Raw genomic sequence first — 144179 nt, forward strand, 5'->3', positions numbered from 1 at the left:
GCTCAGCAGGTATCTACATCCCTCATCATGTAGGGAGTTTTCTTCACTCATATCACAACTTTTTGGAGCTCTACACAGTGCACAGGAGTTGATTTATATTCATTAAAGTACTAACAAGGCATATCTTTCTTTCAGCTGGTAATAATTGAACTACATTTGTCACTTCTCTCAGTTAAATTCTTTTTTTCTCCCAATTTCTTCATTCAGAAGAGTCCTGGGTTTTTCACTGTGTTTCATGTTAATTCACATGATTTCATCACACACAACCTTACAGTGTCATGCAGAGGGAGGAATGAGACCTTGGGACAATGGAATGGAAAGAATTTCCTAAACTGGGTTTGCTGCTAGGGAAAATCTCACGTGGAAAGGCACTAGGAATAAGATCTGAAATAGGTATTCTGAGCCACAGCACAAGTGTGCTCTCCTCATCCTTTAAGAAGAAATAGAATTAAAGAAGCCCTTTTTCTCATGGACCTGTGCTGAGCCATTAAATCATTCCCCATGGAAGCAGTACATCATTTTTCATGTCTCTTGGACCTGCAGGCAGTAATTCCTTTTTGATTGGGGTCTCTTTTACATACTGAGAGACCACAGCACATGATTAAAGTGGAATCCCAAAATGAGCTCTACTGCCTTCAGGGGAAAACTACCTCTTCCAGAGCAGCCTCTCATGTCCTGCTGTGTCACTCTGGGTCTTTTCCCGTGGCTGACATTATTTCCATATACTACAGTTAATTTGCCTAATCAAACAGCTTCACCAGCTGAAAACACTGCTCTGAAAACAAAGCTGAATGAAACATACATGTGCAAATATGTCTACAGTTTTGACATTCCCAAGAAGGAAGAAAACCCCAATACCCTCAATTCCATTTATCAGCAGGGCTGGAGTTTGCTTTCATAGCAAATTCCTCTGTAGAAGAGTGATTAAAGAGAACAAAATCACTATGTGCTGAGTTTTTAGAAAAGTCTGTCCAAACCATGTGGCAATTGACTCACTGGGGTGTAGGTTTGGCTTGACTGTCATGGACTAAAAGTGGGTTTTCAAAAGTTCTTTGTGCTCATAAATGCTATCTATAACATCTTTCATAGTGCATTTTCTGCAAGGCAGGATACTCTGAGCTCACACACAGTGAATAATTAACAGCCAATGGGCTAAGGATAATGGATATGGAAGCAGTTTCCAAGAGGGATATTTTTTCTTTTTTTCTCTCTCTCTTGACTTTTCAAGCGAGTATTTGAATAGTCAGAGACAGGAGGGATTATATCCTAAAGGTAATTAATATCAATCAATCATGAAAACTAGTAGCTTTTGTGAGCTTTAATGACTGGGGAGTCCAGCAGCTTGGGGGACTACACCACACAGAGGGGGTTCTGGCCATCCCATTGCTCCATCCCCTGGAGTATGGTGGCGCTTTCACTTAGTAGAGAGGTGTCTGAGGGAAATCACAAGACAGCCCCTGGAAAGAAGCAGTGCTCAGGGAAAGGATGCCAACCCCTGTTTTGCAGCCTGGAGCCCAGGAAGGGCAAAGCTTTGTCCCTCCTTCTTCTGGAGAACTTTTATCAGTAGCTGACAACTGCTGTGATGAGGCTGGTGAAACCCTGCACCACGCCCGAGTTTCCTGGAGGGCACATTTTTCATATTTCTTTGGAGCAAACCCAACAGAATGAGACTGCTACAAACTGAGAAGGTACCCTAAGTCCTGATTTAAGTGCTGGTGTTGTTTAAACCTGAAAAAACAGGTATAATATCATGCTCAGCCTGAGGCACAAACTTTTAAGGTCAAAGGGAGCGACTGAGAGATTTGTCAAAGTCCCGCTGGACTCAGTGGGGGGTGTCACCACCACAGACACTCAAATTCTTCTTAAAAGCCATTTAAAGCACTCAGGCTCCTCCTTTGTACTTCCCTAAGATCTAAAACTTATACAAAGGCATTTTTTTACTCTGTTTCCAGCACTGTCCCTTTTTGCGTCCAACGCTTTAAATATTCTTTAATTGTCATCACACACGATGGAAGGATATTATCAAAGCAACCAAACTACAGACAAAGGTACTTAGAACAGTTACAGCTGTGTTCAGCTCTCCAGGTGAAGCTCATGACAGCTTGAAGACACAGTGTGCATCAGGCTCAGGTGCTGGCCACAGCAGGGCACTGCTCACTGGGGGCAGATGTGGGGGTAAAGAAAAAAGGAAAAATAAAAAAAAAAAGCTGGAATATCCAAAATGAACTTAGAGGAAGGAATAGGTGTGATATTCCATGAGGCTTTTCCAGCCCAAACAAAACTAACAGCATTCCTAGGTCAGTAACCTGCAGCTCCTCCTTTTTTTACCATCTCATTCCAAAGACTTGGCACTGCAGGAAAAAAGGCAGCCTTAAACCAATACAGACATATAATTGATCTGGGTTCCTAATCACTGCTCCACAGGGACCAGCAGCGCTTTAAAAACAAGATGTATTTAATCACAGTGTCCCACTGACATCAGTTCAAAGGCAGCTTCAGCTGCTCTCATCTTCAAGAGAGAACTTTCTTGCCCAGACTTCAATTAATCCCCACGCTGCCTAATTTTTCAACATTTTCAACCTTGTACAGATTCTTTGCACAAAATCCTGTCACTTCCACTTGTTCTTTCTTCTTTGCCTGAGCACACGGGTCTTCATACAAAAAGGAAATATGAAAACTCTTATCCAGAATTTTCCTTCCCTGCACTGCAAGTCAATAATGTAGATGCTTTTTTATTTGCTTGATTTGTCATCATCAAAACTAAAAATAACCCACAGGGTTCAGTCTTCTGAGTTTTATCCATTACAGAGATTGCCAATTTTCTGGCTTGTGCAAATCAATTTTTTGTTATTTTGCCTAAGAATTAATTATGATAAAACATTTCTTCAGCATATGCTTCAGATTTTCCTAAAACTGTACTATTTGCTTTTTTAAACAGGAAACTCTTCAGTTTCCTAATATAGTCTTGCGTTTTGCAAAAGCCACAAATTTCCTAATTCCCATTTACACTGTGCCATTTAACTAAAGTACTTCAGAACTACACCAAGCCTCTGAAAGGCATATTAAATATTGACTTGTGATTAAGTAGTTTTCAATATGGAATTTCCTGTATTATGTATAAAATGTCAATTAAAAAAATTAAAATACAGCATCATCAAAAGCAGACATAAAAAGGGACTTTCTTGCTCAACAAATCTGACCTCTATGCAAACTAATTTCTCTTCTCAAGGCATATTTTCTTTTTCTAAGACAAACACCCATTTCTTTAATTTATTTGTTTTTTTTTTTAACAGAACATTTGCAATGAAATGGATCACAAAGTGCACATGCATTATACCTCTAATAGGACCAGCTATGCAAGGTCAACTGTATCATGTCATGTCCTCAACTCTGACAAGTAACAAAACTCAGGAGTGATGATAAGGGTAAGACTATATCGGTAAGAATACATTAACATTTCTCTGTTTATTCTCTCAGCTTCCAATGACTTGTAGGTTCAGGAAATTCAAGAACTGTGAGTAATACTGCATTTGGCTGACCTTGATGAATGTTTCTTCCATGTATTTATCTAATTGCTATTTAGCATCCACAAAACTCCATAATAAGGAGCTCCATAGTTCAATTATGCACTGTGTAAAGAGCTCTTCTTTTTATTTGTTTCCAACCTTTCTCTTGCTAATTTCCTTTTGATACCATCTGTTCACTAAGAAAGAGGAAAAACCAATAATTTCTTATTCACTTTTTCTTTTTTTCCCATATGACTCAGGATTTTCATAAAGTATCTCAGGATAGAAGGGGCCTCTGGAGACTGCTCAGTCCAATCCTTCTGTTCAAGCAAGGTCATCTGGAGCGGGTGTTGTTCAGTTGGGTTTTGTGCATCTCCACTGATGGAGACTCCAACGCTCCTCTGGGCAACCTGTTCCCAAATTTGACCACCCTCACAGCCTCTTGTCCTGTCACAGGGCGCTACTGAGAGTAATCAGATACTCACTCCCCTTTATTCCTTCCCGCTGGCTATTTATGCACATGGATAAAACCCCCTGAGCTTTGTCTTCCCCAGGCTGAATGGTTCCAGCTCCCTCAGTCCCTCCTCACAGGAAAGATGGATGAGTCCCTGAATCGTCATTGTGTCCCTTTGATGGACTTGTTTCAATAAGTTTTTATCTTTCTTTTACTGGACACAATACTACAGATTTTAAACACTTCTGTCACATCCCTTCTCACCCATTTCTTTCCTAGTCTGAAGTTTCCTGGTCCAGCTACTCGTCCTGTGTTAGGAGGCATATTCTTCCCTTGCTTATACTTTCTACTCATCTTCTCATTCTCTAGACCCAACACACCCATTTTGGAATGGGACAACCATAGCTTTGCTTGCACCCGGTTGTGTGGACACACATGGGCAGCAGCATGAGGATGTTTTTTTGTACATTCTCTCTATTCCTACTCCAAAAAATCCTGCTCTTTGACTGCTACTGAGCATGAAAAGATGTTTTCCTAAAAATATTCTGTGTATTAGAACTCTCAGATCTCTTTTCTGAATATGCATTTTAACAGTTGGAGTTGTATAAATGCCAGCTTTTCCTTATGGTGGTGGTAGTATTATTATTACTGCTGTTATTTTACTAATACTACTACTATTTTCAGATGCTTCCCACTATTCTTCCTTCAGGTTTTGCTTCCTCAAAACATAAAAAGTAATTTATTTTGCATTAGCATTTTTGCCCCCTTTCAATTATTTTCCTAGGGCAAAACAGAAAAGTGAAAGAAGGGAAGGTAGGAATATAAAGAGAAGGATACAAATAGTAGCAATGTATTAGTAAAGATGGACTATTGAAGTAATATATTGATCCTACAAGTGATTTTTGAGAAGGCTACAGCACAGCTTATGGGAATGTCTTCTACACTCACAGTCTAGTCTGTGAAGTGACAGGAGAATTCAGACACCTCTATCAACACTGTGGGCACTATTTTAGTCACATATAGGGTAAACAGTTCAAGGGCTGAAGACTTCTGGCTTATGCAATAGAGAAGGAAACATGAAAGAACACCTATGCCTTCACTACCCACTCTACCTACCTCTGTGTAACTTGTTTTTCAAAGCCAGGGGTAGGACCTGGGGTATTTCGGAATTTCATTCCAAAAGGGTGAGAAGCGCTCAAAATTCCCTGGAGGTCCAAGGCACAACTGTTTCATAATCAGAGGGCTGGAGGGCCTCTCCTGTGAAGCTGGGAGAGTTAGTGGTGTTGAGCCTGGAGAAGAGAAGGATCTGCTGGGAATTATTGCAGACTTTCAAAACATTGAGTACTTGTAAGAAAAATGGGAACAGACTTTTTAATAGGCTTGCAGCAACAGGATAAGAGATAATGTTTTTAAAGTAAAAGAGGGTCAATTTAGACTAGGTATTAGGATGAAATTTTTTATAATAAGGCTAGTGAGGCCCTGGCACAGGTTGCCCAAAGAAGCTGTGGCTGTCCCATCCCTGGAAGTGTCCAAGGCCAGGTTGGATGGGGCTTGGAGCAACCTGAGACAGTGGATGGTATCCCTGCCCATGGCAGAGGGGTTGGACTAGGTGGTCTTTAAAGATCCATGTAAATCCAGAGTATTATATCATTCTATGATTTTGTTACAGATAAATCTTAGATAACTGTTTTTGCAATCCAACACACAGCCTCATGGTGGGGAGTCAGATATTCACAGGAATGCATTACTGCCACCTTGATAATAAAATCTTTTCTAACTCAAGTTTTGGAAAGATATTTCTTTCCACCTCTATCATGTGAAATGGTAAGGTCTCTGAATATACTACCTGTTTTGTTCTCCCCCAGAAGTCATTTTATGCAGTGTAGTAAGCTGACTAAAAGGATTTTACTGGCTGCTTATACAGTTTGGTTGAAAAAAAAAATAGTTGGCAGTTCTTCTCACTTTGATTTAGAAAACAAAACCATCATTTTCTTTTCTGATATTTTCAGGATGACCAAAGCAAAAATGTGTGAGTATACTTTTCCTTCAGAGGGCTTCTCCTGTCTTCTGTGCATCTATCCAATGTTCCTTCTCATTTTACAGTCAATTTAACTAGCAAGATCTAGCTTTGTTATTTACATATGCCTTGTTATTTGGGCTTGAATTGCTGGTTTCTTCCATAATTACTTATATTATAGGAACGCTCATTGATTCCAGACCTTTGGTAATAATCACTATGCAAATGTAATGATATGGTCCTAGCTCAGAAGAGCTTGCAAATTTAAAAGGTCAAGAGAAGACAACACAGATGGATGCAACAGATGAAATAAGAACCACTTGGATCCCTGATGCTGGTTACACAGGATTTAAAGGAGACTGCAAAAACTCTTCATACATGTGAAATGGCAAACAGCTGACATGGTATCTATGGAGCACTGGGATCAAGCCTGTCCTTTATTGTGTCAGTAGAAATTCCCTGTAATGATTTCCAATTCAAGTAAAGCTCCCTTCTTTAATTATGTAGCTTGATAATAAATAAGGATATTAAAAAATAAGAAAAAAAAAGAAAAATAGTCTCCTTCCCACCCTCTATCATGCTGGATTTTATGGAATTAAGCAATATAGGAAGGGAATAATCAATTAAATCATCAAGAGACATTCAAAACTGCAGTATGAGTAGAAAGTAATGTTTAACATCAGATAATTCATGCAAACTTTACTTTAGAAAAGTTAATAATTTATGCCTTGCCTTGCATCTTTCCACTACCAGGAACTAAACACACTTGTTATTTTAAGCTTCACAAAATACCTGAAAGCAGGTAAATAAGAGAGATTAGAGAAAGCACATCTGAAGCCTTGCTACCATGGCAATTGGACGGTACATGAAGATTTGGAGCCCAAAGCTGGGCATAACAGAACAGCCAGTTGATTTCCTGGGGCAATGTAATTATCTACTCCGTGATTCAAGCTTGGTTGTTGTGCCTAGTTGTGTGAAATACACTTGAATCTGCTCCAGCTTCTGAGAAGATGCCATTTCTAAAATGTGCTACTCTCTGCTGCCACATCACCCACTAATAAATTCGGGGAAGAGCAGTCTGTCTTCTTGGGACACCACATCTCCCATGGGTCTGTGGGAGGCCGCTCATTTTAGTTATCACAGAATGAATTGTGTTGCAAGGGACCTTAAAAACCACCTACTTCCAACTCCCTGCCATTGGCAGGGACACTTTCCACTAGACCAGGTTGCTCAGAGCCCCATCCCTGGGCGTTTCACAGAATCACAGAATATGCTGAGTTGGAAGGGACCCACAAGGATCAGAGTCCAACCCTTAGCCCTGCACAGGACCATTCCCAAGAGTCACACCCTGTGCCTAAAAGCATCATCCAAATGCTCCTGGAGCTCTGTCAGCCTTGGTGCTGTGACCACTGCCCTGGGGAGCCTGTTCAGTGCCCAACCACCCCCTGGGGGAAAAACCTCCTCCTCATATTCAACCTAAACCTCCTCTGACACAACTTCAGGCCATTTCCTCAGGTCCTGTCACTGGTCACACAGACCAGAGATCAGTGCCCTGATCAGTGCCTGTCCCTCCTGTTCCCCTCCCCAGGAAGTTGTAACTGCAATGAGGTCTCTCCTCAGTCTCCTCTTTTCCAGCTGAACACACCAAGTGCCCTCGGCCACTCCTCACATGTCTTCCCCTCAAGGGCCTTCCACATCTTTGTGTCCCTTTGCTAGACACTCTCTAATGGCTCGATATCTTCCTTATATTGTGGTGCCCAAAACTGCCCCAATAATCCAGGTGAGGCTGCACCAGTGTAGAGCAGGAAAAGTATCTTAGTGCTCAGTGGTGGGGCTGTACTCCTAACACTTTACTGTTTGTGAAGCTCTGAACTTCCGCTGAAGGTGAGCTCATGGAAACAAACATTTTTTCAATGGCTGGATGAAAATGTGGCAGGATTAACCCTTTCTCTAGGTTACACAGGGACATTCCTGTACCTGTGACTCCTCTCAGAATACAAGTGTGTGACTATACAGTCAAAAAAAATCAAAGCCTAAATGTGATTTGGATGCACACTTAATCCACATCTCACAGAGAAGTCCACTGCTCAGAGAGTAACGCATCTGCATGACATGGCTATGACCTCCTCTTTGAGATGGAGATGGCCTAGTGCCTTGAACTTCAGATTCCCTCAAAACCATCCAAACTTCCCATGACAGGGACATCCACTTAGGGATGTCCTCTGTTTGGTCCTCGCAAGCAACACGGCAGTACTGGAAAACAGAACTGCCTTGTGCATACTTCAGCTTCATATAAATACCTGACTCCAGTTTCCAGCATGGTCCATGGAAATCTATGCAGTACAGCCAGCTTGTTCTAAAGTAGGCACATAGGCCTTGATTCAATTTGGCTAAAACTAAACACACAGTGTCATTTGAAATGGCCTGGGGTACCCCCTCCATGGCAGGGTGGCAAATACAACACGGAAAACAAGAGTACCAACACTGTGGCTGAAAATAGCTCAGCCCACAACAACCCAACCCCAATGCAAAACAAACCCAACAACCTCTATGACTGAACAAAAGGCTCAGCACTAAAACTAATGAGTAGTTTTAGTACATGACCAGGGATAATAATATGGGCAACCAAACAATGAAATAGTTTGGAAAAACATATGCTAACTAAGCCTTTGGTGCACACAAATAATGGAGATGTAAAACTGAGCTGGGGGTGTTCTGATTTATGCTGATTTCCAAGTCTTAAATGAGTTGTTCTTCTTGCTTGTTATATATCTCAAACTGTAAACGAGAAAATAATGCTTGGGACTTGTAATTCTCAGTTTTTCTTTTACACAACCATTTACAATCCATGTGGTGTTAAACTAGAAAAAAAACGCATAGCTTCCAGCTATCCGTCTGGCTGGATCTCCTAATTGAATAAAATAATTTATCTGTTGCAGCACATTAAATCAGGATCAGGTGCCCATTAAGCTGGGCAATGCAGATGCAGAAAATGTGGACCCCGACAAAAAGGCCTGACAATGTGTCTCGCGGCTATTGCTTGCTTAAGCTGAAAAACTGCTGTATCTCAGTTAAGCTTTATTTGTGTACGTACAGAACTTTAGGATTAATTAATGAAAACACAGAAACATTTTCATTTTCCTGTTTTAACTACAGCTTTCCAAGACAGAAGAATGGAGAGAACTGCCAGAACACTGTTTGAAAGACACAGGGGTTCCAGCGAACACATTTCTTCAGGCACTTTTGAGCTCTAAGATATGGAACAAATACAAGCCAGTGAACCAAGCCTGAATGCAAAGTGCAATCAAAACACACTGCTATTTGGCAAGTGGCACTTCCCAGATCCAACCGAAATTAAAGCCCACAGCTATGGTACTTCTTGTGTGAGACAAGTTAAAAATGGGTCCTGCACCGCTGAGTTTACAGAGCTGGGAGGGAAATGGAAGTTCGGAAAGCAAAAAAAACTTCAAGGCCAATGGACAAGGAAAGCCACAGACATGATTGTAACACAGAGCCTCTCAGTTCTCATTTCAAAAGAAGCATCTGTCAAGTTAGAAGCAGAACAGTAGCTAAAACCTGCCATCTCCTCGTTTGCAGAGTAAGATGCCACAGCACCTTGTTACTTGGCATGTTGTTTCCAACTTGGAAGAGATAGGTGCAATATGGCCCAACATCCTTGAGAAGATACTACCTACAGGTTTTACTAAATTTTGTGGACTAACTATACAAAACAACTCTGAACTATACAACAACAATTTTTCCCCGTATTCAGGATTTCAGCAAGTACAGCTCCCAATGGTAGTCAGGTCTCTGCCATGTACTTCACTTTTAAGAAAAACTCATTCACCTCTCCCAAGGTTTGTTGCTGTGCTTTCCCTTGGAAAAGAAGCTGAATTAGCTTCCAGTGTAATGCAGCCTTGGCAGAACCTGATCAGAGACCTCAGCTGAACCACTCCTTTAAAGAGTGGGCTTCAAGACATGCAAGCTGCTGTCCTCACCCCTGAGGCTGGTGAATGACTCAGACAACCATCACAGCATCAACCATCTCCACCTCCACTGGGTCAGAAGACTCAGCCCCTGAGTCTGTCACTGCATCATCAGATGCAAAAAATTCCAAGTTTAAGCTGAAATGGAAGCTGCCTACTTCAGGGAATAGATAGTGCTGCTAGACCAGCTGTGCTTTTGTTAGAAATCTCTCATTCGTATGTCAGTTGATGAAAATACAGCATTAGAAAAGTGACAGGCAGCTGACTGCACTGAATGAGTACAACTGACATCCTCAGATATGGGGGGAAAAAAAACAATCCAACATTTAACGGAAAAGAAAAAAAGCTCTGTCCCTGCCCTGGGGACACAGCGCCCCATCACAAGGCACTACATCACCAGACAGGCAAGATGCACAACCACACAGATTTCTACACATGCATGCAGACATGGAACTTAAGTTACTCCACCTAAAGTTCAAAGGGATGTAATTTGTGAATGGTTTGTTAAAAGAAAAGATTTTACCCAATTATCTCCCATCTTCTCTGCTAGAAAACTATTACGTATTCCAATCAGCATCTAAGTACCCAGTCAGAGGAGGAAAGGGGCATTATCTGATTATCACTGTGAGGACCACAGGCTGGACCAAACTGAATGGCTCAACCATGGAAGAACAGATTCCAGAGCTCCCCAGAGGCCAGCCCTGGCTCAGTCACACCTTCACAGGGCTTTCCGTGCACTGCAGGTTGTGAACACTGATCCTGGGCTGAGGCTGTGAAGCTGCCACTCTCTGATCCATCACCACTGAAGAAAGGCAGTACGGAAAAAATCAGGACAAATGCTTTTCTGTCAAGGGAAGGAATTCAAAGCGGATCTGTTAAATTCTGCACAGCTTCTAATTGTGGAGAGGTTTTATTTGGAATTTAAGTACCTCCCTGGGGTTTAGCTTAATCCCCTTTGGAAAGGACAGTCCCACACACAGCTTAACTGATTAATGCCTGTGTGTAGATGAGCTATGAATTCCCCCCCAGTCAGTGTTCTTGCTGTTTCAGGTTGGAACCCATGCAGGTGAACCGTCTCAATACTTTGGAAGCACCTGGGGTTGGGCATTTTATCCTCCTAAGTGAAATTTCTTTCCCCCTGGCAGAGCCCAATCTAAATCAGGGAAGTCAGGACACCAATATCACACTTCAAGTAGCTTCACTATTTCACAGAATCATCACATCAGCTGAAGAGGTTACAAAAATCTATTTTAACACAATCCACCTGCAATCTGTTTTCAATGACTCCCTTAAGACTCCTTAAATGTAGGTGCTTCAGATACTTCATAATAAGCACAGTATTTTACCCTCTGCTGATGACACCTGGTCTTGTGAGTAAAACCTCTCCTGAGTTCAAAAGGCAGCCCATTTAGACTGCCTCTCTTTCTGCTATCCCCGCTCTTGAGAGGAGGTGTTAAGATTCCCATTCTCTGTTCCTCCTTCCCCTTCCCAAAGCCATTATCCCTCTAAAGCCTTTCAGAAGTGCTTTTTATTTTAGATTGCACACAAGAACAACAAAGCCAGGTAACTGTCTATAAGAACTGGAACATTTCTTGCCAAAAGGATACATGCCTTTTATATTAAAGCAAAGACCCCATCCATCTCTTTCTCACTCTCCTACCCCACCCTCCCCAAAAATTCTACTTTGACAATTATTGTTTCTTCATCCCCAAAAGAAAAGCTGACTATGACACTTTCTGCTCTGGATGCACTAGCAGTTGAAAACAACAGGTGACAGTCTATAGGTAGGGAAGAAAAAGAAAAGACTGATTTCTTTTGCTTCTCCCACTCTCAATCCCAAAGAAAGGCCACCAGAGGTACCAGAATAAAATCAGGATGAAGCCAAGAGGGATGCTGAAAGGCAAATAAAGCACCCACAAGCTAGATTTATTGTACTTTTTATCTCCAGTTATGTAAAATACAACCCGCTGGGCAAAACAAGCCCATGGCAAAATTTCTGACCGCTCTGTTTCTTTTTCTCTGCAATGCTTCCTGGGGACACTTAACAGGATGACTTTTGACAAGTTGTTCTGTGACACAACTGGTACAGTCTGGTTTCCTACCAAATACTGCATCATGCGCTGATACACATGATGGAGCTCACAGCCTCACTCTATCCAGAATTTTGTGCTTGCGTGTGCACCCCCCACATGCATACACACAAATAAATACGCAGGGTTAAACTCCTGTCTGACACTCCCCTGAAGATCTTTCCCTGACCAGGGATCTACCTTTGTGAAACATATAAGGATTTCAGCTTTAAGACTTGTACTTCTGAAGACAAAATCTGCAGTAGCTATTCAAGGGATTCAGAAATTAGAGACAACAGACACATAATATACTCATGGTATTACATAGAGATATTGAGCCATGATAGATAATCTATCACACGTATTTAATTTAGTAAGTCAAAGCTTTAGACTAACATACCTAAAAAGAAAACCTTTAATTTAAAACAGAATTATTCCCCCCAATGCCCCAGCTTGTTTGGGTTTTTTCCTTTTCTTTCCTGTGTGTTTTACTTTAAACAAATGATGCCATATGAAGGGCCAAGAGCCACCAAATTTTGCCAAAAAAAAAGTGAGAACTGTGTATATGAGTATTAAAAAAAAACACAAAAGACCTACTGATGTGTGGACTTGTAGGAACAATTTTCAACAATACCTGGTATTTAGAAGACGAGGCGTAAAGTATGCATTTATTTTCATGCAGTGTGTTGTATACCTGATAGTCTTCATTTATGAAGTTTTCAGTGATCTACAGTGAAGTAAGGGTCTTCCTAAGCCTTACCCACTGTGCACAGGTTCCATTCAGGCTCACATTGTAACATTCATAACTGACTTAGTGTACATTTTTAATAGGCTATTGCATAGCCCAGCATATGAACAGGTTAATTAATTTTAAAACACAACATACCGAACAACCATGTATTATTTTGTAGTGTGTTCATAAAAATTAATATTTATCACTTTATAAACCTCTCTGCAAAGTGAAATGGGCTGTATGATTGAGCTGATGATGTCTTTTGGGTTTTAATGAGGAGACAAACCTTGGCCTGTCTGGGCAACTGGTAATTAGTCTGCAGCAGGAAGAACAGAAAGTTTTCTTCAAGAAAAATAGAGGAAAAGTCCTATAACATATACAGTTGAAAGGGCTGGGGGTTAGAAGACAAGAATTCAAGTCAAATAAAGTGTAGCTGCTTCATACAGATCAAAAGTTGTGTGAGCATATAGGATGCACCTTCAAAACAGATTAAAAAAAAAAAAAGAAAAAGGCCTTTTGCAGAATTTTCTCTGAATGTCTGAAAATTCCAGACTCTCAGAATCATACTTGGAAGATACCACAAAGTACAGCATGTAGAATGAATTCATGCGAAACAGAGGCAGTAGAGAAGCAAGTAAATGCGCCAGATGAAGCAAGACCAGAAGAAAACCTGCAAGAAAATGGTAATTACTACCTCTCCAAAAAAGAGTCAGGTAAAGATAAAAGGTAGTAGTGTGGCTCCTCTGTGGCACTGGGTGTTCCCAGCTGACACAAACACTACTAACTAACTACAGTAATGCAGTTCTTAAGTGACACATACAGGGGAAAAGAAGGGCAAAAGCATAAAGCAAGATTCACTCACAAATATCAGTTAGATTCAGATTCAAATCAGTCCTCTTATCTTTATAACTGGGAAGGATTTTTCTCTGGCTTAAACTGTTATATAAGAAAAAGACAGGAGTATAAGAGCACCCTTTGAAGAGAGCCACACATTTATGGAGAGCTAATTACATTGTTGATCATACAAAACAGATTCATTACGAACTCAACATGTGGCACAAAAGTCATTTCAAGAGTGGCCTTATTTCAGCATTAAGCGAACCGAGAAGAGAAAATCCTCATAAAAAGCCAAGAGTTATAAACATAATCCTCCAGTACGCCATGTCTCAGCAGGTAAGATTAAAAAGACAAAACAGAACACTTCAAGACTGCAACAACAAAGATTTTATTAGAGTGAGGAATATATAATCACTGTACAGAAAACATTGAGAGTAAAAGTGTGAAATACTGAACCACTCACTGTGCATTCTGGTTGCTAAGCCTGTTAGTGATGATTTAATTGGATGCCTATGGCTGGGTAACTTATCAACACTTAAAAACATTTTTGTAAGCAGGCAAGAAATGATTGTCCTTTCTAAATGGTAACATTGCCCAAGGTGGGAAATAAAGGATCATATGACATTACATTTAAAATTTACTCGGGGAAGAAAGTTGGTGGGAAGGGATGAGAGGAGATTGCCATAGTTCTGTGGGGTTTTTGCTGCACCGAGGAACTGCGGCCTCTCTGCTGTAACTTTGTATGTACTTATATTTTAAATAAGAAAATATATTAACAGGTACAAGAATTCCTCATGAAATCCACCCTCTTCCAGTTATCTTTGGCTTGAGAGGAAGTTGCTTACTTCGACCTTTGAGGCCCCCAAGGATGGTATAAACAATCATTTTCCTTTAAAAGTTAGTTGGTTTTAAACCTGTGAAGAACAGAGACTCAAAAAGCTTCTCTACTTTCTGAGCTCTCAGTGCTCCATATTCCTAAATCTGCAGCTTTTTCCTTCCAAAGCTGCTTGGTGAAGTCCACAAGGGCTTGAGAAAGTCTCTTTCTTGAGCATTTGCTTGTTTCCAGCACGTGTAGGCAAAAAGGTTTATTTTCTCCAATACTAAAAGAAAGAAAAAACAACACAGAACAGAGTTTATTCAACCTGGTTTACTCTCAAAGAACAAAAGTTTTGAGCAAATGGAATTCTGTGCTTTAAAGCATGGTGAAATGCCTAGGGGTAGGTGATTTTCACAACCTTTAAGAGAAAAAACAGCACAGAAACCAACTCTATCTGCCCCATGACAAATGATTTCAGTTAATCCACACATTCCTGCTGGTAGATATTCCCTATTTTATTTTGGCATCCAATAGGAAGGAAAACAGAAGCCTTGTCCTGAGGTCCCTGCATTCTGGGATACAGCAGCACTGGGATTAAAGTTTGGAGATATTCTAAAGCCATGAACTTCCACAGCGTAGTAACTGGTAACTGAGTTTGCTCCTAAGCAGAAAGCAGTCAAGCACTGATACAACCTCAAAGCTGTACAGATACACTTTAGGTGGGACATCCCATAACCTACAAACTTTCACTTTTCTAAGCACTGCTTAACATCACCTCTAAATGCAACTGCCTTGATTTGTAAATTTACATGGGAAATAAAATGTGAAATTAGACACTTTATCTGGAGATTGTTTCCTGCCTCTGCAGAAATAAATAATGCTGCTAAAATGAAAATGACTCTCCAGGAAGAAATGCCTATCCAGTCTTCGTTAGTATCGATTAAAATTAGTATGCACTTCTTCCTCCTCTTGAGTACTATTGTACAACACCATTATCTTATACTAAATGTTAAATTTATTTACTTTTCAGACAACGTTTTTTAGATAACTGTTAAGGAACTGTTAAGGAGACAAATAGTGCATAAAAAGGTCTGTAAAATATCTGATAAAATAACAATTAGAGATACATTAGAAATTAAACCAAAGGCTTCGTAACACAGCTGTGAACTAAAATCAATTGACAATATTGTTACAAAAGAACAATACTGAACTGATTCCAAAACATCCTGAGTACTTTATCCAAGCATTTTACTTTCTACAGAGTGACATACAGAATACTGAAAAACCGTGGTTGCTATAATAACCAACCTTATTAAAAAGCTCTTAAGTGCTGCAGTAAACTGCACAGATTCCTTGCTGGCCTATTTTGGAGGCAGTAAAAGAACAAATATCTATTGATAAACAAAAAAAAAAGTGTCGAAGAGCATTTAAAATTAAATATTATGTGGCATTAAGCTAAATCTGCTGTTTACACTTGTGTCATAACACTTGTGTAGTGCTGGGGTTTTTTTCAGTCAACTTATAATACTATTAAGAGCAAGACCATTGGCAATTCAGTGCAGAATTATAAATGAACAAACTGAAGCTTCAGTTGGCCGTTGTGTGAGATGACCCCTTTACAGCAAATTCAATGACCCATTAATTGTTCATTTAATGATTTACAGACTCCATGAAGACCACAGCAGCAAATTCTTAAGACCGCCTCAGACAAAAAGGAACGATAATGATTTTGACCAATGAAGTACTAAGTATCACTAAAAAGCGTCCTATTTCATTTGTAATATAAAGGGAATAGATATTAATTACATTAATTTCAGCAAATTTTTTGTAAGTTTTTTTTTAAATACATGAATAGACCTCAGATTCTTAAGATTTGCCAACTGCTGATTAATTTGTGACTATTCTTTTTGCATCCTCCTCACACTTGCAAGCATCCAGTACCCTTGCAGGGGCAAGCCTGTAGGTGTAACTGTTTTTAGAGCATGAACAAAGGCAATAACTGGAACTCCAAAACTAGCAGAAGAATCCTACATCACATGGATGCAAGAGATGCCCTAAGCACTTACAAAGCAACACACTACTGTTTTCATTCTATGTATCAGATGCCAAAATCAGAAAGGAAAGCTAAAAGCACACAGCTTGCACACTCTGCAGCAGTGCACAAGGGGAGTTCAGGGCCTTAGTAAACACAACACCTAAGACTGTGCTGCAGTTCAGCACATGCCACTGGAGAGGTAAGATCCCCAAAATGAGATAACTGTGACAGTAGTGACTGGCACATCTGCTTATTTGGTATCCAAAGTGTAATAAACACTGTGAGCTTGCTTTTTATCTCCCAAAAATATGAATGCAAGATGCTGCTGTATGTATCAGCCTGTTGCTTAGAACACCATTCCTGGGAGCTGAAATCACAGAATGGTTGGAAGGACCTTAAAGATCAACTCGTTCCAAACCCCTGCCATGGGCAGGGACACTTCCACTAGACCAAGCTGCCCTAAGGCCCATCCCATAGAAGCCTGGGATAATATTCTTTGGTACTTTTCCATATTCTGAACAATCTGTCCTGAAATTTTAAAAGCAGTTGTAAGTGCTGAAGAAAGATCAAGCAAGAACAAGCCTGAATGGAAAAGCAAAGATTATCTAAATCAAACCTGTAAACTCTGACTTACTAATACAGCTTCACAAATGCAATAACAATTATCTGGGAGAGTCTGGCAGTCCCCTAAAGCCAATGAAGTAAAAAGACATGTCTTAAAAAGGTGACTGTACATGATTAAAAGGAAGACCTACACACATATTGGAGGCACTTAAAATTTTGATCTTGAATCTTTGTAATGGCCTTTTTTTTTTACTTGAACTCCAAGATAGATGCGAGGCATTTCGCACTTTGTGTTATGAAATTACAAAGACCAAAGTAATCCATAGTAAATGACAACAAATTTCAGATCATTTTCATATAATTACACTTCCTTTTTTTACATCACATAAAAGATCACCTTTATTCAATACATGTGTGGATGTAAATGACATTTTTCCCTCTTATTCTGCACTATATAGTGCAATTCTTCAAAATAAAAACTAAGTTTGAAGGCAACAACAGAAGATCTTTAGCAAAATGGATAGCCATAAAAATAGTTCTGCTCAGTTATGTCAGAATTTGATCAACATTTTGAAGAAAGAATCAATAAAAATAACTAGGATAATGACTGACTTTTCAGAGCAGTTTCATTTTTCCTCTTAATTCCATTTCTTGTCATGAGTCTAATACTTAAGGTAAACAGTGTAGTATCTTAAATCCTGGACAAGCACAAACCAAATGTCAGATGGTTTTAGAGGAAAAAAAAACCCACTGTAAATTTGAAGCAGAAATGCTTTTGTGAACACGGTTTTGTTCTACACGAGAATCAAATATTTTATTGTCTGACAGTGGCTTGCAGTAAGACAGCACAGAGTTGGAGGCAGCACTGCAGGTGGAGTCCCACCAGAGCACAGTAGGGGGGCAGAATCACTTCCCTTGCCAGGCTGCTGGGGATGATCTCAGGACACACTTGGCTTTCTGAGCTGTGAGTGCACAAGGCTGGGTCATATCCAGTCTCTCACTCACCAGCACTCCAAGTCCTTCTCAGCAGGGCTGCTGTAAATCTCCTCATCCCCCAGCCTGGATTGATACCAGGAACTGCCCTGACTGCAGGTGACAGAACCTGCATATTTGCTAAGGTGTTTCTCAACTTCTTCTAGGATCACTGTTAGTTTGTTCTCTAGTCCTGGCAGTTAAAACAGAGTTTTATTCTGTAGGAAAATGAACTAAAACATCACAGACAGTGAAGTTATGTCTTAAACTCAACCACTTGCAACCTCTCACCTTGTTCAGCTTTCACACAAACCAGTAACTGAGCAGAAGGTATCTCACCTGTGCAAACTTGTGTATCTGCTCCACCACAGCTGCAAAGAGGGCATGAACACTTTCATCAATTAGACTCTGCATATAATGGACAGCTTCCTCATCAGACAGGTCCAAACGAAACTTGTCCTGCACCTGGAATGGGGGCAGAAATGGCTAAAATTAGTTCAACACATGCACTATGCTATCTGTGTATGCCGCAGCAGACACAGTGATTTCAGCTAAGACAGTTTAGTAGAGAATCTCTCTTTTACTTCTAAGTTACAGCAGATTGCTGGAAATTTACAGTGCTATATAAAACACCTATTTTAAATCTTTTCATCAAAATTAGTGTTTAAATAAGCTAGAAACAGACCCCTACATCTCATTGCCCCAACTACTAATTTCAAAGCTCAAGGCCAGAAAGTCAAGGGAAGTACTTGGATATAGGAGTTTAAGCAGAACTGAAGTGGTGCGAGAAAAAAGAGAAAATACTCAACATTTACTAAAAATGAAATGCCACTTGAGAAAAAACACACAGCTTTGCATATTAAATACAAATTTGGAAGAGTCTGGATGAACCTAATAATTTTTGAAAAGATGTAACACTTCCTTACTCTACATCTATTTTCAGGTAACACCATCTTTTAGAAACTGTAAGGCAATAAGTAAAAAACACAGAATTAGAGGAAGGGCTGAGCAAATCAACTCTCTCAAAACTGACCTTTATGTGGTGGGTGTGAAGGTCATTAACTTTGATTGTATCCACCATCCACAAAAGGCTGGAGACACTGCTACCCCTCACATTGTTTTTCCTTTTGACAGCAACATAGTTTAATCATTGCTCCAGTAACACAATTCATGTATGAATTAAAAGCTTAATGCAGTATAATTAAGAATACAGCAACATCCATACTTCCCTATTTCCACCTCGGCAAAGCCAAGAACATTAATGAAGGAGCCTTTCTGTGACTCCCAACTAATTTCATGGCAGTTTTTCAGAACTGATCCAGATGGTAACACACTCTAACATATAGGGCTAACTAACCCTAACTCTACTGAGCTTGGATTTATCCCCTTCCCCTTTCAAAACTCTTTTGAGAAATCTAGATCTGAGCATTGCCTAATCAATACTATCCCCTTAAAGTACTAGTTACCTTGCAAAGAAGTGCTAATCACAATATGTAAACTGCCCAGCAAATCCGCATTAATTGCAGAAAATTTATTGCTGCCACCTAGTAACATGCTTTATTCCCATAAAGATAAATCTCAAATGACATGAGCTCTTCTGGAGACCATCACATCCAAGTACTTCAGTCTCCTGCATAATGAACTAGGTAAAATGGTATCAAACAATTTTTTTCACCAAGTACTTATCTTCTACTTTATCTACGAGAATCTCCTTTATGGTATCTTTATACAAAGACAGAATGTTTCACATTCTCAGTAAATTGTTTCAATGATTAATTGCCCTATTTAACAAGCGTGACTTATTTGCTATCTGAATTTGTCCAATTTCCATCTCAAACAGCTGAGCTCATTAAAACTTTTTCTATTAAAGAGCTGCCTATCAGAAATCCCCCTCATGTAGGCAAATATCAAATGATTTATATTTCTTCTTAACCTTCTCGTGGCTGTGACTAAGGAGACTAACAGTAAGACAGAATCAAGTCTTTCCTGAATGTTTTCCATGCATTCCCCCTTTTTTTTTAGGCATTGACAAAAATGTGAGCCAAATTATTTCAACAGTGCACTTAATAAGGTTGGATTTGTGAGATGATACTGCCTTTCCTTCCTATTTTGTATGCTTTCTGTGCACCAAGGAAACCACATACTCAACCATACTCTTTATGACAGCAGAAATGCTCCAAGATTGTGGTTTAGCATAACTCTGTGCTCCTTTCAAAAGCAACCTACTATAAAATAGTACCCTTCAGAGCTGTAATAAAAGCCTAAGTTAGCCTGCTAAGTATGGGAAAGATCATGGAATCATAGAACGGTTTAGGTTGGAAAAAAGCTCTATGATCATAAAGTTGCTTTGCTCAAAATACCATTATAACTGATACGTTGGAAGTAAGCATAAATTGATTTTTCCTCAACTTCCTCTCAAAAGGAAGTTTGATCAACATGAAAGAATGGATTAAACAGGAAAAGTTCAAACTTTCAACAAAGCATGTACCAGGGAGAGATTCAGCGGATATTTCAGGCTAATAGTATAGAACTTTTATCTTCGTAACAAACACGAGGAGAAGGAGGTTTATTATCTCCCACAGACATATCAGAAGTTTTTAGACAGCCAATGACGCACACAGTAGAATCCAACTGAAGTTAATGGACTATTCACATGCTTGCAATTATGCACAAGTTTAAATACCTCCCCAAATTACAGCACAGATTTCTTTCAGATCTATTTCCATGCTCACAGAAAAGGTGATGTTAATGAGAATTCAGGAAAATTGCTCACTCCAGGCTTCAAAAAAAGGAAAAATCACCGTAATGCTCTTTTACACAACTCTAGTAATCAAACACTTCAGCGAACTTCTAATTTGCTCATGGAAGACCTTCTCAGAATTCCTGCAGTTAGGGATATTAAGATGCAGCTTAATTCTATGGAATTAATGACTAATTAAACCCACTTCCCACAAAATGCACTGGCACACTGATACATGTGCAAAGAAATTTATCCATGGTTAGATCTTAAAATCAGTTTGCAATGAACAGCAGGATCAAATGCTGCTGAGTATCAGATCTTTGCATGAAAGTTTTTCAGCCCTGCATTAAAACTGCTGGAATCTAGATGAGAAGAAACACGGCAAAACTACAAATTATTTCTTGAGCTGCAACAGCAGCAACTGCCTTCTACTTCTTGTAGGAAAGCAACAGTAGTCCTCATTTGAAATCCCCAAGTTCCAACGTAAATGATGTATTCTAAAAGCCAGTAGTTTCTCACAGACCAGGCCAACTAGGAAGAGATTTTTGCACAGTGTTAAAAATACAGGTGAATTTGGGGGGTGAAATTCTGATGAGTTATACAGTTATCTCATTCTACACACTTATGAAGGATTGCCACCATGAAGGTATTGAAGATATTCCACCTGAAGATTTACTTAAAAGCTGTCACTTTGATATTTAAATCAACAGTATTGTTTTAGTTTAGTATTTGTTAAATAGAAAATAAATATATTTGATGAATCTAGTTAAACTTTTGCTTTGTTTTGAGAAAAGGAAGTTTTAAACTCCACACCATAAACAAACACTGTTTTTCAACATTAGGTCTCAACAGAAGAACTGGAACATTCAAGGATGAAAAGGTTGAATGAACAAGTAGAGTCCATGAAGATACTGACATTCAACTTGAAATATTAAACGTATCCACTTCCTATCCCCCTGCAGAGTGGATACTTTAGTAATAAACTACAAGAGGATTGCAGAATTATATGAAACTATATAATTCTGAAAGTAGAAATTTTACTATCCTTCAGTAGAATTTAAAGCGCCTTGTAAGAAAGCTACTGTCAGTTATCATGGTAGAGCTTTTATTTTTCAAAAGACAAAAATTAAAAGGGGAAGAGACCATGAGGGACAGTTCAAAAGAAAATATGGGGGAGTGAGGGTGAGGAGAGAAGCATTTAAATATAAATTACTTGTGGCTGCACTGATCATCATCATGGTTGGGCTTCGCGAACAAAGATTTGGGAAGGCTCTATCCACATTTGTTACAGGCACGCTGGTGGCTTATGAGGCCAATATGTGACAGACATATCCGATTGCAAAAGGCACAGCAGAAAGACTCCTTAGATGGTGTATTCTGCAATACACGGTTCTTTCTGCGTTGCGTTTTCTCCTCGAGAGTGATCCTGCGTGTGTTCTCAAAGGAGACAGCTGCATTATAGATGGTGTGTCTCCAGGCCTCCCGACTGGCGGCCAGAGTAGACCAGTTATGATGATCAATATGGCCAAGGCTGAGATGTTGTTTCAGGGAGTCCTTGTATCTCCTCTTTGGGGCTCCTCTCATGCAGCAGCTGGTGACAAGTTCACCATAGAGCAGGATCTTAGGGAGGCGGTGGTTGGTCCTTTATCCTGGAGACGTGCCCTGCCCAACACAGCTGTGTTCTCAGCAACATGGCCTCGATACTTGTGACTGCTGCTTGTTCTAGAACAGATGTGTTGGTCACATAATCTGACCAGTGGATGTTTAGGATTGTACGAAGACAGCGTTGATGGAAGCGTTCTAGGAGACACAGGTGGTGGCGGTAGATGACCCATGATTCTGATCCATACAGGAGAGTAGACAGCACTATGGTTCTGTAAACACTGATCTTGGTGCTTTTCTTCAAGTGTTTCTTACACCAAACTCTTTTGTGGAGTTTTCCAAAAGCACTGTATGCTTTTGCTAACCTGTTGTCTATCTCTCCATCAATCTCACCATCTGAGGAGATGAGGCTCAGTTTTTTAATTACCAAGGTAATTAAACTGCTGGACTGAGCTCTGATTGGCCAATGGTGATATGGGGATGATGGAGGACTTCCTGAGGTGCAAGTTGATGGAGAACTTCTGTCTTCTTTAAGCTGACTTCCAGCCCAAAGAGCTCAGCAGCCTCTGCAAAGCAGGATGTTAAACGCTGCAGAGCTGCTTCTGTGTGGGCAACAAGGGCGGCGTCATCAGCATAGAGCAGCTCCCGGACAAGATGGTTTAAGGTCTTGGTGTGGGCCTTCAGTCGCCTTAGGTTGAAAAGGCTTCCATCAGTACGGTATCAAATGTGGATACCATCCTGATCATCGAGGTCTGCCATGGCCCTTTGGAGTATCATGCTAAAGAAGACTGTGAATAGGGTAGGAGTGAGAATGGCTGCACTGATGATGAGCTAAAAAAATGCTGATCATCACCTGCAGCAGAGTTCCATATAGGATGGGAACTTAGTAAGAATAGCCAAAGCATGGGAAAAATATATTTTACAGTAACAAAAAGAAAGAAACACTACTTCAGACCATTATCCCAGCACAAAGTTAACTAAGAGGGGAAGAGCATAACATCTACCAGAATAATGGGCATTGTTAACTGCTAATAAATTTGGACTTTGTTTTTGCTTGAAGTGTCTTCAAGGAGAAGTAGAATGAGTATTGTTTGGAAAAGGGCACCAAATGTGTTTATAAAGCTGATTTCATAGAAAACTCTCAGTCCCATAGAGTTGTGTAAAGTACAAAAAACATGATGGCAAAAAGAAGACATGAAATACTCAAGAAAATATTAATCTCATTAAAAAATGTAGTTAAAGGTCTGAGATAATGGCAGGCCAATGTCTTCACTCTGTTGAATGAATCTCCCCAGGTTTACCCTTTTTTGGTATTTTGCATTTTCAGATGTGTGACAGACTTAGGATTGAGATATGATACATACACCCAGTAGGGAACAGAGCTTATGTGGGTAAGTGCACTTTCTTGTAAAGTTGCAAGATTTTCACTTAGGACTTTTGTTCCTTAACCACAAGACTGCCTTTTCTCTCTCACAAAAGAGCAGATTTGTATGGATTTTTATTTTTCTTTGTCCTCAAATTTGATCTACTGTACAATATGGGCCAGGGGAATCATATTAAACTCAATTTTTTTTTTTCCACTAGAAATCATATTCTCCCTGCTAAAAAAATTACCTAAAATTAATTGGGTACTTAGGGCTCAAGGTTATGATAAACTTTTTAGAAATTCTGTGGAAGTTTTTATCATCTTCAGGACAGCATCCTGAACACTCATGAAGCTCTGCTTTTCATCACTACTGAGGAAGGTAATAATACATTTTAAGGTGCCATAGAAGATGTACATATGAGAACCCTTTCTCAATCCTGTTTAGGTTTCAGACAAATTGCAAGTCAGCCATTCTGAAGAATGCACCACCAAGACTGGTCACTGCTCCAGTATTTATTCTTCCAGCAATATTAAGCAGCACTGCTTGTGTTTTATATAATTTTATCACACCAGTATGGGATTGCTCATTGCAAAATCAGCTGCTTACAGAGAAACTTCAGTGTCCTTTTCCATTAGGTCATAATACACACTGGATGTCATCACGACTAAAACCTCAGACAAAGATCAATTTATAGTCAAAAAAAGAAAACAACAGTATTTAGTGGTGTTTTCATGATTATTTTTACTGCTTTTCCTTATAATTATTACCAGCACTCAGTATCCAACATTCATGTGGCAGAAATTGGCATTAAATTCTTTGCTTAACCCTTATCACATTCCATCTTTTTCAGTAAAATACTTTCTTGTTTTCCCTGTTGCTTGCAGCCTAAATAACTCACAGAACAAACTATTCAGATGTTTTATTTGCATGAATATTTTCATTTGGAACACTATTCCAACAACAGCCTTTGTTTTCAAGGGTTGAATTTGAACAAACTGCAGTTTCTAAATAAGCCCATGTATGCTTCTCTCTATATTTTTTTTTTTTAAGTAGAAGGCACTAAAGATGTTAGAGAACATCTCTAAATTGAATATGTGGGAAAATCAGGGTTTCAGCTGCAACAGTACACAAAGATGATAATATTCCAGCTCAGAATTTCATCATGCTGGCCAAAAACTTACAGTCAATTAGAGAGTGCGATATAAAGCAACAGGAGAATAAGAGTGTTCTCACACTCTTGGTTCATGTTGTGATGTTTATTCCAACTTTTTTTTTTTGTATTTTGAAATGAATTAATATACATGAAAAATCAACAGCCTAGAAACAGAAAAGCTGGGTGTGCAGCTGCAGCATCATTACCCAAATGGACACAGACATGAATATCTGTCGAAGCAAAATAAGCTCCGTAGCAATGTGACACTTTTACAAAGAATAAACCTCCCCAGAGCAGCAAGAAAATATGACTAGTGAAGTAAAGAGACTCTAATCATGCAAAACTGAGTTTATTTCTCCTATAAATGTAAATTTCCTATTGGCATCAGGAAGGTTTCCTAGTGCCACCTTCTAACCAATGCTTGTATTTTCAGTCAGGTGAAAAGGGACAATCACTGCCTAAAAAGGCTTGTCAAGCTCCAACTTAGAGGTCCTTTCCATTTCACTAACTTGGGAACTCAACTCTCAATTATCCATTGACTGACTGGGGAGGAAAGAGGAGGGGAAAGAGCAGTAGGAGTTTCACTATAAACTGGATGAAAAAAAAAAAAAGGAAAAAATTATCTCAGGCTTAGGAACAAACTAGCTCAGAAACTCTTTCTGTACCTTCAGTCACATCTCTGCTTCAGCTTTTATACCTCTACAATAAAAATAATTTTACTTTGATATAGTCAATGTTTCAGGAACAAAACAATGTCTGCTCCCTCTTTTTGATAGTTTCCAAATAACCACACTGATCATTTTCTTATCAAGGGGGATGAGCCCTCCTCAGACTTGGAAACACAGAGGGTGCTCCCAGCGTTTCAGTCCACAGAAGGATTTTCCTCTCTTCTGAGTGGTTTGATTTTAGCCTTTTCTGTGAGTATCCAGAGGCACTGTCAAAACTGAATGGGCTGCTTTCACAGACAGTAGTTACCTCCTGCTTGCTGGGAGTCAGGTATTTGTGCTGCCTGTGCTCACAACCACCTCGTCTGTAATGCAGTGTCTTTGCAGAACCTTCTTTAATCAATGGGCATCTGAAACACAGCTCAGGCAATTAGGACACTGTCCTTTAATGCCTGCTGAGTCCTTTGTCTGCCAATGAATCACTGGTCCCTGATGTTTTCTCATTTAAAGGTCAAATTTGCTATGAAGGACAGATAGAAACCATCTGGCTTTCCTGTAGAAAAATCAAAAGCTTTTTTTGTTAGGAGGTGACAATGCTGAATCCATTAGCTACATCTGAAGAGTGATGGTCTACTTCTTCCTTACGCAAAACTGGCTACATAATTGACTCCAGATTTTAGTCATTACTATTTAGGATTTATAGCACTGGCTAATTTTAAAAAGCCCAACAATTAGCAATTAGCACTGCAGCTGTGCTGGAAACAGAAAAACAAGGAGCACTTGCAGAAAAAAAAAAAAAGTGAGAGTGGGGATAACTTCATTGTATTATCAGTTATGCACTGACAGGTCAATATAAAGACTTCAGCTCAGCCTTTTTCCTGAAAACTGAAAAACATATGTGAAGAGTAGAAAATTTAAAGGCAATTACCTCAGAGGCCACAGAAAGGGAGAGGCAAACTGGGGAGAATCTTCTGCTACTTTTCAATTTAATTTCATTTTGTGACATTTTTGAGCCACGGCAGGTTTTCAGAAAAGCCTAAATCAGAGAGTGGCAGTAGGAGATGGTGTCGTGAACCATGAGATGAAACACTATACTGACAGCTCTCCTTATAAATAGTATGGAGAGGACAAAAGGAGATGAAAGGATCAAAAAGACAACTAATTTTAAGCTCTGCAGCTACTTTTTCTTGGTTAAAAATTGATACGTTTTTTGCTATGAAACTAAATAGGATGAATTCGAAGAGGATTTCTAGAGGTCTGAGGATGGAAACAATTTGGTAATCCCTGTTTTCAGGTTCTTTTCTGTGGGAAAAAGTAGTGATCGAAAATGGAGTGAGGCAAGTTGAGTCAGTACAACAAGCTTTTCTTACAACTGAAAGGGACTAGCCTATCTATCTATAAATATTGGGTATATTCATTGCAAGCGGATAGCAGTGGATAAACAGTTGTGAAACTTCAAACAGCTTTGTTTGTTTTCAGGACAATGCTGACTCACTCATTGTCAGTCCAATTTTAGCTGTGGGAATGCTTTGTTAAGGTCAGCACTGATTTAATTTCTGAAAACAAACGTTACACAGTGCAAGTAGGAAGGGAATGTCAAATTTTGGTGTGCTCTAAATCCACATCTCCAGTTGAAGCCACAGGGAGTTTGTGTTTCTTTTCACGCCAGCAGGAAAAAATATATCCCTTGTCACTTTTCTCTGATAAGCAAAATCAGTTTCTGTAGAGTTTGTTCTCTTTTGAACAGGAAGAATGTGAAAGTACCTTCAAGGAGGACAGGAACACACCTGTGCCATAAACCATGTCAGAGGTGCAATCTATACTTATTTTGCACAAAGTTACACACGACAGAAGCTGCTGTTCCAATTTTGACTTCACTTGATGTGCATTTCTCCCAAGACTTTCCAAAACCCTTAGACAGAAACAACACCTGGGCAATATGCCTTCATTTAAGATGTTAAGCTTGATTATACAATTACATTCTGTCAGTGAGCTTCCTGGGATGCCAAGCTGTTATTAGATAGTACACATTATTTTGAAAAAAAAAAAATTGGAAAAAAAGATAAAGAACCTGCCTTCCTTTTTGTTCCCCATGTTAGCTGTGATATTCCTTCTGAACACTTTCTGCACTCAGATTTTTCTAAAAACTCTTGCTTAACACAGGAGTCTTAAATTCGTAAAGGAAAAAAAATGAAATCATAACTCAAATCATCCAATGCCTCACTGAAGAGGACACATTCTGTATAAGTTTCTTTACAGTCTTACATGGTTTCTTTATTTGTCTGAACATCAGAAAGTCCAAGGATTGCTGACTTTCAACCATCTTCTCTTAACTAGTCTAAGTAGCAAGCATCCCATAATAATACACCTATATACCACAGGAAATGACAAGAGAGAGTGCAAGAAATTGAGACATGGACAATGTCGATAGTATTCTTTATTCTATTTCCAATTTACTTCACTCTAGCCATCATTACCATACGGTAGACACATATTTATGCTTATTTAGATTATGTATGTGATTACTAAGATTAAACCTACATTCTGGCTCTAAGATCTCAGCAGAAAGTTTGGGAAAGAGGAACACAAAAAACATTTTATTTCCAAAGGCAGCTTTACTTGCCAGCACGTTTTTACATCTGACTGTATTTTCACTAGCAGGCAGATACTTTCTGCAACATAAAGCACCTCCCTGCCTACTGAAGTCAGGATGATACATGATGTCTCTTTATGAACATAAAGATTAGACTTGAACTTGAGCTACCATCTAACATGGCAAAGAAATATTCTTTAGAAATAACATTTGGAGTAATTCATGCCTACTTGATAACAGCAGTATAGCTACACCTACTAAAAACTTCCAGTATCAGAGATCTTTATGCCAAAAAACTGTTTGACAAAATAACTGCAGTATAATACTTCAACAGGCGCTATAATATATATAATATATACAATACTTCAGTAAGCATTCCTTCGTTTGAAAAGAATTTTTTTTTCTACCATCATTCTCCTTGCAGTTTAATTACAAAACTAGTATTCTGATTAATCTCAAAATTAAAGGTAACCTAACTAGTTACCCGTGTTACTTGACTTCAGATGCCTGTGGGACTAGAGCCTCACCGGCTCCAGTGAGCGTGGACCAAAAGGAGGGCTCTACAAAAAGGATTATGAGTGTACTGCAGCATCAATGAGGAAAATGCTGTCTATGAACTTCCACCTACACTGTTTACCAGGACACCTTCTTGGATACAGAAACATTTGTAAATCTCCACCTTGGTCTCCGGTGAAAGTGATACCACGGCTGAAATGGCTATTGACTTGCCTCACACATCAAAGGTAATTTAATTTTGCAGGTCAGTCCAAAATAGATCTTATACCTAATTTGAGTCTGTTGATATATATATGGATTTTTTGTTAAAGCTTTAAGGAAAAAAATAAAAATCAATTGAGATGCTGAAAGCATTTATTCAATTTTCCTACAACAAGGTACAGTATTACCTTGTTAAATGACTGAACGAGCTTGCCACTCAACCTAAGAGATGCAAGACACCTTGTTCCTTTCTTTTATTAGTACTAACAAAGTTTATAACTGATTTGAGATGGGCTAACAAAGATACCCAAAATAAGTTTTCTAACACATTATTTTAAAAAACCCCAATCAACAGTGACCTACTCACCATTATATAACAGGTTAAGATGATTCTGATTCCAGCCCATTTACAGCTGTTGTCTGGTTTTCTTGTGGTTCTTGGTTGGTTTTTTTTTTTTGGTTGTTTTTTTTTTGTTTGGTTGGTTAGTTTTTGTTTTGTTTTGTTTGTTTTTGTTTTTGTTTTTTTAGGTTTCTTTTCCCCAGTAAAACAGTAAACCCAAAAATTGAGAACTAAATAAAACAACTGCTGTTGTATGAGCTTTCAACATTGTCATATGCACCCAGTAGATTATAATATCAACAACTGCTTTATGGAAGGTTCCTCTGTTCACCTCATCTTCAGGGATCCCATATCACATATTATCTTCTGCACAAATTTAGGGAGTATATTCAAAGGCTGATTTTGAACCAAAAAGACTACATCTGAACTGCTAATAGTGCTCAAAACCAGCTGAGCAGTCAAGAAAAAAAAAAAGAGTTTATATAAAATAACAATACTTGGGAGATCTGAAAAACTTGGCTATCTTTCTGACAATATGTTATTGTGTGGGTCTTCTTTTGTTTTTTAAAGGAACAAGCACACTGTAAATTAACTCAGAGAACCCAGAAAAGTAGGATCTTTTCCTCTCAAAGCATTTGAAAGTGATTTGCATTCCTTGTCAGAAGCACTTGCCTTACTGCTTCAGTTCGAGTTTGAAACACATTTTAAAGCCTCTGTGAACAGACAGCCTTGAACTTACATGAGGGTAAAAGTCACAATTCACCAAGCTGCAGTCACTGCCAGAGCTAACAATCCCAGTAACTAATTGCTGCATTTGATCTAATAGTGATCTGTCATATAACAACTATGCTTTTCATGCAAAGAAGGCACTATTATTTATACTTTGTAATGGAATTTAGAAGTAACCACATGGATCTAATTCATGGCTCTCACAACTTCTTTTTAGATACTGCTTCCTTCCATGATCTCCAATTGCACACAATGCCATCATGCTTTACATAATCTTGATTTTTAACCACTGTACATCAGTGAACTGTAACATACTTAGCTGTAGAAAAGACTTGTTGGGTTTTAATTCTGTATGATGATCTGTTATTTCAAGAAAATTATACAGGAAATTTATACAGACTAAAAGAGTTTTAGAACTGTCTGAAATACTCAAATGTTGCTATATTAAAATAATCCTTTACAAGTATTTTACAGAACCTGATGCCCTACTATCATTATGAATTACAGAAACCATATACCCTTGGACAGCACTTCTAGAGAGTTTACTACCATAAAATGCAATGCCAAGATACTAACAAGAAACAAGGATATTTCATGTTAATTAGCAAGCACTGGGAAATTCTGTTTGATAAAAACATATCAGAGCTCATGAGAGAGTATTCAAGGCAGGAATGAACAATGCCACATGTCTAGTGGAAGGTGTCCCTGCCATGTCAGGGGGTGGGAACAAGATGAATTTTAAGGTCCCTTCCAACCCAAATTCTGGGATTCTATGATCAAACGACAGGGAACTCTGAACAGATACTGAGTAAGATTAAAATACACAGCAAGTCTCAAACCTACTGATAGAAACATGAAAGAACCAGCACTTCTGAAATTCAATGAAACCATTTGTTTGGTGTCTTGATGACTGTTTCAGTCAACAACAAACTTTCCCAAAAATTACTCTCTGCTCTGCCTGTAGTTGCATACTTCAAATTTCCTAGGATTTATGGTGCATCTATTTGTAAACTTTGCAATCTAAAAGATCTTCCCCTCCCTTACTGTATATCATGCCTTTTTCCAGTGGGTAGTAAGATTTAAACAAGTCTTCTTTATAAAAATGAAATTCATAGACAGGAGTTGCATACTGCTAGGAAGGTCTCTTCCTTCAAAAGAAGGTGTCTCTACAAAAATGTAGTTACTCCCAGAACTTGGTAGGTATTGAACCATTTTAGCTGGCTACTTTAGGCTTTTATCTCCCATGTTGTATGTGAGTTATCTACTTAGTCTTTGTAGGGCATTTAGGGACAGAAGTGAGGTTCAAATATTGATATAGACAAAGAATTAGCTGTCATTTTCTCAGGAAGACAGTCATGTGGAGGGAGGACTGTCACCTTTACCATAAAACACAGCATTTGTGGCTAGCTCAGCCTTCCTGGAAATGAAATTGAATAGCTACATGAACTCTTTGTATCAATTTGAAACCAAGGAACTCTGAACAGAAATGCTCAGATTTTTGAAGGCAAAAAAACCCCACTTTGTTTGAGTCACAATTTAGTCTTCTTTGGGGAAATTACATTAGAACATGAAATATTAATTTAAAGATTCTGAATCTCTGCTTTCATAGCTTATTGAAAACAATGAAGAACAACCTTTTTTTAGAGAAAATCCACAGCTGAAATAAAAATTACACTGAACTAATTTCCATTGGATACAGAGGCTCCACAAAGTCCTTTGTGGAATTAAAATACATAGCCCTTCACTATAAACCAGGTTATAAAAGAGCCAACATTTGTCTAAAATGTAAGTGCAATGAAATCTAGATGAACACGGATCCAGTATTTTTCATGTCAACTGGTGCTCAAACACCAAATGGAGAAGAATGGCTCAAGCTGGAGTAGAGGGACAAAGTCAGAATTATGGGACATCAGCCTGTTTTCACAATAAACAAAAATTTCTTGTGGATGAAGACATACCAGCCTACAGGTTTCAAACCTTCAGCAGACTGGTTTTATAAAACCATCCATGACTCACAGTAATCTACACTAGATGGAACAACCTTTCATGATATAGTCAGTGTTGACTGCTTTGGTTATAAAAGGTTTGATAAGGTGGGAACAGTGTTCTCACCTAAAATACCCCTTGGAACAGAGTGCTAGGGCAGACTGTGCACTACTGCATGGATGATAAAAAGCCATTCTGTATTTATGGGCACATGTGCTAAATGATCTCAAAGCACACGCTCCTATCTTTAACTTCAACGATTCTAGAAATTGATCAAAATTTCCTGAATGGGAGCAAGTGTTCTCAGGTCAGATACAAAAAAAGTCATCACAAGTGACTGAACATTTCTTAATGAGATGACCTAGGTTACAGAAAGACAAGGAAAGCTTTTCAGTTACCTTTTTTACAGTCTTGTCGGGTTCAAGAGCAATATCTGGAATGTTGGCATCCACCATGAGAGAAAATAAGTTCAAGATCAAGTTGGAATACCTAAGCAGAAGAGCAAATTATGTAAAACACTTTGTAAACTGCACAAAAGACATTTTTTGTAAACAACTTAAGAACTCATCATCTTAAGAGTGAATTGGTAATTCTTCAGAGGTCCATTTGCAACATTTAATTGAATATATTTATGCTAAGAACATAAGATACTGACATTAATCATCAAAGTTTAACCCTCAAACTCTCTCACACAGTCAAAACTCAATAAATTGCCCTGATTTTGTTATAATTTGCTAAAATTACCAGAACATTTACTCAGAGACACATTAAATATAAACTGTGATTTCATATATTTTAAGATTTAATGCCATTTTCTACCTCAAGCAGGACAAACATTTGCTAGAATACTGATTCAAAGGTTATTTTTTATTAAAAAGCGATACGGCAGTATGATATAAATTAGCATTCTGAGAGTTGAACTCTTCATAATTACAAGACATGATTTTTCAAGTCACTGTAAGGGCTTTTGACACAACAAGTTAAATATTTAACCAGATCCAAGTCTTCAGTTGCTCAGTTAAGCTCCAGTAACAGTGGTAGCATGCTACACTTACGAAGTACATATGTCATCTATAACCATTAAAACAGACAAGGCAGAGAACAGTTTTCAGCTTTGAAATGGTTTTGGAAGCACTCAGTACTATTTTTTTAAAGAAAACTATTCTGCCCTTGCAGGAAATTAGCTGTAAGCTGCTTTTTGAAAGGATAATTTTCAAGCTGTTCAACATAAGCTGAAACTCACCTTCCTCTGCAAAGAGGTCTAGTTCTCTTAAAGAGACAATGTATGTAACAGACCTCAAAATTTGAAATATTGCTTTGCTAAGAGCATCAGGAACTTCACAGATGATAGAAAATGAATTCTTAGCAGCAAAAATTGTTTATTAGGAAGCTGCTGAACATATATAAGCTGACAGTTGCAAGTACAAAGTATTTTAACCATACAAAATGATTGCTTCATGGGCATATTTTACAAAGTACATACTGCTCAAAAAACCATCTCTCTAGACAAGTGTAATTCCATCAAATACTCATGATACTTAATTATTATCTGGAACTAGCACTACCTAACACATTCCCATATAAGATTTAAGGTTTTATAACACAAGCATTTGAAATAAACTGTTTGTCCATAAATCTTCAGTGTCTCCTTTGTTTCAACTGTTCTGTTTGACTTTCAAAGGGGTGAGGGACTGGAGTGGGGAAAATTACTTTTACCACAAGTCAAAAGAGAAGTAGAAAAGTTACTCTACCATTTTGCTTCAGACCTGGATAAGAAATCTGGCAGTCAAGTTGCTTTGCTGCCAGGAACAGACATCACAGATAGTACTGATTTTTTTTTTTCCCTACCTGTCTGAAACAAACAAATCTACTTTAAACATGGTTAAATCTTACACGTATGTGCTCTCAAGTCTCTTCGTAGGTTACTGGTAGCTTCCATCAGCAGTTTTTCCTTTGAACCGACCCTGAGACCCTTTTGCTCTTGAAATGCATAGAGGACAAGAGCTTATGAGCACTGCAGGTGGTTACTGGAGTTATTTATGTGATGGAGGCTTGTAAAAAAGATTTTAAAGGTCTACTCATCATTGTTAGATGCCAGTTAAGAGCTGGTTCTGTTCCCCACAATCAAGTCTTTTGGTTCTTGAAGCATAAGGTCATCTAAAGAACCTCGTTAAAAAAAAAAAAAAAGTAGTTTTGGGGGAGGTATTGAGTAGAAAAAAACCCAGATTAAGAAAGAGTTGTTCACTATATTATCCACAGGTCTCTCCTCTGCCCCTCACCCCAGCATTTCTGTAACTCAGTAGTCCACTGCCATCCTTCTTACAGGCTACATATTTGGCAAATATGCCATGAGGTTCACAGCTGGAGAACTGACAGCCCAAATTCATCCTAAGAGGAGACATTCTGCTGACTCACCTGAGCTAGGAGGCTGACCTGTAAGAAACAAACACCTTTGTCAAGCAAGTGATATCACTCATCTTTGACATCTGCATTACAGAGTCCTCCAGAATGGCTGACTTCCATTCACAGCCAGAACAAACTTGGAGACAGGAATTCCTAGGTTTAAGAAGGTTCAATTAAGCACCTAAATACAAACCCAAATCCTTCTCACACAATTTGCTTTTCTCAAAGCTCAGTACAAGCTAACTTACGAAACAGATGAGCACTTGGTTACACTGAAGGTTGATTAACTTACAATTTTAACATGAAGTGCTGTTAAACTTAAAGAAATCCAAGAAAAAAACTCCTACATAGAAGAGGCCTTATGTATTAGGAAGAAATGCACAACAGACAGAAGCTCAAATTCTCACTGCTGTGTTTTCTGAGAACAGAAACTTTTGGTTTTAAGTGCTTAATATATCAAATAAATGCTTGATCCTAAGCATTCCTTTATTTATTTTTCCAACATTTACTTGGCTCCTTTGCATATAGATGCCCAAGAGTAATTAAATATTTAGGCTGTTGACACTGCAAATACTCTACCAAATTCGAAGCTACAAGACAAGGACAAGAGAGTTTACAGTTATTTGCAGTCCCAGACTAAGGCCCTGTTTACCTGGTCAAAAATTCCTAAGTTTAAAATGCAATTGCCTTTTTTCAGTGTAAATCAGGATCCCCCCATGGCTCACTTCTTCTCAAGACCACCTACACTCCCCAAACACTGTCATGTCCCAGTTGGCTTTCATAAATGATACCAGCCACAACTTGCCCTGCAACACACTCAGAATGCAGAGGCTGCTCCTTTATTACAGCACTGCCGACAAACCCACACAACCCATTACTGCTGTTCAAGGAAGTAGAAAGCATCTCCCCAACTTCCCGCAAAGCCCCCAAACAAACAAAAAACCACAAAATAATGATCATGATAATAATGCCAAAATGCTTACAATCTGGAACAATGAACAGAACTATTGTTTTACTTGTAACTTTTAAATTCCTTATATTTGTTTTCACTGTGCAACACCCATTCCAGTAGGAATCGTGGAACACCAACATACAGTACTTGACATATGTAAGGAACTGGTTACACCTCAGGGAAATAAAGAACAAAAATGAAACACAAACTGGGGAACATGACAGAGTTTGCATTTTGTCTTAGCAATCAGAAGTTATGGTTTCACACTACTTGGCCAGAAGGTGTATCTGTGAGTGGGTTTCTGCCAACATGCAGAGTTGTTAGAACTAAGCAGTTCCACATCCAGTTGTTCTTTTTTTCAATAAGCAAGCAAGCTCAATAATTTTTAGTTCTAGCTGCTTGAAGTAATAGCTACAGTAATTCTAATATTCTCCCACACTATCTCTGTTGAAAGCCTTAAGGATATTTATCCAGAACCATTTAAAAATATTTCCCTATTAAGCTGAACAAATACTGGAGAGACTACAATTACAACTACAATCACAGACATTATAAATGAACCTATCTTGATTTACAGTTTAGGTTGTATACCCAAATTACTGCTATACTCCACACCTACTGATGATCTTTGTAGCAAATCATTACATAAATTAATTCAATGAATAATCCTTCACTGACACAACAGACCTCTCCATTGAAACAGCTAGGTTTAAACAATCAAAACAACTTCAGTATATGACAAATAAGAAATAAAGCATTACAAAACACCTTTAAGCAATTCAGAACTTGGAATATGCATTAGCCTTTCTGATTGTTCTCTGACACCACAAGTATTGTTTGCTGATAACATGCCACTGTTTTTTCAAGTTGTTGAATTGCTTTTAAGCCAGTAATATTAGTTCTTAGACCAACTCTTTACTCTTTCTCCATTTAACAAGTGGAGAACTACATACAGCATTTTATTTCATATCATTGACTGACTGCTTTTCATATTACATTGTACTTTTCACATATGCTTTCCATATTACTGGTTTTTTCCACATATTTGGAGGTTTGTATTATGTAATCCTGATATTAAAGTGAGATTATTTCATCTCTATTGAAGATGTGGTAAATCAAATCCCTGGACAGACCAAGAGTGCTTACCTGTGTTCTGTTTAAACAGAACAAAGCTGAGCTCAGAAAGCTGATGGTAAGTAATACAGTCACTGCAAAAGAATGAAGCTGATTCCAAATTTAAAGAAGAGATCTGTTGGTCTGTAGACACACAGAGTCTAAAGAGGTTTTAGCTGCCACAGTTCTGGGTATCTAAAGAAATTTCTAACATATTTGATTGTCACTATAAGCAGCTAATTTTTGTCCCACAGGACCTGAAGTCAACTAAGCATATGTGTGTGTCAGCTTCAAGCCAAAGAATTTGATCGTCACTAATCTAAGCTGGAGGAGGATAAAGCAGCAAATGAGTAATGACTTAAGAGTTAAAATGACAATTACTTGATCATCAATAACCAGAGGAAAACATGCTTAAGGGCAAAAACATACCCAAAAAAGAAATATATAATTTGACACCCCATACAAGTTCCGAAATAAAGCTATTTAAGTTACTAAACAAGCAAAGCTGGGGGATTTAACTTGAAGAACAATTACATTCAAGCTCCACCACCGCTACTATGTTTTCAATCCTTTGTTTCATACAAATTCTTGAGTTTACGTCCACACTTAAGTAAGTTTTGGGTTTTCCACAGAAACATTTCAGTGATTCAGTTGCTCCTCCTCTCTCCTGCTTTATGGCGGCTCTAACAAATTCCAGCACAAAACGAGCCCTGTTACCTGCGGAGATGCAGGAAGGCCGTGTAGCACTGCTTGCGGAACTCCTGGTACTGCTCACTCTGTGTCCCTCCCATGCCTTCCACCATCTCCTTGTTCAGCTTCATCGGGGGAGGAAGGGGTTTGGGGTCCCGGCCCAAAATGTAACCGAAGTCAATGTGGAACAGTTTACCTGCAGAGGAAAGAAAGGCAAAAATGTCACACAGTTCTTGATGCAAAGCTTAGAAAAATAGAATTTTTAAGTCTAGTCTCTAGAGACAGTAGGGAGCTCTCAGAAAATAAAATTCATTCTTTTGTGTAAGGTTTATAACAGTATATTTATATATTCAGTTGTTAACTTGAAATTGTGGTTATCAAGAAGTAAAGCTGATTTCAAATTCACTAGGTGTACTGAAAAGCAAGATTGCTTTTTCTGCTTTTTTGATTTTTAAACATATGGAGTATATTCACAAAGACTGAACCAATATTTAAAACTGGTTAGTAGATATTTAATGTTCAATTTATATAATAGATACTATTAAGTCTTTTCACTTTCTTTAAAATGTATTAGCAAATTAAAATAATACTAAAAGCAGTGCAATGTGTGCATCCTGTTCAGTTGCTGTGGCATGAAATATGGTAAACTTGACACAGAACTAATACAACAAAGGGAAAATAAGACTCAGGATCCTAACAACAACCTTTTGAAGCCACTAAATACCAAAGAAGACTTCAATGTGGTTTCAAAAGTCTTTTGAATTGAGTAAGGTCAAAATTTATCAACAGCTTGGAAATATATTGAAGAAACATCACAACAACTCCAAATCTGAAATTGTACTGCAAAGGCACCAAAGTCTGTCATGCACTCTTTCAGTACTAAAATGAGCTACAACACTTGATCACTACCTTCTCCCTTTCAACTGACTACATTTAAAACATTTCTGCAGCATTAATGTAACAAAAAACTTCTATATACCTGCTGTCTTCAAATGCACAAGGCAACTTCCCTTCATATCAAGAACTTGCACATGGCCATGCTTCTCACCACGGTGCTCACACCTTTATTGGGGAGAATTCACTGTATTTCCCTTCAGTAGTACCGAGCCAAGTGTGAGACACAACACAAAATTGAACTTCAGTCGGTAAACTGCAGTTTACCAGCAACTTCAAAAAACCTAAAATATCTGGATATACTGAAGACTAAATATTATATAAATACACAATGTTGTTAATAGAAATCAAAGTAGAACAATTCATAATTCTTAGGAGGCCATTTCCTAGGAACACTCTTGATTCACTTACATAAAGCAAAAAAAAATGTTTTTCAAAGTGTTCTGCAAATGTTTTTTCAGTTTGAAATGTGTAATTTAAGCAATGACTTGGGCCATAGCAGAACTACATCACAAAAAGATGGTGAGATTGCAGATATTCACACAGATACAAGATAAAAGATCTTTTAAACAAGAATGTAGAAAATTTTAGCACGATTGTTATCTAGACAGAGAGACAGCACAGAACACAGAGTCTTGTTTCAGAATTATGGAACTGAACAGCACTACAAAGGGATGCATTTGCTAAGAGGTGCTTTAATCTACAGCACCTATATTCACTGAGATTTTCATAAGATTAGGTGCTCAGCGCTCCTGAAAAAAAAAAAGGCTCAGTATTTTTCAATTAGTCACCCCTCTGACTATTTCACTGAACGGCTAGGCTTCGCGAATGAAGATTTGGGAAGGGCTCTACCCACATTTGTCACAAGCACGCTGGTGGTTGAAAAGGCCAATATGAGATAGGTATGTCCGATTGCAAAAGGCACAGCAGAAAGATTCCTTAGGTGGTAAATTCTGCAAGGCACGATTCTTTCTGCGTTGTCTTTCTCCTCAAGGGTGATCCCGTGTGCTTTCTCAAAAGCATCAGCAGATGTTACAGATAGTGTGTCTCCAGGCCTCCCGATTGGAGGTCAGAGTAGACCAGTTATGGTGATCAATATGGCCAAGGCTGAGATGTTGTTTCAGGGAGTCCTTGTATCTTTTCTTCGGGGCTCCTCTCTTGCGGCAGCCAGGGGCAAGTTCACCATAGAGCAGGATCTTAGGGAGGCAGTGGTTGGTCCTTCATCCTGGAGACGTGCCCTGCCCAACACAACTGTGTTCTCAGTAACATGGCCTCAATACTCGTGACAGCTGCTTGTTCTAGAACAGATGTATTGGTCACAAAATCTGACCAGTGGATGTTTAGGATTGTACGGAGGCAGCGTTGATGGAAGCGTTCTAGGAGACGCAGGTGGTGGCGGTAGATGACCCATGATTCGGATCCATATAAGAGAGTAGACAGCACTATGGCTCTGTAAACACTGATCTTGGTACTTTTCTTCAAGTGTTTATTTCGCCAGTTTCTGACTATTTCACTGAATAATAATGTAATATCAATAGAGAAGGCTGTTTGATATCTGTCATAAACACTTTTTCAACCCAAGAATCAAATTCCACCACAGTCAATTTTCTATGGGAGATCACATGGAACCTTAAAAGGCAGGCAAAGTATTTGCTGATTCATAAGCGGCATAACCACTACATTTTGCATAACTCATTGTGCTATAAAAAAGCCTTCTTTCCTTCAATACGTTTTTTCTGTGGTGGTATAGGAGCTACTTTTAGATATCATTTTTGTACACCAACTTTTTGAAGTTTGAACATACACAACCCCTCCCACCACTAAGTTACAAAAAATGTTTAATTAAAAAGTTTTGGGGACCTGTTTTCTGTTCACTTATTCAAACCTGTCACCTTGAAGAGTCAAGAGATAAAATTTTGAATAAAATAGTGACTCCTGTGGTAGTAATTTTTTTTTTCTAGTTTGCTCTGGAGATAGGGAATAAAAGATGATAATTAATAATTTATATTGGTAACAAAGATGCACCTAAAACATTCAAAAACATTCCAGTAGTTGAGCAGTAGACACTTACAAAGTATGAGATGAGGTCATCTCTGCATTAACATTATAGTTTTACTAGCTGAACTTAAAAATCCAGCAGATTTTCTGGCTGACTCAAAATGTATGTACAAAGCTTCCATTTAAATGCATTAAATATATTTAATACTTTTCAAACCCGTGTACTAAACACAGACTTGACTAATTTTAATGCAGCTCCTCCAAGATAACTAAACCAGCCCACCATGTCACAGAACATGGACAGAGGGTTCTCCCTGGGGTCTGCCTGAAGCTCCTACACCAGCACAGGGGGAGCAGCCTGAGAGAGCACTTCAGTCCTAGAGATTTCCACAGAGAAACTTGACCCATATTCCCCTCAAGGACTTAATCATAACTGGAGAAGTGAAGAGCAAGCCTGCTTTGGACAAGTTAAATTGGCTGCACATTTAATACCGCCAATTAGGTGATGTTTATATTCTTACTTACGTTAATAAATAATGAATTTATCAAGATAATGAAATTGATGCTTTGAAATCTTCTAGTATTAAGATAAAAGGTTGCAAGTATCTCAAGTGATCATTTCAAGAGAAATTTGTATCAGAGTATAACAATGAATGTTTGTTCCACTTTCAAAACATTAATGAATGTGATATTATCACTCAGCATAAGCCCTATTACTAGAACAGGGTTGGAGAAATTTTCTGGTATCTGTTTGACAAGGTTTAGTATCAGCAAATACTAAATAGTAGCAGACAGAGCAGGATAAAAACAGCAATCTAGGCAGTCTGTATAAAGCAAACTTTTGTTTATTATATGAACTTCAAGACAAATAAGAAAAACAAACAAACAAAAAACCCAAATCAAAACAAAAACACAAAAACCCCCACTTTGCTCTAAAAATTACTGTACCAAGAGTTCATTTTTTAAGAAGACAGAAAATATATTTAATAAGATTTTTTATTCTGTAAGAATTCACTTTTCACTGTGAAAAGCTCATTGTGTTGTAACATAGCCATCAGTCCCGACATGTGTCTTAAGGATGGGGGCAAAACCTGCCAGGAACAACTTAGGAATTGTTTTTTTGGTCAACCCAAAGATATTTGGTTTTGTTTGTTTGTTTGTTTTTACATTACTCAAAACATTACTCATTTGAAATTTGTCAACCCCGGGTAAGACAATGCTTGTCTAGTAACCATAGCTGAAAAACAGTCTACAGCAGAATGAGTATCTTGTTTGGGCAGGTTTTGAGAGAGATTTTTAGTTCTGGAGAGTCACTAATTTGGGGCAGTCTGTATTTGACAGCTTCTTAGTTATGTAATATGGTTGGCAAGAAGCACATGCACACCTTCTCAACAGAATTTAGAAGATGATTCCATGCAACATTCATTTCACAGAATCACAGAGTGGGTGAGGGTGGAAGGGACCTCTAGAGGACACCTGGTCCAACCGCCTGGTTGAGCAGGGCCACCCAGAGCCAGCTGCCTTGACCAGGACCACGTCCAGGCAGTTTCTGAATGTCTCCAGGGACGTACTGTACAACCTGTACCAGCCACCTCACTGTAATCCTTCATACTCATATCATGGTATTTATATACAGTTATCACCTGACTGCTCACCAAATTAGACTGCACGTGACCTTTGTGTAACACCACCTCCTCTAAAGGCCTTGAACTTCCACGTTTTATAAAACAATTACATGTCCTTCCTTCAACAGACAGTGTGAGTGTCATAACACATACACTTCTATCTCTTAGACCATCATGTTTTACCATGATCCAACTTCTTCAGATTTATTACATCTTAATTTAAAGGGCTCTTAATTATTAGACATGTCTATAAATTACAGACAAAACTGGACCTTTAGCTTTGGTTCATTACTGTTCCCAAATGACTGCTAAATCATATGGGGGAGATTTTATTTTCATTTCGGTCATGATTTAAACTAAAAACAGGAGTTATTTAAGACAGTAGGTGAAACAGATTTCATCCTCTGAGCTCCTTAAATTCTTGTAGGGCTAGGTATAGAAGGCCTTGGATTTCTAATATATAGACTCTGAAATCTTCAGACACTTCTTTAAAAATATGAGTTCCTCATAAAAGTGGGGGATTTTAGGCATCTGAGAAAACAATTCAGGAAACACCTCAAGACCACAGACAGGCATGCATGAAATTCCTGCTCTGTCTCAAGGCTCAGAGGAAGACTGTAGGCACCCACAAGGAGTCCAAGATACAGAGCTCTGGAGAGACACTTCTGATGTTCAAAGTGGCTCACTCCTCAAAGTCTAAAAGACTTCTTTCAGGAAGCAGGAAAAATCTCTGCAGGAAAGACTTCCTGCAGAGTCTCTTACCTTAAAACCAGTGCCCTAGTAATGTATGTCCAAATCTTCCATTTAAATACGTTAAATATATTTTATATTTTTCAAACCCACTCTGAACTCCCCATTTAAAGTATTTTACTGTAGGAAAAGCAAGAGAAGGTAGTTACTGACTGGAAGAGGAAAAAAAGCTTGCAGAAAAAAGTAATAATGCGGCATGCACACAAAATTATTTCATTTAAAACCTAAAAGCTGATACTGGTGAGTATTTTTAAGCTTGCCTTTTAAAAAAATTATTTATTTATTTCTTGCGTTTGACTACATTTTTCTACTGAATACCTGGATTTCTAACATACTGGAATAAAGAGGACAGGCCCTTGGAGACCTCAAGGAAATGGCATGAAACATGGAAAGTTTGCCCAACTAGCAGTCAGGGCATCAGGGATTTCAAAGTCCATCTGAGTTCCTTTCAGCCTTGAGAGTTATCTTTGATTAAGTGAAGCATGGACCTTTAGAGACTAAAAATTGATACCTGGTGCTTGCAATAGCCAATAACAGCTGACTGCAGCTGGAGAGGCTGATTTGTCCATCACTTTTACTGCTAATACCTAGATTTAGTAGAGGAAAAAGTTCTCATATAGCAGTAATTTTTCCATTTCACTAGAGGACAGTTACAAAAAACTACTGAAACCAGTACAGGACTCTGAAAACCTTAAATGAAAGGCAGAAGACAAAGCAAATGAGATGCAATTACAGAAATAAAATAAGTTTGATGACAATTGTCTTTTAAGAGTAAAAAAGTCTTACAAATTATCTCAAACTGCTCTGTTCTCATTGCTGGAGGGAAAAAACAACCAACCAAAACACAACAAACCCCAAGCTCAGTACTTCAGTACTTTTCCTGTAACCCCTAAGCCCCACCATTATTTTAACATGGCTCATAACAAAAAAGTACAATTTAGTGACTATTTTAACTGAATTCCTATTTTTAAACTTGAAACGACAGCATAAAAACTCCTCTGATGAAAATGGTTGGATGGATGGGGTGGTTTTCTGGCTTTCCCAGCAAATTCTGACACTACTGTCAAAATCTTGCCTTTGTTAACAGAGCATTGCCATGCTGACAAAAATCAGAATTCCTAATTTATTGTCATCATTTTCATCAGCAGCATGTTACAACTTTTCCAAGACTATACAAAAGTGAAAGTAACATGAGTTTTTAATGACTTATTCAGGATACAGGTTTTAAAGTCATTATGCAGCAACAGCTGGGGGTAAAGCTTATCACCGTCATCCATATGATCAATAGGAGCTCAGCTTGTCCTTAGGATTGTAACTTCCAACTTCTCCCCTCAAGCTGTTGTCCTAGTTAGAACAACTGGGATGTCCATTCTCAAAATACGCTCGATAAATTAAGAAAAAATTCCATATCACAGAAAAAAATATGTTTGATGTATATTGGTAAATGAGAAATACTGTTCAAGATATCTGTAAGAGAAAAAGTTTTAGCAGATCAACAGCTAAGAGTTATGGTCTTTTTGCAATAAGCATCACAGAAAATGGAGTTGCAGGGAGAATCTAAAGGATAAAAGTATATGTTAGTTTGTTTTTTTTTTTAAATAAGGATTTTCCCCTATCAAGACCAGCAACATTTGAAAACACGTTTAAAAATTCTACTACATTTTACATACTATAGTAGTTTGCACCATTAATAAACAGATTTAACAATGTGCTTATCTAAACACTGATATAGAGGGAAGGTTTGAATCCCATAGTTCTTCCATTTTTGTAATCTTCAAACCTGCTTTAGGATAGATGGTTTTGACCATCTGGAAATACAAAACACATGGTGTCATCTCACATGTGGATCTGTTTAGGTCCCTGCTGGCAACCCTTTCTAACCAAGACTGAGGAATAAATCTGATGTCAGTCGGGGCACTTCACACTGGAGACGGACCACAGCTCTACCTCTAAGGATTAAATTAGAAGACAGTACAGCCCTTTCACCTATCAACACATGATAGCACATGTAACATGATGCTAAAACCAAATGACCAAATGTGGTTTTCAAGTTCTGACTGCTCAGTCTTTGACCTGCTCTGAAGATATTTATAACCTGATTTTATCCACATAGCAATTTGCCCTCCTGCTACAGAACAATTTCAGGTGTATGGCTCAGGTCAAAGTACACTTTGGGAACGCACACTGGGGACTTGAACCCACACAAAGGGATTATTGAAAGATGAAGCTGGCCAGTCACCAGGGTGGGTTAGCTCGTCAGACACACCACATGCCCGGCCACTCAAGAAAGCCATTTGAAAGTCTAGGATATCCTGAAATATCTACACACAGCCTGGACCTTCGGGAAATCTTTTTATGTCTATAAAGTAAGTTGAAATTACTAAGACAACTCTAATGGGAAGGGAGACTACACTTCTTTGTGAAAGCTGAAACACTACTGATGACTGTACTGATGTCTTACTCTTCTAAAAGGTTTAGGAAACATGAAGACATCCATATCTGGGTATTTTATCAGTACCTAGATCCCAACTCTACAATCAAAATCAGAGAGTGGAACAAATGCAGAACAAAGTGTTTTTGGGGGAAGGTATGAATTGCAACATACTGGCCTAGTGGATCTTCCATTAAAGTTAACTGAACATACACCTCATGTATCACAATCCCGCTTCACAACCAACCAGCTCGTCTTTCCAAGGCAACAAAGGGAACATTAGCTGTTGATTCAGGTGCTGGCTTTGATATATAAACCAGTCTGTAACCCTAAAAGGAGGCACTGACACTGCTTAAAACCGGGCATTCAGCTGCGAAAGTGTCTTACTGTTTACAAAGCACAGTAATATTTGCTGCTAAAGATCTGGAAACAAGAAATTATAATACAGAGCAATTAATAATATATTTAATCTCCAGAAGAAGTAGAAAATTCAAAGTTTTCAGAGAAAATAAATATTCTTGTTATGCAATACTGACTATATAATACGACCTTCAGGTCACTAGCTAAGACCCATTTATGAAACTGATGCAAGTACTCTTGCAATTTTTAACATTACTGACACATAAGGATGTTTTGCCTGAAAGTTTCCCATATCTCTTTCCACAAAAACTGCTACAGTTGTCCTTGAAGTAAAATGATACAGAGCACTTAAAAACCTGAAAATTTAGATGTCCTGCTCAACACTACTAACTATAGTTCTGTTTCCAGAACTATAGGCATAAGAGTCATGAAAGACCGCAGAAATTACTTCATCAAGATAACTGACACGGTCACATAAAAAATACATTCCTAAGACTGAGTAGGAAACAACTTGTTTTTTATGAATGTCAGTAACTACTGCTTAATATTTAAATTATACTGCATCTATTAGAACATAGACATTTGTATGTTAGAAGGTGGTGCACCAATTCTATCTGAAGGAGTCAAACAGAGATGTGGCTACATTCACGGAACTAAAAGGTAGAGCCAAAAAATGTTAATGGTATTTATTGCCATATAAATGCAAGAGATGTCTGTGAACCCACAGTTGGTACCCAGCATCCTTTACCGTACTGGAAGCCTTCAATTAATTAAATAAATATCATCAAGAAAGGATGCATATAGGGTCATACAATTTTGAAGAAGGTACTTAGAGCATGGATCCTTCAAGAGAAGAATGAAATTAGTTTTTTCCAACTTAAGGCTAAGGGATTCTCTGTAGCAAGACACACGCCTTTGCAGCAAGTCTTTGTTGTATTTGGAACACAAGGATTTCTCACAAAACCTCTCAGCATGTGGCAGAGCACATGCAGTCAGGCTCAGGGTGTATGGTGGATGTGCACTGCCCTCTGCTGCACTCCCTAAACTCTTCCACTAAGTCACTGTGCTGTTACTCTTTAACAGAGACAGGTAAGATGCATTTTATCCCAAAATCAAAACACTAAACTATTGCTACTTCAGGAAGAAGAGCGTGCTACGAAAAGATATATACTCATCACCATTGACAAATGACAGAGACCTCCCAAGACACATTTTTAAACTACTGTTTGTACATTTTCAAGCAGATAAGGAAAAATACACTTCCTTTAGTTGTTCCCCTGTGAGCTTAGAGAAAGACCTTTTACCCTAATCAAGGCCCAGTGTTAATTTTCTACTCTTTAAGAGTATGCCTGTTCAAAGCAATACAAGCTTCAGCCTTATCTGTAAAACTAACAAGCCTCCTCCTTCTTTTTCCAAATAACATTTTTTATTTATATGTTTCTCATTCAATAAGCATTTCACTTTATAACAAACATTCAACCACAACTCTTAACTCTCCATCACTATGTAATGAAGGTATTCAAGGCATCAGAACTCCTAGGGAAGTAGTAGTTCAAAAGTAAGCAAGCAAGTAAAAATAAGCCCAGCACAAAAATTGGGAAAAAAAAAAGTCTCCTATAAGAAATGTTATTTGCAAAAACTTCGTGACGTTTATGCAGATACATATGAACTCATTTTCAACAAAAACACTTGCATTTCCCTCCCTCCCAAAGCACTGATTCTAATAGTTGGAATAGTTTAGCTTTCAAATCCTTCATTTCCTCTAGTTAAGAAGTCTTCTTCTTAATCACTGGATCAAATGTTACCTTAAAAGAGACAATATAACTTACATTTTAAAATATATTCTAATCTACAACATTCAGTGGGTTATACTCACAAGGAAAATGGAACAAAAAAGTGCCAACACATTACAAATTAAACAACTGCTGCTACAAAATTATACTGCTAAAAAGAATTACCTGTTTTTGTTAGCAGTAGATTATCCAGATGTCTATCTCCAACTCCAAGGATATAAGTAATCACACAATAACCAGCTGTAACAAGTAAATTGTAAACATCAATGTAAGTACCCTTCCTGGAGAGCAACAAGTTCCACACAATTAAAGAAAGTATATGACATTATCTTAGGTCTTGTTCACTAGTAGTAAATATAGCACAGAGACTCAGGTAGCAGTGGTGCTGGTGAAGAATAAGCAAAATTATCAGCACCATGAAGAAAATTTGAATGAAACACTTGAAATTTATTCAGTACTGCCCAGATTTTAACTTCTTAATACACAATTACAACTTTAACACTAAAAAGACTAAATTGGTTCAATATTGGGATTAAGATATTTCAAAGGAAGTTGAAATATTTTGAGCAAAATGACTGTAGATATTTCAAACTGAAGATATTGTAAGGGCAGCATTAGACACTGATATGAATCTGAATGTTCACGTCAGAAGCATTCACAAGTCCAGCAGTAAGTCTGGCAGTGATAAAGAGCAAACTCTTTTAACCATTACTTTCACCCATTAACCAAAACAGTTTGAAGACCCTAATGTTTTCAAAACAAATTAAAATTTCAATACAAAAGAATTATTATATAAAATGCTTTAGATCTCCCCAACTCACAATGCAGAGGGGGCAAAGGTAAGATTATTGCTCAAAAGCAAAGAGTACTTAACTTATCTTCACCTATAAGAACAAAGAGAGGACTTGTGTATGACATGCCAGGCTCAAAATGATCCTTTTCCCAGGAATTCTGACAGCAAGTACATGCACAGTGTCCTGTTTGCAGCCATCTAAACTGAAATGTCTCAAACACCTCATCCCCTTCATCCTTTAGACTTCAGGTATGAAGTTATCAGCTGTAAGACTGTAACTTACCACAGCTCTTAACATATGTGTCCATCACCTCTGCACTTATCCCATGAGGGCCAGTGTCACTAGGTGCATGTTTTCTGAAGAAGTTCTGGAGAGAATGTCATGAAGATATTTAGTTATTCCACATGATATGAAATTGGATCTTCAGAAAAAAAATATCTGAACCAAGACCACAAATGGTCATTATTAAAATCTGTTAAACTAACGACCACTCCCAAAATACCTAGTAAGATCTTATTTAATAAGATCTTTACTTATTTTCTGTCTCAATCATCACATTCGTACACTCAACACACAAATTGAAAAGCACTTTTATTTATTAAATGTTTCATAAAATTACCAATGCATCTAAAAGTTACTAATCAATGAGTGACAACACTTTCCAAGCAAATTGTTTAGGTCAGGTCAACAAAAACTAAACCAGGATTAAGGGTCCTGCTTTGGGAAGCAGTCTCCTACAAGGTTTATCATCATTATATGTCTCCCTATTCCTCAAGAAAACCAGGTGCTGCTACTGAGTTTAAAAAGAAAATAAACCCAGGTTATTATAATATCTCAATTTATTATAATAAAAACTTGACATTTCCTGTGAAATGTGGACAGGGCCAAAACAGTCCTAACCACCAGCCAGAAGAAAACTGGTTTTTTCGTGACTAAGAGAAAAGATCATTAAATTAAATCCAAGTCTAAGAACAAGTTTGTTCCATTAAGAAAAATCTAAGCAAGCACTGAGGATGAGCACTTAAGAGGAGCATAGTGGTCACCTGGATGCGTACAGGTGACTAAAATCATAATGAAAAAATTAAGACAACTATTTCAATGAAATTCTAAAACATGAACTGTCATTCTAAGACTGCTGATAGAAGGTAAGTAACACTCAAATATCAAAACACCTTTTCTTTCCTGCAGATCTGCATTAACAGCCAGTATTGGATTACTTGCTTTGAATCTTTTCAGAAGTTAATGTTTATATACAATGCTGATCTTTATTAGAACAGCTGTGAAATCCAAAATGAACATTTACAGGAGGAGTAAAACAAACTTTTACAACACCTAATTCATTAGTTTTTATTTCCCTGACCTACAATGCTATTCTGTCATGCCTCAGCACAGGAAATCTGGGCTCTGTAATGTATTTTGCCATTGATCAGTGCAGCAAACTAAGATCTCATTCTTTTTGTGTTTTGTCTATTTGGATTAATAATTCTTTACAGGAACAATTGCTTCTTATGTCTCCACAGCAACAAAAACACCTATTTCCTATCGGAATTTGATGTAATAAGTAATTGCAAAATGACAGTTTCACAAGCATTTCTAAAGAACATGGCTGGGCTTTGCAAACAAAGATCTGAGATTTCTAAAGATATTATTTTATAAAAACACATAATGGACTAAATTATGAATAGTACACTTTTAAGATTACAAAGGATTCCCAAGAAAACACTTGATTGTATGATTATTGACTGTGCAGCTGTAGCTTATCATAACCTTTACAGAATGGAAAGCTACATAAACTTATGTAACTTGATAATAAACTTATGCTGCCCATTGATAAATGACAAGCATTTTTTATAAGTGATAAGCATTTGATATGCTTATCTGTTAAGCAAATGGTAAGAAAATTTTAATCTCCATATTTTTAATATATGTAGTTTTTAGGAGCCAGGAGCTAGTGTGCTTTGGCCCACTGTTACTGAGTTATAAACAAATGCAAACTTCATTATCAACTACAAAAAACTGAAAACAGGTACTGTGACAAGTTGAATCCACACAAATATGTTCTATTTTCATTAAAAAACTTAGTAGCTCTTTACCTCATACGGCAATTCAGTATGTTTTTATCTATCTATATTTATCTCAACCAGCTGATCTCTGCTACCTAGCTTGGCTTTGTGTGGTGTGCTTCGACCTAGCATGAGTTTTGTGTGCCACTATTGCTGTGTGTCCCTACTCAATTCCATGAGAATTACAGAAAGTTTGCTAACAAAGCCAAGTTATAGTATCTAAACATCCACTGTGTCAAGGAAACAGTCTTCAGTAATATGAACAAACTAGTTGTTACATCAAAAGAACTGTTATAGCATACTTTGACAAGGTGTCACGTCAAAGCTAATGAATGAATGACAAACGTTGTGAAACAAAAAAGTTCAGAAAAAAGTGTCAGGTATCTCCCATTCATCATTACAGCAAAGCTAGAATTTCAATTTCACAACTAAATTACACTTTAATTATTTAAATCATATTACTTTCAGAACACAAGATACTCAAGCAGTCATTTAAGTATATATTTTTAAAGCAAAACATCTGCTGTAAATACTCTTAATGTTTCAAGCCGTAATTTGTATTCTAACCACAGATAAAAAAATTAGGTGATAGACTGAAGGAATTTTGTACAGATCTACACCTGCAAGCTACACTGTTTGATCAGAAGACAACTTAAAATTCCCTCATCACATACCTGTATTGTTTCCTCAGTAGCAAGAACTTCTGCAACTGGTACTGACTGAATAAACTGCATGAAGCCTGTGACAGAAAACAACCAGAAGGTTTCCAACACACAGAACTGTCAAGCTACTCTATAATGCATGTTTATGAACAGACAACATTAATACACACTGCTTCTCATCAGAAAAAAAAACCACATTTTTGTCCCATGTTCCAATTTTCTGCCTTCAATAGTTTTAAAACAACTTGTTACTAACATCAAATTAGCTTGCAAAAGGTCTGTTGTTCCAAGTTTTTGTGAGAAGAGAAAGAATCTTAATGGCTTTCTAAATATTTATCAAGAATGTATCTAAAAGCAGAGCCAAGTTTGATTCTGTTTTGCTTTTCTCCTCAATTTCATGCAAACATCCCTAAATATGAGTGTTATTTGTTCGAGATCAGACAACAAGCTACCAGTAAAGACTGACACACTACTGATTGTCACCTACTCCAAAATCCAGACCAGGTTTCTTTTATTGAAGGTATCTGACTGACCTATGGAATAATGTGGTCACTTAGGTTGTTTATTTTCATGACTTGCATTGCAACAAGATTTTGTTACACACTGTCTATGAACATAGGGATAAGTTTCCTTTCCATACTGTATTTTTAGGAAATAACAGTATTCATACCATGTTTCGTACTAGTTGCCAGCACTTTATAGGGTGTCAGCTTCAAGTCCAGATTCTCCTTCCTTAAGAGCTGGGGAAAAAAACAAACAAACAACCAAAAAAACACAACACAAAGAAGCAAAGATGAATTAAACAGAAAGGCAGATTCCATTCTGAAAGCATATGTACTGGACATTGATCTCCACTGTTTCTCACTCAAACTGATAATGAGTGAAAGCCTGTATGGCAATTTAACAAAAAAACAAAAAAATATAATCTACACAGGATAATTGCATGACTATAACGAAAAGAAAAAAAGCCATCTAAGATCTGAGAACTCTGTAATGTATTAGCAATACAAGCTGCATTAACAGTGTTTAACAGTCTTGCTTTTGACAAGGAAAATCATGAAAACTGAAAGACAAGGATGGCGATTAATAATTCTCACCTTATCCATGAGTGAAATAATCTGAAGAATAAGTTGATCTTGACGTAAATCATCACCATGCTTAAAAATTACTGGATATTTGCCTCCATCTTCTGTCTTGAAGAATAACTGAGCAGGCATTAAGGCACTCTGGAAAAGGAAATATTCTACTAAGTTGGTTCACAGCAGTGCTTATATGAACACATGGCTACAACAGAGTTCTGAAATACAAGTCTTTGTATTGCACTTGTAGTGACTCAACAGACAGAGTGTACCATTTCCAACTACCAAAAGTCTGATTCTAACCATATTTTCAAAAAGAAAAACACATTAAAGCTTTCCTTCTTTTTTTTAAATCAAGGAATATGAAGGATACATTCCCCCTCTGAACTTCCCACGATGGTAGAACAGGAAAGAAGTATTCTATTTTTTTTCTGTATGCATGTAATTCCAATCAACAAAGAAGCAGTATACAAAAGGTCACAACAAAACAAATTTAAACTGTCCAGAATAAGAAGAGACACAATTATAGGATAAGCAACAAAGAATTGCTGGGGGCAAGACATCTTAAACAATTAATTGCTTCCTTAACCTAATCAGTAAAAGCAAAAATGCCTTTTACATTGTTGTTTGACAAAGCCCATTTAATTGCTTAATATTTTTCTGCATAAAATGGTTTGAAGAGGATCAATTACCGACATGAAGGATATAATCCACTGCAACTGACCAAGTCACTTCCCTCCAAACCAAAACAAACTAAAATAATTGAGGATACAGGGTTTAATATTGAGTAGTTAAGATTAGATTATCATATACAGTTAATGTTTCAAAACTATTAAGTTCCATAAATAAAGGCAAAATTATTCTTTACATAGTCCTACAAAAGCTAACACGTAATGTCCACGTGTAGTGGTTTGGACTTTGTTTTCCCCAGAGGCTAAATTAAGTGGTAGACCCCAAGGGGTGGAAACCCCTGGAAGTTTTGAAGTTCTGCCCAATGGGCGCTCCTGCAGAAATGTAAACATATCACAAGCTCACCGGAAGAGATGAGTTGTAGTTTGGTTGTTGAGGAGAGGTGACCATGTTGTGAGCCACGAGGAAGGGGCTCCGAGCCCCTTGGGCCCTCTGGGCCCTCCCAGCCCCTGGCTGGGGGGCTGCGGGGACCTGGAACAGCATAAAGCTGGGCTAGGTGCCTGTAGTTATGCTGGGAGATGTTTTTCTCCATGGGCACAGAGCAGCAGCCGGCGCTGACCAGAGAAACAGTGGTAGAGAGCCAGAGATAAGAACCTGAACCGGGGGAGCAACAGCAACATGCAGCACCAGAGAAAGGACTCCTGGAAGGAGAGCCGGGAGAAAGAGAGCCAGCAGCCTGAGAGACAGAGTTCTGGGGGTAAGACTGTACCAGCCCCCCAAACTCCTTTGAGATCCCTCTGAGAAAAGAGGGAGATGGACTCCTATTAAGGAGAAGAGTTTTAGACATGCAGCACCGGAGAGAGAGGAGCTGAGAAGCTCAGAGCGTCCCGGAGCTGGACCGGGACGGCCAGAGGAATGCGGGGGGAGTTGACCTTGGCTCCCCCCCCTTGCACTGCTGCCACGGTGGCAGCCTGAGAGACAGGGCACAGAGGCCCTGCAAGAGATACCAGACCGTCACGAAGACCCCCCTGTGTCTTCGTGATATGACGTGGTGATACGACCTTGTCTGGGGTTACGAAGCCCACGGAAGACCCCTCGGTTGGAGGCGATGGGGCCGAGAGAGGCTTGAATACCTCCCTCGTGAGTGCTGGCAGAAATCCAGCTATCAGCTGGATCAGAGGGATCTCAAAGGAGTTTGGGGGGCTGGTACAGTCTTACCCCCAGAACTCTGTCTCTCAGGCTGCTGGCTCTCTTTCTCCCGGCTCTCCTTCCAGGAGTCCTTTCTCTGGTGCTGCATGTTGCTGTTGCTCCCCCGGTTCAGGTTCTTATCTCTGGCTCTCTACCACCGTTTCTCTGGTCAGCGCCGGCTGCTGCTCTGTGCCCATGGAGAAAAACATCTCCCAGCATAACTACAGGCACCTAGCCCAGCTTTATGCTGTTCCAGGTCCCCGCAGCCCCCCAGCCAGGGGCTGGGAGGGCCCAGAGGGCCCAAGGGGCTCGGAGCCCCTTCCTCGTGGCTCTACAACATGGCCACCTCTTCTCAACAACAACCAAACTACAACTCATCTCTTCCGGTGAGCTTGTGATATGTTTACATTTCTGCAGGAGCGCCCATTGGGCAGAACTTCAAAACTTCCAGGGGTTTCCACCCCTTGGGGTCTACCACTTAATTTAGCCTCTGGGGAAAACAAAGTCCAAACCACTACACCACGGCACCAGAAATTAGTCATTCTTCCCTTTTTAGGTCTGTTTGGTTTTTTTATCCCACAGCACAGAGTGAGATATTAAATGGAAATCTGTAACCTTTTAGAATCAGGAGAAGAAAAAATATATGATTTTGAAACAAGCTCATGGTTTTGGTCCTAAAAGTCTTTGCATTGCTACACGAGACCAATATACAAAAGACTGATTCAAGTTTGCTCTGAACAACTTCAGCTGTTATTATTGATAGGAAACATTTAGATGCTGTTCCAGCAATCTTTTTGTCCACATTCTTTCCTCAAGCTTTAAATCACATTCACTAAAACCGCTGACTCAAATCTGCAAAACGTTGTTTTCCTGACAAAATCTTTCCAATGTTGCCTCCAATCAAAGGTGCAAGAGCATGCATACCCTTCAAAGAGACTAACAGGTAGCTAAAGAAGCAAGTTAGAGCTGGTAGAAAACTATGCAAAAATATTCCGATTTTAAGTAAACATAAATCATATCACAGCCAACAAGCAGCCTGCTAAAACTACTGATGATAATAAATTCAGAACCTAGTAGAGATGCTGGCTGTCACAGTAGCTTGTATGTTTTTTTAACTGGCAGAGAATGCCTCCTGGACATAGGCCCAGTTTGTAAAGCATATTTTGGTCATCTTAAAATTAGATTACAGTCACCTCTATGAATTGAAACCAAATTTGTAAAGAGGCCCTACATCACTGTGACCACAGGTAATAACTTACACTGCAGGTATTAACTTACATTTGAAGTAGTATAATAAACAAAACAACCCCAGCCTTTCAGCAGTACATTGGCTGTTAAGATTAAGGGATAGCCACATGATCACAAGCAGCTGCTACAGATTGGTTTAAGGAATTACCAACTGTAGGGATACAGGATCTACCTGTCAGCTTACTGCAACTGCATGACAAGACCACTTTATTGCTTATTGCTCCCTATGAACTTAAGTTTTATTTTGTAATGGAACAGACACGCATGTGTAGCTGAGAGGTGGCACATATGCCTTGATTTGCATCATTTTGATCCTAAGATCCTAAGTATTCCTGCTGAACATAGGAAGAAAGTTCTGGGAAATTCTGAACTTCATAATCTCTATCAGTCTTATAAAAGCTGCTTTTAAGTTTGGAACTTGAAAAAAAAAAGAACATAAAGAGTTGTTTAATCACTTTCAGAGCACACTACAGTTACATTTTGCCTCAACTATGTCTGTCCCTTTAAGTCTTTCAACTGATGTTTTTAAGCTTGCTGCTCACAAGACTTGTTTGTATTTCAGCTATTCAGAAGATCTCACTTACCTTGAAGAGTGTGGCTTTTTCAGGGATTATTCCTTTAATTTTCACCTGAGGTTCCAGAGGAAGTGGAATAAGTTCCATATCTGCTAAATTCATCTTTTCATTATCAGCTAACAATGCCTGAAGCCTCTCATTCTAAAAGAATGAAAAATTGTTTAAGAAAAAAACCTACAAAACATAAAACACATACTAGGTATGTAAAAGAAAGGATGCATTATTAACAAATATTCAATTTATTCAATTCTTTATATGTCCAAAGAATCAAGCTTTCGCTCATAAAATCCAGGGAAAGAAAAATTCTCTATTTGTAGTAATCTGAATAAGAAAGGAGATATTCTATCTAGTGTTTATATAGTCAAGCAATTTTATAAATTACAGATACAGCTGCTAACTAAATTTCACTATCTATCCCCGCATAATACATCACAATAACCTCTGCTACCTTCCCATGTCCCCCACAGCTTGTTCACTGTTGTATTATCAGCTATTAAATTATCCTCACATCCTTCTTCTGCCAAAATACCCAAGAGTGTTCTCAAGGGCCTCTTCTGTTCTTCATCTACAAACTTTTAGAACACTTTGGAACCTTGGCCCATTGAAACCTCTCCAAAGTTTGTTTACCATTAAGCAAAATTATTACAGGACAATGGACACCTGTTATAAATCTCAGTGCTAAGAATTTTTAATGGAAAGTTAACTTCTTATCGTCAGATTCAAGCCACAGGTAGGTTTTCCAAGCTTTCAGTTACCTTTTTCTTGCGGTTCCCACTTTCACGCTGCACTGCTTTCATTACATGAACCAGCCGGTCCACAAATGTCTGCTGGGCTGCCAACAGCGAGCGCATAACCCTGACAGACTTATCACCCTAAGAGAATGAGAAGAAACAGAATTAGTTCCTTGTTCTGTAATTATTTTATCTAGAAATTATTCCTTTGTTCTTAGACCTTTGCGCTTTTAAGAGCTAAGTGAATAACGATCAATTTCCTGTCAATTCAAAAGGTATTTTCTGTAAAACACAATCAGAATCACTGCAGGTGGCAATCAATTATCTGACCTAACAGTGCACTTCAATTTGCATACACAACTTCAGTGGTGAACAGTCATGCATGACAAACCTATTCACACAGCCAAAGTAAGATAGTAAGGATAAGCGTGGAATATTCTTATGAAGCGTAAGAGTCAGACTGAAGCAACGCCCCTAAAACTGGAAATAATATGAAGTATGAGATATATGAAAAACAGGACAGACTGCACATTTGCTATAAATTATAACTTCCAATTCACAGAAGGTTTTTCAGCTTTGTTTTAGCTATTCTTCCCCGCTGCTCCAGCACCCTCTGCTGCCTACACACAGAACAGCAAGCACTGTTGGTGAATTCAACAAATTGGTCACTCTATTTGTGTTTCAAGGACAAGTGCCTCCAATAAAGAAACCGTAAATAAACTAGCCTGATTACACAAGGCTTTTACAGGGTTTTAGACCCATAATAAGGCAGAGGATTTTAGAAACAGTATGTTACTACCAGGAACAAGCAACAAGAAAGAAGTGTTCTCAATATCTGTTCTTTTCCTTTTCAGTAGTTTCTTTGGTTTTGCTACAATTTCAAAATTCAAGCAAAAGCAAAAGCTTTTATAAAATTTCAATATATATGACACAAAAAAAAGTTTCATCCTCTTAGACACCTCTGCCTTTTTAAGGAAGGACTACCCGAAACCACCACATATTTCCTTACACAGAAGCATTACCTTCAGCAAAGCCTGACTGAATCTTCTCATCACATTTAAGTACATTTCGTGAGTCTTTGGGTCCCTCTGCTGAGTGTCTTGGTCTTCACACTCCACTATTACATACCTGCAGTGTAAAAACAACCCAAGTTATGCTGTACTCCTGTCCTACACAATTTGTGTGAAACACATTAGCTCTGTATTATAGACCTGGAACTAAAAATAAAGTTGATCTTGGAATGAGGTCTCTAGTTCAACTGACAGGTGAACCCTTCAAAATTGCACAGTCCCAAATTCCCACTTGGATCAGGAGAGCCGGTTAAAGTTGCTGAGATATTTCACTTACAGTAGTGTCATCACTCAAACAGGACACGTCTGAAATCCAAACAATATGAACACTCCAATCAAGCAGTACAACAAGAGGAGTAGGCTTTCCACTGTACTAACATCCTCTACATAATACAGCGGCTGCTAACTTCCTAGTCAAGGACACCTGCAAAACCAAGGAGAACCTCACAATACCTGCGCCCTGTTTTACCATTAGCAGTGGTGGAAGAGCCAGGTGTTGCCCCTAAAGCAGCTCCTGAAAAGTCTACATTCCAAAGTAAGTTTCCATTTATAAAATTACCAATCAGGTACAAGATTTAAACAGTACAATTTGGGACAGTTATACTGAATTTATGTTTTGACATTAAGAAGTCACTTGGTATGCTTTTGTGCTTACTTCTTTTTGCAGCACTGACAAGTAAAAAGTAGCTATGTATTGAAGGTCTTTCTGTTGGTCAATATATCTCCCAGTACTATCAATTAAAAACTTTTAATAAACATATAATAAAAGTAAAAACATATAATATAGTAAACATTAGTGAAAAAAAAGAAGAAATTAGCAAGTCAGTTGATTTACAAACACTGTATTTGGATTTAAAAGTGCCTCCCTTATTCAAGAAAGTGACACATTCAAAAACTGGACTCGGACTTTGCACTGGCAGCTGGAATTACCCTTTCCTTATATAATTGTGCAGAATCTCTTTGCCACTGAATGACTGTGGGAGAAGATTAGAAGTCTGTCATTTGCAGATGGTCAGATTTGACTAGTCTTATTTATAAATACTCAATATATTAAATACATTAAGGTGTATGTAATTTATTCCATGTGTATTATCTCATGGAATCTATAACCAAAGATTCCCTCTAGGACTTGGCTAATATATTATTATACACTGTTCCCGCATGAATACATGTGTGAAAACAAGTCCATATTTATAAAATCTGAACACCTAAACATCATGGAAAACTGGAAATAATGAATTGAAACATGTCATCTTTATCTTCATTTGTTAAAAGGCCCTAGACAGTCTTTCAAAGCTATCTTGAAATAAGGACTAAGAGTAATGCCTCATACTTGGATAGGTGTCTCATACGTCCACAGAGGAGACAGAAAAAGCAGTAGCACTGACTTCTGAGGCTGCTGTTAAAGCGTAGGATAGTTCTACAATGACAAGTGACTGAGCAGAAGGTTTGATTTTCAAGGGTTATTGTACTTTTTCCACTGATTATTTTAGGTGCATGCTGTGTCTGGATAGTTGAAACATACAACTGATCAAGAACCATGAGGATTTATGGCTATGTCAGCTCAAACAGTGGCTGCAACATTTGTATTTTGTCACTGAGAAATTGAGATGTCTGGAAAGAAAACTAAGAATAAATTGACTGGGGTTCTTGGTTTGGTAGGTTTTTTTTGTTTGTGTTGTTGAAATTTTTCTAAGTCAAAAACTTCAGAGTTATGGATGTTTGAACTTTCTGTAGCCTGAATATCTGAGATGTTGTGGAAATGTAAGTGTACAGTTTCAATCAACGTGATAGAAATATGGTAACATACCGATTACCAACATGTATCTTAATGAAGAATAGTTGATTTGGTCAAGCACTTGGTTTCTACTCACATCGATTCATCCTGAAATTATTTCAGTTATTTGAATTTAACAGCATTCTTTTTTTACTCAAGTCAAACACTATCTTTGGCCACAGCAACAGAACTAACGACTCTTCACAACTGTACATAAACCACAGACTTAAATATCTTCAAATTCAAACTAGTAAAAAAAATAATGAAATGAATAAAAATTACATTTATAAATGGAGTCTCTCTCAGGACAGGTCGTAGGATTCTTGTAAGAATTTTGTAAGAACAGTCTGCTATGTTTATGTTGCATTCCTAATTCACAACTTCTCTGTGGTTAACACTCTTAATACATTAACATAGGATCATGTATATTAGTATTTTTAATTACTAGGTGCAGCTACAGAGGATACAAATGAGAATCATGTGACTCGGGTTTAGCCATGTAAAAGGCACATAAGCTCTCAATTTTAAAATGCATGTGCATATAAAAGTAAATAGCCTTGTGTGCTGTGCATATGTACTTTGATATACACATACACACACACACAGAGCACAGCTCTACTCATCTCAGCTTCCTTCAAATGAGGTAACTCCTATCTCCAAATTACTCAGAAGGCTTTCAGAAGACTAGTTTAGGCATCTAATTTAATTCTTAAACCAGTGAGGTGACACGAGATCCTTAGATAAGTAATCCTAGGTCTCCACTGTCTAAATGAACTATTCACAGCTACAGTTCCCCCTTAAGAAAGCACACATCTGCAATGACATTTTGTTTGTGCTCATGGCATAACCACGAATGGAATCAAAAAACCCCAGCAACTTAGAACAAAAAAATTAGTGCTTTATGAATCATCATAAAATACACTCTTGATCAATACCAAAGTGCATAACTTCAGTGTTCTAGCCAACACTGTCAAAACCATAAACACAAACCAAACAGAGAAGCAGAGCAGAAGATGAACTTTATCTCCTACCCAGCACCATAAACAATTTGAATGACAACTTACAGCCTGTAATTGGGCTGTTTCTTGTAATGCTGTACTTAATTCCCAAGACATTACCTTTCTTTGCCTAACAGTAAAGGATATTTTTGCATTTAAAAAACCTCCTTTTAATAATTATAATGTCCAAATGCATATTATTATATGCATATTATTATATTAAGAGAAACTGATATTCTCTAGTTCTCTAGACAGGTCATCTTTTGCTGAGCATCCTTCTGGGCATTATACTTTGATTTCAATTACATATTGATACAGTATGAATAAATAACCATTTCTAACAACAATAAACCATTTCTAACAACAATAAACCATTTCTAACAACAATAAACCATTTCTAACATACCAGTACAAGTAGTTTGCCAACGTGGAATTTTTGCATGCTCGTGATATCAAGAAAGTGCAAAGGTCTTGCTGGAAGAGATTTAAGAAGAGTAAAATTAAGTTATAAAGAAGTCCCAAGCACTTGAGAGACAAACTTTAGAAAAAATCCCAAATAAATATAAGGGAGTTTTGAGAGATATATTCCCTTAAAAAAATCAGAATACAACCCAAATATCCAAATCAAATTAGTTTTAATATTACTTCAAACCATCAACACCATTAGAAGGAAAAAATGGTCTGCTACTCCAGTAATATATTTACCAACATTTCAAAAGTACATGGTGTTCTCCAAAAATAAACCTTTAATGTAAAGTTTCCATTTATGTTACTTTTCTCCTATGCAATTATCCCTTGCTGTAAAATTCAATGCCAAAAGAAATTTCCTACTCTGTTTTGTATCCAGAGAATCTAAAAATCTTGAAGATGTTCTACATTTTAAGAAAAAAAATGTAGAGGATACATAGCATTTAGTTGCTTTTTTAAGGTTTAATATTTCAACTAACAAGAAATCTGTGTATCTTTACCAATATGCTCAGTTTGAGGCTTATTTTCTGTGTAGTACTGAGACTCAAATAGGACGACTTGCAACAGGGAATAGGTCTTTAGTTCAAAAGCCAATTAATCTCCATATCATATTAAACCCAGATTCCCTCAAACTTTTATACCTTCTATCTTTCCCTCCGTCCAGTCCCATTTCTATTACTATTCTCATTTTGTGGTTTAAACTGGGAATAATCCTTTGCAGAAATAAATCAACATAGTTTCTCAGGTTCAAAAAAGATGACGTGCCAAAGAATATGGCTACAGGAAGAACAGACTGCAGAGACTAAAACATTTGGATAACCATTTTCCATTAAAAAAACTGCTTTACAACACCTTGAACACACTGTCAATTTTGGATAAGTATGTGGTAGCCTTTGCAGTAATTTTCTCCTTCAAAGAAGAGGACTTTCATTTTATGAAAAATTCAATGCCCAGTTCCCCAATTTCAGATACTGTGACCATGCACAGAAACAGATGGCCTTTATTGCTATTTTCTTAGCATCTAGTTTACATTTATATTCTTTGGGCACTTTAAATATTCAGCAAGATACTGGAGAAAGATCAATAACTATGAAAGTTAGAAACAGTACCAGGTCAACAAAAAGTATCAAAAATACAAGGTAAATCTGACTTACATCAAGGTTTTCATTTTCTGCAAGCTCTTTTGTCTTAGAAGTAAGAGGTGGAGAGGAGACAGGTGGAATAGGACTCATAATCTGGGAACTACACAAAGGAAAGCATGTAATTGGCATGATTCAAAGTTCTTGCTTGGGGGCCAGGGAGCATGCCTGGAAACAACAATGAATTTCACTTCCACAGCATATAAATTCAGAAAACTGAAAGAGAAGTATCTTTGAAGGTAGCATTCCAACCCTGTTTCAGAACAAACTGCTAAACAGCAACTTTGACAGCTGCAGTTCCTGAAAACAGTAAAAATCCGTGTCTGTGTCTGTATACAGTTTACGGCTGTGAAGGATATTCACTTACATCAAACTTTGCATTTTGTTTCATCTTCCATACAAAATAAGCAGACATAGATAAGAATTTAACAGATCTGCATTTTCAGGAGAAGCTGTTGTCAAAAGTGCTTAAGATGAAGCTGCTAATACACAACACCTGCAAGCACTTGTCTCTGCAATGCAGAGCACATAACAGAGCAGACAAATGAAATATTTGCAAGGCAAAATTTTCAGAGAGTAAATTTACCTGAAAGGAAGTAAGCAAATAGCTCTACTTATGTCTAAGTATCATGGCAGCGTCAAAACACCCCATATATTTCAAGACACTCACTCTAGAGCTTTGCAGCAAGATCAATGAAAAGTTGTAGAATTGTAACATCAAAAAATATACCCATTAATGATACAAATGATGAGAAGCTTAAGACTAAAAATCCTGGCAATTTGTAACAGATATTCACAGGAGACTACAGTTAACTAGGTTGGTTTACACTTTGTTTAATACTTTATTAATTAGATATCTCAGTCTTTCTTTTGCATTCCTGCAAGAATAAGAAGCACGATTCCCCAGGTCTCTCCCTACACCACCTTTTGCAGGAGTAGGAGGAAATTTCTTTCCATTTCAGACTGACTGAAATTTCGATACACATTCTGTGAATGAAAGTAGAACTTCACTGAAGACATCCTAACTTTTGCAGAAGGAAGTAACAACGTTTTTCCTGCTCTCCAGAAGTTGTCTTCCCTTTCTGCAGTAAAGGCCACAACTTCAAGATTAAGAATGTTTGCTCTGTAAACTATCTGCAATCAGGAAACAGATTAATTTTCCTTTTCTGTCACTGTTTCAGATTATAAAATATTGGGTTGAATATGCAAAGGTCTCAAAAAAAGAAGAAATAATTTCATTGCTTAGAATGTTACATGTTTCTGACTTTCTCCGGAAGTCTACGCTTCTTACCTGTCTATTTCTGCACTAGTTCCAGACGTTGACATAGTTTCTGACATGGAACCTTGACTGTCCCTTTTGCTAGGCTCTAGTCCATTCTTTATGTCATCAAAATTTTCATATTTCAATGCCTGGACTAACTGTAGCAGGTACATCAGCAAATCCTTATGGAGGAAAGAAAAAAAAAAAAAACAAACACAAAAGGAAGTAAATTAGAGGCGTCAGATAAAGCAAACTAGAACTCCATTATGTTTTCAAAATTCTAATTTATAGAAAAACATGGTCAGGATTTAGTGGCTTGTAAACACGGAAACTGAGGTCTCCCTAACAAGTAATATAGAACAGAAAAATTGGTGTTGGATGTAGTTTGACTCCCAAAAGATACTGAATTACCATACTATTTTTGGTTACTCAAAGACAGTAAATGCTAATTTAGTGAATATTTAAGTGCAATTAGTACTTTAAAATTCTCTTTAGCTAAGTTGCCCTACTTGTTGTCAGCATCCACAAAAAAAATCCTTTCAGTGTGTGTCTCCCAAGAAGAAAATTCAAACACTCTGGGCCATGGTATCCAGAACGGAGATTATCTCCGCTCTTATGGACTTTCATTTTAATCCTTTGTGTAGTTGGGGATTCAAAGAGAAAAAAAACACATATCTGATTTATTTTAAACTGAAGAACAGAATTTTAATCACATGCTGCTTAAAATGAATTTGCTGCCTCTACTATTCAACTTGTTTCATTTACCTACCTTCAAATACCTTGTAAAAGGTACATTTTTAAAGTCAAAGAAGTATGACCTTGGCTATTGAAGCAGGCTTGAGAAAATATATTTATGCTCCCTACTTTAAACTCTATTGATTGCCAAGGATTCAAGAGTTATTGTAATACATTCAAACCTGGTATTTTTTTTTAATGTCCGTAGAAAATAAAATATATAAATCATTGAAAATTAACAGATTCTATTATGTGGGCTCTACTCACAGATCAGAGCTTATCATATGCTAATCAGTATACAACTAGAAACACCCTATTTCCACGGATGCTCTTCTGCTCATTTTCTTTAGCAAAAGAGTATGACAATATACTGCTTCATTTTACCAGATGGATTTGCTGAAAATCCTTTAGTCGACTATTTAAGTTCAGAGCACTTCTATGCAGGTTAACAATCAAAATTTATCACTGGTTTCTGGGGAGAACAACGGTTGTTTTATCTTGTTTGACTAAACCAGCTATTACTGGCTCTTCATGCTAAGACAATTATCAGTGAGTGACATTTAATAATGTGAAGACTTTGCTCCTCAGAGAACTTACAGTAAATAGCAACAGAGTGAATTATTTTGTGTTTTCCTTCACTATTACTCCCTTGAATGCCTTGAGAAGTAGCAAACATTTCAAGTACTCAATGACACTAAAACTCCTGAGACCAGCTGACTTTTCCCTGCACCCACAGACCAATGAATACCTCATCATCAGCCTGCTGAAGCCTGGCAACAGCATAGCGCCGAACTGTTGGGTTGGTGAAGTGGGATGACAGAAGCTCTAGAGAGTCTTCCACATCCATGGGCTTCCACTTGCCCAGCAGCTCCAGGGCTTGCTTTGCCTCTTGTGGTAGATCCCAGTTGACACATTTTAAGAATTTTGTGAGGGCCTAAACAGAAAGAGATGGGACAATTCATCAGTAAAACAGCAGACTAAACAAATTATTTCAAAAATTAATGTTTTTCATTAAGGTAGAACTAGATTCAGATTATATTTAGAAAAGCACAGACCTTGTTGATATGACAATACAATATTGAGCTGTTTTAATATGTCGCAAAAAACAGCAGTTGAGTTATCCAAAGAAAATGTAAAGATAATTGTTACTGCTCTATCACAACTACCACTACATAAAAAAGTCCACTGATGAGGGATTATTTTGCTATTCAATTTACTCTACTCTAGGTTTTCGGTGTGCTGCTCCTTACTCTGGTAATGCTAACCCTTGTCTAAAAAGGATGAAGAAGCTCCTCTTCAATAATTTTTTCTGCTGAAAACTGGTGAAACTGGCATTTTAAGCTGACAGTCAGTGTTTGTAGAAAGACTACTGCAGTAATAGCCAGTCCACATGATTTAATGGGAAAATTTTCAGTCACTAACTTTTAAAACAGTAACATTACAGAAAAAATAGAATAATCTTGACTCGCTTCTATGACATTGAAGCTCTGTATGTCTGCAAGGACAGGATGTTGTAGAAAGACTGCCAAGATGATGCTCTTCTTGTACTAGTTTTATCAAACAATTCCAGATCATTACTAGATGATCTTTAAGGTCTCTCCCAACACAAAACATTCTGTGATTCAACTTACCTTCTCCTGATGAGTTAGGTAATATCTGAATTTCCAAACCAAATCCTGTTCCTCGTACGTTAGCTGCTTTGTCGGTGGATAACTCACTATGATCTATTAGATACATGGTCAGAAAGTGAGTTTAAAAACATCAACAGGCAAATGAGTAGCAAGTTAACGCAGTACACAGTGACAAAACCCAACACTGACAACACATAAAAATAGCTAGGGGTAAAAAAAGAGCTTTCCAACAACACAAAGTTCTCATGCTATCCCGGTGATGCTCCTCAGCTATGTTTGATTGAACTAGCAGTGAAGACAAACATACAGAGTTACTTTAGGACTACCGTTCACACCTACATGGTACGTACAAAAGACACATTCTCACCCACCCAAAACTGTTGTACAAAAAGATTAGCAAGTACCTTCTGTTCCTTTCTGAGCTGGACCCTTCTAACTAAGCCTTTGTAACAAATGCTTAACAGCATTTCATCATTAATGGTTTTCTATAAACTGAAATTAACTTGTCACCAATTAAATATATTATGACTAACAATATATTATCAAATATATTATCACTAACCTACCTAATAAAACTGAATTTAGCCATCATATGAGTGACTTACATTAAGCTGATCTCGTGTAGTTGCATTAGGCTTCAGGTCATGATCAGAAGGTCCACTTCTTAAACTTCGAGCAAGCTTGTGATGTTTGCTTTCTACTAAGTTCTCCTAAACGCAGAGGGTAAGTCAGTATTTATAAATACTCAGTCAAAGAAAATTACTACTGAAATGAAACCACCTAGTGAAGATCACCAGCCTCTTGGAAAACGCATGGCAGTTAAAATTCACATCTAAAACTACAGCGCCTTCTGGCCTTTTGTTTGTTTGTTTTACAAAAAACTGCTTTAATACTAGGTGAAGGGTTGTCGGGATTTTTGAGGGTTTGTTTTGGTTTATGACTTCACACAGTTAACAAACTCTACCTTGCCTTCTGGTGAATTGCTGCAAAATGTAAGCATTTCAGTCAACACATACGTGATTGACAGCACTCAAACGTGCTAGACACTTCAAAAACATCTTTTCAGGATGATGTTTGCAGCATAAAGCTTTGTATGCAAGAAAAACATCTCAAAAACTTGTCCCACTGTTAATACCATGTTAGAAACAGTAGGAGACACAAAAGGAGCCACAGTGCCAACGAGATTTCAGCAGCCAAGGCAGTTTCCAGCATTGTCAGACTTGCTCTTGCAGTGTTAGATTACAAGGTGCTCAAACAGTGTTGCCAGTACAAGCCCACTTACATTAAGGTTCCCAAAGCTGCCAATACCTGTCCCACTGAATTGGCATCCACAATAATGGAAATCTTTTCTAGAACTGTATTTAGGCACTGTCTACATGAAAGACAACATACAAGAAAGTGTAGGGAGAAAATATTTTAACAGATGAATTGACCAAGAGTTACTGCACCAGCCTCTAAATTCTACTTTTCTCTTCTTCAGCTCCCTCTTACCTTACATTCCCACCCTCTGACCTCTTTTGCCAACAGTCCCCCTTCTCTGCTTTCCTACATACACGTCAGAAGCAAGCACATTAAGTAAGGAAAGGAGCAGATGAACATAAGCATTAAATCAATTATTTATTTTAAACTAGCAGCAGCAGAAAAAGAAATTATAAAATTCAAAACCACTGATATTTCTCAACTGGTCAAATACATCTTTCCACTGGAATTTTAAAGTATTCAAGACAGCAAGCTTTCATCTCTATAAAAAGTTCAACAAAAATACAGATGGCATTACATGGAGCATGCTTACCATAGACATCTGGGGATCTGGAATCTTAACAATTTCAGGACTTGTTAGAATTGGAGATGACTCATCACCATCCTGAATGACAAAAAGTTAAAGACATATTAACCACATTAACCAATTTATCTTATTATTGCACAGTGAATTGTACTACAGTGAAAGAATGATGCAACTGCACCTTATTTGACAGTTATAAAGGGAAAAAAGAAAATAAAAGATGGAATGTTTTTCTTTTTATTTTTCCCAGATGATACACATTGTGGCAAGAGAGATGGGAAGTTCACCCGAGGAGATACAGCTTGGCAACTCACTACTCTGCTGGCATCACAGGTGAGTGGAAAAATTTGCCATTATCATTACACATGTCCTGTGGAAGCACAAATAGAAACTAAACCAGGTTCTGTATTTCCACCAAAACAAAATAATATCCTAGAAATAACTGCCATGTTGAAGAAAAAAACTTCCTAAAAGTTCAACACAGACAAATTTAGGAAGATATATAAGTACCTATGTAGAGGGGTTCCAGAGGCCTTCCTTAGATGGGTCTAACCTATGCTTCATAAATAAAGGAAGGAGAAGGTAAAAGATTCCTGCTTGAATCAGGGAGAAGAAAAAGAAATTAAGAGCTTGCCACCACATAACAAAGCCAGCAACTCTGTTGTTCTTCCTCAGTTTATCACAGCAGTGTGGTTTCAGGCTTTTTAAACTTAGAAGTGTAAAGAAGCATTAATTGCCATGAGTTACAAAAGAACATTTAATTTAAAAGACAGTATAAAATAGTAAAACACAAAACAAGACAACATCAGCATAATGCGTGCTATGATCTATTTATACTTAGTTTGTCCTCATTTTCTTTGCTGCAAATTTCAGCCCAAAATAAGGTTCTTTCGACATACTAACGTTTCCCTCAGTAATGTAACTTTGAGGTAACTTTGCGGTAATTTCTGCCCCCACACTCCTTTTTCTTTTCTTTTTCCAATCACATATGCCTCTTGGGATAGCTTTGCTTCTATAATTTTCAGAGGTAACTTTCAAAGGAGAGGCTTGTTTCAAGGGGAAGAAAAGAATCATTCATCACCAATGAGAAACAGGAGTTAAAATTGCCATTAACCTTCCAGGAGAAACATTTTTTCTCCAACTACACAAATTTTGTGTCACTGACTACAGTTAAATATCTCTTATTATTAAAATGCACGTTCAGAAAGACACTTGTATCACATTTCTTAGTGTCCTATGCCTTTGTGAAGTAACAGTAATTCTACAGTAAAAATAAAAGCAGTAAGAGCACATACATCATTCCTAGTTAAGAGAAATAAACATACAATCTGGATGTGGTTGGTGACGATCCCAAAACATGAGTAATGCTTTTCCAATTAGTCTTTAAAAAAAAAAAGCATGCATGCAAACATTGAAGAGGACCATGAGGACATTTGCTTACAGTTTCTCTGCTCTAAAACCATACTGCCTAAACGATGAACTTAGCTTTGACCTAATTGCATAGAATTAACAGTATTTCCAAAGTACTTCTATAATAACAAAGTACTGCTGCTTCACTGTAACAACAGACTGAACTGAGCTGGAGCCACAGTGACAGATCATCATTCACATTGTACTAAACCTTTGCCATCTCATCAGACAGAATGTTCAGATCATGCCGATCTAGTTTTACAAAGTCTAAGTATATAAAAAACAATGGAAGTGTTGGGGATGGGAAATCATTATCTTCATAAATGCATCTGGTGACAAGAGACAACAAGTAGATAGACAGATTTCTATCCACTAATTCTTTATCTTCCAATTCAAAACCATAACAAGACTGCAGTCTGATTTTTCCTTAATGTGACAACAAAGAATTCCAATGTCCCAGTGACAAGATTCCACTTCATTTAAAACCTTCACATAAAAATCCTGTATGAGAAATTGACACAGGAGTGGATTCAGTACTAACACAAGCATTCAAAATCCTACTAAGGCACTTTTAACATCCATGTCCCACGTGGATTCCCTAGGGATAAGCACCCTATACTACTACATCTTTCCCTCAGTGAAAAAAATTCAGTTTTGTAAACTGTAAAAGGAAAGCTTACAGGCTGGTGAAAGTGGAACACCTACCCCACAATCAGAAGCCTATGACAGCTACTAACAACTCAGAACTCATCAGGATGAGAATGACAAAAGCACTATTACCTAAAGTTTGCTTACCTACAAAACCAAAAAAAGGTGCAAAGCCTTCCAGTGCCTCATGTCCAAATGTTTATAACACCTTCTAAAATAAAGATTGGAGATTTTTTTCCAAGACTAGTGTTAGAAGAATGATTTCTACACTCTTTGCTGGCATCTCTTTCTTGAACCTTTCAAAAGAATAATTATAATGACTGCTCCTTAAACTCCTTGAATGCAGTTAGATTACACTTAACAGAAAAGCTGAAAGGTTCTAGGCACTGAGGTCAAGCACCAGGAAAATTGTTCCCAGCGTTTCATTGTGTTACAGAACAAAGCCTCAACCAAAGGCTATGAAACCAAGTTTTGCCAAGATTTGTGGGACAAGTAACTGTGTCAGGAGTCAACATTTTCCAGGAGATTGTTTCACGAAAACCTCAAGAAGGCACAATTACATGAATTTTCTTGTAAAGGATGTCAACTGTTGAACTACCCTTTTGACTGGATTAATATACAGCTCTAACTGTCATGCCTGGAGAGTATCATATGCAGCACCACAACCCTGACCACAGAAACTTACTAAACCACACCAGTGCCTAAATTACCACTTGAATTTGGTCAGGGGTGTGCTTTTGAAGTGTCTTTCCTGTTATTCCCATGTAGTGAGTTTTAGCTCACATCATGGAAGTTTTAGAAATCCCTGACATTCTCCACCTGCCAACAGTCATCCAGCCCTGTAGGACGTGATGAAAGCCAGTTCCCAAAAAAAAGAACATGGTGCAGACACTGGGCCTGCAGCAACCTCCTCACTCCATGAATCTGCTGCTCTTGGCTGCAACACTTCCCACAGCAACCAGAACCTGGGATGACCTGCTATTCTGCCACCAGAAAAGCAACATCAACACTAAACAGCACTAACTTGCCGTAAACTGCTGTGTTACAGAGCTGTAGAGGTATTTCACTACATTAAGGTCAGTGTGTGTGACTCTATATAAATATTAGAGTCCATTTAAGACAGTTGGCAAAATTTGCAAAATTTTCCAAACCAACGCATTCTTCTGTACTTGCCTGAAAATCAGTTTTGCAACACCGGTAAATAAGGAGGTTTTAATTATCTTATTATTTAACCAAAACATCATTTCAAGTAACACCAATGAGATCCAACTTCTCCCACACAAAAAGTAAAAGGACAAGCAGTGCTGCAGACACAATTTTTTCTTTCTTCAAATCCATGAAAAGGTCTCTGATAATCAAACTTCTCCTTTTCTTTTCAATAAACTGGATGCAGCAGTGCAATCATTTATTCAAACACAGGTTTCACTTGAAATCTGCCCAAAAATACATAAATGATAAATGCTGATGTAATTTGTTCTTGGTAATTCACACTGAATTTCTGCCTAAATGGAGAACCAGGAGAGATGCTCTCATTACTCGCTGACTCTATCCCTCATGTCTTGGGCGCTGTATTAAAATGAAGTCAACAGAGAACATGGAAAGAGACACTGTTACTTCATCGTAATTGAATGTCGAGTCAAAGAATCTCAAATTCTATCAGCCGCTGTTTAACAGGCTGCTTCTTCCTAAACACTTGAAAACAAATACATCAACAAAAGTGTGACAAGTAATCTCCACTTTGACTATCGGTCACAGGCAGGTGACAACAGAACCCACTTTCATTATGCTCAGTGCACTGGATTGGTGATGCCCCATACATATACTGCAGGCTGTAATTGGAAGCATGACAAAAACGAGAAAACAGGCACTAATTTATGTACCATTTCCTACTGCTGTCAGAAAAGGGTCAAGAAATTGTTGAAAAGCTACTTAATAACAACAAATCCCTCAAACTGCAGTTAGGTATAGCTCTAATATGTACTATTACACATTCAATTACTTTATTTCCACAAGAGCAGGCAATTTATAGTTATTCTGTTCCATGCACTCTTAACATGCTTCAGAAGCATCTGTCAAAAGAAAGATGCATGCTCGAAGTCTGAATCTTCTTTCCTGCACCTTGCACATCTGTAAAACTATAATGATGGGGGAAAAAAAATGTCATGTGTGTAAATCAGGAACAATTCATCTATAATGGCAGGTTGCTGGGGGTAAGGGAGAGAAGTCATTTTTAGGAATGTCATGTTCTTTCATGAAAAGAAAAGAGCCAAGAGGACACAAAACCACACAGCAGGCATCCTCCTCTGTTTGCACCTGAGAAATGTACAGAACATTCTCATGTAAAAAGCTAACTGTTAGTAAAACATTTAAATGTTTTTTATCATATTCTGTTATGCTCTCCAGACAAATATTTCCTTGACTTCCACAGAAGTAAAGAGCTTTACTTTGTTTCATGGAGGAATCTGATACATTGTAGGTTTCACTGTGATTTGTAACAGAAGGGAGTTTTTTCCCCTACAATTGCTGGTTCTAGGATAAGTGTACAGAAGGACTACGAAACGAGCAAAAAGATTTTTGAAACATGGAGAGAGGTCGCATGGTCAGCTACAGTCCACAAAAAGAAATGCTAAAGAGATAACCTAGACATCTGCCTAAGGCACAGTTGCACTACAATAACCAAAATTCACCAAGAAACTAAACTAAAAGAAAAACAAAACAATAAAAAGAAAATCAAATCAACTGCCCCTTTCCAAAAAAAAACCCAAACTAACACCAAAAAAACCAACCCCAAAAAACACACCCAAAGGTCAAACAAAAAACAAGTTTTAACTTGCAACAGATCCTACAGTTGAAGCAGATTCCAACCTGTATCTTCTCAGATTTTTATTTTATTTTTGGAATCCTGCTTTTTGCCATTTATTACTGTATTTTTCACTACCTTCTTCAAGAATTTTAAGCTGGATCACAGCTTTTCTGTCCACATCAACTGGTAATGTTGTCACAAACAAATACTTGTAATCCATTTCCTATTGTATTAACGTTTTTGTGTACTGAATTACAGTACGACTCTTTAAAATTCTCAGAATAGATGCTCCTTAAACTTAGTAATTCTGATCTCAGAAGGACTCTAGCCTCTTTTTCTACCCTCTTTCTCCTTCTCATGAAGCTGCATCACTCAGTAACTTTCTGACTTCTTACAAATCTAAACATGCTGAAAAATTTAAGAGGCATTTTTCTTTGAGAAGAGATTACAGATATACTGCTTTTTCTATCTGAGTGGGTCTTTCCACAACACACAGGTCCATAAAAGTAATGATAGTGTGTTCCAATGCCGCACCGCTGACTGTTAATCTCACTGTTAATCCTTCAACCCATTAAATTATAACTCAAAAAAAATACTGAAGGCATCGCTTTGGAGATCTGTTTCACAAACAGCAAGAAAAGATGCAAGACATTACAGTTCAGAAGTGTTTTACTCAACTACTTCCACAGTATTTTCAGCATGGAAGACTAAGCTTCTATATTTGTTCGTTTCACAGAAAATATTCACCAGCAGAGATCCTGTGCAAAGTTTTAATAACTCATGTTTTAGAAAGTCACCACTCAATATAGGTACGTTTCTTCCTGATCTAAGTCATAATTCCACATACAGCTACTCTGAAAGTACTGCTGGATGACTGAAGGAACTATAAATCAGAAACTTTTTAATCACTCACACTTGTTAAATTCTGTAATCTTGAACTCTATTACACAAATGACTGACTTCTGCAATCCTGTTGCATTTATACTGTTTGATTTGTATGTACATAAACAATTGCCACTGACAGCTGCCTGCTGCTATCCGGCAGCAGAATATTTCACCTCAGCAGAAAAACCCCCCGTTTTAGGTGCATATGTTGCTTTTTAAGGACGACCATAAAGCCTGCAAGGCACATACCTTTTCGTAGTAAACTATTCCATATTCTTTATCATCACACTTGACGCAGCGGAATTCAATCATCAGGTACATAAAATTGGAACTTCGCTTTTCCCTCTGAGAAAAGAACCACCACAGATGTGTATCATTTATTGCAGGGCATCAATCTTCAGCATTCTCAGTACAGCAATTACCCTACTTCCTTTGTGCTGCAACTGATTAATTAGGTTATCAGTTTTTGCAGCAATTATTCAGTTAATCATTTCACAGCACTACTCGAGACCATATCACCTCTTTCCTGACATTCTTACTACCTCACATTCCCACTTCATGATAAACATCCACATGTAACAGATAAAAACCTTTTTTCATCAGAGCCTTCCAACTGTGGGCTAAAGGTGTGAAAAAATGCAACAAAGAATAACCAGGTGACCACCAGGTTGTTGGTGCTTGCTACCCCCCTCCCCAAACCATTACATACAATTATGCACATCAAAGACAAAAAACAGAAAATATGAAAAAAATCACTTTTTAAGACAACACCATAAAAAAGGACAAGTGAGCCTGGACTACAAGATCAGATTTGCAGCTCATTCACTTTCAGAGGAAGATTTGCTCATGTATGCATTTTTTAGATGCTTTACCTAGAAAAAGTGCTTAGAATTTTAGAATCAAGATGGGAAACAAGAAAGAAGTTATTATACATAACCATCACCAGGAATGTACATTTAATAAAAAACCCACACATCCCTTTCAACAGTGAGCAATTTCAGTTCATTTAATGTATTAATAATGGATTGACTTTCTAGCATAGGCAAAGTGGTTCTCTATTTAAAGTAGTGCTCTAGGAACTAGTAGCTTTTATTTTTCTGTACTTTTGCAATAAGTAAAGAGGGGAAAACAAAAAAAAAAGGGGGATAAAAAAGATTATAGGCTTGTTTCTAAAAAAAACCCTAAAACATTCATAAGAGTTTATAAAAACACAAATTTCAGTTAAACAAAAAATCTGATTCCAAAAGGTCTAATTATAAATTAGACAACAAAAATCTCAGAGCACAAAGCAGAAAATAGAGTTCTGTGGTGCAAGAGGGATATAATGAGTTAAAGAGTTTGAAGGTGATTTTGCTCAGTCAGGGTTAATATCTCACTCAGATATTGAACTACAAGATTACTATTTTTTTAAATATTCATTCAAATCTTACAAATGTCTTTCCTCAGTACCCAAAATTAAAAAAATAGAGTTGGACAGGTCTAAAGTCAAGGACCAGACCATATGTCTAAAAAGCTTCCCATCACAACCTAAATCCTAGAGCTAAGTTAGTCATGCCCAACAGTGTTTGTTCCAAGCTGTTCCAATTTATTAATAAAGTCTGTCTTCTGTGATCTAGTTTACTTGAAGCTGAAAACACTTAAGACACTTGTCTGTTCTGGTGGACGAAAAGCCGGACATGACCCGGCACCGTGCGCTCGCTGCTCAGAAACCAACTGTGTGCTGGCTGCACCCAAAACACCGTGGGCAGAAGGTGAGGGGGGAATTCTGGCCCTCTGCTCTGGTGAGACCCCACCTGAAGTGCTGTGTCCAGCTCTGGGACCTCAGCACAAAAGAGATGTGGACCTGCTGGAGTGAGTCCAGAGGAGGCCATTAAGATGCTGTGAGAGCTGAAGCACCTCTGCTATGGAGACAGGCTGAGAGTTGGGGTTGTTCAGCCTGGAGAAGAAAAGGATCCGGGAAGACCTTAGATCCCTTTCCAAAGCCTAAAGGGGCTCCAAGAGAGTTAGAGAGGGACTTTGGACAAGGCATGAAGTGACAGGACAAGGGCAAATGGCTTCGCCCTGACAAAGGGCAGGGTTAGACTGGATATTAGGTGAAGTTCTTTACTGTGAGAGCGGTGAGACACTGGCACAGGTTGCCCAGGGAGATGGTAGAAACCTCATCCCCAGAAACACTCGAGGCCAGTCTGCGCAGGCCCAGAGTAACCTGATCTAGTGTAAGATGTCCCTGCTCACTGCAGGGGGGATGGACTAGATGGCCTTTAAATGTCCCTCCCAACGCAAACTATCCTATTATTCTTATTATTGCTGAAATAAAATCATCTTTGGAAGCTTACAGAATTATTTATCATAGACAGTGGTAGTTAAAGAAAAACAGGACAAGTACTTGAGAGTTGGTCTCCTAAGCAAGGGAAGGTTCCATATTAGCAAGTTAAAACCCCCCAAAATTATAAATCTGATGTTCAATGACCTACCTCATTGATCATTTCTATTTCTCTAAAGGTCAGTCTGTCCAGCCAGTCCACTTTCACCATGTGACCTTGCCGATGAGACTTGGTGAGCTGCACGAAAAAAACACAATGATAACATTTAAATTGCTTAGAGCAAGAAAAAGAATACCAAAGTTATAATGTAACAGAGACACTAACACGAAATCAAGGGAAAAAATAAGGGAACTGGAAAAAAAACCCACAAAACATTGTACAGTGTACACATAGCAAATCCTTGAAAACAGCTAAGCTATGCCATAAAATAATTCTACAGTCTAAAATACCAGTCACAGCAAACACCATTATCCATCATCTTTGCATTTTTAACACATCGAAACTATTTTTGAAGTAAAGTCACATAAAAAAGATATTTTGTGTTACTATGTTTCATACACTAAAACTTACCAAGCCAAAACAAATATAAGCTATTTCAAAAACTATCCATATTGAATAATTCTGCCCTTGTCAGCCTTACCTAAACAAGTTTCCAGACTGGGATCACAAAGGGTCAGTTGAAGACTTAGAGTAAGTCATAGACTGCTTCTTCTCTCTTTGTTTTAGTCACCTGATAAGTAGTTCAGGTTTTGCTCCTACATCTACAAATTGCTGTAGTACTAGTAAGGATGTTGATTTGTTTGAAGGACTACTTAAGAGTGGAAGAGAAGATAAGATGTAAACATACCAACTGCAGTTTCAGATGTGCTATCACGTAATTGCTTACAGGACATTGAGCAGTAGACCATATGAATACGAATAAGATCATCTTTTCAGCTCCTCAGAAATCACAAGTAATCTTAAAAAAATCAGTAATTCTTGTGGTATGCAAGAGGAGATGCAGAGGGACTAGAAGACTAAGTTTCTTCATGTCTCAAAGAAATCAGTATCTGTCTAGAAAATGGCTAGTGAAGAGACCTGTCAGAATTGTTCTTATTAAGGGAAAGATTACAACTACTATTTCATTAGCTTTGTTCTGTGGTCAACCTACCCACCCAGGAGCAAAACAAGACACAGCAGATTTGTCTTTTCACACACCTATCAACTGCCCCTTCATATCGAACAACAGACCATCTTGCTTGGTCACTTTCCCCAGTGACATCCCGACATTTAAAACAAGTCCTTTGGGTTCTTTTTCCTCTTATTCAACTCCTCACCAGGGTTTAATTTGGGTCTAGCAAACTTTGGATACTGGTTCCTACCTCTAAGTAGGAAATGAAACTCCCAAATAATTTTAGTTTTCTTAGAAAAAGTTTATGCTAGAAAGAGCCAGAAAACGCTACAGCCCACACCATGGCCTCTGCACCCTCTCAAGACTGGAATTAAATTTTAAGGCAGATTACTAATGAAAGCAAGCACGGTATTAGCTCTGAATGCCAACAATCATTCATTTCACAAACACGTCATCTAATTTAGCTTTTCTGATTCTTAGTTCCTACTAAGTCTACTAGAGACGAGGTTTAAAATTTTCCACTGAATATTAATCCTCAACTATAGTTCTTGGCTCTACTAAAGTAAAGGACTAATCAAAAGCAGCCACAATTTAAAAAGCAACTAAAAAGCTATTCAGCTGGGAGAAAAATTCTACCTTTTTTATTTTTTTAAACTGATTTCCAGATTTGCTCAGGATTGGCCATTTCAAGAGGCACTAAAATAGTAAACTAGCCATGAGCATCTGATGCCCTTTGTTCTGAACCTGTTCCATGAAACACAGAAACACAGTCCAGTAACAACTACGAGACTGTTAACTTGCAGCAGCTGATTCACCTAGCATTTCTTTACGTTCTAGACCACAGCACACCTTCATACAAGGAGTTACATTTTGATGCAAAGTTTGGAAGACCATTGCAACTTCGAAGAATTAACTCCATTGATTATATAGTAGGGGCTTTTCTCATTTAGTTTGTCTCCAGTAAACACTGGAACAGCTCGTCTTCAGACTCCACAAACTTCAGAAACTTAACAGCACAAAAAGAAAAGGGAGGACAAGACAGGGGGCATGGTAAAGTCTAATCCTTAATAAAACTTCAGGATGTTAGATGTAAACAAAGCACAAAAATTCAGTCTCTGGGTTCTTTCAGCTTAGCCGAATGTAATGTAAACACAAGCACAACACAGTAATAATTTTTTTGCCATCTTTTGCTATATTCTGCAGCCAGTTCATCAAATTTCATCTCAGTAATATTGCAGAGACAGAATGTGGCAGGATTGTACTAAAAGGATAATACAGGACTTGGCCTTTGCCTCACATGCAACTTCATAATACACTTCAAAAGCAGAGAACCAGCAGCAAGTACACCAGTTATAACCCAAAATGCTGTTTCAGACAGGCTGGACATCATCACTTAATGCATTCAAAAATGTCCTATACAGTGCACAGAACAGGTCTTCTCACTCTCAGCAATGAAGAAATTCTTTACCCTTCCATGTCCACCACTCTATCCACTTCTAAGTTACTCTCCACTGTTTTTTTTATCTAAGAAAAATATTTTTCTTACTTACTTATTCAAGGCAGCCCCTCTAAGCCCCATCTTAAACCAAAGCATCAAAGTTTTCAGAATACCACATTTTTGCATATAGTATTGACACAAAGATTGAGGATAGCATTTATTCAAATCCTGGGGAAAAAAATGTTATTTAGATAACTTGGTCACAAATTCTTAGTTCATTTTCTTGTTCACTGCACTAGAGAATAAAGAAAAAAAAGTAACTTTGTATGTTTTAGAAGAAAATCATTAGTATCTTAAACCTCTAAGCCTCCCTTATAGAGGAAAAAAGTCATAATACTGCAATTAATTAGGTCTGCATACAAGACCCAGGAGATCTGTAGGCATATATGTACACATGAAGAACTGTTCTCTTGGATTAATATTTAAAGCTTAAAATAAGAGAGAAGGTAGTGCATTCCCTTCAGGGAAAGAACTACTCATCATCTGCTACTAAATAAGAGGCATCCCTTTAGATAGTGTCTCAACATTATTATTACCTAATTTCATTCAGCCAGCAGAAGGTGTGAGGGAAATGAATGGATCAAAAAGAACTTAAGAGTTGTTTTAGTTTAAGCAGAATAAATTAACACACCACTCATGGGAGGGATATCTTAATGTCATTAATATTTGAGCATGGTAAGGTACTCCACACTCTTCTCATTAATATTCCTTAGTACACAAAAAATCTACGTTCACAATGCCTCCAGGATGCCAAGCCATGGTTTTTTCATCAGTAGCAATTTTACCAGCAAGATTCATGTGTTTTGTAAGAGCACAATGGTATGCTACCTCAACATGAAAAGGGAGACTTGCCATAGTACCCATTATTCAAGGTTAAAGGATGCAACTCCTTCACCAGCCAGTCGCTGATTTTATAAAAATTCCCTGTAATAATAAATACCACATACAGACATGAACTGAGAGCATGTCCAGAAAAAAATTATCTTTTAGATGGAGAAAGGGTCCTTCAACAAGCTTTTCTCAAGAATTACTTGTTTTCCTCTTACCTATGTTTAAATTACCTTTACACAGAATAGCATGAGGAGGCATTCAGCAACTGATGAGTAAGTCCTAGAAAAACTGAAGCTGATTGTGCTCAAACAATGGCTATTTAGGAATGTCACATCACAAGAACCTCCTCTGCAGTGTAAACAGCTGTGCAAATGAAAACTCCCACAGATACACCACCCAAAGACCCTACTCATTTCATTGGCATCTGATGGTAAAATGTTTTTATAAAAGACCACAACAAAATACCCATGAGAATACTCTCATCTTTCAGAAATTAGTATCTCCCAAAACAGCTTTCAGAAGAAAAGAATGGGGGCAGTGATGTTATCAGCTTTTTGTTAGCCATTAACTACAACTCTCAAATGGGATGTGAAAGAAGAATTCCCTCCTATTGTTCAGAGGCTTTGAGAAAAAGAACAGGTTACAGCAGAACCAGCTATTTTAAGACCGAAATAGTCCACATTATTTGTGCTTCTTGAGCTAGAGAGTATAAATAAGAAAGTGTTAAGGTTTGCTTAACAGAACTAACATGAAAGGGAAGGCCTACACTGTAAAACCCTTTCTCAGAAACCCACTTCATACATCATGTAACCATTTGATGAACTGTAAGCAAGCCCTGATATTCAGTGTCTCTCTACAGAGATTCTGTAGGCCAGAGGGGATTTATTCTACTATGATCAAGTGGCTTTAATAAGTTTTCCATTATAAATTCTATGTGAACTAATAAAAGACAGACCCTAGAAGAAAGTTAATTTATTGCTGTGATAAATGTCTAGATGAGAAAGTGAATGCATTTATGGCACTGGACTTATTCTCAGTGGAAATTGTACAAAGGTGAGGATGAAAACTAAGAGACCAAGACTAAGAAGAAAGCTCAGAGAGTAAGTGGATTGAGTGGTTTGCAAAGTTTGGGGTAATCTTGGAATAATCAAGAGATCAGCTAGCAAAACATTTCAATAACTAACATTTTCTGATCAATTGCAGCAGTAGTTTTGATGGCAAGAATATACTCTGTCATCAAAAGCTTGGAGAATAAAATACTAATATAAATACATATTCATGAGTTGAAATGAATATGTATTTATATATTCAAGTTCTTTCTAACGTAGAGGTATGTCACACACATTTAAACACTGCATCAGACAGCTTTAAAGCCGAAAGACGGCTTCTGAAAGAAACTAGACTGTCCTCACAAGTTACTGGTAGGAGATGTTCTTACTAAATCTGATGGAATTTGGATGTTAAGCTGTTGCAACAGAATGCACTGTGTAGTAGAAGTTACTCGTATGTCCCCTTTCAAAAAACACTTCAGAGCATGATCTAGTTTACTCCTTCGTATAAATCCTGTGAAATACCTAAACAACCAAAGGAAGGGAGCTTTCACGTGAGAAAACAGAATGGGCAGCCTGTCTTCCTTTCACTCCGATGAAGTGCAAGTGTGTCACATACATTTTAAAAGTTACTTGCTATTCCATTACCTTTGCTAAGCGGCTCATTTGATCTTCAGAGACTGTGCTGCTGGTTCTCCCAGGAGTTTTGGTGGGCTCTGAGCCATCAGCTTCCACGTTGGGCCACACTTTCAAGTCATGCATTCCTTGTCGAAACATCCTGCAGGGAAAATGCAGAATCACTTCAGTAAATTCAAAGTAATGCAGCTGTCAGGAATCAAAATACATCAGCAGCTGCTACAAAATGAAGCAGCTTGCTTTGCCAAAACTACAAAAGTTCGTAACTGAACTCTACTGCAAAAGTGACTTGCACCTTGTGCCCCCTACAGCCTTCATTTTACTGGCACATAGAGTTTAGAAGAAATATTAAGTCTGAGATAATTTATTTGGCAAGTGGAAGATAAATGGGTAATTCCCAAAGTCAGTGGGGGTGGTACAAACACAAACTGAGGACAGAGCTCAACCTTCATAGCTTTATTATTTGTAATGAACCAGAAAGTATTTCTCTTGATGTGCATAATAGTAACTTTAGGTCTGCCAAACCCCCAAAAACATCAACTAAAAAGCTACCTAAGTTTCATTTGAAGGTCAACTGACATAAAGCAGCCTTCTGAGCTGCCAAATAAAAAAAAACACACGAAGAAAAAAAAAAAGCCACAACCCTCCACACACCATTTTCTCCATCTATGCTTGAAATTGAATTGATAATTGAAAGTGTGCAGTGAACAGAACTTTGCAGGGTAATCGACCACGTCTTCTCTCTGCAAAACCCTGCTTCCCTTGCATATTTGTGCTGATCCACCTATAAAAGATGCTCCAAGAAATCAAGTGCATTACCTTTGCCATAGTCGATCACTTAACTCTAACAACTTCAGGTAAATACAACTGAAATGAACACCTTAAAAAGTCAACCCTTAAAAATGAGAAATAACAATGAGAAGGACCATCTGACCTTAAATTTACACATCACTTCGTGGAATACAACTACCAATGTCCAACATGCTGCAAATAAGATTTATAAATTTACTTTACTTCTACCTTTTTCCATGTGCTGTGCTCTACCAGCAGTCTTTGGGGTACAGTCCATTTTACCCAGTACAATTTTCTGCCCTAAGACTATGTCAATCATTTTTGTCAAAGTAGTATCCTCAATACAGAGATACAACCTCTCCCTCTACAATCACTTTCTGCATTCAAGCATCATTAGAACAGCTTTCCTAATGTTAATCCAAACTTCTCCTTCACTTCAGTTTAATCTTATTTTTTATCCACTGGTTAAAACAGATTATTTTTTCCCATTTTCCAACATTATGTACTTACTAGGAAAGGGTTCCTAATCTTTTTTTCAGCCTCATTAGTCTTTACACCTCCTCCCCCACACCTGTTTGCTAAACACTTAATGATACAGATTCCCAGTAGTCAGAAACTTGCTTAAAGTCAGTTGTATAGAAGGGAACATATCCCAGCTGAGTGGATTGGAAAAGAAGGATACAACAGCATCCCCTGTTGCATATACTTGTAAATTGTTCATGTCACATTTTACAGGAACACTACAATGCTGAACCATCGAAAATTTAACATTCACTCTAAACCAGAAAAAGTACCAGCACCTCATAATTTTCCTCAAACAACATCCTATTTTTTAAGTCTCCTTTGCACTCAGTCAAGATCCTTTTGATGTACTCTCTATTGGACCATAGAATATTAACTTTGAAAACCTCTGATTTACTGAGTGATGTTTTATTCCCTATAAATAACACTACATTAGCCGCCCAATTGCAAGCCAACTAAATAAATTATTTTAAGTAATCAGTACTGGCATCCAGGCGCTGCAAAAGTATAGATATGAAGTGATTTCAGCATTTGCTACCTTTAAATCCAAACCTGCAGATCTTAAAAAAAGCCTAAATTTTGGTGTTACACAGAAGAAGAGTTCATTTATACCACACTGTAGCATGAATGAAATTAGAGTCAGGAAGTAATAGAGTAAATAATCTATGTATCTGATTTTTGAAACATGTAATTGTTAACCTGGTTTAGGAAAGATTTAAAAATGTCTCTCTCATAACCACTGCTACCTCATTACTCACAAGCAAGCTTCAAAAGTGCACCACAGAAGAAAAAGCAGTTTACCCATATTTCCCAAAGAGCGAGACTGTTGTTCCTCCCACAGGAACTGCTTTACCAGGGCCATACACATCCCAGATGGTCAGAGCCACCTGTGCATTGCGAGGCAAGTCTGGATACTTCACAGGCAGCTTCAGCCACTCATTCCAGCTGCAGAGAAACACTTTTTATTAGTCATAAAGCTTTAGAATTCAAGTTACTCTGTATTAGTTTACGCAACCCAAATTCTCTTCAGAATATGAATTTCCAAGGGCAGAAGGACTATTTTCCTGCAGGCTTTAAGCATTCAAATACTTGTCTTAAGCATGACTAAAAGGCAAGAGACCAAAAAAAATAGTCTGGCTTGATGACTAAGTGACAAGGTTGTCAGCAAACAGTACGAAAATGTGCTAGTCCAGGCCTCAGTAGTCACTTAGACAGTAAAACATGCCCAGGTAACAATTTTAAAAATAACAAAGTAACAACAAAAGTAACAATTTTATCACTTACCTATTTCAACAAAATATTGGTATTGTGCTGTCAGGGTAACACTAACCAATACAGACACTTGAAAAAACATAACTCATTTGAAGAAGACAACAGAAAACTAATCTTTCTGACAGAAATAAAAACCATATATATATCTATCCATACTACTACTTGATGCCCCAGCAATTAAGAGGAAATAAAAGGCAAGTCACTTACTTCCATCTAGTGCTGAAAGCCTTGTATGAAGTTCTAACTGGAAGAGCAAGAGGTTTCCCCTCTGCAAACACCTGACAAGTTACATACAAGTCAGAGCAGGTATCTTGATACAGTCCTGAGAACTTCAGCATCGGATCTTCCAAGAGAGCTTTGTAACTCTTCTGTTCTCTTTTCCCTTCCAAACTTCCTCTACGGGAGGGACAGAGGAGAAAAAAGAGAAAGAGAAAACATAGATAAACCAGAATTTGTTTTATCCATAGTAGAAATGCTATTGTAGTTCCACAGCTCATATTTAGATTGCCCATTACTAAGGCTATTCTCACTTTGCATTATTTGCTGGTAGTGAAATCCAGATACCAGAGAGGAACAGAACGCATTGTTATTCTGATTTAGAGGTGGGAGAGAAAAGCAGGGCAAGAATTACTTGTTTGCCTTTTCAATGGAGATAACTTCTTCTAGTACAACCTGCAGATTCTCAAATTAGGAACCTTAAACAGGGCAACAACGAGATGCCATATGCTGCTATTATCAACAAACCAAACTAAACATCAGATTACATGGACTCAAAATACTGTTTGGAAAAAACAAACCTCCAAACCAGCAATGGTAAGTAAATCTTAATTTTTAAGATTTATGAAATGTATGACTGGCTTTGTATGTCAGTCATCTCTCAAATCAACAACAAAACAAAGTTCAATTAAGCAGACTGTTCAAAAAAAACTTGCAACACTTTGCACAATGTTACTATTAAGACAGAATTTCTTAGGCTTCAGCTAGACCATGATGAAAACAATCAAACACATTAAACAACTGACAGTGGATGCACATGTTAAAACAAAGAAGGAATTGTTGTGGTGGTGACAGGAAAACACATAAGATCAACCTTCCAGCAAACAGAAATCTATCTGTACCACAAAAACACTTCAGAGCAGATGAACAAGTTACCTGCAAGAAACTAGCACTGCACATTCCAGGATGACATACAGTCCAATGCAAAAAAAATTAAAAATGCTAATTTAATTTTGTTTGGTGGAATGAAACAGCAAAGAGGACACATCTGACTCAGGTATCACAGATAGGCTCGGCTGGAAAGGATCTTAAAGATCATCTTGTTCCAAACCCCTGCCATGAGCAGGGACATCTTCCACTACTATCACCTGTTCAGAAGTTAAATAACCCGGAATAACCTTCTCAAAGTTAGTCTGCCAGAAAAGTGTAATGTACTTTAATGTATCACCATCAGGTACACTACATTTTAGAGCCAGCTACATCCCTCCTGCACAACTGTCAACATCCCATTGCTGTGATGCAGAAAAGTGACTTAAAAAATGGTAAATACACCAGTGAACGATAATTCCAGCTTCAGAGGAAGACCTTCCATATATGCAGCTGGGAACATACTTAGGTGCTGCAGCACCTGGACGTTCCAATAAAAAACCTGGCTAAGAGCATCTTGCTTTCACGGGAGAATGGGAAGAAACAGGAAGGGTGTCACCAGTTTGTGTCCTTCCCGTATCACTGAGGATCAAGCTGTGGCCTGTGGTGGCCTTACAGCAGGTGAGAGGAACTTACAGGAGAGACAGGGCAAGGCTGTGCACAAAGGCCTGGAGTGACAGGACAAGGGGAAATGGCTTCAAACTGAGAGAGAGAGTAGGTTTAGATGAGATATTAGGAAAAAATTCTTCTCTGTGAGGGTGGTGAGACCCTGGCACAGGTTGCCCAGAGAAGCTGTGGCTGCCTCATCCCTGGCAGTGTCCAAGGGCAGGCTGGATGGGATCTGGAGCAATCTGGGCTAGTGGAAGGTGTCCCTGCACAGGGCAGCGGGGGGGGGGGGGGTGGGGGGGTGGAGGTTGGGGTGGGGAGTGTGGGACTGGATGAGCTTTAAGGTGCCTTCCAACACAAACCATCCTGCGATTCTATGACACCGGCAGATGAAAAGTTACCAGACTGCACTGACAACCTCAGAGGACCTGAGCACACAGGTATCTGAGTTCACAGCCCTGCTCCAGCCCGGCCCCTCTCCCGCCCCGTCCCGTCTCCTCCCCGGAGAGCGGCACCCGCAGCCCCGGGTGTCGTGAGGGATACGGGGCCGGGCCAGCACTGCCCGCAGCCGGGCACCGCCGGACTCCGGGGTCAGCGCACCCGTCCAGGTGCGGGCGGCCCGGGCTCCCCCCACGGCGGCAGCGGCCGCTCCCCCGCAGAGCCGCGGCGGCGCTCACTCACATCTTGAGCTGCACGTTGATGTCCAGGTCGCAGCTGTACACATAATAAAGCCTCTCGGTCTCGCCCATGGCCGCCGCTCCCCCTCAGCACCCGCGGGCAGCACCGCTCCCCACTCCGAGCATGCGCCGCCGCCGCCATCTTGAGTAATGGAGGAAGGAGCGGCACCGGCCCTTTACCAAAATGGCCGCCGGGCCGTGGCGCGCCCTCCCCCGCGGCCCCCCGCGCAACAGGGGGGGAGCCTCCAGAGGGGCGGTGAGGTGAGAGCGGGCGCGGGGGGTGCCGGAGGGCTCCTGTGCAGTCTGCGGGCCGGGAGGGTTAGAGCAATTTAGCAGCCTCACAGAATCAAAGAATATGCTGAGTTGGAAGGGATCCACAAGGATCGTGCAGTCTTACTCTTTCCCCTGCACAGGGCACCCCAAGAATCACACCACGTGCCTGAGAGCGTTGTCCAAACGCTCCTTGAACTCTGGCAGGCTTGGTGCTGTGACCACTGCCCTGGGGAGCCTGCTCCTGCAAACATCCACCCTCTCAGTGAAAAACCTTTTCCTGGTACCGAACACGAACTTTTCCCATCTCAGCTTCATGCTGTCCCCTCGAGTCCTGCCACTGGTGATAAAAGTGAAGAGATCAGTACCTGCCCCTCTGATTCCCCTCGTGAGGATGTTGAAGATCACAATGAGGTTTCCCCTCAATTCTTCTCCAGGCTGAACAGACCAAGTGCCCTCAGCCACTCCTCGCACAGATTCCCCTGAAGGCTCTTCTCACCATCCTCGTGGCCTCCTTCGAACAGTCATAGAATGGTTTGGGTCAGAAGGACCTTCAAAGCTCATCTCATTCCAACCCCTGCCACTGGCAGGACACCTTCCACTATCCGAGCCCCGTCCAACCTGGCCTTGAGCACTTCCAGGGATGAGGCAGCCACAAGCTTCTCTGGGCAACCTGTGCCAGGGCCTCAACCCCCTCACAAGGAAGAATTTTTTCTTCTTCTCTCTGAAGGACACCAAGCAGAAATGACTGTGCCCTTCTGCCACCAGAGGACAGGTTGATCACTGAATTTATTGTGATTATTATGTTATCACTATGCTGACTTTGGGATGATTTTTTTCTCATTTTTTAATGGTTTTTTCCCTGAAATCTCGTCTGTCAGCAGTAGTAGGTGATCAGCAATCACCACTTAACAGAAAACATGGTAAAATGTAAGTACAGAATGCATCAGGTTCTATGACCAGGTGGTCTTTTCTTCCTTTTTTCTCCAAAACAATTAGGACACTAGAGAAGACCATGACCCAGAACCATATATCACTAAAATGAAGTCTTTGCTTTCTAGCACTGCCTCACTGGTACATGTCATGAGACCAAAACATAACTGAAACATAATTAAATTGATAAATTCCTTTACACACGAAAAGTGATCTTTTAACCAGCTTTTTCTATCTTAGTTTGTCACTTTTTGATCACATTTGCAGTTTCAACAGCCCCGGCAGCTGCCATTCATTTATTGCCTGCCTCATACTTTTTGTTGATTTCCGTTTGCTTGTTAGTTTTGTTTCTGCCCATTTTTTTATGTAAAATCTCTGCCTTCCGTAACAAAAAGAGATAAGCATATTGTTTTTCCTGGATGTGGAGAAAAAGAAGAACATAAAACTGTAAAAATTTAAAAGACAAATCCATCTCACGGCTTTAAAGCTATCTCTGCATGTACACAAACAGTTGAGTACCATAATATGCATGTTCCTATTTTGGCATTATTTTTTCTCAGGAAAAATTAGATTCTTTTTCAAATAATCGAATGAGTAGTATCAGTTAAACAGTCTCACAGTCTGTCTCTCCAGTACAGACATTTGTAGTTAATTGTTGAACTTTTGTTTATTTTTCAGAGAAAAAAAAAAAAAACCTAAGGAAAAAAAATTACAGAATTCAGCATTAAAAAAAGTTTTTTGAAGTCGTTTATTTCTAACTTTTTCAGATTCCAGTGTGCCTTACTAGATAAGTAAATTAGGTGAAAGAAAAGAAGAGAAAAATGTTTAGAAAGACATTTTTGACAATAAAATTGAGGAAAGGTGCTATTTCAATCAGAAATGCCACTTTATACCACTGTCTCATATAAATAACCTTACAGTTATAGGTTCTCAGGTACTGCCATAGACGCAGATAGAAAGAGTATTTTTCACCTGAAGGATACTGAGGCACTTGGAAAAGGCAGTGATGAACATACTGTACATGTCTGGGAGCCGTCGCCTACGCTGCTGACACAGAACCTGCCGGAGGTGACGGGTGTCTGAGCAGGAGCAGTGTCTGAGCAGGAGCAGTGTCTGAGCAGGAGCAGTGCCACAAACCTACACCGCAGGAAAGCTGAATGGGGCCCTTTGGTACAGAGCTACTGCTACTTCTGTCTGTCCTTCAGGACACTCAGCATTTATGGCATCGTCTGTACTGATGAAAACAGCCACCGTGGGCTGTTGCCCTTGAGTCAAATAGTTTGCATGAGTCACACCTGCCCTTTCTTGACTTGGCCCCTGCAGACTGGTCCGTCCACATCCCAACAGCAATAATATTTGGTCTGTCTCTTCTCTAAGCTTCAGTGACCACTCCTGTACCCAAAAGACATGATTGCTTATATGTGTGTTTTCCAGCTCAAAGTGGCTGATGTAGTGTCAGACATTGTGTGAGGTCCTAGCACAAGTTGTCCAGAGAAGTTGTGGATGTCCCATGCTTGGAAGCATTCAAAGCCAATCTGGATGTGGTTTGGAGCAACCTGATTTAGTGGAAGGTCCTGTGCATGGCAAGGTGTTAGAACAAGGTGACCTTTAACATCCCTGCCAACCCAAACCATTCTGTGATTCTGTGATTTTATGATATAAGGGTTGTTTGGCTGCCTACAGGAAGTTCTTTAGAGCATCACATCTAGGGCTTGGCACGAGGGCACTTTCTGGTGTTTGAGTGTTTGTGTTTCTGGCCCACTGAAGCAGGGCAGAATTATCCTGACTGTTGGGTGTCAAACAAGGTGCATCTGTTCTCCTATTGCTGATCTGTAGCACTTCCATAAGCAAACTCTCCTGGAAACTCTACTTGGGTTTCTTCCTTAAGGAGACTAATTATTATATTCCAAAAGGAAGTCTGGGAGTGAACTAGCATGAACACTGTAGAGGCAACTGCATACATGTGACAGCAAGAACAAGTTCTGGAAGTGAACCAGAGTGTCAAGAGTGATGATGCTCCAAGTGCATTGTGAAGCAAATTCTGACCTTCATCATACCAGCAGGAGAAGGGGCATCTGTCCCTTCTGTACTTTGGGTGAAATTGAAAGCAATGTGAGGGACTAATAGGCCTTGGCCACCTGCTTATGGCCCAGGACCCCACTTCAAGTTCTGTGTCCCGGCAGGGCCATAGAAATCAGTCTCGTGCTCTACCCCAGCCCTACCTGGTTCAGGTATGGACTCCACTGAGCCAATTCCCGCTCCTGCACTAATGACCCATCCCCATGGAGATCCCTGATGCCCAGGTCTGGACCTGACCTGGCTGCCCCACAAGTCTTCCCTGCTTTCTGGCAGTGGGACAGGCTCAGGCTTTCTACCACAGCACAGCCCAACCATGTGTTCTGTAATGACCTAACATTTACCTGAGTGTCTGATCTTGAAACACCAATTTAACTCAGTACATGTGAGCATTTACATTGTCTTTAAGAGCAAAGTATACAAAGAGGAATCTATTTTTTTCTCATGAAGACTATCGGTAACTGGTTAGCAACACCTAGATTTAGTTATTTGCTAATATCATGCCATTCTTGTCGTTGGAAAACATGTATCAAGCAGGAGACTGACATTTTTCATTGCTTTGCTCATGTGTTAAAATCTCCCCCATCCCTTTCTGGTTTTCAGTCTGATAGTTTGTCAGGTCCCAGAAGTCTGGTGAGGTGAAGCATCGAAAAAACAGTGGGAGCAATAGAGAGGTCTGCTACTGACACAATTCTCTTTGGAGGGAATGGAGCTATTTTTCTTGTTTTGAAGCAGAACTATCACTTGCAGTTCATATTCGATTGATAGCCACAGAGAAATATGTAACCTCTCAATCCTACCAAGAACTATATACCATCTTCCAGAGAATGACATTGACTCCTTGTACACCATCTATTTTCTGCCCCTGGGACTACCACGATACTCAAGAGGACTGATCAGTTCAGATGTTCAGCCAGGGCCCACGTTCTTGGTGAAGATTTTCAGCCGAGTTGCTCTGTTGTCAGACTTGTTTTGTCTTTTCTGAGTGTGGACATCTGTCCACTAAAAACTGGACTGAGACAACTAGGAACTATACATAACCCTTAGTGCATCTGTCAGACGATAATGACTTTCGGTCACTAATGAACTGGAACAAAACTGACTTGGCAACTACTTTTTTCCCTCTAGTAATATCCTGAGAAAGACTTTACATGCTGGATGTACAGCAGAGAGAGTTTCTGCTATTTGGATACCACTGCAGTGGCCAGGTTTTCAGAACCACAGTGGAGAGGTGTTTAGCTCGTGGTTGTTGTATTTCCTTTAAAAATGGATAAGAATGGAGTTTTAGAAAAGAACACACCTTTCTGTTCCTCAAATATATGTTTTATATTTATTTATAAGGGCATTAAAAGGTCACTGATTCTTATACTGTAGATACTGAATGATATTAAGTGTCCACAAAAAACAGTTATTTTGGAGTTAAATTAAAACCTTATAGTATCATTTGGATCTAAAAACTGATTGTTCTCACAGTTCTAGCCTTGGAACAAAGTTGTCCTTGTAATGTGCTGATTAGAAACCACCTTCTTTATTTTGACACAACCACAAGAGTCTCACCTTGGTCCTGGGGCATTTGTCATGCCAGTCAGTCAGCCCCTCCCTCAGTTGCCACTGATAGAATTTAAAAATCACAAAATCTTTTAGGTTGGAAAAGACCTTTTTAAGATTCTCAAGTCCAACCCTTCCCCCAGCACTACCAAGCCCTCCACTAACCCATGTCCCCAAGTACCACATCTACATGTCTTTAAAATCTCTCCAGGCATAATCATATGGTGGATAAGATGGTCATTTTGGTTGACCATACAACTCAGACTTCTCCATGGAACAGGTAGACATGAACAGGTGTATTATTAAAGGAATTCTTAATAATATTGAAGTATTTGTTTTAATCCATTAAAACAAGGTATGATTTTATGTTTTTGTGCTCAGTACACTCAGATTTCATCCCATCAGCTAAATACAAAGCGCTGGACTTCTTGCAATGTTTAATTTGCATTGAAATGACAACAAAGCTGTGGACTTCCCTTTTGTGGTAGAATCAGCCTCTGCAATAACCCCCTTTGGAGGAGTCCCTGAACTCATTCAACTCTATATAACTTGAACTCAATAAAGTTGCACTAGGGAACAGTTTGGCCCATTAACTTTAGTTTTCTAATGCTGTTTAGTCAATAAGCCATATAATTCCCAAAACAAAGAAGGAGAAGGAATAATAATAATAATAGGAAACATGAAATGTCAACACAACCTGTTCAGAAGGGAAAAAAAAGAAAAGCTAAACCAAAATAAGAATACTGAGGCAGGTCATCACTTAGGGAAAATCAGTGTAACTCCAGTGAAATCAAGTAAATTGTGTTAGATTACCCCAGATGAAGACCTGGTATGTAATTTTAGTTTTTTCAGTTATTTCTTTCCCTCCCCCCATTGTAAAATTTGTTTTATAGAAAAAAACCTGGTCTGCCAGATTTTGCAAGTTCAGTAGTCTGTTAACTGAGTAAGTAAAGATATTATGAAAGCAATAAGTGCTGAAACATCACACATGCAGTACCTATCTCCAGCCAGTCCAATTTTATGCCTAAGGAGACTGGCAGAGTTCCTGCTGCGATTCAAATCTTATGTCAAATTTATAAACTTGTTTGCTCCATTCTCCTCTCCTATCCCTGTGCCCCATCAATCAGAGCTCATACCTGCACAAAAGGCCAATCCATCATTAAGGAGGCAGGTTGCAGCCAAATGTAAATTTGCACTTAAAAAAAAAAAAAAAAGAAGGAGTAATACTCAAGCTGCAGGGCAGGGTCACCCTCTGACCTTAGGCAATCTGCCTCTCAATCTGCAGAACACAGGCTAAAATAATGTGTCCGTGGAACAAGCAGTAAACTTTCCTGCTTCTGCCTTTTTGAAGATTCTTGGAGTTGCTGCGTCTGCCGGCTGACACTCTGTCTGACTTTTAAAATATGAAAATCTCCTCCATATGCATTGAGCTCAGTTTTCTGCTTAGCATTTCAAGAGCCCTAAGGACCTTCAGGGAAAAAAAAAACCATATTCTGAATTTTCAATTTTGATGACAATTTGCTTTCCCTACAGGATGTGCAGAAACACCTTGAAAAACTTGTCAGCTGCACTAAAAGAAATGTTCCTTGCCATGGGAATGAGGGCACATCACTTTCAACTAACTTAGGGAAAACAAGTTTGACTCTGCACCCCATGCTTCTGCAAAGTAGCTGAACATCTCTTTTAGGTTGTTCTAAATAAGAAGTAACAATAATAACACCTTAAAGAAAATAACAAACATAAAAAGCACGAACATAAGTTTTGACCATACAGGAAAGACAAAATTTAGTCCATCCATCCATCCATCCAGTTACAGTCCATTCAGCACTCCATCCCTCTGGTTACAGAAGACTCTATTTTCATAGCTTCCAAATCCAAATAAGGATTCAGGCCATAAAAAAAAGATTCTTAACTTCTTTAAAATTAAATTGTTATGTTGGGATACATAATTTTACCTTGTCTGGGCTGGCTTCCCCTTGCATTAGAGTCAAGGTAAGGCAACAGTAACATTCAAGAGCAATATAATCACACCTACCTTCAATAACTGTTTGAGATCAGGGTGTACCACCACTTGCAGTCCTGTTTTTCTCAAAAAATTGACTTACATGACCTACTTGTATTAAGCCCTGTTTCTATAAGCTAATTTTAAATAGGGTGAATCCCCTCCCTTAGCTGAGATAAATGCATTTTCTCTGTAACCTCCAGATCCCTGAACGGCACACTGGAAGTGTTAATTCTCTAAGCATCAGACACATCCAAATTTTTCAAGATGTGTTGAATTTTGTATCTTCTGTGCCACAGATGAGAGATGATGGAGTACAGGTAATATAAAGTTCAATGTTTCCTGCTTCAACTGAGATTAAGGACAAAACCCACTATTGACCCGAAAGGGTTCAGGTACAAGTTATAGACATTCTTATTCAGAAAACACAGAGGTTACAGAATTCCAGATGAAATCACTGGATTTCAGTAGTCTGGATGCTCAGTATTCAGCCTTGATTAGCTCGCTCCTGACAGATGAACCACAAACCAGGAACAGGGGTGATAAGCCTTGATTTCAGGGCTTGTGTTCCATCCATTAGACAGAACTTATCTTTAATGTTAAACTCCTGGTTTTAGAGACTGGAGTGATGGCAGTTGTTCGTTTTGTTTAGGGTTTTTAATTTTTGTTTTTCGGGGTTTTTTACATTACCAGTATTTCTATGTTCTACATGGACTACACAAAATTGTTTGAATTCTAACATCATTTAGTATTTCTGCTGCTAATCCTAGTTTAGCCATGACACAGACAAATCTGGTATTAAGCAAAGAAATTGTTGCATAAACACGGTAAATGCTGCCTCTTTTCCTTTTAGTGGACTTAGAAATTCACACCAGAGCAGTCAGTTAGAATATGCAATTTATACTGCAGACTATTTAAATGTTTTAAAATGGAAGTGTTCATTACAAAGGCCTTTGCTAACCTTTTATGCAGCGTGAGATGCAAATAAAGCAGTGGCTGATAAAGGGAGACATGTAAATGAATATGTATGTTTGCATAAGCTGTATTTCTTTGCTGTTGTGGAACAAATTCTCTTAGTTCCATTTAAGCATCCGCTGTTGATTTCAGTGTGGTTATGAACACGCAGCTGAGGCCAAGATAAATCCATCCATCCACCTATTGACTGATCAAACCGTATTTTTGATTATGGATCCCATTTCCATGTAGAAGTGAAGCAGACCTTGTTCTCGAGGGCAGGCTCTGCACTGCAGCACCGAGACAAGATTTGAGTATACACCTCACTCTGGTGGGTGCTCATGTTGGGCACAAAGGGAAAGGAGTCCCACATGCCTCTGCAAAATCCCAAGGACCAGTTAGGCACCAGCATTTATAAATTCATTATTTCCTTCTAAAAAGCGTTTAATAAATAGTAGTGCTATGCTTTAAAAAAGTAAGTTGAAAATTCATAATCGATTTTGTCATTCTTGCTTTTCTTTCTTATTGGTAGGAAAAAATTACTCACTTTTCTCCCACCCTCTGATAAGACTAGGCTTTTGCACTCTATTAACCCCAGGGGCTAAAAGATAGACTGTTTTCTAACAGGTGAATTAGTGCTAGATAGCATTACCACAAATGCCAAGTCATTAAACATGTAATTGGATTTTTTTTTTTTTTTGCTATCTTAACTTTTCTACATTATAAAGGATCTTTACAAATTAATGACAGAATATGAAGCTGCCCTGAGAGCTATTTGCCCATTAAAAACAGGCATGAAAAACTCCTATCCCCATCACATGGAGAACTATCCCACCAATTTCCAATTACTTCTGCCACTGACAGTTCACTGGACTGTTAAGTTATATTCTGCACCATGCTGCTTAATGTGGTTAAGTCAGGCAGGTATTTGCTGCTTTTCTTTTTTTCTTTATTCTTATTTCTATTTTTTTCCCCTGATTGTGAAGCAATTAAGCTATGTCATTAATGAAAAAGCAGAATTTTAGTACTATAAAGGCACAGTTAATTTAAAGATTGATCCCTGGCAATAACTGAATAAATCCTCACAGCATCATGGTCCAAAAATGCTTCTGGAAGTTTATTCAGGACCTCCAGTAAAAGCCTCCTATGTCATTCACAGATATCCTAAGGCAAGAAGCTTTAGTAAGAAGCAAAAGAACTTACTTCTGTGTCAGGTAATGACAACGATAATATTAATGTTAATGGTAAAAAGAAGGAGAAGGATACACTGTGGATTTTTTTTTTCATTTGATGAAAACTTTGAACCGAAAATGCACTTATGTGAAGAGCTGAAAACAAACAAACAAACAAAAAGAATCTAGGGCTTTAGAAGCTTTGTGATGTGGAAATCTAAGTGACAATATGTGTTAGCTTTGTTGTTAGGTAATCAAGTCTTTAAGCAGAGGTATTAGAGGTATCACTGGGAACTGAAAGGCATTTGCTCTCTGTAGGTTGGTGACATGGTAACACACATTTCAGAAAATTGTTATATTTAATTTCTATGAGCTCAGTGGGAATATTTATTAATTAAAAAGTAGTCCATCTCAGCATGGTCAAGGGTGAAATAGCCACAATGTAAATGGACTTTATAAAAATATTGTGTCGGATGTGGATCTTTCCTTCAAGTTGCTGATAAGATCCCTTTTCAACCAATTCTCTGATATCATTCATAAGCTTTGGAGGAATTTTAACTTAGCCATTTCTGATGTGAATAGATCATCAGTAATCATTGAGGAAGGGGGAGAAACCTGGGTTTTATAGAAGTTGTGTGATGTCTGCAAATCATTAAAGTGATGCAACTAAATGAAAGGCAAGTACAGGAATTTTCTGTCAAGACCTTGCAGGCACTAATGGCCACAAAAAGAGAAATCCAAACTGGAGTGTCTACAGAGAAGGACTACTAAAATTATCAAGGGAATATAGAACCTATTTTATGTGGAGAGATTGAAAGAGACTGGACTTTTAAAGCAAGAGGGGCAATGTCAAGGCAGGAAAATAGTATTATTACTGTATAATTACCTCTCCTTGTAGGAACAAATGATACTCAAGTTAAAGAAAAACAGTGAGAAATGCAGATAGGTGGAGATAAATTGCACATCTGGGTGGAGGTGTCCTCTGGACAGAGAGGGCTGGAAGCATTCACATGCCACTTTGAAGCATCCTCTTTGATCACTGTGTTCTGGAGTATCTCCTTTGTCACGTATACTCCACATGTATTTTTCAGTACATCCTAATAAGTGTCATTTTTATAATTCCAAACTCCAATAAGTCTCTCAAGCAGATCCATGCTGGATATTGCTGGATAAGGTGATGTTTGTACTGGAAACAGCAACTCATGCCATACTGGCCAGATTTACAGAATGTTCCATTTACCAGACTTTTTTCCATCTTCAACTCTCTCACTGTAGTTTGATTTGATATTTTCAAAATTTGCCTTGGCTGTCTGAATCTGAGGATTTAATTTGGCTTACCCAACTAAACAGAAAAAATAACCAATATATTTTCTTCTCTTGCTACTTTTCCCTTCCTTGTATGCTGTTCCCACTCCTTTGGTTTCAAGGATCTGCAGCCAGAGGTTTGAGTTCAGGTATTCCTTCATTTTTTAATCTTGTGATTATTTACACTAGTGTGATTACACTGTGGAATATATTACTAAAGCAAGGGGAGATGATTTAACAACCCTTTTCAGGATTTGGTATGATTTACCAAGGCTAATCATTTCAGAGATGAAATGAAGAATTACTGTTTTAAATACCCATGCTCTGTTCAAGCACTCCATTGCTACTCTGCAGAGCTGTATACAAATAATATAATTTAATAACGAGTGGAAAACATCCTGCTCCAACCTGTAAATTAGTAGCTGAAATTTACTCTTGAGCAGACAGCCAGCGCCTGGGCCGGTTCACACCTGGTATCACTTCAGGGCTTTTGTGAAACTCAGGCAGGCCGCAGGCTTTGTACTGGGGTTTTGAGCAAAGCTATTTTCACTCTGCAATGAGCAAGTGCAGTCATATGTTTCAATAAGGGACTTATCTGTTAGCATGTGAAAATGTTACTGCTAATTTTACACCTTGAAAACAAATCAGAGTTTCACAGTTTGAAAGCAGAAACCAACCAGCTATAAACCCGTCAGATTGACTGTGATCTCGGAATTGAATAGGTCTATTTGTTCTAACAAACAGTTAGGCCATTAAATTGCAAAGCCTTCCAGTGTTTGTCCAGGTAAATAAGGACACATCCAAATTGATTATCTGTTGTTCAGAGGTAATGATACGTAATAAACTATTCACTCTGGGTAACCTAACAGAAATGTGCTGTAGCCCACGGATGTGCCATATCTTCCTGTGTAAGAGCAGGATCTCGTCACTAGTTTAGCTTAAGGTCTCCACATCCCACCTTCCTGCCCCCAGCCCTGCAGGGAAAATACATTTGCCTGATAAAACAAATGTGTACGTTTTTCTTGCTTAATGAACATATATGGTGCTGCTGCTTCTGCTGATGGGGATTCCTCAGAAATCTGCTTGTGGCTACATCTGGAACTCACAGAAAAAGACTTCAGGGACATTAAGTTTGATCCTGTTCTTTTCAGTGTCATTATACTCATTTGAAAAAAGAATGTCTGTCATCGCAGACATCAGATCCACTGGCTACCCAGCAATAAATCTTGTGCTCATGTCAAAATGTCTCCAGCGGAATTTCTAGGATGAAAATTCACAGCTCAACATTAGGCAGCAATTTATGATATATGATACAAGAAGCATGAGTAGTATTCTTACAGGAAAAGGGGGGAATCTCTAAATTTTTTTCAAATGGAAAGTAGTTAAATGATACTTTTCTCAGGAACTTTATTGACTTTTTAGGCTGTCATAATAAGAATTCTTCTCATGCACATATTCCTGATATCTCCAGAGTTAGATTATGGCTACACACAGATCTGGCTGGAAATCTCCTGTGTGGAGGAGAGGAAATAAGCAGCTGAGACTGAGAACCAGGAACAGAAACATTTTCCATCAGCAGCAGGACCTTCTTTATGGGATCCTGCTCCATCACTTGTGACAAACACCAAATTGAATGTTTGTGGGGACAAACTCAGAGAGGGTAATAACCCGTGCTGAGGCAGTGTGAGAATGATAAATGTTTTATTGTCTTTATTTTTCTCACATCACTTGCCAGTTAGACTTACAAGGTGAAATTAGTAACCTTCTGTGGTGGAATTTGTCTTGCCAAATTTTAGCTGACTGAAGTATCGAGTGGGATATTGTGTGTAAGTAAAACACTTGAATTTAGACACCTAGGGATGTTTATGCCCAGGCTGGTGTTCAGGCTGTCCTTATAGCCGGTAAGGAGCCAGTGAGGGCTGCTGGAGGCTCCTGGGGAGTTACTGGGGCAGTCCTGGAGCCTGCAGTTGGGTGAACAGCATCATCCCCTCGCTCCACGTGCTGCCCTGACGGCTCTGCCCTGCACATAAAGCCTGAGCACGCCAGGACTCAACTAATCATACCTGGTTTTGGGCCCTTTGAGCTGCTGTTGTTCCCTCCAGCCCTGATCAGGCAGAGGAGAGGTCTCCTGAGGGCTCTTCCGTAAGGAGCGTGACCAATGCTGGACATTGACGGCAAGGAACTGAGTCATGGTCCAGGGGGCCCATATGACCTGCATCGATGAGCAACCTTTGTAATCAGGGGGGAAGCCAGGTGCCTTAAGCAACATTTTCATGTAAACTGTCATAAACACCTATTTTAGAATGAGACAAAATCTAATTTTTCCCAAACAATTGTTTGAAGGGGACTGACATTCAGAGCCTTGTACTGGAAGAGAATCACATAGATTTGGTGGAGAAGAGGAGGTCACCTCTCCCTGTTCATGGTGTAACTTTGCTGGTATCGGGGGAGCAACACCATGGGTACATTTAACCAATGTCCACTGGAATAGAAAGCAGAATAACTGATCGAACAAGCAAACCAGGCTTATCTCTCAGTGATCACATAACAGATGGCAGGCAATATGGAAAGGGGAACACACAAAGAGAGATATTAATTTAAAGACAGGCAGATAGATGGAGCAATACTTTCAAAAGTAATAAATGGCTCAAATTGAAGGCCAATTCTCAAATGCATATTCGGAGACATATGGGTCGGGGTCTCAATGGAAAAAAATTACCTATATAAGGTAATGCAGGATCATGGTTTGACATTTATCTTCTGTATGTAAAAGAAAAAAAGACACAGCTACATTTTTCTTGAGCCCTTTTTTCTCTGAAGTTGCTCGCAGTGGGACTGAGACAAGGTGGGTAAAAAGACATGAAGATTTTATGTTCTTTTAAAAAAGGGGAGGAATAATAAGTGGAAGAGTGTTGCTTTTTATTGCATTTCAGAAAATGCTAGTTCAGCTCTAAAAGATACAGGAATCTGAATCTGAAGATCCTCCAACAACAGAAATGCAAATATATTTGTAACCACTAGATGGTACTTAAAGAACAGGGTTGAAATGAGCTGCTCTGCTGTGAGATGTGTAGTGAGGGTACCTGTGTCATAGGCTTAGCAAAGTCGAGGCTGGTTTTATTTTCTCCATATCCAGTAGGAAGGGAAAAAAAATTGAAAAAAAATACATGTAAAAAAGAAAAAAAAAAAAAAAGAAAAATGAAACTAAATCTCTTCTGTGCCTCTTTTGACTTAAAAAGAAAAATGGACGTGGCAAAAGTGTTCCTGATTAGATTGGTACAAAAAGATGATGCATTCTTTCTGGATGAATCAGGAGATATGAGGTTCTGTCACTCTTTAGATATAGACCTGAAATACTAAGCTTAAATTTATAGCCTCTTGAATGAACCACAGGACTCTGTTTACTCATAGAGTAGAATTGGGTGCAGTTCCAGCAGTTCTTGTGTGATCAGTTACTTTATCACCTTGATCAGTTCACAAGATACAATAACTCTCTTTTTTAATACATCCTACTACAGTGGATTCTTTATCAACCTGCTTTGGATTTAATCACACTTCTGGGTCAGGAATCCTCTCCTCATCTGTCTATTTCACATGCATGCAAACACATGCCTGCATAGGCATAAATGCCTGTGTGTTACTTTTTGACTTTTTGCAATTTTTACATTTTCTGGAGGAAAGGCTGGGAGAGATAGGGAGCAGGTCTAGAGAAACAGCAGCTCTCTTTTTCCACTTCTAGTTTCCAGAACCAACAATCTATTTCACAAAGTAATGAGGGGAGGAATTTCCAGCCATGGGAATGGTGTTGCGGTGGCTACCTGGAAATTTGAGAATGTACCTTGCCTGCAGATTTTGGACTTTCAGCATTAACTGACTTCATAGCATTAACTCAAACCTGTTGTTCACTTTGTGCTGGGTAACCTCTTCCATTCCATCCCAGGCACAATAGTTTAATCTGGTGCTTTGGTTTGGCTTCATTCCCCCAAATTTCTTAGAGCAGAGAGTAGCACCGGAGAGGTCAGTGAGATTTTCCAGGAAATTGTGAATAACAAATATCTCTCTCAGGTTCCTCCCGATGAACACCCTGCTGTGCATCTGGGAGCATTTCTTCCTGACCTCTCCTGCCTATAAGCTGTCCCTGGAGGTTTGCAGATCAATACTGTTGCTTAATGTACATGGAAAGGTTAGGCTGATTCTTATTCTCTGAAAAAAAAAAATACCACTAGGTCTTTTCTAAAAGTATCTCAAACGATTTCTCTCTGAAGTATTCTGTGCCATTGAGCTCTAAAACCTCCAAATATTTGTTTGGTATCTCCGATTATCCAACTTAAAAAAAAAAAAGGCAAACCAAAACAATCCTGTAATATCTTTATACAACAGTAAATAACATTAAGGTTGGAAAGGTGCATCTAAAAATGTTATGCAGTTTTAAATGATACAGAGAGTTAGTAGGGAAAGACTTTGTTACCTAGGCCTAACTTTTCTGTAGGAATGGTGAGTCTCTGTGTGTTGCTTCATGTTTCTTTGCTTGTCCATGACAAGCCTCATCACAGAAAACCAACAGCTTTAGGCCTGACCTAAAGCTCCTTGAGCACAGGACAAGTTCTCCCAGAGGACAAAGTCTATTCGTTAGTCTCATGGCAGCCCCTGTGAGCAGGAACATTTTTCACAAAAACAAGGTCTCAGGAATGGCTGTAGCATTGATCTCGTCACTGAGATTTGCTCTTGCATAATGGCTTTGTACCAGTGGGTTTGGCTTTGGTAATAAGACCTCGTGTGAAATCTCCGAATGTGTTTTACCCTGCAGTTCCTCAGTTTGACCAGCTGCTGGCCAGGAGTTACTTATGTTCTAGGATGAAGGTTGTTCAAAAGTAAACTTCTGGGCAGTTTTTATTTTGTTCCCTCCTGTTTTATAAAAATGCACCCCAACATCTTCAGAAGTCACACACTGCTTGTGTCTGTTGGCCAGGTGTGTCCTATAACATCAGAGGGGGTCAAGGAGCAGAACCTGACATAAGCATGCCTGAGAACTCTTTGCCCTTCACTTGGTAACATCTATTTTATTAGTTGCAACTTGCCTCTCAGTCCCTGAAATTCCTTTCAAATATTTGTTCCAGAGCTGCACTGCTCCTAGCTCAGCCATGGAATTATTTGCCATTTCTTTTTCTGAGATAAAATCCTGTCTGTTCCTGTCTGCCTGCTGCTCCATCTGTCTGCCTGATCTGCTGCTTCATAATCTGGAAGGGAATACCTTTTGGGTTGTTTCATATATATCTTGTAACCACTACAGAGCTTTGCTTGAAGGGGCCAAACTTGTCTGTGATGGTGAAACTTCACTGACTGCAGGTAGTTTTAAGGAATGAATCAGGTCTTCCCTTGGGACCACTGCAGATACAAAATGTGTACCTGTGTGTATGAACAGTCCGAGGTGGGGAAGGGAATCAAAGGTAAGGCTTTGCAGAGACTCTTCCAGGACAATAGTAAATCATACACTCACTGCTGCACTGCACAGAATGCGCTAAAGGAGAGCAAGAAAAATGAAGGAATATGCAATTCTGCCCACTTCAGCAGTTAGGCTTTTGTTAGAACACTCTTAAGCAATTACAAAGCTGCCAGGACTGTGTTTAATTAAATATATAAGTATTCATACAAAAATAAAACCCAAGCAACACTTACATCATGCCTACAAGGTGTTATTGTTCCATTTATTTTTTACAGATGGACATTTTGTCAGGAAGAAACTTGCCAAGTGTTGTGAGAGAGAGAGAGAATGAGAGAGAGAAGGAGGTAGAGGGATGTGGTGAAAAGAAATATGGATGCTACAGGAAAAATGACAGCGTTTGTATTTCAGAGAAGCAAGCAAAGTACAGTGCACATGTGACAAGGAAGTGTGACTCGAGTCCCCTACTTCAGGCTTCACTGAAATTGCCCAGTCCTTACAGGAAAACAGATGACAGAGTAATTAGAGATGGTGCACATAATTTATCATCCATGGTCTTGAACTTCCTGTAGCTGATTAGAATGACCAGATGATTTTTACTAGTAGACAAGTAGAGGGGGAAAGGGGAGGAACATAGCTTAAGTAAAAATAATAATTCTTTTTTTGCCTAGAATCATAGAATGATTTGGATTGGAAGGGACCTCAAAGATCGTCTAGTTCCAATTCCCTACCATAAGCAGGGATGCCACCCTGTAGATCAGGTTTCTGATTCAATGAATCCCGAATCTTTAAACCCCAAAAGACAAAAAAACATTCCTGCAGATTTTCAGGTGAAGGTAGACACAGCCAACCAGCACCTGTGACTCTGCTGCTCTTTCTGGGACAGGATTTGCACACCCAGGAAAGTATGGGGCTGCTTTTGCTCCCAGTGGAAGAAGAGTCCAGCTGTCTACAATGTCATGAGCACACTAAGTCTTGGCCTACAGGTCAGGCAGGTTCCTGAAGGGCTGTGTCCCCATGGGGTTGTACAGGCTGATGAATTCTGCCTAGTGGAAAAGCTGGCACAAGGTTTGATCCTGGGCTTTCTTTGGCATTAGTGAGACTAGTGAAAAACTTGCATATAGCCAATATGTTAGACTGTCATTAGCATGAGGCAGGATATTCGGGGACAAAGTGGTGCAGTATATAGTTTATATCCTCTCGGTTAACTTGTGTCAGAAACACGGGTGCATTCACACAGAGTGATATTTTCTGAAATGTTACTGTGCTGCATGAGGCAGCCAAGACGTGTCCTTCTCAGCTACTGGTAATGCAAAGTATTTTGAGTTCACCAGGCAAAACAATTTTTAATGGCACTCAAATCCATCAAGTACTGTCTGGAAATCATATCCACCTAACTGTGCCATTGTTGTGGGAGTTTCCTTTTGCCCTGGGAGGGGGACCAGTTCTGTTACTGCAACTCACTGTTCGCAGCCTCAAGAGATGCACTTGCAGGTGCCATGAGTCTGTGATGACTCTCAGGCACAGAACTTAATACTTAGGCTCAGTAACGGAGGGGTTTTGGTCTAAATGCTGGAGTCCTGGCCTGAGTGCCATTGCAAAGGAAGATGATGACCCCAGACTGATATGGTCTGTATGCGAGGCTTTCCCATAATTTTACGTGTGCTTTATTTCCTCCCATTACCTATAAGAGTGTAAACCTACAAAGGATGGGGATATTTTGACAGCAGGGGAAAATGTCTACACTGTGACCTGGGCATGAGGCTTTCTCAGTCTTTAGAAGGGAGAAATAAGACAGGTTAAGATGAACTAACAGTTGGATTTTTCTTTCACTCCCTAAATCTGTGGCTGTAGTTTTCAGAGAGGCTAAAGCAATTAAGTATGCATTTCTTTTTCAAGTGAAGAATCCAAATATCAGACCTAAGCCTAGAAGGTAAATGTTTCACTTGCTGTATTTTAGCCTCAGAACTGATCACGTGTTGAGTTTATACAAATTCCTTTATTACCTGAACAATGCCATGGTATTCATTATCCTAGTAACAGACTGTTATGTTAATTTACCAAGAGAAAAAATTGAGGACATCCATAAGCTCCTACACAGAAGGACTGATGAGGAAACAATTTGGTGTTGGGTGTGCTTTCTGTGTTTTCCTTAGACTGTCTCAGGTGGTGCCTGCAGAATGAAAATGCTCCACTGATAAACACTTGTGAATGGTGGGGGAAAGACTATCATTTTAGGTGCAAATCTGATAGCTTCCCATGCGGATTGAGGGAGAGGATTAGTTACCTTCTCCACACTCCTCTTATACCTCCATGCACCCCTCAACTTCAGGATCTATATCCGAACCCTCCATCTGAACCAAAAGGCTTTATCTGTCCCTTAGTGAAACATCTTTTATTTGCCAACTTGTTTTTCCCACAGACTCCCGCTCCCTTTTGTGTTTGCGCTAATGTTCTGAATGTCTACACCGCGTAGCCGATGATTATTTGTGAGACAGAGTGAGTTAATGCAGATTTGCAAGCTGTTCCCATTTGTTAAATGTCAGAAAAACACATGCAAGTCACTGGCTTTAGCACTTAGCTGCCAGCTGGCTCTTCTGAAAGGAGGGGACAAATGACAGTCTATCAAACAGCATGCTTTCAAAGAAAGAGGAGACCTGTTCCAGAACTGCAGCTTCAGAGGCTCTTTTAACAACATAAGCAAAACTAGGAGCCAACCTCATTTTTTCCCCCTGGCTGTAATGAACACATAGCTTAGCGACAGCATTCCCCCACCCCCAGTAAAAATGTACTGGAATTACAAAGCTTATGAGGAAAACAAGTGTCTTTTTTTTTTTCCTTCTCCCTCCTTTTCCCTTAAATTCTTATTTGTTTTTATTTATTTATTTATTTTTGGCTCAAAAGTAAGACTAAAAATGTCAAAAGGGAAAGGAGTGGGGTTCTGAGATCAGTCGCAAATCTCAGAAGATTGCAGGAAACTGTGCCAAATTGAAGTGTTTATCCATGGGTAAGTGCCCAGTGTAGATTAACATATTTTAATTATGGTCTCCGGGTTTGCTGCGCTCCCCAAAGATTACATGGTTTAGGCCTCACTGGTGAGCCAAAGTTGTCGGGGAGCAGGGGGAGGGGATTATTTTTGGTTGTGCATGCTGATGGGGACCGCTGTCCTCGCTGTGCCCAGAGTGCCGGGACGTGCCGTTCTCCTGGAGCAGCTGCCGCAGGAGCGGTGGCGGCAGTGCCGGTGTCCCTGTGCCACCCGACATGCTCCGACCCTGACCCGGAGGCCGCCAGCGCAGGGGCTGGGGCGCAGCTCTGCTTCCCGGGGTGATGTCCACCGGGACCCCCGACATCACCCGCTCATTAGGATGTCTCTGAACAGCTGTCATGTGGTGCTGACTTTTTGTCACAGCTGACAGCGGTGAGATTAAAGCAGGTAGCCCGAGGCTGGAAAACTCTGTGTTTTGTTACGAAGCCCTGAGTCATCTAGTCCCCTGTTATAAATATTAGGTGTCAGATTTGGATTCACAGAGTCACTCGTAGCCTTGGGTAGATCCCATTACACAAATGGTCCAATTTATTACAGCAGGACTATTTGTATACAAGATTGCCATCATTGTCAAGATGTCAAAATCTGGCCTCACATGTTTAATGCTTCATAATTAACAAGCTGCACCATGCTAGTGAACATCTTCCAATTACAGAATAAGATTTTGAAATAAGTGGTCAGTTTACAGAGTTTTCTCTGGTTAAAAGTCACTGCCAGCTAGGAGAGGGCTTCGGGAAGAAAGAGTGTGGTTCAATGCAAGGTCCATCTTTTCTTCCCTGTTCTTATTTTAAGCTGAACATCCAATTTCCTTCTGATAGGTGAAAGAGGAAGGCAGAACTATGAAGGAGGTAATTCACACTGCATAGCTTGCAGAAGAAGGGGGTTCCTTCTGCTTATCTCTGTCACTGGAAGGAGCCCGAGTTCAGTGCTACCTGATGGAATGGGAAAAACTCGGTGAGATGAAACCTTTTCCAGTTGCAAACAGTGCCAGAAAAGCTCATTGCTCTGTTCCTCATAAATGTATCTCAGGATCACTCACAAAGAAGAAATTTGGTGCCAAATATATATTTAAATTGTCATCTGAACCACACCTCCTTTCAGCTGTTTAATCTATGGGAGTCATAAACTCTCTGGGTGTCTATGCTTTTACTGTGAAAACATCCCCTGGGCACCCCCAAATTTGAACAGTGGTTTGACTAACTCTAGCCTAAATCCCAGTGAGATCCGTGAATTAGGCAAAGTTAAGCCTCTGAATCTGATAGGTATAATTTGAACCACCCCTCATGTCCTCAAGTTCAGCACAAGGCTTTACTTTACTCAAGGCCCCTTTCATGGATAAAAAAGGTCTAGCTATTTAAACGAAAAAGTGAGATATCCCAGGTTCCAGGCTGTCCTCATTCAGATGAATATAAAATAAGAGACTTCAATTGCTCTAAATTTCTCATTATAGTCTCAAACTCCAGACTTTGAGACTGTCTGGGGAAAAGGGCTATAAAAGTTATTGTTCTGCAGCTGGAGGAATCTAACCCCATTTTGAATTTTGAATGCCCAGAGTCTTCAGAGCTATGTCCACAGAGATATTCAGAGATATTTAGGCACCCAACTGCTCTTAGTCTCAGTGCCTTCATCAATAGAAATCACAGTCAGCTTGGATTTAAAGCGTAACAGAAAATGAAAGCACCAAGCAATATCAACCTGTGGAGAGAGTGAGAAGACAGTTGTTAATCTGAAAATTTCCTCCACATTAGATTCTTATTATCTTTCCTTTTGCACCATAAACTGTTCCCTGCAATTGTGCTTGGGATCATTCAACTGAAAAGAAAAGCTCCCCTGTCCATCTGCCTGGCAGGACTATCCAAAGGTACCTCCTTTTCTCCTTCCCTTCCTCGGATCTGGCTGGCAAAGCTTATCAAACAGAGCGTTACGATGCAGTAGTCTCTCCAAACCTCCAAAATCTGACTCTGAGATAGCTGAATTTGTTTCAGGTTAGCATATGGCACTGCTGCATTTTTAAGTGGCTTGAGAATATTGTTAGGGAAAGACCAAATTCAGCAGCCTGGTGGAGGTTGCCTCAGATCCACATCAGAGATCCAATGAGTACAGAGACAGAACATGTATTCCCAGCAGGCACACAAACACATATATACACCATAAGTATTTATATAGAGGTGGATCCAGATCCATACACCTCACACACACACGGAGCATTCGCACAAACACAGTCAGCACCAACAACCCATCACATCCCCCCTTCTCGGCACAAAATATGCACATATGGATAAAATATGGATCCACCAGTAGCTGGGCTCAGACACTCAATCTGACCAGTAGCTGCCTGTGAATCCCAATCTCCCCCATGTTGCTGGCACCTGGACATAGGATGTCCTGAGCCTGCAGCCCCCTTCCAGGGTGGTGCAGGCACCTTGCACACAACATCACAGACACACACACGGAGGATCCAGATAAGAGCACTGGCCAGTCCTATTTACACACAGCTGTCTGTTTTGTCCCCTTTCCCTCCAGTTTACCAACATTTGACTCTCTCAGTCCTCTCTTTCCCATCTTTTTTTGTTCTTGACTTCCCCTAAACATCCCATAGGAAGTCTCATTCTATTCCAAAACAGTCTTCCCAAAAGTGTCACTGGGTAGTAACCCCTCTCTGTCCCTGAGGGGCTCCAGGGAGCAGCTCTTGTGATTCACCACGGTGCGGTGATGCTCCTTATGGACAGCCCTGAAATGAGGCATGACAGAGGTACATTTCTTTCCTGAAGTTATTTGGGTTCTCTCCCTCCCCATTGTTATGTCCTGGGCTCCTCTATGTGTGTGTAGATGAACCTTTTATCTCACAACCTGACAAATACCTGCTTTATGTGAGATATTTTTGTTGCCTGAGTAGATCCTTCTCTGTCTCTGAGGCATATAAACTCTGTCATACTTGTTACAGAAAGAGCATTGGGGTGAGTAAGCCCTTTCCTTTCATTTCCTTGAAGAATGTCAGGCTCAGACTTAAGCAGTAATTGCTGGTAACAGCAGCATGTGGTTCATGTGGGCATATGGTGAGACAAGACCAGTCTGGTAAGTTGAGTGGGGTGTAGCCAGTGTCACCATGTGAAGGTCAGTATCCCCACTTGGCAAAAAAGGTTATTAGTGCTAGATTTTTCTTGGGACATCACTGTCTTTGAGTAACACTAACAAAATACTTCGACAGTTAAGGGTGTCAGACATGCACAGACATCTCATTTTTAAGAGCACACAAGACTCAGATTTTCAAGGATGCTTAGATTAAAGATCATCAGACACAAAGGAAAGTTTTCAAAAGTGTTTATGTGTTTCATTCCCATTAACTTCAGCAGAAGACAAGTATCTTAACTTCAGTTATCACTTATTAGCATCTTTTAGTATCTAGATGTCTTAAAAAACTTGTCTGAGAACTGCTATATAGAAAGTCTCTCATTTTAAAAATGAGCACTAAAAAGTATTTCTGGTGGAGCATTTAGGAGTTACACTGTTGGTATCATAAAGCACTGCTTTTCCTGCCAGAATTCTCTCTCAGGCATATGGTGTGATTCTTGGAGTTGTGCTGTTCATGGTCAGGAGTTGGACTCAGTGATCCTTGTGGGTCCCTTCCAACACAGGATATGCTATGAGTGCTTTTTCTATGGAACAGTTATCACAAAATCACAGAATGGGTGAGGTTGGAAGGGACTGCAGTGGGTCATCTGGTCCACCCTCCCTGCCCAAGCAGGGTAATCCCAGAGCACATGGCCCAGGATGGTGTCCAGATAGTTCTGGAATACCTCCAATGAGGGGGACTCCACACCCTCTCATTGCTTCTTGTCCTGTTGTTGGGCACCACCAAGCAGAGCCTGGCTCCATCTTCTGACACCTCCCTGCAGATACTTACAGACATTGATGAGACTCCCTCTCAGTCATCTCTGATAAACTGGATTTTTAGACATGATGAGAGACATGATAAATATGGCAGAAAACTTGAGAAGAGACAAAATCAAAAACAATGTCTAACTTTCAATTGATCCTGATTCCTGTTTTATCAGCCTGGCAAGATATGCTTTAAGACTGGATGGTGGTGAAGTATAGTTTACGGATGGAAACACTATTTTCTCATTTTACTGCTTCCTGTGTTGGTTGAGGAAGATTATCCTGGGCATTTGTGTTCAACACACCCTGGAGTGCTGTACATTGAACCAGCTCTGAATGAGGAGGCTGCAGGACCTTAGTTTACCAGCACCAGGCTGGGATGACCAGTCTGCTCCCACAGCCAGAACGAGCCTCTCCTCGGGTGGTGATGCTGCAGTGCAGACACTCAGCTATTTTGGAGCCAATTTAAATCTCTATCTCACAGTGATGTTTTATGCAGAGCAGGCTTATGCTTAGGGCCTGACACAGAGCCCCCAGAAATGGATAGGATGCTTTTGACTGTGCTTCAGCGAACTCCATCTAAATCATTAAATTCTCCCCACCTCACTTCCCTTCCTTGAAACAAGGATAACCACCTTTTTCTTAACACAGTACCCGTCTTGCTCAACACAACAGATCTCTAATCATACAGAGAGGAAGAGAAGAGAGGGGAAGGAAGGGCAGATGGTATCATCCTAATGCAAATAATAAATAATCAGATTAATCCCTGCATCATGACAAGAGTTTCATTAGGTGTAGAACTAGGGAAAAACACTGCTGTGTTCCCTGGGAGCAAGTCAGAGGGGGACGTGATAAAAAGTGTTCCCAAGCTTGTTTTCTTTTCTTATTTTCTTTTATCTTTTTTTTTTTTTTTAATTATTCTCATTTGCTTTTTACTGGGGATATAGAAATGCAGAAGGGCAAAAACATAAAATTATGGTGTTGGAAATCAAATTCTGTATTTAAGAGATTTTTGTCAGCATCTCATAAGCAGGGTGACCAAATGCTCACATTGTAGGGGTCTTGTTTTTGTGATCTGCATCCATATGTCACACACTTAATCAGAGAGGCACGACTGTGGACTAAAGCAGACAGACCTGAAATGTCAGTGCTCAGGTAGGAGGAAAGTCCTCTTTTCCCTGACTTCTTTAGCTGAAATGTTGAGTGTTTTGCACTGCTATTGCTGCTTCTTGGTTGGACTGTTTCTATTTCCGCAGTGTCCTCATGCCTGTCATTGCCTGGACCTGGTTCAATAAACACATTAGCCACATCTGAGAGTACAAATATTTCTTCAGAGGCTTAAATGTCTATTTGAACATGTGATTGCAGTAACTGCACGTGCAGTCAGAGCCAGCCCTGTATGCAGCATCAGTACTGATATGTCCGAGTTTAGGAGGATCCCACATAAGAGGAGGAACTATACCAGTGTCAAATGGTAGGGAATACAGGCTGACTGCATCGATGGGTCTGCCTGAGGCGGTCCTGTAAGTCACATCAGAGGTCAGGTGGGATTACCAGTCACTTGAAAGCCCTCCATGTGGAGTATGCTCATCGTGCCCACCCTGTGGCTGTGCTTCTCCCGAGCTTGGCTGTCCAGCTGCTTGCTCCAGACCACAGGCTGGGAGTGTCACCTCCTGCCTTGTTAAAGTAGCACTGGCACTGGGATGCCATGCAGCAAAAGGCCCATGGTGGCATTTGTTGCCATACTGCAATCGAAAAAGTCAGTGTGGAGAAGATTTACCATCAGCAAACACACTACGAGAAGGAACTCATCTGTGCTCATCTTCCCAACAACACTCTCTTCTTTTGCACTTCTGAAATAGGGGGTTTCTTCTGGTGCAACTGCTGCTAGTCAACACACACTTTCACAAACAACATGAACTGAGCAAAGTGAGTGTTTAATATCTGCAGAATGATTTATAATGTGCTTTACAGAAAAGTTTTCAGCAAATCTGAATTCTCTATTAAAAGCTGCTTGCTTCATTACAGAGTTACCAAAATAGGCAAAGAAAATATTCCTTACTTATCCCAAGACTCCTTAACTCCTGACAATTTTAATAAATCAAGGAACATTTATAAGTACTAAATGTTAAATGTGTATTCACAGTTAATTTTTAATCAACTAACAACGGTGATGTGTTAATTGAATGCCATTAAGAAACCATAACTTGATGCATTAGCTATTTTCCTATGCAGAGGAACTTTTCCCAAGGCTTCCAGTTGTTGCCCAGGCTGCTTTTGTAAAAAGAAAAAGTATTTTAAATGTGTTTAGACCTGGACTGTTCAAACCCTAAAACTGAGCCAAGTTCACAGAGTTCACTGAGGTTTGTAGTTCTGTGAATGTGAGCTGAATTTAAAACAAGCCTGGGCTAAGTTTCAAGTTATCTTGTGCCTTAAGGTATGACTTACAATCTACAAAGTGATCATGTAGGCTCGACATGTAGACTCCTGGCTTCAATATGAATTGCTTAATTTTTGGGATGTCAACCAAAAGATCAAACTCAGAAGGGTGACATTCACCCGTCTCTGAGACTTGTGAAAGAAACTTTTTTTTTTATCCACCTTATCAGGTGGCTCCTTGCTGGTGTGAATTCAATGCAGCTGTGGCACTTTTATTCCAAATGAGAATTTGCACTAATGCCTTGATCACACAACTCCGGGCTGCAGTGCAAATAGCTGAAGAAGATGCTGCTCTTTGTTCTGCCCCATGTATTCCCTTCTGCTCTTGCTGGCCTGCAGGATGGACTGTCTGTGTTGCCCACTTCACTCTTTTTTTTCGATGAAAGCAAACTGGGTTTTGCTTAACCTGTTTAATTAGGAGTTCTTTACTAACCTGGTTGAATCTCAGTGAGGACAGGCATTCTTCACAGAAGCAGCTGAGAGAGCAAGTCTTGTGGGACAACAACTTCTGGTAGAGCAAATGGGAATGGACTGAGGCTACTCCTTTGGTACAGATAGAAAAGAAGGTGGTGAAGCCCCCAGAGTCCCTTCTGTACATAGTCTTTGCATGGATGTTTTACATATTTCACTGGGCTCTGAAGTAAGTCTGATCAGAAATGCAAGGAGGAAAGGGGGAGGAGAAGTGTGAGACAAAAACAGCTAAGTTATAAATATCTCTATTTTTAGATACTCAGATGAAATTTGCTATGGGGTTTTTTAGTGATGGTAATCAGGAGAAGAATGAAGGGCATCAGTAAAGATGATTGAAACCTATCCAACAAAAATAATCTACTGCAGTTGGCTCATTTTCTTTCTGATGTTGTGCTCAATGAAATGAATTTAAACTGTTTATTTTACAATTAACATGCAATGTGCATTTCTGAAGTAATTTATGAGAAACAATTTTCTTTTTATGTGGGGCTGCAGCAGACAGAGAGCAGAGCTTCAGTTCACAACAGCAAGGTGAAGCTCCAGGGAGGTGCTTTCTCATATATGAATTTTGCCACTCTCCATATAAGTTGTGTGCCCTTTCACGTGTCTTTACCACAATAACCTCAGGGTACCAGGAGGGGAAGCTGGAGGAGGAGGAGGAGGGATGGCTCGTGAGCACCTAATACTTGCAGTGCTGCAGAGAGCATCATCTGGTCCATGAAAGTCAGAGTACAATCAAGGCAGACATTTGCTATTAGGTTAGAAACAGGTTGAAGCCGAAATGTGGGAAACTCTGTCTCATGAGAGGCCACAGCCACACATTGCTGAGTTCCTGAGACATTTGTGTGCTGTATATCCAGGTCTCTTCTGTGGAGCTGCAGCTGCCACATGCAGTGTGTATGACTGGAGGAGGCAGAGGTAGCACTGTCCTTTCTCATAGTCCCACCTGTAAAACCCTTTATACATGCTGCATTAATAACTATTATCCATCCCCATTCTCCAAAGTGCTGTCAGCAGCATGGATGAGCTGATGATCTGGGCATTATCCTGAGATTTCAGTGTAAGGTTTGGTTCCTTGCTCTGTTATATATTTCCTCTGTGACCATGTGCAGGTTGCCTCCGAAGGGAAATATACTGGGTTGTAAAAGGATCTTGAATCTTGAAGATAAAGTCTTAACAAGAGTCAGTGGCTGGAAGCCAGGCAAATTCAGATGGGGAAAAAGGTGCACATTTATAGTGGAGAAGGGAATTAACTCTCAGAACAAACTACAGAGATGAGGGAAATTCTCTTGCTTTTGATGTCTTCAGTTCAAAACTGAAATGTAGATGTAGCCAAATACAGATTAAGTTTAAGCAAAAGCAAATGACTGGGTTTAGTACAGTTGTAATTCTGTGGCAGTAAATAGCTGATGGTATCCAGGTGGTTAGACTAGATGAGCTAATACTCTTTTTCCAGGCTTTAAAATTCCTGAGCCTATAGCACAGGAGAATTTCTGAAGGACTGTGGCCAGTTCCCAGTTCAACAGTTAAACTGAACAAATATACCTCCATAGGAAATATCTGGTATGGAATCCATCTCACTCCACTTAAGTTGACTAAAAGTAAGATTCCTGATAATTAGTTATCAAGGTTTTTGCTAAAGTTGATGGCAAATGTTGGCAGATGCCATGAGTGTTTCAGCTGCCAATAGTGGACCCTCTGGTCATACTCTCTCCATCACCCAGAAGTTGAATGAGATGAATTCCAGCCTGTGCACCCCTAGTTCAGATGTTTAGCAGCTGTACTGTTATCTTTACTCTTCTTGTCTCATAACACCTCTCCTTCTATTTATCACTGTTGCAAGACAGTCCTACATTTCATACCCATCTCAAGATGACTTTCACTTTACCAAAAGCAAGACAGAGCCTGCGGATTAATTGCCCTCTGAAGACGTTTACCTCTTTCTATTATCTGTGATGGAGCCTAGGTACCTAGCTCAGACCTAAATAATTTTCTGCCCTGAATAGTAGGTACAGCATTGCAAGAAATTGATAAAAACCCACTGTGTTTCATCCTGACTATGTTTGAATTTTAAGAGGTGATTTTGCAAGGAAATCTGAGATTTACCCAACTGAGTGGAAACATGCATATATTAAAAAGAGGAGGGAGAGGAGTACCTCATGTAACTTCAGCTGTCAAGAAGTTGTAACATTAGTGTCTGAGGCCAGTCATGTTGAGCTGACACCTCTAGAATTGATGTCACCAGTCCCAGATGCCTGTCCCCAGATGAGGTCAACTACTGTGCAAACCAGGCGAAATTTACTGACTTCAAACAGCTTTCTACTGATCTGCCTCAGAAAAAGGAAAGCATTGTTTTATTTGGCTGATCAAGGAATTGGAACTAGGGACCAAATTCAACTTTAATTTTTTTAACCAGCATGCTTATTAAGAAGCATTCCTATATTGGCTTCTTAGGCAGGGATATAACAGGCACCTTCAGAGGGTGATTCAACCCAAAAAGATCAGTCACCTTCTCAAAGAATAATTTCATTTCTTTCTCTGTTTCAGCTGTGGAGAAATACAAGGGTGACCAAGACCTAACTTACAGCAATTAACTAAATATATAAAATTAGAGAGTACAAATCTGTACTGAAAAATCTTTAAAACCCCACCAGCTGAAATTCTGTGCTTCATCTGTTATAATTTTGTTGACATTGCTGGAATAAATATGTATTTTAAAGTTTGCTCAAATCTCTGTATGTAAAGATATTTATACATTCATCTGTAGATATTTGTACATTTATTTATATGAATATTTATGTAGTCATAGAGACAGTCACATAGATCTCTCACCAAGCAATCCTCAAATTTGGTTCTGTCAAAGAAGAGCTGTATTACAAAAAGAATTAAGGGAAAGTTTCATGAGCTGGCAGTGTAGGTCCCAATCCTGTGAACACTTTTTGTATATTAACGGCATTACAGTGGAATTCATGGTAGCAATTGTGTAATTAACTTATTCTATATGACACTAGATCTCATCAGACTAGCCAGGGCACTGGCTATATTACTTTCAACTATAAGTCATATAGAGGAAAATCATAAAAAAGTACTGCTAGGTGGACTACTGTCTTGGTGTGGAAATTTCCAGTAGTATTTTGTGTGGTTGGGCATCTTTGTTGTGTTTATTGGCTGGTCACCCTTTTCCTGTCTGAGGTAGCAGATGATAATCCAACGTATCTGCTGGCAGAGATACTTAAATGTTGTTTTGTTTATGATCCTCTGTGGTGTCTTCCATTTCATAAGTTTAATTGATGTTCTCTCCTCAGGGCAATTATCTCTGCAAGACTCACCTCAGTCAGTTTCAGCCTTAAATTCACAGACTGCCCCCAGGAATGAACATGTATCTCCACCCATGTGACCTCTGTGAGAAGCAACAAAGCAAATTTCCGAACTAATTTCTCTCATCCCCTTCAACTTCTCTGTGGTCTACAAGGGAAGGGTAAAATTCCTTCTTCCAGTGCCTGAGATGCAGTTTCTTTTCCTCCAGCATCTCTCTACCCCTCAGCATCAGATCTTTTCTGTAGAGCACGTTATCATGGCAGCCATGTGTTCCTGGAACTCCTTGAACAGAATGGTTTGCTTTGATTTCCTCATTCAACAGGAAGAGATATCTGGATCTATGATGGAGAAAAACAGCCAAGCAACCACTTTTTGGAAAATCAAGGAAAGATGTGGTTTTAGCAGTTGGCATTTTGCCCCCAGACTACCTATTTTTGCCCCAGGTACAATCTTCACTGACTCTACCATGCTTGTGTTGCTGTACATCCAAACCAAAATCATTGGGAGAGGGAGGTATTTTCCACAAGTAAGCAGTGGATGTGCAGATTGCTGGACATCAGAAGGGAGTTAGGAGCACTTGAGCCCAAGATTCAGGAGCGTGTCCATCTCTATGTAGTGGGTAGGATATAATTTTATCTGCACAGTCAATTGACTGTAACAGAGCATGGATTGCAATTTTTTCCACCTACAAAAGCAAGATTTAATACTGCTAGGTCCTGGCATGCCTGAGCATTTCAAAACACATGTTAAAGGTCCACAAGAGTTAAGCAGATGCCCACCTAACAGTATGGGTATTTTCCACAAAGCTCAAGGTCTTTCATTTGTGGAATAGTACAGGTATGCTGATGGCAAACTTTGATTATCCCTAATCCTCTTTTGTCTGCAGGGGAATAAATCAGGAGGAACGTGAAGCTAACAGCAAAGGAATTTTTTTTTATTTTTTTATTTTTTTTTAACTGAGGAACATTGTGCTGTATATTCCTTACCCAGCAAAGTCAGGGATAAGTAGATTTTACCTTGGTTTGCATCTTCACCCAGAAGGCTGTGGATAAACTGCCAGGTCTCTCTGCCCCTGATGGGAAGAAGGAAAAATGTCTCTTCCTGGTATTAGATTTTCTAATATTGCTTGTCTGACAAAAGTTATTTTGTCCTGGCTTCATGCCAGGGAGATGAAGCTTAGGTTCATTATGAACTCTTTTCCTGTGTCCCTTATTCTTCGGCCGTGATATTAACAGATATAAAATACAGTGGTTTGGATTTAAAAATAACCTTCTGTTTTCATCCACCTTTCATGCTTGAAAGGAAATTTGTAAATTGTCAAGTTGACTTAATTTTTCCTGTGGACTTGCACCTATTTGCTGTAATAAGAATTTCCCCCTTGGGTTTCACTCATCTCCAGTGTGTGGCAGGAAAAAGGGATTAGGATTGTATTTGTCTTCTTTCTGAAGCCAATACCCTTTCAGCAAGTCTGCTATTAGTTCTGGCTGCCAAAACAGCGTCTTAATGCCTTACCTGAGAGTCAAGTATTTTATATTAAGTTAACTTTTGCCTCTGCTGACTTTCTGTATTCTATTTACTTTGGAATCCTCACTCCTTATGGAGCTTACTATTGTTTTATGTGCACTCAAACCTGTATTATGCTCTTTGGTTCCTCCTGCTAACCTGGCAAAGAAATGGGGAAGGAGTCTTGGGGCTTCTTCTTTCTCTAGTAATGGCCCATTTTAATGAGTTTATCCTCTGATTTGGAGAGACTCTTAACCCTTTGGCACCAAGAGATGGTATTTCTTGACGCTAAGTGCTCTGCAAATGCATTTTTGTCAGAGCTATGGACCATTGGTACCTGGGGGGATTTACACAGCATTTAGCAGACCCATTTATTTGCAATACAAAATAATGTTTTGTTTACAGCATCCTACTCGCAGGGCATCGATCATAAAGCACCTCATTCCAGCTGCAAATTATCAATAATCCAGGGTTTGGAGTTTTTCCTCATTATTTTTGTCATAGTATAGAAGATCTCTAATGTCTTGTGTTAGGAAGAAGGATGTGCCTGTGTGAAGTTCTATGTGGAGATTTTTCCAAGATGACTTGCAGTTTTGGGAGGTTTTTAAGTTCAAGCTCACAGACACCTGCATCCAGTACATAAACTGGATGGACACTGTGACCCACCTCTGACCATCACAGATTGTCAGTGAAATGTCTGTCACAGTAATTTAGAACTTGACCATCAAAAGGGAAATTTTTTCTGTCCACAAACTAGTGACATCTATTGTTCTACCTGAAAAATCAACTATAAGCTATTCTACTACAGCAATTATCTATTTTGCTAAAGAATATAAGTCAAAGTTGAGCAGTTATGTTTTTTATTCCAAGGGAAGTCTGAGTTTTACATTCCTTCTGTCCAGTGAATTGGGTTATTTTTCTGGTGTATAGCATAACTTTATCTACTGATCGAAAATGTATCAATAAATTAGATAGATAGGTCAAAGTATTTTAATATTTTCTGTCTATAATTTTTTCAATGTATTAAATAGAATTTTTTAAGTGATCATAAGTTGTATTAGTTTCCTTTTTTTTGAAGGTGAGCAAACTGACACAAGGAAAATTGATGTAATTTTACCTAAGGGGATACAGGCTGAGTATTATAAATGTAACTATCATTTTATATTGTCTTTGGCACTGCAGCATCCACCTGTGGATGTTGTGGATGTGTCCGGATGTGACACAACCAGACACAATGGGCACCTGAACTGCTCACTGGGAACCCTTACATATTTTCACCTCAGCAATGCATGTACTGTGAATTTATTCATAGTTAGATCCTTATTTGGCTTTTTCTCCCAACATGTATTCAATCTGGAATGTGGGCATGTAGCAAAACAAAATTTAAAAAAAAAGCCAACAACCAACCAAAACCATTGATCTTTCTTTTCTTTTAGGACAAGAAAATAAATGAACTTATTACTGCCTATAGGGGATTTCCAGTAAATCTACTTAAGTAAGAAAAAAATATATATATATTTTACTAAAATTTGTCTTTCCAAACCAGATTAATATTTGTTTATTTGAGATTTTTGTTGCAAAAGTTTTATTAAAAGTGTTCATCTGTAATTTCGTTTTCCTAAGTTAATTTCTCCTTTCACAATAGAAAAATGGGATAGTAGGAGGATGAAGACAGGAAGAAAGGGATTAAAAAATAGTGGTGGAGGGAGGAAATGTCCACTTAAAAAAGGGAACTTTTTCCAGAGAAACAAATCATTAGGGGGTAAAATACTTTTCATAGACTCACAGAATGGTTTACATTGGAAGGGACCTTAAAGATTATCTTGTTCCAATCCCCTGCCCTGGGCAGGGACACCTTCCACTAGACCAGGTTGCTCCAAGCTCCATCCAACCTGGCCTTGAACACTTCCAGGGATCAGGCGGCCACAGCTTCTCCAGGCTGGTTGCTCCACTGCCTCACCATTCTCATCATCAAGAATTTCTTCCTGTTAGCTACTTAAACGTACTCTCTCTCATTCCCTAATTTTGAAAAGGAGGCAGATTCGTTAGAGGCTTTTTTTGTTTGAAAAGTTTTGTGTTAACTTTACTTTTCCTTCACTGTTGATTTCATCTATATCTCAAAACCCTCCCCTCCTGCTGGCTCCTGATCCTGTCCTGCTGCACTGTGTAAGCAAGCTGGGCTTGGATAGACACTGTCTACTCTTGCTCATCACATCTTGTCTTCTGTGTTTTTATTGAGATGATCCTTGCATAGCCTTAAGTCTTGCAGACTGTGCTGCACAAGGGTCGGTAAATGTGGATGGTTCTGTACCAAAGTGTTTAAACTGCAGCATTCTGTACTAAAAATTAACAAGAACAGTGATAATCATTGCCCAGACCAGACGTGTTTTTAAGTGATAGGCTGAGATACCTAACTTTGGAGGACTTCTTTTGCCTGGGTTTAGCAACTACTTATTATGGGTTTGGAAAGACAGATAGTTCCCAGTTTTGGGGCTTGCTGCTTCACGCACCATCTCCAAGCAGGATCAATCCCTGCATGTCAGCATTTCCACAACCTGACAGTAATCAATGTGCATTTTAATTAGATCAGATACTCTCCTTTTTTTTTTTCTTCACCCCCCCCCCCCCCAATTTATGAGTGACAATTTCTCTTTCTACGAGATTGAGTTTTACATTCACCTGCTAGGGAAGCAGGTGAATATCTGCTACCCAGGATGTCATACAGCATCAGGACCATCTACTGTCTTGCATGATGTTATTATGACAGGTTCCTGTGTTTTTGTGGCCTGGCTCCACGAAGCATGTCACATTTGATGAATGTCTGACAAACGTGAGTTGCTATTTGTAGGCTTGATTTAGATGGGAAGGAAGTTTTGCTCGAAGAGCTGTTCCCCCTGGACGTGATCTGATTCCAAGCCTTTCAGCTCAGGACAGTCGGTCTGCAGCCCTGACTGAATGATGGGTCAATATCCAATAACTCACGATCAAAAGCTGAAGTCTTCTTAATCAGCAGAGCTTGGGTTTCCTTCAGGGGATGAGAACACTGTGCAACTCTGACAGAGATGCTATTTCCACTTTCTTTAATCTGAGGACATTACAGGCAAAGCTAGCTTGGCATGAAACATTCCTTACATTAATTACCACAGCAAAATAAAGAATAATAGAATATATATATTTTGATGCTCAGTCAGTTAAGACCAAACCTGATTCATTTTAGGTCAAAGCTCTTCAATTAGAGTTGCTTTTCTTTAGGATGTGTTTTTTCCACTTAATTGAGCTATACTATCTGCAAGTTAACTTTTTTCTTCCAGCTAGGAGCAGGAATTTTAATAATGACAAATGGATATAATCTATTGCCTTTCACCATGACATCTAGGCATAGAGCATGAAAATTTATGACAGTCAAAAGATTTTACCATAAAAAACCCTGCTGTCTCCTGCCTAGTTGAACCACACTTGGAGATTTCTCTTGTCTTCCCTGTTGGTATGAGTCAGGTGTCAGACTTGGCTTCAGCTTTGCTTTGGGGACAGCATCTGTCAAAAGTGTATGACACAGAGAGTATCTTCAGACTTGGCCAAGATCTTCCTGAACAGTTCAGATCCTATTAATATTAAATTGCAGGTATGCCTTCTCCTTTCATGGTTTATTTATTTTACAGAAGACATCTTCTATTGTTTAATGATCAAGTGATTTTTCAGGCATATCATTTGCAGTATTCAGCATTTTTTGTAGAAATTTGTCATTTCTCTGATACTGCTTTGTTAAGTTTGTCTTGGAGAATTAATCCATGTGTCTGCCAGCAGAGGGGAGGAGAAAAGGATTTGACAGAACTTTTGTCCTTCTGAGTTCTGGGTCCTAAAAGGGGAAACAGCACCATGTAGACATTACATGTGGCAAGATGACGATGACACAAAAAGCCTTGAGGGTCTGAAAGTAAAAGACAGGCAGCACTAGCCAGAGCTAAACACGATGTGGGGAAGCATTTAATGACCAGTGTTTCTGCTAAATCTGAGAAAAATGACACTTCTCATCCTTAGTTAGCCAAACATTGAATCTACAATTTAAATGCCCCTGTTGACCAAAGCCATTTCCTCTTTTTAACAGATGGAAAGGGACTCTGCTAATAGTCAAATTTTTGATCACCAAGTTTGCAGGATACATCTGGGATCATGGCAGTTCTCCCATGAGGAAGAGAGCTCATTTTGTTTGCACCTGTAAACAGACTATGATCTGACACTGTTGAACAGCTCATGCCAAAAGCCATCTAGCTTTGCACCTTGTCCTTTACATTTCTTCCTGTTTTTAACTGTTACTCATTTTTACAGCACCTCAGGTGTGTAAGGTTTTCTGAGCTATCATAAAAGCCAAGCGGTCCCAGTCCATTAGTGACGCGTAAAAGCTGTTTGCAGTTTTATGTCTGCTAGTTTAATCGACTTTTCTGCAGACTACCACATGGTGTTCCTTCCATTATATCACACTGAGGTATAGCAAGAGAGCATTCAGCGTCAATAGGATCAAAACACAATGAGCAAGAACCATATGAAAACTGAAGAGCTGCTCTATGAAAAGCATTTCCCTTTTAAGATGGTTTTAAGAGGTTTAAGACCCTTTCGTCCCTCTTGTTGTTGAAAGGTGGATCCGAGTGGGACAGTCTCTCATAAAAATCAGAAAAACTCCCAAAGAACAACAGGTATCATATCAGAAAGAAACCTATGGTTTGTTTGATAGCAAAAGGGGGAAAAATGGTACTGGATAACTAAAAGAGATGTGTTATCTCTAAAGCCAAAGGTAGAAATTGGGGCCACTGATGACATTGTCTTGAATCAGAGCATCTCCCTGGCTGAGAAGAACAGAGACAACAGACAGCCCTTGAATGGGAACAGGAGGATGACACACAGCTTAATGACTGCAACACAAGGCTATAGGTCCTCCAGTTGTCTTTTGCTTAGAGAAAACTGAAGTCAATCCTTTCAATAACAAGCATTAAGTCATCAATCTTGGAGACCCTGATGTGTCTGAGAAGTCCTAGAGTTTGTGTATGGTGGTATATGGTTCTCTTATGGTTAGAGGTATCTACCTAATAAATAAGGAAAAAAAATATGCTTACAGTAGTTATAAAGATCTCAAAGGAAATATTTAACAATCAGGAAGGCAGTCCTTAAACCATTTTAGATACCTCTCTGCAAACATCAGCTCAATGCTCAGCAGTGGCTGAAATGGTTAATAGCATGTTAGTAACGAATAGGAAAGGAAATGGTCACTGAATGGAAAAGCCCTGTGCTTGCAGGATGTTAATAGATCTCCCTGATAAGTTCTGGGCAGGAGGGGAAATTGTAGGCTGCAAGTCTAAACTGCTGCATGCTGTTATGCTGTTTTACTTAATGCACTTAGCTGAGAGCACACTCTACCATTCTAATTCAGCAGCACAGTCGTGGGAGTAAAGATTTGCCTGATCAAACTCAGTTCACCGACAGCCTCGGACATAAAGATATTGCCTACAAATATCAGCAAAGTAATAAAAAAAATCAAAAGAAAGGAGTCATTTGGGTCAAATCTTGCATAACTGAAGTAGCAGAATGGGAGTCAGCTGTGGAAAACGTAAGATGAATATTTTGCATTTCAGCGCCACTAAAAACAGCAGAGAAGGTATTCAAAAGAGAAATATCAAGAAATATGCCTTGATATAGAGACGATGAAGATTTTTTTCCATCATGTAGGTAGATGGTAGGAGCTCTGAGTCTGGTTCTCAATCTGTTATGACAGTTTGCATCACTGTTGCTCCATTTACTCCAGATTTACGCTTCAGTTAGCCTAGACAAGCATGAGGATTCCCAAAGTCCTATCTGTGTTACTAAATGTTCTCAGCATTTCAGCATTCACCCATGTGTGTCTGGTGCATATCCTGTGGTTCTGTGGGTTGGGATGCTTTAGTGTTATTTCCCATCGAGTCATTTCATTATTTATCTGTCCCTGGAGGAGGATTTGTGGAAATGGCATTGGAGAACTGTCAGCACTTATATGTTCTTGTTTGCATCCTCTTGGCAAAGTGAGTTCCAGATTAAGCAAATCACAGGTTCAAACTTGAATTCATATTCCAGGTAAGCATATTTACAAAGCACAAAAACTGCACACTTCTGGGTTTCATATGCATTTGGAGGGTGGGAGGAAGAAAAGGATTCTTGTTTAAGAGCACAGTGCAAACCTGTGATGTGGCCTTCCCTGGGTAAAATCAGCAGATAACATGTATGTTTCCTGTGAACATCACTAAAGTAAGGGTTAAGAAAATGGATTTTTCTTCTCCCGATTCGTTTTAGTTTGCATCTCATTCTGGCTTCTGAAAGTCCAGAAGAAACCTTGGGAATTTTAAAACAATCTAATTAGTCTGGCAAAAGGGTAGGAGAGTCTCATGTGGTGATAGGTACTGAAATAGAAAGGCAAGATGAACAAGTAAATCCTTTTTGTATTTCACCTTGTGGCAAGAACACTTAGTAGAAGCAGAGAGATTTGTGATCCATGTTTCATTCTCCCCTTGACCTATCCTATAACTTTGGCCAGATGCCTCTGTGGACATTGCCTTACTCATCTTTTGTCTCCCTTGCCTCAGTGCTTCAGGGATGCTCTGACTCATGGCATGTTTAGCTCTTACCACAATGGCTATGCTGGAATTTGGGGAACTGGTCTCTCACATCCTTCAATCCCAAACTCCCTAAATATCCTCACCACACAGAATACATCTCTTGAACTGAAAACTGATGACACAGGTAAAGCAAAAGACATTTTGCATATGCTACAATATTGGCATTCGTCAGGAAATATACTTGGTAGCGAGGGCGAACAAAGGCTGACTTTCATAATGGTTGTGAAGCAAAACAAAAATTGGAAATTTCCTCCTGAGTACTGTCTGAAACTAAGTAATTCTTAATGTTTAGGTATTTATGAAATTACTTATTAACTTTTGTATTTCTGGGGGAATATAGCATATCTGTAGTCCCCTAAAGATTTGTAACATCTAGATGTAGTATTAAAAAGAGAAAAGGCAGTAAAGTTGAAGGGTAAGCATGTTGCAATATAGCACTGGTTGTGTCAGAGTGGAGGTGAGTGATTTTCAAGGGGAGATAACTGGACTCTGGGATAGGGAGACATTTCAGAGAAGACTTTATGTGGAAAATGGAGTAACTGATGGAAAACATATCTTCCACACGTGGAAGTGATGCCTTGTGATCTGTGGTCAGAAGATGCAGATGATTTGATTCTGTTTCTGTGCTGTTGACCCTGAGTAAGCAGCTGAGCCTCTCTAGACCTGTTTGTCCAGAAAACTTTGTAAAAAATACTGTTAATAAAGCAAAAGCAGGAGTCAAAATGTCACACAGACTATAAACACACAGGGAAAGACTGAGACACCCAACTCTGGCATCTCAATATCTGAAAAAATAGATGACTAAGAGCAGCAGTGCAAACCAGGGTGGGATTCAGCTTTACATTCAGACCACAGTATCCAGTGCTCCATATGCTGCTGACTGAATTGCAGCTGAATATAACAAAAGCTCGGGCTGCCAGGCTCAGCTGTAGGCTTTTCCAGCCAGACAACAAGTGTGAAATCCTGAATCTGGCCTTACACTTCTCTCAGGTCATAGTCACTCCTCAGCGACTAGAGGGAGATAGCTCTGATCTGTGATCCAGAGGTCGGCTAAGTGGGGATCACCGAGAGCTATTCCAGGAAGAAAACAGATGCAGCATGTCTCCCTGAGGTTTTACTCTGCCAGCCCTGGCTTTGTGACTTGCTCCTCTCTGCTCAGGATGTCCCTCTTGGCAGGGAATCCAGGGTACCTTCCCACTTTGAGTCTGTGGCAAGCTCTCCAAAGAGACAGTTGTGCTCCCTTTCAGGCAGTGGAAGACCCCAGACTCCACCAGGGAGAAGCTGGTGATGTGCACTTTTGATTTCTGTGGTACAACTTCTCCTCCCGATGAATTAACTTGATGTCAATACTAACAACAGTCAGTCAGTTGGTGTTAGGAGCCTGATCTATCCAGCATTGCCGTCAGCATGTTATATATCATGTAATCTGTCTTGGCTCAGAACAATCAATATATTGCTCCCGAATTTGCTTAAAACTGATGGAGTTGAACCAGTCATAGCAGGACTGGAAAACACTTGTAAAACTTCACCTTAAGGTACACAAACATAAGATACCCTCCCCACTCTTCTTCTTCATGGAAAGCAATGAAGATAATGGCTGGATTCCTGTCTCACAGGTGTTTAATGAGGTTAATGGCTCCTTTATAACCATTTTGAGATCTTTGAATGGAAAATGTTACTGCAGACCTAGGCATTGCATTATTATCCTTTCTGATCCTTTTTGAAAGGGGAACATACCCTTCAGAGTGTTCTATTTTGCAACTGCATTGTTATGGTTGTTGGTGTATAAAATTGGTGCTCGGTGTGTATAATTTATAGCCTCTAAAAATGATAAATAGCCTGAGAAAGAGGAGGGATTTGTGTGTTCAAGTACTAGAAGTTTCAAGATGAAAGGATATTTTTGGGAAATGGTCTATAACTTCCCACAAACTATAATTTAACCTGCTTCTTAGCAGTGCTGTTTCTACTTACACTGATGGAATTTAATTTTGGAGGCATCCTAGCTGTGATCTTGCTGGTGAGCTCTGTTCAGGCCTTCTACAGTCAGTGGGAATGGAGGATCTCAAACATCCTTCAGAAAAATCCTAAGAAACTTTAAGGGTTTAGATGTCATCGACATTACTGGTATCACCAAGATCTATTTTATAGGGTGAACTATAAATTAGTATATTTAACGTGGAAAAGGAGATAAAAATTATACCCGTTAGAGGAATATGATGTGGAACTTGCCTCCTGTTAGAGTCAACTGGACTCAACAAGGTTTTCAACAGTGTTCATACACTTATATGTGTGACTAAACTATAAACTTTCCTGAAAAAAACCCAAACAGGGAGCTGGACTGGATTCTTTCCAGGCTAGATTTCTTATTTGATTAATCTACATTGGTTATTGTCCCTTACCTTTAAGTTTAATGGGCTGAGTTTGTTACGTTGTACTTATTAAAAACTGGAGCTACCCACCTAATTATTAACAATTTAATATACTTGACAATTGCTGAGGAACAGTGTGAAAAAATGTATTACATCATGAATCGGATTAGCTTTACTAGGTACTCTAAGAGATTTCAGATTAAAGAGGGAGGAAGGTAAGGCAAGGCACGGCAAAGCAAGGCAAAGATTTAACTAGAAACTGTCATCAGTAAGGAGTAAACATACCATGGGTTTTGTTTCTTTTATTTTGGAAATGTCTTCAAATTCCTACGCACCTCTGTTGCTATTACTGTAACTAAAACATTATCTTAATATTTTAGATTTCATCGATATTGATCTCATAAAATGCTGAGCATGTCTGTGACGTTAATGGAAGCTGAGACTATTCAGCAGCTCACAAGTTCAGGCCCAAAATGGTTGCATTTGGTTATATAAAATGCATCAACCTCCTAACCTCATTCTACAAAAGTTTCACATTGTTATGGAATCAGCTTAAATGGTTTGTCTTAATGGAGCTCTTGAGTAGTGGTTACCAGAAGCTCTTTCACAGGTCAGCAAAACACTGTTATGTTGATGGCTCCTGCTGACAGAGACTAGCAAGAAACAAGTCTTCATAGAAGATGAAATGCATATTTCATCGGAGGAAGTGGAAGTGTTGCTCTGTATTTCAACTTGCTCAGACCTACACCGCAACATTTAACCTCATGGTAACTCTGTTCTTCCCTCTGTAAAAGCTTGAAGTATTCACAGAAAAAGCACTTGTTTTGTCATGAAAATGGGATGAATATATGAATCCAAAAGAATACAGTTTAGAAAACTTCCAAACTTACCAGCATCATTATTTGCAGAATTCAGACAATGCCAAGTGTAAGAAAAAATGTGTAAGAGCAGCTGCATCTGCTTGTCAGCTACAATTGGTATAAACAGAGATTCCTACATTATCCTGTTAGACCTCCTGCATCCAAATAATGTATAAAACCAACTGCTGATGTCAAAACCTGTTAGGATTTTTTGGTGAAAAGTTATGCTTCATCTAAACTAAGACTTTTGCAGGAACCTAACAGGTTTATATGGCCAGGGAATTAAGGGAGGAGAATGAGCAGATGTTTCTGGTCTGTGGGGTCTGTGGGTAGAAGGGGATTGCATGATATCCCTCCTCCAGGAGACATACAAGTGCTGATGGAGGTGAGGACAAGTTTCTCCATGAGACTTTACAGCTCCTCAGGGTAACTGCTTTCCATCTCACAGACACCTCAGGGCATAGACAGCTTCCAGCACCCTTCCAAAATGACAAACTGTATCCAAAGGCCGTGAAAACTAATCTGTTACCTCAGCCCTTTGATAGTGTCCAGAGAAGCCTGGGCTCTGTTTACAGTGGTGTAGAGAAATTTGGCCTTGCAGGCAGAGATTTAAATAAACCAAACTCCTACAATGCCAAATGAAAGCAAAGGTGGATAAGAGACCATCAAGATTTACTCAACTGGTCAGGAGCAAAACCCAGCCCCGAGGCTGCAGAGCAATGTTATGAACTCCAGACAGAGGTGCCCCAGGGAAAAGGATCCTATAGTCAGCTCCACAGAGTCATTTAGGTGCCAAAAGTCATTTGAAGCCCACAGAAGTCAATAGTTAACGAGATGCCTGGCCCAGAGGCGGGTGTCTGCATGTCTTGGAAGGTTTAGCTCTTGGAGTTAATTCCAATTTCTTTCCCTTGGGTGCTTTGAATCATCTGAGACAATCTTGGGTGTTTAAGAGATCCACATCACCCTGTCAGAAATCATCTAGGATTTATGGGGACCTGAAGTTTTTTGGAATGACAGTGAGAGACCACAGGCATCTCCTGGAGCATTTCTAATGAACTCAGATTTCTACATAGGCAAGTGAGTTCTTTTAAAAAAGAGTGCCTTTGCTTTGCTCCCCACTCTGCCATTAATAAAGTATAATGAATGTGTTTTGTTGCTTTAGCAAGGACTGTATTTTTAATATCACTCTCCTCTCCATTTTTCTTTTTTTTTTTGATGTGTGTGTTTTGTTTTGTTATTTTTTTCCCTCTAATACCCTGGAGGTCTGAAAGGTAAAATAAAGCTTTCCTCTTCAACTGCTTGGTTCAGTATTTGCTTGCAAACACAGGGCGTGGTTCAGGGTGTGATTCTTTTCTCTCTGGCCACAGAATTACTCACACCAGTATACAAGCTCTAACTCATCTGTTCACATTATTGTCTACCAATATATATGTATATATATAAAATTAAAAAAAAACCAAACAAAAACCACACAAACAACAAACAAACCAAAAAATAGCCTGTTTCTGATGTTGTTTCCATTTGGTGTTGTCTCTTCCTCCTTTGTGAGAATCATTAAACAACAGTAACTCTTTTGTTCTTAAAGTTTAGGTGACCATCAGCAGAGCAATAAAAGGGAACTTTCATAAAATGCCTGTATTCAGAAACTTGAAGGGAAGAGGGAATTAATTGTCTTATGCCACTGACCCATTTATATTAATGGTTGGATATACCTAACAACAAAAAGTCAACAAAATCTCAGGAAACAAAAAGGGGTAAAAAACCAATTTGTTCCTCATTAAGGTGCTGGAAAAGTCCAAGATAAACCTGTTTAAAATTGATCTGATAAGCTGGGGAGCTCTGATTCACTGATGTGTTTTTCTCTGCTAATGGTTCTTTGCTAATATTTATCCATTGCTTTGAGTAACTATTAATCTCCTAAGTTGAGAAACTCTACAAATGCAATTTCTAGAGCATTTAACCTTTCATGTTTGCTGCCTCCAGAGTTTGGGTTGACTTGGATACCAAGCACTACATTTTACTTAGTTTCTATGAGCTCTAAATTGCTAAAATATTGGCACAAAGACTACTTAAAACTAGATTTTCTTTTTCTTCTCCTGCACAAAAATATGATAGTTTTCCCAAAGTGTAATGAAGCTGAATTCACTTCTGCTTTCCCACTTGCTCACTTCTGTCCATCACTGAAGCTCCTTCAATTGCTATGTCCTTTCAAGTGTCATTTTTTTCTTCCATAATTTGACATCGGAAATGGCCAGAGAGGTAACAGCTCAGCAGCATGAATGTTCTTCTAATGATCTCTTGGAGAAAAAAAGGAAAAAAAAAAAAAGTATCTCTCTACCAGCCTAATAATTCTAATATCTGGCAATAAATCTTGATTTTTTAAAAAAATTAAAAATTTCCATAAACTTCTTCATATATGCAGCCACTCAAGTTTATCTTTTCACATAGGAACTTTTAATCCTTTTCTTTTTCTCTTCTTCTGTCTTTTCCCCCCCCTTTTCCTTTTTTTTTTCCCTTTTCTTCTTTTTTTTATTTTTCCCCTTCCCCTATCCTATTCTGGCCATGACAACTAAAGGCTTTTGAAAAAAATGGCTGGGGCTCTGAACAAAGCCTGTTGTTGCAGGTAATTGTTGAAATATCAAGGGTATTCCGTCCTCCATTACTTAAGCTTTCATTTGTGGCTTTCATGGTTTTGAGGAATGTTTATGGCTGACAATCCTTTCTTTACGGCTCTATCCTTCAAGCTCTGGCTGATACCGCTGAGAATGACCGCATGAGTGACTGATAAAATGTCAAGATGCCATTGTTTCCAGGAGAGTGTTTGGGAGCAATAAGATCCGTTTCAATTTATCTCATCCACCTGACTCTAAGGCTCCAGGTTTTACTTCTCGGACTGCTACAAGGGATAGCAAAACAAAACTCCCCTCTCCCCCGCTCCTACAGGCAACATGAAACTTTTTAAGTGCTCCGATGTGACATTCTGCAGATGGGTTGTAACAGCAGTAGTGCTGTGACGTTGGAGGCATATTTCACAAAGCACGTCAGTACAATATTTGGGACTTAATTAATAATCTCCGTGAAAGCTGGTTTATGGATCATAATAACCGTATTTTTAAACTTGTGAAATGCAGCAACAAAAAAAATCTAATTCGCGAGGCAGATGGTGGAGCAGGGTCTGTGGAGCAACAGAATGGGAGGGCTTGACTGTGAGTTTCAGAGAGTCTTCTGCTCTCTGAGCAGTCCTTGCCAAGACTGTGCCACTTCTCAAATGGTCTTTGATGGTTGCCAGACTACTGATAAATCTGAGTGAAGAGGAGCAGCAAGACAAACTGCCAAATGAAGTAAATAAAAAATATGAATTAATATTTTGCATAGATGGTTTTTGCAGTGCAATTACTCTAAAGACATTACATTCAAATTGAATAGCACTGATGTAATTCAATTGTAAAGTTTAAGTGGCAGTTTTCTAGGACTTGGATTGGAGTTTACACAGGGACTAGGACAATTTGGGTCTTCTTCCTGTCTGGTACTTTTGTGAAGAACTGTCACAATCATGATAGCGTTAATAACAGCAACAAAAAACCCCACCTGTTTAATGTGATCATTCTACTTTAACAACTTTTAAGGCTCCGATCCTGTAGAATCATAGAATAGTTTGAGTTCGAAGGCACCTTTACAGGTCATCTAGTCCAACCCTTCTGCAGTGAGCAGAGACATCTTCAGCTAGATCTGGTTGCTCAGAGCCCTGTTCAACCTAATCTTGAATGTTTAAAGGAATGGGGCATCCACTACCTTGTTAAGGTTTCAGTGTTTTTTGCCATTCCTGTAAGTCATGAGGCAGTTCTTGATCCTTCCCTCGAGAAGGCAATGATCAGCTGAGCTGAGCCACCTGCTGTGGCTGAGGATGGTCCTGGAGTGCTGATGGGTGCTTAGATTTGCCCTTTGTGGGGCAGAAAGGTGTTTCCACAGTGGAGGGAAAACTGCTGCTCTGACTCAGCTTTTGCAGAGGCACTCATATACATTCTGCCCAATATGTAAGCTACTCATATGCTAAAGTGATTAATCTGAGCTACAAGGATGTAATTAACTGTCATTTAACTAACAACTGCAGTTAAACTAGCATTTAAATTTGCTGAGGCATAGATTTGATAAAAGGTCCTGAGGTGTGGCAGAACTGCTGAGGCTGACAAAAGGCTGGTACCGCTCAGGTTTAAATTAACCAATTTGGTTTTAAAATCTCAGTCTGGTTTAGAAAAACCTTATTGTACCTAGACTTCCTGGAAGGCTGTGTTTCAGACCAGCTTCTAACTCCAGCCATTTTATTACAAAGTTTAAAAATTGAGCTGAAGTTTGAGTGCTGGGTGTATTTTCCAGGAAATTTTAAAAAAGACATGTTTTCCTGACATTGTGGAAGACTCATGAAGTAACTTCGACTTTTCTCTTTTGCCAGAGAGCATTATTGTCTTTACCAGGTCTGAATTGTGTCTGCTGTGATTGCTGAGGCTGCCTAGTGTCCCTGAAGACTCTCAGACTTTCCGAATCTTAACTTCCTACTGTGTAAAGTAAAACTTTTGTGAGAATGAGTAACAGTTCGGGCAAGTTCAACCTTGCTGTAATTCTCAAAAGATTGTTCTTCCTGTAAGCTTAGGTACTCCAAAAGTGTTTTTATTTCACCCTGTTTAGAACACTAAAACATGAGTTTGAGGCTCAGCAGAATATATGATGATCAAGTTCAGATTTACTAGATACCATTTTAACCTTCCAGTAACATCATGAGCAGCAAGTAGAAAACTATCAATATTCCTGGACAATCTGCTCGTAGATTTCTTGTCTGATTTTGCAAACTGAAGCAACTGATTGCACATTCAGCCAGAAGACTCCTCTCAACCTAAAATGGAGTCCTCATGATTATTGCTCCTAATTGCATCAGGTAGACTCCTCTGACACCAGGGGTTCACCTGCTTTAGCAGACAGGTCAGATGAAAGCTGAGAGAAAGCTCTGCTTTGTGAAACTGGTCACAAAGCAGATTAATGACAGAAACAAAGTTCCTGACTTCCACTCCTATAATTTGGCCACTGGAGCATTACTTGTCTTCCAAGACCAGAAGCCTGTGCTTATGGTAACTCCTATGTTAGTGATACAAAGGCTTCACTTGGGCTTGACCTATACTGGGGTTAATAATGGAAACAAAGGTATAGATTAATCAGAAAAATGAAGCTTCGGTGTCTAAGGATCATCTGTGGTTGCTGCTGGGTTTGACTCTGCCCTGTATGCCCATTCAAGTCATCCTGGTTAGTTAGGATGGCAGAATCAGATCTAAGAACATTTAGCCTTATGCCAGACAATAACTTACTTCCTGGGCATGTGCCATCTCTCTAACCAGATGCACTTTAAAATTGAGCAGTCCCTTATACTACAAAAAAGGAGGTTTTTTCTTTTCTTATGTGAATAAAAAAAAAATAATTGAAAACCACTTACCTGGTCAACATTATTTCATAGGGTGCTGAAGTATAAATCAGACACAGTGCGACCTTCATAGAAATTTCAGATTTATTTACAGTGGTTTGCACTGATCGCTTTATCTACAAGGAGCTCAGTTTCCCCTTGGTGACTCATAAGTAATGTGGTCCACGCAAACCCGTGTAAATAGATCCAATATTTCAAGGAAGGTCATGCTATATACTCTCTTTGTTTCTCAAGAATAGATGATGGCTTACTGCAGGGCTGATACGACATTTATCTTCGTGAGTGAGGAGGTTGATTGTGTGGCCCAAAGGGCACTAGTCATGGCTGGTGGGCACCCAACGGGAATGAAACACACCCCATAAAACTCTCTCTGTTTTTGTGTCTGTGTGATGAAAGCTCCTTACTCTCCAGATAGTCTGCAGAACACACTAAACAGTAAAGAACAGTTTTCTTTCAACAGGAGCAAGAAACGGGAAATAAATCCTTATACTTCCAGGATTGAGAAGACCTGAACCAGCTGTGGGAAAGTAGGAAAGTTCCCTGGTGAGAGAAATGTCTTGAACCTTCCTCTGGTGCCTCCTTGGTTCATGCCAGGTGGCATACTCAATCAGATTGACCACAGGCTTCATGCAGTCAAGCACTGCCTGCATCCCCTCTCTTCTGCAGACAAATTCAGATCTCCAGGTTAGGTATATCACCTGGGAAAGTCCAAATCCACTAAATGGAGACAGTGGTGTGCTCTTGGGCTTTTGGTTTTAGTTTTATATGTGGTGTTGTGATTTGTTTCAAAGCCTCCCCTTCTCAAATAGCAAAGCTTCATGAGACATAACTTACCACAACACAGCACCAACTGTGCTGAAGAGTTTGCAGCTCAGTGTCACAACACCCCCTGGCTAAGAACATGGCCCAGACCATGATTATCTCAAGGAACATCTTCTAATAAAGTGATGAACACAAGAACCTGCTCTCTTCCTCTGCTGTGTTTTTGCATGAACATGACAGTGTCAGACTCCTTGGTGGAGGAGATCTCCAGGTGTGTACAGCACGTCTTCTGCACACTGAAATAGCACTTAACACTGGCAGTGTTGGGTAGTTTGTATTTGCCCTGCTGGAGCAACTCCTTGCTCACAGGGGTCCATCTGAATATGCTCCACCCTCACACAAAAGATGAATTCAAATTATCCATCAGTTAAAATTATACTATCATCATGTAATGATTTTATCCAAGATATCTAGATCGTATCATGTTTCATCACTGGGACGATACCAGATTTATCCAAGCATTTCCATTAGTAATACAAATGTTCTGTCTTGTGTTATCTCTTAATTTTGTTTTGCATCTAAAATAATGGGATTATTTTTTCCTTGAAGTAGCAATCTAGGACTCTGGTAATCAACGTTGAATTTTCTGTTTCACCACAGATTTTCCAGGTGATCTTTGTGGAACTCTTTAAATTGACTGGAGAGTGCACTTCCAGGTGGGTCAGTACCCACAGATGATTTCTCTATGCCTCAGTATCTCACTTAAAAAAAGGATAAAGTTATATCCTTTTTCTATTTCCATTTCTATTTCTGTCTTAGCATTGCCTATTAGACCTCATCTGTGTTGATCCTAGTGTAAGTGAAGCTAGTAATAAAAATACCTTCCACTCATAAGATAGATTTTGGAAATGAGCAGTGGCACGCAAAAACAAGAATATAAATTTCCATCATGTTAACAATTTAATCACTATAAATAAAAGATTATCACCATGTTCTCAAGCCTGTCCTAGAATACTTTTAGGACTACATCTGTGAAAGAAATAAGATGCATAATGCCATTGGCCCATCATATTTTAATCAGTCTTTGCTCTGTGTCTTTTCCAATCACCGTAACTGTGTAACTGTCTGCGGAACAGACTGGTAGTGTATGAATTTTTGTCACTTGGTCCGTGTTTATTTTTAAGATAGATGGGGAAGACAAGAAAATAAGCCCCACAAGGCAAAAATTCCATTGTTCAGGAACCTCTGCCAGGTCTGACAGCTGGTGAGGAGAAAGGTCAACTCCTGCTAACTTTTGCAGTGGGTGGGAGAGAGATATGGAGAGCGTGGAGATCAGGAGGTGAGCAGGGTGCCCCCATAGACAAAATAGATGACTTTAGGGTAAGGGAACATAGAAAGATTAGTTAATAAAAAAATCCCCCCAAACCCCCCTAGGCTGCTGTTCAAGAACAACCTGAATGACCTCACAAATGTCAACAAGTAGAAAAGAAGTGACCAAAGTAGTCAGGTTAGAGGATTTCTCAAGATGCGCAGTGTGGGTGTGCAGGACTATGGTGGATCTGCTGTGAGTGAGACAGTTGAGACTGGCCTTGCACACATGGCATTTCCTGGGATCTCTGCTTTAATTCCAGCAGGGAAGATGCATCTTATTTGGATCTCCTTTCAAAGCAAATAGAGCTCTATAAATCTTGCAAAATGCTTTCTGGTCCTTCAAAAGTTCAGTGAGTGCTCTGCAGCACCACTTGGCAACCCATGCAGGAGTGGTCTGGTAAAAAAAAAAAAGGCAAAAAACCCCAAGAAACTCTGAGTTTTATGAGCATAAACGTCTGTTGTATTTTTTCAAAGTGGGCATGTGACTTTTCTAGTTGACAAGTGTGCAGACAAAGCATCATCTGTGTTCTGTTATGGAGTTTCTGAAGTGTCTGGTCCTGATTCCTGTCAAAGAAGAGGTGCTGGAGCAGGTAGATGGCTGCCAGGTATAACAACATATGAGTCTAGCAGATGAGATTTTACGTGTAAGAGTAACTACATAAATAATGATTGCTTTGCAAGTCAGTCTTCACTGGCAAGACTAGTGGTCACCATGACAACGTGTTAAAATAAGCATGGGTTGTTCTGAATCTGGGACGATGGGTCACGTACTGGCTCATTATGAGCATGGAAGGTCTTGGGGACAGAGACTGTGAGCACAGCTCAGGGGCCAATGCTGGCTGTCCTCCCACTCCTTCTCCTGCCCCTTCTGCCAGGCTCCAGCACAAACTGTGGGCTGACGTAGTTTCACAGCATCTTTTCCACCCTGTGACCCTGTGCTGGACCCACCAGTCCACGTTGGGCTGTGAGGTCATGGCAGTGGATGGGGGTTGTGACAGCATACCTCACTCAGGGGTCAGGAGATGACTACCAGAGGTGCTCTGGAAAGCCCTACTAAGTGCTATCCTGCTTGTACACTTCCCAGCACAGCCAGCTCACCTGGTCATTGCTAAGAGATGTGATTGCCTTTACTGGAAAAAGAGCAAAATTGGAAGTGTGGATGTGTGGTTTAGGACAAGCACTGCCCTGCTATGGCTGCCTCCAATCTTGTGTCTCCTGGGTGAGTGTCTGGTCCCTGTTCCTGCATGGCATTGTTTTGTGCACAGGAGATTCAGGAGGATGGTCTGGTGGCAGGGTGGGTGCATCAGTGCTCCATCTGTCTCCTGCTGCAGTACCCACCAAGCAGAGCTCTGCAAAACCTTTATACAACCCTTATGGTACGTTATAGCAATAGATTTTTGGTTATCAGACAGTTTTGTTCACTCTGGAGGTGGAGTTGATGTCAAAGGAGTACAGAGTAAGCAAAAGGCAGATTTGAACTGGCCCGTCTTGAGTGCTGTGACTGAGGCAAACCTCTCCAAAAGACAAGAATAGATGGAAAAGAAAGCAGATGAGGAAGCTGGGGCTGTTCAGCCTGGCGAAGAGAAGGCTCCAGGGAGAACTTAGAGACCCTTCAAGTGCCTAAAAGGGCTCCAAGAGCACTGGAGAGGGACTTTGGACCAGGGCCTGCAGTGATAGGGCAGTGGAAAAGCTCTAAACTGAAAGATGGCATGTTTAGATTAGATATTAGGAATAAATTCCCTGTGAGAGTGATGTGGTACTGTGAGAGGGTGGCCTGAGAAGCTGTGGCTGCCCCTTCCCTGGAAGTGTTCAAGTCCAGCCCGGACGGGACTTGGAGCAACCTGGTCTAGTGGAAGGTGTCCCTGCCCGTGATAGGGGGAGGAAGAAGATGATCTTTAAGGTCCCTTCCAGCCCAAACTATCCTACGATTGAAAAACCCAAACAAAACAAAGCAAAACAGAAACCCACCAGAAAAACTCTCTGCAGAAGAAAAGAGGACACACAAGCAGAGCACGTGAAATGCTGATCAGTGCAGCCTGTACGGACACTGTGGGTGTGCTGAGCAGCAGAGAGAGCTGTGTGCAGGAAAGGGATGTCTTGTGACACACAGATGCTTCCCTGCCTGCGGAGCGTTCAGCAGCAGGCGGGTTAATTTAGCGATGTCGCACTCGGAGCGTATCCAAATGTTCCACTGGTCGCTCTTGAGTTACTCTGTGTCTCAGGTGTACTCTTCAAGTATTTTAAAAGGGGTAATGATTTTTTTTTTTTCTTCCTGGTAGCGAGTACATCCAGGCAGATATAATTTTAATATAAAGGGGAAGTTTACTAGAATAGAATTTAAGAATATTAAAAAGGGATTTGGTTCTGAGAGAAATATTAGCAGTAAAGGCAAGGATAAGGATTTTGGAGAAATTTAATTAAAATTTAATCTTCTTTCTAATTAAATTTCCTTTTAATTAAACTTAAAATTAAATTCGCTTTGTTTAATTGGAGGAATTTAAAAAGTATTACCTCAGAATGTCAATCATTTTTTTTTTCACACTATAAAAAATAGTTTACCCTGGTTTGTCTAGTTTAAAGGATGAGATTTCACACTGAGTGGAAAAAAAATAGTAATAAAAACATAACATTTAAATGTAAATCAATTTACTTCTCAGTTATCTTCTGCCTTGTTCCCTTCTCCCCCTCTCCTATTCCACCACACTGTAAATGAGGACAAAATGTTTTTTGCCCTCAGGAGCCTGTCTGTGTCGGCAGGGAATGCCCCAACCCCTTTGACATCTGGGCCACTCACTTATTACAGGACGGAGCTCTGGGCCATGACAGCGCTTTGCTCTGCTTGATGCCATTAATTTTACCGCTTTGTCAGTCATAATTTCTCCTTTTTCTGTTTGTTTGACTTTTTTTTTTTTTTTTTTCCGATAAGAGAGAGGCTTGGGAATGTGAAAAGCAAGAAAGGAATAGGAGGCTCTTCCAAGGTTGCAGTGCCTCAGGATGGCTCTGCATCAGCATCACTTGGTGCCCTAATGCCCTACACCTTCCATTTGCCTCTTAAACCCCTGCCTTTCTACCCTTTCCCTACCTGTTCTCCAAAATGCCAGAGCATTGACTCATCTTACCTTAAAATCTGCTCCTCCTGCTTTCCCCTTTGATCACCTCTCTGCTGGCTCCCAAATCCTCCCCTCTGCTGAAAACCACCTGCCCAAAGCCATTAGTGACTTCCTGGCCTGAGCTAAACCAAAAAGTGATTTTTCTGGTCTCAGTTTTCTTGAACTATCTTGCTCTCTTCATGTGCTTCCTCCTTCTCTGCTTCCACTTTACTGATGTGGATGACTCTCATTGCAGATCAGTGGGTACCTTTTCATGGCTCTTGCACCTAATTCCATTGCTTATAGATTGGCATCTTGCAGGCTTTTGCAAGATGCCCCATTGTCACACCCTCGTCCCTCCTCTTGGCCTCATTCAAGTTCGTGGTTACAGCCATGTGACAACTCCCACTGTCCTTGCGTTTTGCCATTCCCCAGATACATCCCCTCTTCCTCTCAGGCCTATCTCCATCTGCATTTCTTCTGCTCCCATTTTTTTGTCTTATTTTCTCTTAAGTGCCTTTTTTTTTTTTTTAATTTTATATTTGTTAATTTTTCTTTCCCTCTTCTGTATCCTTGTGTTACATATGTATGCCAGCACTGCAGTCAAAGGCAACAGCATCCAGTCAAGTTTCAGGTTATGAAACCAGTGAACCAGGGGTGATCAAACAGAGAGGTCACTCCCAACCTACTCTGTGCAGCAACCTCTCTAAGACTGCAAAGATGCAATCTCCACGTTGCTCTACAAACCAGCCATAAGACATTTTTACCAACCTTCTTAGCTTGAGAAACTCTTGAAATAATCTCTGCCCTCAGAATAAGAATCATACTTTGCCTTTCATTCCGTTGAATCCAGCTTTTCTTCAGCACCAGTGTCATCCTGGGTATAAACACAAGCAGTTTTAAAGAAGCTGAAACTGAACTCATGGAAAAGATGTGATATACAAGGAATAAAAGAAACAGAAATCAAAATGTTGCCAGTAAGCCAATGGTGGCTCATTTTTGTGCTTTGCAGGTTGTACTTTGAATGGCTGATACCACAGAGATACGAATCAAAGTAAGTTGAGCGGGATGTCACAGTAATCAAGATGGGAGACCAGGGAACTGGAGAGTGTCTGAGCCTGAATTTGCCAAACCAATTGATAAAAACCAGTTTTCTCCATAATAACGTAATCAGTCTTCTCTCTAAATAGTTCAGGTGCTGAAATTGCCTTCTGTGCTTGAATTTATAATAATAAGAAATAATAAAAAGCTCAAGCAAAAGGATTAAGCAAGAATGAGCTGCGTGTACGTGCTCTATGCAAATTGGTGACACCGCTGTATTCATAATTCATTGCAAGTGGTGGAAGGTAAATAGATTTTTATTTTTATTCCCCGTGAATCTCTCACAGAAGCAGGAGCTATCTCGTTAGAACATTTTCCACCTCTTGTTTTATTTAAGTTGAGAAAGAAAGTAAACAGATTACTGTAGCAGCTCCTGATCTCAGATTGTATGAGATGCTGAAACTGAGGCTGTAAGACCCTGCTCAGATGAACCCTTTCTGCTCTGTCTCAAAGCAGAGCTGGGGCTGGTGGCCTTAGGACAGGGCATATAGGAGGGGGACATACCCCCAAATTATGTTGGTTGGAAAGATTGTGAACAGGCAGTTATGAGAGAATGGCATTTAAGATCCCTGTCACCCTCACTCTATTTTCTATTTGAAGACCTAACACGATTTCTTTAAATAATTAAGCAAACCCACAAAAGCAGAGCAGTCCATGAAGCCATACAGAAACATTTAGGGGACCACAGTATGACCTTAGTAAGAACATTAGGTATCACACGACTTGGGAGCAAGGAAGAGAAAAAAAAAAAAAAGAATTCAAACAAACACTTTTATCTTGATGACCCTTAAATGAAAGGACAAGGAAACAGTATGATCAGCTAGCAAAACATTGGGAAGATAAGAGCCCTTTGTCAGCACAGAGGGCCTGATTCTCCCTTCCTTTGTCATTTGCATCTGTGCAAGGAGAATGATGAATTGCTGCAAAGATGCCACAAATCAGATCAGTTTAAACCAGTTCCTGGCTTTGCACGTGTTTTAATGACAGTACAAGGTGAACAGACTTGACTCAATCCCAAAAAGTGATCAGTTGATCTGATACCTGAGCTATGGTTGTATTAAGTATCAAAATATAAATTTTCATGTTGCCAGAATAGAAAAAATCCCACCATACTGCAATATAATGATAAAGGAAATACTGAAATATCGTTAGATACTTTAATAAATGTTTTCTCAAAAGTACATAATTAGTTTTCAGACTTCTGTTTCCCTTTTTTATAACTTGGGCTACTAAGATATTTCTGCCATGAGTTGCTTTCTTTTTTACACAAGTTCAGTTTTATCCCAATTATCCACCAAGTAAAAAAAAAAAAACAACACCAAAAAACCCCCCAAAGCCCTTTATAGTATTTCCACAAGACTAATATAAAGCAGATGCATCCTGCTGAGTTCACAGTATATTTTAAACAAAATGACCCCAATGTTGTTCTGAATTTTACAAATGCTGATATATATGAATACCTTTCCATGGAGGGAGCATTCTCAGGAGTATCCAATGGGTCAGTCTGTCCCTGTTTGAAATGGTAATCATATGCACAGAGTTGTTTTTCAGTTTCATTTAGTTCTTTTTAAGTGTTTATTTTTGCAACGCATTGTCCTATATTGTGGTCATTTTTTTTCCCGAACATTTCTCAAGGCAACTAAAAATAATACTCAGCAATGTTTAACTCTTGTGTAGCATTGACTGTGGCAATGTCCGGAAATGTGGGTGTATATTGTGGGAACTCTCCAGATATAAAACGTCAGATGTCTATAAGGCTTGAAGGAACATCTGCCCAATTTTTGAAAGTAACGGAGGTTTTGATTCTAAACAGTATATGAAATATATTTCTGGAAAATTTAAGTGCAATGAAAGGAAAATCCACCATTCCTTTACTCCACTGCAATCTTCCCTTGGAGATCCCTGAGGATGGGATTCAGCCTGAGTGAGAGTTTGGATGTCTGTGACTGTGTCTGAATTTAGATATCTACAGTGTGTCTGTCAGTAGTGTGCAGTTGTATAAATCTAGCTGAGTTGTACCCAAAATGTCTAAATGACACACTCCCTGTCTAGGCAAGATGGACATCCCAGCTTCCATCTATCCTCCGCTATGATCTGGAGGTATCTGAACTCTACATGAGCCTTTGAAACACAGAGAGAAAGGAGAAAACATTGGGTTTTTCCCCAAAATGTCTTTTTTGTAAAACTGATGCACCTATCTCATTTTGAGGAACTTGAGTGTCTGAAGATACTGAAGTCGAGGATCTACCTAATCCCGTAACTCAAACTTACAAAATCCTGACATGCAAATCGTGGAGTCACAGAATTGCCCTGAAGTTCTTCAGCAAGTGATGTCCATCTTTGGTGTCTGACAGGGGTTGGCTTTGTCCACAGAATGGCTCACTCTGGGAGCTGAACATCTCAAGTGCACTGATCCATGATCCTTGTAGAGAAAGCTTTAGTGACCCGTCTCCAAAATGATTCATAAAGGTATTAATGAGAAATTCAGGCCCAGGAACATAAAGCCTATTTGTTGCAGCAAATGCAGTACTGGGCAAAAAATGTGGAAGGTTCTCTGGTGGAAGCTTTTCTAGTGGAAATTTTCCCTGTCCATGGCAGGAGGCTTGGAACTAGGTGTTCTCTGGTATCTTCCAACCCAAACCATTCTATGATTCTGGGATTCTATGAGAAAATAACTGATTATATTATACTGATGATGTTATGCTATATTGGACTGACTGTAGGTATGTGTTTGGGGTGATTTTATAAAAAGACAGTATTGATTTTGTGCCCTACCCAGGAAGGAGGCAATTAAGGTGGACTGACTTGTGTCCATAGCTTTCAAACTCACCCACACTCCACATGATTCGGACACAGTGAATATATTGGGGTAACAATATGGATACTCAAACCAATTATCTTTTCTGATTTATCTTTTTTTTCTAATTGAAAGAAAGTGTTTGTCCCACACAATAATCCATCTATCAGTCTTTTGGTGTGAACCAGGTTGGCAATAGAAAAAAAATAGAAAAAATAGGAAAAAAAAGACCCCAAAACAGTCTTTGAGTTTTCTCAATATTTCTTTTTTTTTCAGAGACTGAGTCTAAGTCACCAAGTCTATTGGACCATTTTGAGGAATGTTACTTTTTCTCTTGTTGATCTGTATCCATACCTGTATCAACTGAGGTAGGAGGAAGGATAGAAATTTAGTTTTACATATCGCAGTTTTGTGCCCTGACTGCAAACCCAAATACCCCCTCCCTCTTTGCAGAATAAGCAGAGGTGGGGTTTTGACAGAGGCCTTTAATAGAATTTCAGAAAGCGTGGATGGGAAAGACCTGTGAGGTCGTCTAGTCCAGTTCATAGCCAGAGTGATGACTCGGGATGTTCTCACCATCACAGAGGTGATGGTACTTGGTGGCAAGTCAAACATAAATTCCGAGTCAAAGTTCCCTAAATTTTGCAGCATGAGATTCAAGAAGATGAAAAGTCTGGAGCAGCTTCAGTTATTTTTGACAGCGGTTTTTATTAAATTATTTATACTAGCATGAATAGGGTAGTATAAAAGTGGCTGAGTATTTAACTATATTTATTTTTCTGTGTAAGTATAAGAAGGTTTGTTTGTTTTACTGTATTTAAATTACTGGTTATGTGTTTGGATTATGAGGGACAGAGATGGAGAAACTGGCTTTTTCTAAGTGATCACGGCGCTTTAGTTGTTTGACAGGGAGCAGAGGGTTCAGGGGTCATATAAGTGTTGGTTAAATATTATTAAAGAGAAACATTTTAGTACAGGTTATATTTCTCATGTTCTGATGTTTCTTTTTGACCTGTCTGTTATCATGGATATGCCCAGTCCTCACTTACTGATGTATGAGCCCGCTGAAGAGTCAGGCAGGTGTTACTACACCTGATCCCACTCATCTTCCATATCAGGTGTTTGTGTGGCCTTTTCTTCCCCTGTGGTTGTGAACCCTGAAACACTCTCTTTGTAAAACCAAACTGTGGATAGGGGAGGATAACTTTGCAGCATGTGGCAGTCTTTCAGCACCCTCTGGACAGTTTTTCAAAGGCCTCTTGGATCTCCAGGCATGCCGATCTATCCAACAAACTTTTGTCTTCTGAGACCTTAGCTGTCCAACAGGAGACATCTATCTCCTATATATAGATACATATATCTATATAAATATATATATCAATATACATATAGATATTTATCTTTTTTTTTTCCCTCCCCATATGTGTGCAAGAGATGAATCACCCAACCCACAGCAGAGTGAACCCAAACCTCTCCCAAGTGAAACAGTGGAGGGGAGGAGAAGGAGAGGGAAAAGCTCCCTGTTTTCCACCCCTTGGGAGAAGGACAGAGGGTGGTTCTGCCACGCTTGGCAGGCGTCCCCGGCATGGCGTCAGCGTTCCCACGCCAGGCTGTTCAGGGCTGAGTGGGTGTACTGTGCTCTTGCTTTTCCTGGAAATCTCACATTTGTTGAAATGAGCATGCATACTTAAAAAAAGGTGTGTGTGGGAGCCGATGAATCACTTCTTCTGTCAAAGACTCCAGACACCCAACTGAAGCCTTGCTGGATGTCTGGAGCTCTTTGCTCAACTTTAATCTTTTACGGGTTTTAATTTCTCACAGAATTTTCCTTAATGTCATACAAATGTTTCTTTTATCAACTGCTCTGCCAGCTCTTTCCCTTTCACCCAACCAACCCTGCTCCTCTCCCCATCGTTCCAGAGGCACATCTTGATGTTCATCACCCCCTCCTTATTTGCCATCCCAGCTACTCATTTAGTTATTCTTCCACAGAAATGATACATTTAGGGCCTTATTCAAAGCTTTGTTTGGTGAGACAATATTACTGATTTCCAAGTGTGCATCCCTGGAGCTTGTGAGGTGACTGGTGTTTGCTTGCCTTGTGCTGCACCTGCCACACTGGGAAGGAGGCAGGGAAGGAGGAAGAAGGCATGAGCCAAGCAGAGACCAAGAGAGTTAAAGCCTAACCTCCTCTCTGTCTCTGACTCACAGACAATCCCATGGTTCTCCTGCCCATCTCTGACTAATAAACAAAATTTCCCCCCAAACTTGGGAGGTTTTAGTTAGTTTTGCAATGATAGGAACAGGTAGTGAGTAGGAGGGAGGACAAAGTGCATCATGCTTTTCTTCAGAGTCCTGTTCCTGATTTGCTCTCTACGATTTCCTGGAATGAGGTTGTAGTCAGGTGGGGGTTGATCTCTTCTCAGAGGTGAAAAGTTATAGGATAAGAAGAAATGGCCTCAAGCTGTTCGAGAGGAGGTTTAAATTGGATATTAAGAAAAATTTCTTAACAGAAAGGGTTGTCAGGCATTGGGACAGGCTGCCCAGGGAAGTGGTGAAATCATCATTCATAGAAGTGTTCAAAAAATGTGTAGATATGGTGCTTAGGGACATGGTTTAGTGGTGAACATGGCAGTGCTGGGTTAATGGTTAGATTCCATACTCTTAGAGGACTTCCCCAAGTCCAATGATTCTATGACTCTGTGGCTCGTGGTCCTGGTCAACCAAGGACACCACCAAAGCTTGCCAGGGAAAGGAATTTCCCTTAAGGGAACCCAAACCCAAAATAACTGACCTGTGACATGGTGAAAAGCTGATTTAAAAGCAATATAAAACCTTCACAGCCCAGGGTGATTGAGAGATGTGTGTCAGCATCTGCCCCTGAAGCTGCAGTGGGACGGCAGAGCTGACCCTGCCCTGAAGAAGGTCTTGTGTTGGTGCCCTGTAACCAGGCGAGGGCTCAGGTCAGCACAGGGCAGGTCTCTCTCAGGCCACAGGCACTGTGACAAAGCCATGTGTCCCTCAGCCCTGGAAATGCTGGGATATTCACTCATTAAAAGATATGAGCACTTCAATCAGTCACACGGGCAGATTAATTGGCCATATTTATATCACTAAATTAAACAGCGCTGGGCACTGCAACTTTTCTGATAATTACACTAATAAGTTGACAGTGCATTTTCATCTCAAGCAAGCAGGCACTCCCACAAACCACGTCTGTACTCTTTTTGGGTGTTAGCGTGGGGCAGGAGTCGCTCCCAAGAGGCAGTCAGGATGCAGGGGGATGGAGGGTTCCACACTGGTGTGAGCTGTTGCATGCCAGCTGGCCTCGGTGTCACGCTGGGGACTGGGGCACATTTAGTTTAAGAGCATGGACAGAGTCATAAAGTCCAGCTTTTCAGCAGCCTAATGAGTTTGGACAGAGGGCTGCTCTGGTGTGGCTGTATCGACTCCTGTTCAGGCAGTGGCTCAGTTGGTCCTGTCGTGGATCTCTGCTCAGGCCCCAGTGTCGTGCGGACATGGCTCTGTTAGCTCCTGCTTTCCATTTCCAGAACTAAACTCGAAAGTCAATGGTAATTTTCTTCAAAGGGTTGGGATGTGCCCTTCACCTTTTGCCTTTGACTTGTTTATTAAATTCTTGATTTTTTTTTTTTTTCTTACAAATTGTGGATGCCACTTAAAGGCAAGTCACAAATTTGGCTTGCAGTCCCAGGGACATCAAATAGCAGCTCTTCTGTGGGGGAAGAAAGATGTTTTTCATAGCAACCTGTAAGAGAGAATCTGTCTCCCAGTACATACAGACTAAGTGCTGTTTTAATGGCTTTGACTTTTGAAGCAAAGGCTCAGTGAGTTGTAATTAGAGCTGGTCATTTGTTTTTAATGAAATCATTTTCCAAGGGGAAAAAAAAAATATATATTCAGCTTTGCCCAAATCAAAACATGTTGTGAAAATGTGCTGATTTCAGTGACATTTTTATGGGAGTAAGTCCAAATGAATCATTTCAATCTTCTCTTTGCATTTTGATAATGTCAGAATGTTTCATTTCAAGAATATTGAAACATTTCATTTCAGCAATGCGGTAGGAAAGAGCTGTGGAACGCCAAGTAATCCTGTCTTCAGGATTTTTAAAGCAGAGAGTTTAAAGTATGGAAAGATGGTGGGGCCCCAACTTGTTCCTTCAAAGACAATTCAGGCACAATTTTCCCTGTGTCACATATATGGGGTCCTCTGATATGTCTTGAGAAATCTACAGAGAAGGGATGCAGAAGAATTATTGGAAATCTGGAATTCAAAATGAGAATTGCATTTATATTTAAGGAAAAATAATGAAGAGCTAAATAAAAAACAAAACAAAGCAAGCAAACAAAAACAAAAACCCCCACAAAGACCCCAGAGAACAAGAAAGTAAAAGAATTTTCCCTTCACAAGGGTTTCTCCC

General features: G+C 39.3%; 1 protein-coding gene and 1 long non-coding RNA gene across 3 annotated transcripts; one reads left to right on the plus strand and one right to left on the minus strand.

Annotated features, from left to right (window-relative positions):
• Positions 1-13966: 13966 nt before the first annotated feature.
• Positions 13967-85078, minus strand: PIK3C3 (phosphatidylinositol 3-kinase catalytic subunit type 3). 2 transcript variants are annotated; one of them, XM_051803667.1, is made up of 26 exons: positions 84935-85078; positions 82712-82900; positions 82034-82177; positions 79931-80060; positions 74944-75030; positions 72719-72814; positions 66733-66804; positions 66223-66312; positions 65546-65650; positions 64941-65033; positions 64058-64243; positions 62605-62756; positions 61329-61416; positions 60113-60180; positions 56884-56989; positions 55886-56002; positions 55140-55271; positions 51508-51636; positions 51081-51150; positions 50423-50487; positions 47968-48052; positions 47057-47131; positions 37068-37236; positions 32281-32371; positions 18330-18455; positions 13967-14702 (listed from the first exon to the last, which is right to left on the minus strand). In XM_051803667.1, exons 1-26 carry the CDS (start codon positions 85000-85002, stop codon positions 14688-14690), a joined length of 2748 nt encoding a protein of 915 aa, XP_051659627.1. In that variant the 5' UTR covers positions 85003-85078; the 3' UTR covers positions 13967-14687. The 2 variants fall into 2 exon arrangements, with proteins under 2 accessions (XP_051659627.1, XP_051659628.1); XM_051803668.1 differs by lacking the exon at positions 66223-66312.
• An 8268-nt stretch (positions 85079-93346) lies between these two features.
• LOC127478308 (uncharacterized) lies at positions 93347-104620 on the plus strand. The gene is made up of 3 exons (XR_007907168.1): positions 93347-93927; positions 95313-95339; positions 104495-104620. It is a non-coding gene; the product is annotated as an uncharacterized LOC127478308 (long non-coding RNA).
• The last annotated feature ends 39559 nt before the right edge of the window (positions 104621-144179 follow it).

This window comes from Manacus candei, unplaced genomic scaffold, assembly GCF_025592945.1.
Source record: "Manacus candei isolate 608988 ecotype Guabito, Panama unplaced genomic scaffold, ASM2559294v1 h1tg000059l, whole genome shotgun sequence".
Classification (NCBI taxonomy): Eukaryota; Metazoa; Chordata; class Aves; order Passeriformes; family Pipridae; genus Manacus; species Manacus candei.

Excerpts from the sequence above, each read along its gene's own strand:
- PIK3C3 (XM_051803667.1), bottom strand. The coding sequence starts at position 85,002 with ATGGGCGAGACCGAGAGGCTTTATTATGTGTACAGCTGCGACCTGGAC. Across the intron at positions 65,034-65,545 it reads CTACACGAGATCAGCTTAAT|ATCATAGTGAGTTATCCACC; the intron begins GTAAGTCACTCA and ends TGTATCTAATAG. Across the intron at positions 61,417-62,604 it reads ACTAGTGCAGAAATAGACAG|TTCCCAGATTATGAGTCCTA; the intron begins GTAAGAAGCGTA and ends TCCTTTGTGTAG.